The sequence below is a fragment of the Thermothelomyces thermophilus genome, chromosome 7, assembly GCF_000226095.1.
Source record: "Thermothelomyces thermophilus ATCC 42464 chromosome 7, complete sequence".
In the NCBI taxonomy this organism is placed as follows: Eukaryota; Fungi; Ascomycota; class Sordariomycetes; order Sordariales; family Chaetomiaceae; genus Thermothelomyces; species Thermothelomyces thermophilus.
In genome coordinates, this window is record NC_016478.1 from 3,289,696 (window position 1) to 3,420,923 (window position 131,228).

The 131,228-nt window shown below is 50.2% G+C and overlaps 34 protein-coding genes and 1 non-coding gene across 35 annotated transcripts; 14 read left to right on the top strand and 21 right to left on the bottom strand.

Moving 5' to 3' along the window:
* Positions 1–20,850: 20,850 nt before the first annotated feature.
* Positions 20,851–21,468, bottom strand: MYCTH_2312927 (uncharacterized protein). Its single transcript, XM_003667224.1, has one exon. It carries the CDS (start codon positions 21,308–21,310, stop codon positions 21,077–21,079), a length of 234 nt encoding a protein of 77 aa, XP_003667272.1. The 5' UTR covers positions 21,311–21,468; the 3' UTR covers positions 20,851–21,076.
* Positions 21,469–22,016: 548 nt separating this feature from the next.
* On the top strand, positions 22,017–23,384 carry MYCTH_2136257 (uncharacterized protein). The gene is made up of 3 exons (XM_003667225.1): positions 22,017–22,475; positions 22,595–22,705; positions 22,815–23,384. The coding sequence occupies exons 1-3, from the start codon at positions 22,097–22,099 to the stop codon at positions 23,147–23,149; spliced, it is 825 nt and encodes a 274-aa protein (XP_003667273.1). The 5' UTR covers positions 22,017–22,096; the 3' UTR covers positions 23,150–23,384.
* A 1,086-nt stretch (positions 23,385–24,470) lies between these two features.
* MYCTH_2131210 (uncharacterized protein) lies at positions 24,471–25,045 on the bottom strand (the record flags this gene model as incomplete). The annotated part of the gene is made up of 3 exons (XM_003667226.1): positions 24,471–24,597; positions 24,661–24,710; positions 24,761–25,045. The coding sequence occupies 3 exons, from the start codon at positions 25,043–25,045 to the stop codon at positions 24,471–24,473; spliced, it is 462 nt and encodes a 153-aa protein (XP_003667274.1).
* Positions 25,046–25,963: 918 nt separating this feature from the next.
* On the top strand, positions 25,964–27,021 carry MYCTH_2312931 (uncharacterized protein). The gene has a single exon (XM_003667227.1). The coding sequence runs from the start codon at positions 25,997–25,999 to the stop codon at positions 26,978–26,980; it is 984 nt and encodes a 327-aa protein (XP_003667275.1). The 5' UTR covers positions 25,964–25,996; the 3' UTR covers positions 26,981–27,021.
* Positions 27,022–27,858: 837 nt separating this feature from the next.
* MYCTH_2312932 (uncharacterized protein) lies at positions 27,859–29,082 on the bottom strand. Its single transcript, XM_003667228.1, has 2 exons — positions 28,502–29,082; positions 27,859–28,441 (listed from the first exon to the last, which is right to left on the bottom strand). The coding sequence occupies exons 1-2, from the start codon at positions 28,856–28,858 to the stop codon at positions 28,175–28,177; spliced, it is 624 nt and encodes a 207-aa protein (XP_003667276.1). The 5' UTR covers positions 28,859–29,082; the 3' UTR covers positions 27,859–28,174.
* A 162-nt stretch (positions 29,083–29,244) lies between these two features.
* Positions 29,245–30,368, top strand: MYCTH_2312934 (uncharacterized protein). Its single transcript, XM_003667229.1, has 2 exons — positions 29,245–29,499; positions 29,609–30,368. Exons 1-2 carry the CDS (start codon positions 29,431–29,433, stop codon positions 30,122–30,124), a joined length of 585 nt encoding a protein of 194 aa, XP_003667277.1. The 5' UTR covers positions 29,245–29,430; the 3' UTR covers positions 30,125–30,368.
* MYCTH_2312937 (uncharacterized protein) lies at positions 30,369–31,053 on the bottom strand. Its single transcript, XM_003667230.1, has one exon. It carries the CDS (start codon positions 30,950–30,952, stop codon positions 30,422–30,424), a length of 531 nt encoding a protein of 176 aa, XP_003667278.1. The 5' UTR covers positions 30,953–31,053; the 3' UTR covers positions 30,369–30,421.
* A 129-nt stretch (positions 31,054–31,182) lies between these two features.
* On the top strand, positions 31,183–35,525 carry MYCTH_2312940 (uncharacterized protein). The gene is made up of 7 exons (XM_003667231.1): positions 31,183–33,036; positions 33,094–33,327; positions 33,389–33,409; positions 33,462–33,512; positions 33,567–33,790; positions 33,855–34,846; positions 34,963–35,525. The coding sequence occupies exons 1-7, from the start codon at positions 31,382–31,384 to the stop codon at positions 35,140–35,142; spliced, it is 3,357 nt and encodes a 1,118-aa protein (XP_003667279.1). The 5' UTR covers positions 31,183–31,381; the 3' UTR covers positions 35,143–35,525.
* A 1,039-nt stretch (positions 35,526–36,564) lies between these two features.
* MYCTH_2312941 (uncharacterized protein) lies at positions 36,565–37,237 on the bottom strand. Its single transcript, XM_003667232.1, has 2 exons — positions 36,830–37,237; positions 36,565–36,726 (listed from the first exon to the last, which is right to left on the bottom strand). Exons 1-2 carry the CDS (start codon positions 37,025–37,027, stop codon positions 36,667–36,669), a joined length of 258 nt encoding a protein of 85 aa, XP_003667280.1. The 5' UTR covers positions 37,028–37,237; the 3' UTR covers positions 36,565–36,666.
* Position 37,238: 1 nt separating this feature from the next.
* MYCTH_2312943 (uncharacterized protein) lies at positions 37,239–42,580 on the bottom strand. Its single transcript, XM_003667233.1, has 5 exons — positions 42,246–42,580; positions 41,950–42,101; positions 38,986–41,849; positions 38,018–38,894; positions 37,239–37,823 (listed from the first exon to the last, which is right to left on the bottom strand). The coding sequence occupies exons 1-5, from the start codon at positions 42,271–42,273 to the stop codon at positions 37,794–37,796; spliced, it is 3,951 nt and encodes a 1,316-aa protein (XP_003667281.1). The 5' UTR covers positions 42,274–42,580; the 3' UTR covers positions 37,239–37,793.
* A 380-nt stretch (positions 42,581–42,960) lies between these two features.
* On the bottom strand, positions 42,961–45,236 carry MYCTH_2312947 (uncharacterized protein). The gene is made up of 7 exons (XM_003667234.1): positions 45,032–45,236; positions 44,805–44,845; positions 44,666–44,692; positions 44,525–44,600; positions 43,923–44,453; positions 43,437–43,860; positions 42,961–43,383 (listed from the first exon to the last, which is right to left on the bottom strand). The coding sequence occupies exons 1-7, from the start codon at positions 45,054–45,056 to the stop codon at positions 43,158–43,160; spliced, it is 1,350 nt and encodes a 449-aa protein (XP_003667282.1). The 5' UTR covers positions 45,057–45,236; the 3' UTR covers positions 42,961–43,157.
* A 389-nt stretch (positions 45,237–45,625) lies between these two features.
* Positions 45,626–47,642, bottom strand: MYCTH_2312949 (uncharacterized protein). The gene is made up of 3 exons (XM_003667235.1): positions 47,323–47,642; positions 46,992–47,201; positions 45,626–46,919 (listed from the first exon to the last, which is right to left on the bottom strand). Exons 1-3 carry the CDS (start codon positions 47,507–47,509, stop codon positions 45,805–45,807), a joined length of 1,512 nt encoding a protein of 503 aa, XP_003667283.1. The 5' UTR covers positions 47,510–47,642; the 3' UTR covers positions 45,626–45,804.
* Positions 47,643–48,043: 401 nt separating this feature from the next.
* Positions 48,044–48,129, bottom strand: MYCTH_t188. The gene has a single exon. It is a non-coding gene; the product is annotated as a tRNA-Gly (tRNA).
* A 949-nt stretch (positions 48,130–49,078) lies between these two features.
* On the top strand, positions 49,079–50,635 carry MYCTH_2131220 (uncharacterized protein; the record flags this gene model as incomplete). The annotated part of the gene is made up of 2 exons (XM_003667236.1): positions 49,079–49,554; positions 49,609–50,635. 2 exons carry the CDS (start codon positions 49,079–49,081, stop codon positions 50,633–50,635), a joined length of 1,503 nt encoding a protein of 500 aa, XP_003667284.1.
* A 1,064-nt stretch (positions 50,636–51,699) lies between these two features.
* MYCTH_2312952 (uncharacterized protein) lies at positions 51,700–54,166 on the bottom strand. Its single transcript, XM_003667237.1, has 2 exons — positions 53,695–54,166; positions 51,700–53,643 (listed from the first exon to the last, which is right to left on the bottom strand). Exons 1-2 carry the CDS (start codon positions 54,055–54,057, stop codon positions 51,733–51,735), a joined length of 2,274 nt encoding a protein of 757 aa, XP_003667285.1. The 5' UTR covers positions 54,058–54,166; the 3' UTR covers positions 51,700–51,732.
* A 521-nt stretch (positions 54,167–54,687) lies between these two features.
* Positions 54,688–57,511, top strand: MYCTH_112411 (uncharacterized protein). Its single transcript, XM_003667238.1, has 4 exons — positions 54,688–55,144; positions 55,266–56,508; positions 56,642–56,975; positions 57,064–57,511. The coding sequence occupies exons 1-2, from the start codon at positions 54,827–54,829 to the stop codon at positions 55,761–55,763; spliced, it is 816 nt and encodes a 271-aa protein (XP_003667286.1). The 5' UTR covers positions 54,688–54,826; the 3' UTR covers positions 55,764–56,508; positions 56,642–56,975; positions 57,064–57,511.
* A 1,501-nt stretch (positions 57,512–59,012) lies between these two features.
* MYCTH_2070850 (uncharacterized protein) lies at positions 59,013–59,375 on the bottom strand (the record flags this gene model as incomplete). The annotated part of the gene is made up of 2 exons (XM_003667239.1): positions 59,013–59,060; positions 59,151–59,375. The coding sequence occupies 2 exons, from the start codon at positions 59,373–59,375 to the stop codon at positions 59,013–59,015; spliced, it is 273 nt and encodes a 90-aa protein (XP_003667287.1).
* Positions 59,376–59,408: 33 nt separating this feature from the next.
* Positions 59,409–61,956, bottom strand: MYCTH_2316753 (uncharacterized protein). Its single transcript, XM_003667240.1, has 5 exons — positions 61,787–61,956; positions 61,520–61,541; positions 61,320–61,396; positions 60,901–61,146; positions 59,409–60,844 (listed from the first exon to the last, which is right to left on the bottom strand). The coding sequence occupies exons 1-5, from the start codon at positions 61,823–61,825 to the stop codon at positions 60,281–60,283; spliced, it is 948 nt and encodes a 315-aa protein (XP_003667288.1). The 5' UTR covers positions 61,826–61,956; the 3' UTR covers positions 59,409–60,280.
* Positions 61,957–62,956: 1,000 nt separating this feature from the next.
* On the bottom strand, positions 62,957–63,888 carry MYCTH_71631 (uncharacterized protein). The gene is made up of 3 exons (XM_003667241.1): positions 63,768–63,888; positions 63,479–63,688; positions 62,957–63,415 (listed from the first exon to the last, which is right to left on the bottom strand). The coding sequence occupies exons 1-3, from the start codon at positions 63,826–63,828 to the stop codon at positions 63,390–63,392; spliced, it is 297 nt and encodes a 98-aa protein (XP_003667289.1). The 5' UTR covers positions 63,829–63,888; the 3' UTR covers positions 62,957–63,389.
* A 110-nt stretch (positions 63,889–63,998) lies between these two features.
* MYCTH_2312962 (uncharacterized protein) lies at positions 63,999–65,249 on the top strand. The gene is made up of 4 exons (XM_003667242.1): positions 63,999–64,204; positions 64,306–64,351; positions 64,457–64,640; positions 64,700–65,249. Exons 1-4 carry the CDS (start codon positions 64,114–64,116, stop codon positions 65,015–65,017), a joined length of 639 nt encoding a protein of 212 aa, XP_003667290.1. The 5' UTR covers positions 63,999–64,113; the 3' UTR covers positions 65,018–65,249.
* MYCTH_2312964 (uncharacterized protein) lies at positions 65,250–66,366 on the bottom strand. Its single transcript, XM_003667243.1, has one exon. It carries the CDS (start codon positions 66,253–66,255, stop codon positions 65,383–65,385), a length of 873 nt encoding a protein of 290 aa, XP_003667291.1. The 5' UTR covers positions 66,256–66,366; the 3' UTR covers positions 65,250–65,382.
* A 2,166-nt stretch (positions 66,367–68,532) lies between these two features.
* MYCTH_2131229 (uncharacterized protein) lies at positions 68,533–69,796 on the bottom strand (the record flags this gene model as incomplete). The annotated part of the gene is made up of 8 exons (XM_003667244.1): positions 68,533–68,605; positions 68,701–68,794; positions 68,917–68,936; positions 68,994–69,008; positions 69,129–69,197; positions 69,348–69,441; positions 69,550–69,632; positions 69,696–69,796. The coding sequence occupies 8 exons, from the start codon at positions 69,794–69,796 to the stop codon at positions 68,533–68,535; spliced, it is 549 nt and encodes a 182-aa protein (XP_003667292.1).
* A 2,165-nt stretch (positions 69,797–71,961) lies between these two features.
* On the bottom strand, positions 71,962–73,778 carry MYCTH_2312966 (glycosyltransferase family 4 protein). Its single transcript, XM_003667245.1, has 2 exons — positions 73,174–73,778; positions 71,962–73,105 (listed from the first exon to the last, which is right to left on the bottom strand). Exons 1-2 carry the CDS (start codon positions 73,650–73,652, stop codon positions 72,124–72,126), a joined length of 1,461 nt encoding a protein of 486 aa, XP_003667293.1. The 5' UTR covers positions 73,653–73,778; the 3' UTR covers positions 71,962–72,123.
* Positions 73,779–74,001: 223 nt separating this feature from the next.
* MYCTH_2312967 (uncharacterized protein) lies at positions 74,002–76,848 on the top strand. The gene has a single exon (XM_003667246.1). The coding sequence runs from the start codon at positions 74,075–74,077 to the stop codon at positions 76,649–76,651; it is 2,577 nt and encodes an 858-aa protein (XP_003667294.1). The 5' UTR covers positions 74,002–74,074; the 3' UTR covers positions 76,652–76,848.
* Positions 76,849–80,529: 3,681 nt separating this feature from the next.
* On the top strand, positions 80,530–84,334 carry MYCTH_2312968 (uncharacterized protein). Its single transcript, XM_003667247.1, has 2 exons — positions 80,530–82,777; positions 82,910–84,334. The coding sequence occupies exons 1-2, from the start codon at positions 80,897–80,899 to the stop codon at positions 84,056–84,058; spliced, it is 3,030 nt and encodes a 1,009-aa protein (XP_003667295.1). The 5' UTR covers positions 80,530–80,896; the 3' UTR covers positions 84,059–84,334.
* A 1,721-nt stretch (positions 84,335–86,055) lies between these two features.
* Positions 86,056–86,932, bottom strand: MYCTH_2071510 (uncharacterized protein; the record flags this gene model as incomplete). Its single annotated transcript, XM_003667248.1, has 3 exons — positions 86,056–86,578; positions 86,702–86,791; positions 86,871–86,932. The coding sequence occupies 3 exons, from the start codon at positions 86,930–86,932 to the stop codon at positions 86,056–86,058; spliced, it is 675 nt and encodes a 224-aa protein (XP_003667296.1).
* A 1,285-nt stretch (positions 86,933–88,217) lies between these two features.
* On the bottom strand, positions 88,218–89,686 carry MYCTH_2312975 (uncharacterized protein). The gene is made up of 2 exons (XM_003667249.1): positions 89,317–89,686; positions 88,218–89,220 (listed from the first exon to the last, which is right to left on the bottom strand). The coding sequence occupies exons 1-2, from the start codon at positions 89,617–89,619 to the stop codon at positions 88,384–88,386; spliced, it is 1,140 nt and encodes a 379-aa protein (XP_003667297.1). The 5' UTR covers positions 89,620–89,686; the 3' UTR covers positions 88,218–88,383.
* A 1-nt stretch (position 89,687) lies between these two features.
* On the top strand, positions 89,688–91,012 carry MYCTH_2312977 (uncharacterized protein). The gene has a single exon (XM_003667250.1). It carries the CDS (start codon positions 90,008–90,010, stop codon positions 90,920–90,922), a length of 915 nt encoding a protein of 304 aa, XP_003667298.1. The 5' UTR covers positions 89,688–90,007; the 3' UTR covers positions 90,923–91,012.
* Positions 91,013–92,880: 1,868 nt separating this feature from the next.
* Positions 92,881–93,662, top strand: MYCTH_2121801 (glycoside hydrolase family 11 protein; the record flags this gene model as incomplete). Its single annotated transcript, XM_003667251.1, has 2 exons — positions 92,881–93,172; positions 93,298–93,662. 2 exons carry the CDS (start codon positions 92,881–92,883, stop codon positions 93,660–93,662), a joined length of 657 nt encoding a protein of 218 aa, XP_003667299.1.
* A 3,526-nt stretch (positions 93,663–97,188) lies between these two features.
* Positions 97,189–99,123, top strand: MYCTH_2071955 (uncharacterized protein; the record flags this gene model as incomplete). Its single annotated transcript, XM_003667252.1, has 5 exons — positions 97,189–97,535; positions 97,635–98,099; positions 98,237–98,485; positions 98,537–98,794; positions 98,979–99,123. 5 exons carry the CDS (start codon positions 97,189–97,191, stop codon positions 99,121–99,123), a joined length of 1,464 nt encoding a protein of 487 aa, XP_003667300.1.
* Positions 99,124–99,568: 445 nt separating this feature from the next.
* MYCTH_2312981 (uncharacterized protein) lies at positions 99,569–100,776 on the bottom strand. Its single transcript, XM_003667253.1, has one exon. It carries the CDS (start codon positions 100,446–100,448, stop codon positions 99,819–99,821), a length of 630 nt encoding a protein of 209 aa, XP_003667301.1. The 5' UTR covers positions 100,449–100,776; the 3' UTR covers positions 99,569–99,818.
* Positions 100,777–101,608: 832 nt separating this feature from the next.
* On the top strand, positions 101,609–104,852 carry MYCTH_19035 (uncharacterized protein; the record flags this gene model as incomplete). Its single annotated transcript, XM_003667254.1, has 3 exons — positions 101,609–101,653; positions 101,728–104,037; positions 104,089–104,852. Coding segments are annotated over 3 exons (3,119 nt in total), but the record flags the coding sequence as incomplete, so codon positions are not given.
* A 711-nt stretch (positions 104,853–105,563) lies between these two features.
* On the bottom strand, positions 105,564–107,811 carry MYCTH_56717 (uncharacterized protein; the record flags this gene model as incomplete). The annotated part of the gene is made up of 7 exons (XM_003667255.1): positions 105,564–105,640; positions 105,715–105,751; positions 105,912–106,568; positions 106,642–106,724; positions 106,824–107,056; positions 107,115–107,471; positions 107,543–107,811. The coding sequence occupies 7 exons, from the start codon at positions 107,809–107,811 to the stop codon at positions 105,564–105,566; spliced, it is 1,713 nt and encodes a 570-aa protein (XP_003667303.1).
* A 1,322-nt stretch (positions 107,812–109,133) lies between these two features.
* MYCTH_2312984 (uncharacterized protein) lies at positions 109,134–110,714 on the top strand. Its single transcript, XM_003667256.1, has 3 exons — positions 109,134–109,673; positions 109,749–110,006; positions 110,064–110,714. The coding sequence occupies exons 1-3, from the start codon at positions 109,280–109,282 to the stop codon at positions 110,624–110,626; spliced, it is 1,215 nt and encodes a 404-aa protein (XP_003667304.1). The 5' UTR covers positions 109,134–109,279; the 3' UTR covers positions 110,627–110,714.
* Positions 110,715–110,801: 87 nt separating this feature from the next.
* MYCTH_2131244 (uncharacterized protein) lies at positions 110,802–120,506 on the bottom strand (the record flags this gene model as incomplete). The annotated part of the gene is made up of 2 exons (XM_003667257.1): positions 110,802–111,717; positions 120,493–120,506. The coding sequence occupies 2 exons, from the start codon at positions 120,504–120,506 to the stop codon at positions 110,802–110,804; spliced, it is 930 nt and encodes a 309-aa protein (XP_003667305.1).
* Positions 120,507–131,228: the final 10,722 nt, after the last annotated feature.

Genomic DNA, 131,228 nt, shown 5'->3' on the forward strand with positions numbered 1-131,228 from the left:
TAAACTGGTCACTGTAGATCTAGAGACAGGTCTTGCCGAATAGGACATAGCAGGAGAATATATACCGCTAGTTTCGATTCTCCTAGCCTTGAGGCAGTGGGGTTTTATAGTCATGTAGAGGCGGGATAGATCGTAGACAACCAATACCTAAGGAATCGAAAGACCTAGACCTAATGCTCTATTCCTCTAGGAACGAATCAAATAGTACTATAATAAAGTTTTCTGACTTAATACGGAACTATACGAATGGGATAGGCACTTGACTCGACTTGCCTAGTAGAGCGATAAGATAAAGGACGAAATAAGGGAACTCTAATATATCGTAGAAGCTATTAAAGGAGAACTACCTATGATATATAATAGGCCTAATAGCTATACTAAGTATCTTGACAGCTAGTAACTTAGTAATAATATATAGAACCTAGAATACTAGTTTATATAAGCAAACCACGGAAAAGATAAGTATATATAGGAAAGCTACTAGAAGAAACACTCTTACCTTAGCATTAGAGTACCTATGGTCTATATATAGTGGGAAGGATTTAGGAAAGAATTCTAATACCTCCCAGGCAACGCCACGCGACTATACCCTTGACATAAGGCATATGTACAAGTGCCCTAGTTCTAATGTGTAGCATACGAATGCCGATACCATTTCCGCAATAAATTCGAGAACAATCACTAGCCGACCTAACAAGGAAATGAGGACAGAAGCTTATACCTAGTGGAGTAGGTCTACAATACAGGAAACAGAGCGGCCGAATTGCTCTAAAAGATCGAAGCCCGCGATCTAGAAAGCATTACGATAGTTCTAAAACGAGCCTAGCCTAGGCACTACAGAACCGGACAAGATATATAGGACTCGTACTAGAGTAACGATTGCCTCTATCATGCAGATAAAAAGAAATTACGAATTTGGGAGCTTTAGATGAAGCTATAGCACGCACGATGGAAAGCAGAACGGACCTAATGGTAGGAAGCTATAAACACTTAATAGCTTATAGAAATAAGCACGATTAATAAAGCCGCTATTAGCCAAATAACCGAAGAGGTTAGCACTAACCTAGGAAATAGGTCAGGGCCCTTTGAGGGGCCTAGAAACCATTAACGCCTGTATAGCGGCGAGTGGTAGCGTAGTATAGGAGGGACTGGCGCGAGAGACCACTATATCGAGACCTCCTAGCAGAAGTATAGGAAATCGCCGTAATCTTTGGACGATGGCGGCAAGACAAGCAACTATAGATAATAGCACAATAGAAATAGCATAAAATGCTCGTACTAGTAGATAGTAGAGTAGAGATAAACTTGATTTCGCCGACACTTGTAAATTAGCTACAGATACCCTAGAGAATAAAGCAGAAGCATAGTATAGTCAAAGGGCCATTTCTAATATAATAGGTATATAAGGAGACCGAACCGATTAATATTACTATAGTAGGGAAGACTATAGTAGTTATATTTAGTATTATAGACATAGGTAATGATAAAGATATAATATTAGGGTTACTATAGTATAAAGATTACGACCCGGACATTAGCTAGAAGAATAGTAGCCACCTATAACCCCGAACAGAGTCATATTCAACTAGCAAGATAGGGAGCGCGTAAGGATCGTAAGCAGACAATACTTAGAGAAAGGCATATCCTACAGATCCACCGTAAGAGACAGATAGTAGTAGGTAGACTACTACAGACTCTAGAAGAGGCAGTATAATGATATCGATATCGTAATAGGAGGAACGAGCTAAACCACTAATAGCTATTCTCTCCGTTAACAAATGCGGAGCACTGTAATTAGAGCAGTAGGTTGAGACAGGAGAAATCGCTAGCATCGCTATAGACGGGACCAAGTTCGCATACTATCAGAAAGCCGAGAAACGAGACAAGACTAGGGAAGTACCAAAAGAATACAAAGGACACCTAGCATTCGAACCGAAGTATCTAGAAAGATTACCAGAACACGGCCTATAGGATTACGAGATCAAGCTTAAGGAAGGAGTATAACTAAAGTTCTTTAAGATTTACTATACGAGCTAGACATAGAACAAAGAACTTAAGCAATATTTGGAGGAGAACCTTTGAAGAGGACATATCTGCCTGTCGACATCGCTAGCAGGCTACCTAATCCTGTTTATGCCTAAGAAAGATAGAAAGCTACGGTTATACGTCGACTATTGGCAACTTAACAAACAGACTGTGAAAAATCGATACTTATTACCGCTAATCTTACGGCTCCGAGATTAGTTAATAGGAGCCTAATATTTTATATATCTTGACTTATTATCAGCCTACAACTATATATAGATCAAAGAAGGCGATAAGTGGAAAACGGCCTTTAGGATACCCTATAGCCACTATAAGTACCTCGTCATGTCATTCGGACTTACGAACACACTAGTAACGTTCTAAGCCCTAATTAATCAAGCTATCTGACCCTTTCTCGACAAATTTACGGTATATTATCTCGACGATATATTTATCTTCTCTAAGACGATAGACAAACACCAGAAGTACGTAATAGTAGTACTAGACGCGCTACACGTATATAAGCTATTAGTTAACAAGGAAAAGAGCGAATTCCATATTAGGAAGATAGTCTTTTTAGGATACAAAATATCCCTAGGACAAATCCAAATGGAACCTTTAAAGATTAAAGCTATTAAGAATTAGCTATAACTAACGTTAGTCACGGAAGTACAAAGTTTCATCAGACTTGCGAACTTCTACCGGATGTTCATTAGGAACTTTAGAGCAATCGTATAACCTTTATACAAACTTACCAAGAAGAACGCTAAATTCCAATGGGAAGAGCGACACGAGCAAGCATTTACATAGATCCGTAACGCCATTACTGAGGATCTAGTACTAGTACTACCAGACCCTAAGAAGCTATTCGAGGTAGAAACGGACGCTTTAGACTACGCCATTAGAGGATAATTAGGACAACGGGACAAATAAGGGAAGCTATATCCTATAGCCTTCTTTTCAAAGAAGCTCGACGGACTACGTCTTAATTATCCGATTTATAACAAAGAACTACTTGCGATTATCAAAGCCTTCAAGGAATAGCGACTATACCTTAGTAGCACCATTAAACTAGTATAAGTATATATAGATTATAAGAACCTATAATACTTTACGATGACGAAGGAACTTAACAGACGACAAATACGATAGGTAGAGTTCCTCGTGGAATTTAACTTTAAGATCTGCTATAAGAAGGGCAAAGAAAACGTACAAGCAGACATTTTAAGCTAACGAACGGATCACACGGAGGGACGAACGGGAATAATACCACCGTTATTCAAGGAACAAACAGACAGAACGCTATATTACGAAACGTAGATACCTATAGAAGATAATCTACTTGACTTATTCCTAGAATGCTATACAATCTTTCGAGAGGAAAGGATTAACGAGGTATAATATTAAGCAGCACCTAGACTAGTAGTACCTAACGGAGTAGAAGAAAAAGATAGGAAACTCTAGTACCAAGGCAAAGCGTATATCTACGACAAAGATTAACAGCTATAGATGATTCGAGAACTCCACGAGTCGAAACTCGGAGGATACAAAGGAGTCACGAAGACTGTCGCACAAGTCAAGAAACACTACGACTTTCCATAGTTAATGGCACGAGTTAAGGAAGTCGTATAGAGCTACGACATCTACAATCGAAGCAAAACGGCACGATATAAGCCATATAGGCTACTTTAGCTATTGCTAATAGCTGACAAACCATAGAGTTTAGTTATGATAGACTTTATTACAAAGCTGCCGGAATCCAAGGATATAGCCATAGGAGTGACCTATAATAGTATTCTTACTATAGTAGATCGCCTAACTAAGTAGGTATACTTCTTTCCCTACAAGGAGTCCTAGATAGCTAAACAGCTAGTAGACATAATCTATTAGCAAGTTACATTAGTACATGCTTAGCTGCAAGAATAGATCACTAATAGAGACACCAAGTTCGTATCAAAGTTCTAGCAAGCGTTAATACAACGATTAGGCATCAACAGCAAGCTATTAACGGCATATCACCTACAGACCGACAGACAAACGGAGCAACTAAACCAAGTTATTAAGCAATACCTTTGCTCTTACATCAACTACTAGCAAAACGACTAGGTCATACTATTGCCAACAGCATAACTTGCCTATAATACGACACTAATAGAAACGACCAAAGTCACACCATTCTTCACGAACTATAGATATAAAGTAGACCTTAGGCAAGGACTAGAGGTCACAGTACCAAGAGCAGCAGTCAAAGCAGAACAAATGTATATACTATATGAAAAGCTCAAAAAAGAACTCGAGTTTATCAAAACCAGAATAAAGAATTACTATAACAAACACAGGCTCGAGGGACCTTGCCTAGAGAGGGGAGACAAAGTCTACCTAATCGCACAGAACTTACGAACCAAACAACTAAACGCGAAGCTAGACTTTAAAAAGGTCAGACCCTTTGTTATCAAAGAACGAATTTCGACATCTAACTACCGACTATCGTTACTATCATCTATATGACTACGGACAGATGTTTTCTATATTTCGCTTCTCGAACCAGCACCGAAAAACGCCAAGGTTGCCACATACATCGAAGCAGAAGACGAGGAAGAAGAATAGGACGTCGAAGAAATTCTAGATTTACGTATTATCAGCGGAGAACTATAGTACCTGGTCAAATGGCTTGATTTTAGACTAGAAGACAACTCATAGGAACTAGTCAAGAACCTAAATTGCCCTAAGAAGCTAGAGCAGTTCCACCGGCAGAATCCTAACTAGCCATAAGAACTGGCTCCAAAGCCTATTCCCCGACAGAAAAAGAAGGGAACCTGCCAGAATTAAGACTAGGATCTAACCTAATCGACTCCCAATCAAGCACGTCAAAAGTACCTAACGCCTAAGCCTAACCTGTAAAGGTCTACGTCTCTGATATCGGCAGAAGAGTATCTAGTTCTTCCTCTTCTTCTAGACGAGCTACGCTACGACGAAAAACTTCGGTACCACGATCGTATAGGGATTGCTATAAACGACGTAATCGACTTAAACGGCTTAGCATCTGAGTAAGCAGCGCTTCGGTCTCAGCAATCTCTTTCGAAACCTTCTCTTGCTCCGACAAATTCGAAAGGACTAAGATAGTCAGTAACCTAAGACTATAAAGGAAAACAACAAGGAACCTACAGATATCTATAACATTCGAACCACTACACTTCTTGCCTATACGAACACAGTTTTGACACTTGTTCAAACCCTCTATCATCATATAACGCTTTTATAGCTTCGTATTCTAATAACGCTTACAAGGCATGGCGACTTCGTAACCCTCTCGCTTAATCTTAATCGTAATAGCGTGTCGTTTACGTTTAAGATCACGACGATTCCTAGGAATACGATCAGCCATAACAAAAGGAAGTTAGCGGAAGAAGGACATTACCTATTAAGAAAAGGGGATATAGGTGGTATTTGAAACAAGTCATGAGAAGCTTTCGGGTCGAAAGCCCTAAAGAGGGGGCATCGTATCACAAGCCAACCATATACCGCGACCCGGTGGGGCGTAGAGGGCTGAATAAGTCACCAATCAAGAAGGGCACGAAGCGAGGCTGACACGGATCGCTAGGGAGCGCAGGCTACTACAGATAAACAATTACCAAAAGGGGAAAGATAGCAGAGGATAGCTAGCTACTAAAGGCAATCTAGGGACAGGACCGAAGAGGGCTATAAGCGGTCAGAAGGAGTATATATACATATAGATAGTCACTCGTTATGGTGGACTCTGGGAGTTTACTAGTGGTAACAATTACAATCACAGTACTTATACCAAGCATTGCTAATTACTGTAAGAGACAACTCTAGTGTTGTTATAAACCCTTTGGCTTCACCAAATCCCTCAGACGACCTGCCTACTCGTCACGCTTAATCCACCTCCGTCTGGACCCTTTTAGAAGAAGTCTAAGTTGGGTTTGTCATATATGACTTCCTTAACTCGTGCCGTTAACTGTAGAAAGTCATAGTGTTTCTTGACTTATATGACAGTCTTTATAACTCCTTTATATCCTCTGAGTTTCGACTCGTAGAGTTCTCAAATCATCTATAGCTATTAATCTTTATTATGGATATACGCTTTGCCTTAGTACTAAAGTTTCCTATCTCTTTCTTCTACTCTGTTAGGTACTAGTAGTCCGGGTGCTACTTAATACTATGTCTCGTTAATCCTTTCTTCTCGAAAGATTGTATAGCATTCTAGGAACGAGTCAAGTAGATTATCTTCTATAGGTATCTACGTTTCGTGATATAGCGTTCCGTCTATACATTCCTTGAACAATGGTGGTATTATTTCTGTTTATCCTTCTATATGATCTGTTCGTTGGCTTAAAGCGTCCGCTTGTACGTTTTCTTTACCCTTCTTGTAGCAGATCTCAAAGTTAAATTCTACGAGGAATTCTGCCTGTCGTATTTGTCGTCCGTTAAGCTCCTTTGTCGTTGTGAAGTATTACAAATTCTTGTAATCTGTATATACTTATATTAGTTTAATCGTGCCATTAAGGTATAGCTACCATTCCTTGAAAGCTTTAATAATTATAAGTAGTTCCTTGTCATAGATTAGATAATTAAGACGTAGTCTATCAAGTTTCTTTAAAAAGAAGGCTATAGGATATAGCTTCCCTTATCTGTCTCGTTGTCCTAATTATCCTCCGATAGCGTAGTCTAAAGCGTCCGTTTCTACCTCAAATAGCTTCTTAAGGTCTAGCAATACTAGTACTAGATCTTTAGTAATGGCGTCACGAATCTATATAAATGCTTGCTCGTGTTGTTCTTCCTATTAGAATTTAGTATTCTTCTTAGTAAGTTTGTACAAAGGTCGTACGATCGCTCTAAAGTTCCTAATAAACATCTAGTAAAAGTTTGTAAATCTGATGAAACTTTATACTTCCGTAACTAACGTCGGTCGTAGCCAATTCTTAATAGCTTTAACCTTTAAAGGCTTTATCCGGATTTGTTCTAGGGATATTTCGTATCCTAAAAAGACTATTTTCCTAACATGGAATTTGCTCTTTTCCTTGTTAACTAATAGCTTGTACGCGTGTAGCGTGTCTAGTACTGCTTTTACGTACTTCTGGTGTTTGTCTATTGTCTTAGAGAAGATAAGTATATTATCGAGATAATATACCGTAAATTTGTCGAGAAAGGGTCGGATAGCTTGATTAATTAGGGCTTAGAACGTTGCTAGTGCGTTTATAAGTCCGAATAGTATAATAAGGTACTTATAGTGGCTATAAGGTGTCCTAAAGGCTATTTTCTACTTGTTGCCTTCTTTAATCTATATATAGTTATAGGCCGATAGCAAGTCAAGACACGTAAAATATTAGGCTCCTGCTAACTAATCTCGGAGCCGTGAGATTAGTAGTAACAGGTATCGGTTTTTTACGGTCTATTTGTTAAGTTACTAATAGTCGATATATAACCATAGCTTTCCGTCTTTCTTAGGCATAAACAGGATTAGGTAGCCTACTAGCGATGTCGACAGGCAGATATATCCTCTTTAAAGGTTCTCCTCTAAATATCACTTAAGTTCTTCGTTCTATATCTAGCTCATATAGTAAATCTTAAAGAACTTTAGTTATGCTCCTTCCTTAAGCTTGATCTTGTAATCCTATAAGCCGTGTTCTAGTAGTTCTTCTAGATGTTTCGGTTCGAATGCTAGGTGTCCTTTGTATTCCTTCGGTACTTCCCTAGTCTTATCTCGCCTCTCGGTTTTCTAATAGTATATAAACTTAGTTCTGTCTATAGCGATGCTAGCGATTTCTCCTGTCTTAACCTACTACTTTAATTATAGTGCTCTGTATTCGTTAATAGAGAGAACAGCTATCGGCAATTTAGCTCGTTCCTCCTATCGCGATATTAATATCGTTATACTGCCTCTTCCAGAGTCTGTAGTAGTCTGCCTGCTACTATCCGTCTCTTGCGGTAGATCTGTAGGACATGCCTTTCCCTAAGTATCGTCTGCTCGCGATCCTTATATACTCCCTATCTCGTTAGTCAAATACGACTCCATTCGGGGTTATAGGTAGTTACTATTCTTCTAATTAATGTCCGGGTTATAATCTTTATACTATAGTAACCCTAATATTATATCTTTATCGTTACCTATATCTACAATGCTAAATACGACTACTATAGTCTTCCTTGCTATAATAATGTCAATTGGTTTAGTCTCCCTATATACCTATTACATCGGAAATGGCCCTTTGACTATACTATACTTCTACTTTATTCTCTAGGGTATCTGTAGCTGATTTATAAGTGTCGGCGAAATCAGATTTATCTCTACTTTACTATCTACTAGTATAAGCATTTCGTGCTGTTTCTACTATGCTATTATTTACAATCGCTTATCTTACTACCGTCGTCTAAAGATTGTAGCGATTTCCTATATTTCTGCCGGGAGGTCTTAATATAGTAGTCTCTTATGCTAGTCCTTCCTATACTACGCTACTACTTGCTACTACATAGGCGTTAATAGTTTCTAGGCCCCTCAAAGGGCCTTAACCCATTTCCTAGGTTAGTACTAACCTCTTCGGTTGTTTAGCTAATAGTAGCTTTATCGATCGTACTCATTTCCGTAAGCCATTTGGTGCTTATAGCTTTCTACCATTAGGTCCGTTCTACTTTCCATTGTACGTGCTATAGCTTTATCTAAAGCTCCCGAATTCGCAATTTCTTTTCATCTATATAATAGAGGCAATCGTTGCTCTAGTACGAGTCCTATATGTCTCATCCGGTTCCATAGTACCTAGGCTAGGCTCGTCTTAGAACTATCGTAATGCCTTCTAAATTGCGGGCTTCGATCTTCTAGAGCAATTCGGCCGCTCTGTTTCCTACATTGTAGACCCATTCCATAGGGTGTAAACTTCTGTCCTCATTTCCTTGTCAGGTCGGCCAGTGATTGTTTTCAAATTTATCGTGGAAGTGATATCGGCATTCGTGTGCTACACACTAGAACTAGGGCACTTGCGCATATGCCTTGTGTCAAGGGTATAGTCGTATAGCGTTACCTGGGAGGTATTAGAATTCTTTCCTAAATCCTTCCTATTATATATAGACTATAGATACTCTAGTACTAACATAGGAGTGTTTCTTCTAGTAGCTTTCCTACATACGTTTATCTTTTCCACAGTTCGTATATATAAACTAGTATTCTAGGTTCTATACGTTATTGCTAAGTTACTAGCCATTAAGATACTTGATATAGCTATTAGGCCTATTATATATTATAGGCTATTCTCCTTTAATAGTTTCTATAATATATTAGAGTTCCCTTATCTTGTCCCTTATTCTATCGCTCTACTAGGCAAGTTAAATCAAGCGTCTATCCTATTCGTGTAGTTCCGTATTAAGCCGAAAAACTTCATTATAGTACTATTCGATTCGTTCCTAGAGGAATAGAACATTAGGTCTAGGTCTTTTAATTCCTTAGGTATTGATTGTCTACGATCTATCCCGCCTCTATGTAACTATGAAACCCTACTACCTTAAGACTAAGAGAATCGAAACTAGCGGTACATATTCTCCTGCCATGTCCTATTTGGCAAGACCTGTCTCTAGGTCCATAGTGACTAGTTCGGAGTACGGTGCTTGTTCGTCTTTACTATCGCTATCGTGTCCGAGACTGTCTGTATTACTGCCCTTGTCTTTGTAGCTTGTAGCCGCTACTTCGATAATGTCCTTGGTAGTTTTGTCGATAGTTATAATTTCCTTTCTAGGGGTTAGTTTCTATTCTTTCTTTAGGCTCTAGCATTCTTGCTTATAGTGCCCTTTCTTTCTATAGTTATAGTAGGTAACATTGGACTTGTCTTTGGTTGTCTTCTTCTAGTCTTGCTTTTATACTACGTCTATATCTATAGCTCTAGGATGCGTCCTATGTAAGGTACTAACGTATACTCGCTTTTTCTTATCGTTAGTCTTAACTATAGTTCTGTTCATTTGACCTCGTTTCTGCTATTCTTGTATATAGAGTCGATTATCGATTCTAATGGCCTATACGATGTATTTGTCTAGGGTCTTAGGCCGGTTGTACTTATATAGCTCGTCTTTAACCTTTTCCTTTAAGCTATTATAGAATAGTTATATTAACGCCTCGTCGTTAAGCTATAACTTAAGTATGTCCTATCTAAACTATATAGTATAGGAGGCTACTAACTTGGTCTATTAGAGATTAGTAAGTCTTTCTTATATATAAATCTTCTCGTCTTTATCGCCAAAAACCTTCCAAAGCTCTTCTTCAAAACGGTTATAAGATTAGAAGACTGCCTACGTAAGCATGTCTTGATCATCTTCGTCTTCCTCAATGAGATAATCGTTCTATATAGGCTTAAACTATCTAAATGCCTTGCCCTCTAGTCTTATAGCTATATAAAGGACTTTAGCTTTGTCATCTAGAAACTTGTTATTATTAAGCCAGAAGTAGGATCGGAGGTTTGTTAGGAATCCTATAAGATCCTCCTTGGTTCCTCTATATTTGCTAGGTAGTTCGATCTTGATGTGGCTTGCTTTGGCGGTCTTAAGCGTCTCGATTTTGGCATAGGCCTCGTTAACTAACTTCTATAAGTACTTTTCGCGGTTCTCGAGTTCCTTGATTTGAGCTTAAGTAGCCTTGTCTCTCTGGTCTAACTCCTAAATTCGCTGCTAGAGTTAACCAAGCTGAGTAAGCAGCTATTCGGCCGTAACGTTAGTAGCTATATCGATATCAAGGTCGAAGTTACCTCCGTTCTGAACCATGATAGAACAAAAGGAGTGGTAACAACGTGTGACGAACCTAACTTAGACTTCTTCTAAAAGGGTCTAGATAGAGGTAGGTAAAGCGGGACAAGTAGGTAGGTCGTCTAAGGGATTTGGTAAAGCTAAAGGGTTTATAATAATACTTAGAGTTGTCTCTTATAATAATTAGTAATGCTTGGTATAAGTACTGTGATTATAATTATTACTACTAGTAAACTCCTAGAGTCTACTATAACGAGTGACTAGCTAGCTATATATATATAATGGTCTGTCCTTCTTTAATAGTTATTACTAGTACCACTTCTCCTTTTACTTCGTGATTCTACGTTGTTAACGGTGATATGTTATTATCACCAGTGAAGACCTTAGTCTTGGCGGTGATAATCTTCTAATTGGTCCGTCGAGTGATTGGCTGTCGGAATGTCTCGTGTCCTAGCTATAGCCTGCCAGGCCGCCTATATGCTTATCTATGACAAGATGACCTTGCTTATATAAGTACGAGTATAGCTCTTGTACTTAATATATATTGTCCCCTTGATACGGATGTTTCTAGCGTTATTAATAAGTGCTTTTAATGCTTCTAGTCCGAGGTAGCTAGCTCTTAAATGCTAAAGATCCTCGGTGTTCTCTCTTACGGTAGGTAACGCTCATATCTAGGACCTTCTACTATATATAATAAATACGTTCTATAAGGACATACGAACGTTTATAATACTTACTTTACTAATTAAGATATAGTCCAGGAAGCTTAAGTAATAGGAAAATGGCTTATATTCGAGGAAGGTAAGATTATACTTACGTTCTAACTTATAAAGGATAACGTTATTTTCTAGTATTCTAAAACGTAATAAGCAATCTAAGCTATAGTACTAAGCGCTTACTTTAAGTAATAGAGCTTCCGAGATGATATTAATATAGAATCCTTTAATAATAACGATATCTTTAAGCGTTAGGTTCTTAATACGCGATTTATATAGTCTATCTAGAATGTTCTCAATTACCTAAGTACCTCTTTTACTAATAGGAAAGGTTATTATACCTACTTTAACGAACTTAGGATCTTTTACCTTAATAAATGTCCTAAGTAAAAGAAACTTCTTGTCGTTATATGATAAACCTAGCTTAGACTTCTTCTAAAAGGGTTCAGACGAAGGTAAATCAAGCAGGACAAGCGTACAGGTTGTCTAAGGGATTCGGTGAAGCTAAAGGGTTTATAACAACACTAGAGTTGTCTCTTATAGTAGTTAGCGATACTTGGTATAAGTACTATGATTATAGGTTACTATTACTAGTAAACTCCTAGAGTCTACTATAACAAGTGACTAGCTAGCTATATATATATAATTATCTATCCTTCTTTAATAGTTATTACTAGTACCATTTCTCCTTTCGCTCCGTAATTCTGTGTTATCGACGGTAATATGTTATTATTACTAATAAAGACCTTAGTCTTAGTAGTAATAATCTTCTGATTAGTCTATTAAGTGATTAGCTATCGGAATGTCTCGCGTCCTGGCTACAACCTGCTAGGCCGTCTATATGCTTATCCGTAACACGATGCCCCTCCTTTAAGGCTTTCGACCCGAAAGCCCTCTTAGGCCGTTTTAAATAGCGCTAATAACCCTTTGCTTATAAGTACTACATTCTTCTTATTTCCATATTATGGTTACTATATTGACAAAATGCTAATAGAGAAACGGAAGTTATATTCTATACGTTACCGTGCTTCCCTTGCTTAGAACATTGCTAAGAACGGTTTTATCGTTATACCTTGCTCTTGGTACGCGTTATAAGGCCTCGTCTATAAAATAATCACGCGTACGAAGTATTACGAAGCCTACGTTCGTCGAGGTCGTTCTTACGATAGCTCTAGTATACCGCTTTCTTCCTATAAGCACGTCTCCTTTTTTTTTTTAAATGTGATTCCTAATGTTCGTTCTAGTAGATTGTATTCTCTAGGAGTAATGTCGTATTAAGGATGCTAAATGTCGTGCCAAACTTAAGCTAGATAAATCCTAATGCCGTCTAGAAAAAGCCTAGCACGAGTTATCCGAAAAGCTTATATAGCTCCGGCGTCTTCGTTAATGGAAGGAGTTTTTAGTAGAGAAAGGTACTAATATAGTAGTATATAGTCTGTCGACCTTAGACAAGTTAGAGAAGGTTAAGCGGCAAGAGGCGCCTACTATACCCTTATTATAGATTAATGATACCATCAATGCTATCGACTAGGGCGCTATCTTTAGTTCTGTCCTAGGTTTTCCTTTGGTTGATCCGGGTTCTACTGGTAGAACTATTCTAGTTTCTTAGGGTAATTTAAATTCTTAACTAGTTTCTATAAGTTATCCTCTAGTCTAAAATCAAGCTATTTAACCAGATACTATAGTTCCCTATTAATGATACGTAAATCTAGAATTTCTTTGATATCCTATTCTTCCTCTTTGTCCTCTACTTCGATGTTTATAGTAATTTTAACATTCTTCGGCGCTAGTTCGAGAAGTGAAATATGAAAAACATCTGTCCGTAATTGTATAGATGATGGTAACGATAGTCGGTAGTTAGATGTCGAAATTTATTCCTTGATAATGAAGGGTCTAACCTTCTTAAAGTCTAGCTTTGTACTTAGTCGTTTAGTTTGTAAGTTTCGTATGATTAGGTAGACTTTGTCTCCCTTCTCTAGGTAAGGTCCCTTGAGCCTATATTTGTTATAGTAGTTCTTAATTCTAGTTCTAATAAACTTAAGTTTATTTTTAAGCTTCTTATATAGTATATATATTTGTTTTACTTTGATTATTACTCTCGGCACTATAACCTCTAGTCCTTGCCTAAGGTCTACTTTATATCTATAGTTTGTAAAGAACGGTATAACTTTAGTTATTTCCGTTAGCGTTATATTATAAGCAAGTTATACTATTAGTAATAGCATGACCTAGTCGTCTTGCTAATAGTTAACGTAAGAATAGAGGTACTACTTAATAACTTGGTTTAGTCGCTCTATTTGTCTATTAGTCTATAGGTAATATGCCGTTGATAGCTTGCTGTTAACGCCTAATCGTTATATTAACGCTTGCTAGAACTTTAATACGAACTTGGTGTCTCTATCGGTGATCTATTCCTATGGCTAAGCGTACACTAATACGACTTACCGATAGATTACGTCTACTAGCTGTTTAGCTATCTAGGACTCCTTGTAGGGAAAGAAGTATACCTATTTAGTTAGGTAATCTACTATAGTAAGAATACTATTATAGATTACCCCTATGGCCGTGTCCTTAGATTCTAGCAGTTTCGTAATAAAGTCTATTATAACTAAACTCTATAGTTTGTTAGCTGTTAGCAATGGCTAAAGTAGCCTATATAGCTTATATCGTGCCGTTTTACTTCGATTATAGATGTTATAGCTCTATATAACTTCCTTAACTTATATCGTTAGCTATAGAAAGTTATAATATTTCTTGACTTGTGTAACAGTCTTTGTAACTCCTTTATATCCTCCGAGTTTCAATTCGTAGAGTTCTCGAATCATTCGTAGCTATTGATCCCTATCGTAGATATATGCTTTGCCTCGGTACCAGAGTTTCCTATCTTTTTCTTCTACTCCGTTAGGTACCACTAGTCCAGGTGTTACTTGATACCGTGCCTTGTTAATCCTTTCTTCTCGAAAGATTACGTAACATTCTAGGAACGAGTCAAGTAGATCATCTTCTACAGGTGTCTACGTTTTATAATGTAGTATTCTGTCTATTTGTTCCTTAAATAATGGTAGCGTTATTTCTATTTATCCTTCTGTATAATCTATTTATTGGCTTAAGGCGTCTGCTTATATATTCTCTTTGCCCTTCTTATAGCAGATCTTAAAATTAAATTCTATAAGAAATTCTACCTATTATATTTGTCGTCTGTTAAGCTCCTTTGTCGTTATAAAGTACTATAAATTCTTATAATCTATATATACTTATACTAGTTTGATCGTACTACTAAGGTATAGTTACTATTCTTTAAAAGCTTTGACAATTATAAGTAGTTCCTTGTCATAGATCGGATAATTAAGATATAGTCCATTAAGCTTCTTTAAAAAGAAGGCTATAGGATGTAGCTTCCCTTGTTTGTCTTGTTATCCTAATTGTCCTCCGATAGCGTAGTCTAAAGCGTCCGTTTCTACCTTAAATAGCTTCTTAGGGTCTAGTAGTATTAGTACTAGATCTTTAGTAATGGCGTCATAGATCTATATAAATGCTTGCTCGTATTACTCTTCCTATTAGAATTTAGCGTTCTTCTTAGTAAGTTCGTATAAAGGTCGTACGATCGCTCTAAAGTTCCTAATGAATATCTAGTAGAAGTTTATAAACCTGATGAAACTTCGTACTTCTATGACTAACGTCGGTTATAGCTAATCCTTAATAGCTTTAACCTTTAAGGGTTCTATCCGGATTTGTCCTAGGGATATTTTATATCCTAAAAATATTGTTTTTCTAATGTAGAATTCGCTCTTTTTCTTGTTAACTAATAGCTTGTATATATATAACGCGTCTAGTATTGCTTTTACGTACTTCTAGTGTTTGTCTATTGTTTTAGAGAAGATAAGTATATTATCGAGATAATATACTATAAATTTGTCAAGAAAGGGTTAGATAGCTTGATTAATTAGGGCTTAGAACGTTATTAGCGTATTTGTTAGTCTAAATGGCATGATAAGGTACTTGTAGTGGCTATAGGGTATCCTAAAGGCCGTTTTCTACTTGTTGCCTTCTTTGATCCGTATATAGTTATAGGCCAATAGTAAGTTAAGACGTATAAAATATTAGGCTCCTACTAACTAATCTTAGAGTTATAAGATTAGTAGTAATAGGTATCGGTTTTTCACGGTCTATTCGTTAAGTTACCGATAGTCAATATATAACTATAGCTTTCTATCTTTCTTAGGTACAAATAAGATTAGGTAGCTTACTAGCGATATTAACAGGCAAATATATCCTCTTCGAAGGTTCTCCTCTAAATATCGCTTAAGTTCTTTGTTCTATGTCTAGCTTATATAATAAATCTTAAAGAACTTTAGTCATGCTCCTTCCTTAAGTTTGATCTCGTAATCCTATAGGCCATGCTCTAGTAGTCCTTCTAGATACTTCGGTTCGAATGCTAGGTATTCTTTATATTCCTTCGATACTTCCCTAGTCTTATCTCGTCTCTTGACTTTCCAATAATATACGAACTTGGTTCTATCTATAGCGATATTAGCGATTTCTCCTATCTTAACCTACTACTCTAGTTATAGTGCTCCGTATTCGTTAACGGAGAGAATAGCTATCGGCAGTTTAGCTCGTTCCTCCTATCGTAATGTCAGTGTCGTTATGCTACTTCTTCTAGAGTCTATAATAGTCTACCTACTACTGTCTGTCTCTTACGGTAGATCCGTAGGATATGCCTTCCCTTAAGCATCGTCCGCTTACGATCCTTATATACTCCCTATCTTACTAGTCGAATACGACTCCGTTTGGGGTTATAGGTAGCTACTATTCTTCTAGCTAATATCTAGGTTATAATCTTTATACTATGGTAACCCTAATATTATATCTTTATTATTACCTATATCTACGATGCTAAATATAACTATTATAGTCTTCCTTGCTATAGTGATGTCAATTGGTTTAGTCTCCCTATATACCTATTATATCGGAAATAGCCCTTTAACTATGCTATACTTCCGCTTCATTCTCTAGGGTATCTATAGCTAATTTATAAGCGTCGGCGAAATTAGGTTTATCTCTACTCTACTATCTATTAGTATAAGCATTTCGTGCTATCTCTATTATGCTATTATCAATAGTCGCTTGTCTTGCTACTATTGTTTAAAGATTATAGCGATTTCCTATGTTTTTGCTAGGAGGTCTCGATATAGTAGTTTCTTATGCTAATTCCTCCTATACTATACTACTACTTACCACTATATAGGTGTTAATAGTTTTTAAGCCCCTCGAAGGGCCCTGACCTATTTCTTAGGTTAGTGCTAACCTCTTCGGTTGTTCAGCTAATAGTAGCTTCGTTAATCGTGCTTATTTTCATAAGCCATTAAGTGCTTATATCTTCCTACTATTAGGTCCGTTCTACTTTTCATTATACGTGCTATAGCTTTATCTAAAGCTCCTAGATCTGCGATTTCTTTTCGTCCGTGTGGTAGAGGCAGTCGTTACTCCGGCACGAGTCTTATATATCTCGTCCTATTCTACAGTGCCTAGGCTAGGCTCGTTTTGGTACTACTATAATGCCTTCTAGATCGCGGGCTTCGATCTTCTAGAGCAATTCGGCCGCTCTATTTCCTATATCATAGACCTATTTCACAAGGCGGAGGCTTCTATTCTTATTTCCTTATCAGGTTGGCTAGTAATTGTTTTCGAATTTGTCGCGAAAGTGGTATCGGCATTTATATAATATATATTAGAACTAGGGCACTTATATATATACCTCGTGTCGCGGGTATAGTTATATAGCGTTGCCTAGAAGGTATTAGAATTCTTTTCTAAATCCTTCTTACTATATATAGACTATAGGTACTCCAATACTAAGGTAAGAGTGTTTCTTCTAGTAGTTTTCCCACATACGTTTATTTTTTCCGCGGTTTATATATATAAACTAGTATTTAGGGTTCTATATATTATAGCTAAGTTACTAATCATTAAAATGCTCGGTATAGCTATCAGGCCTATCGTATATCATAGGCTATTCCCCTTTAATAGTTTCTACGATACGTTAGAGTTCCCTTATCTCGTCTCTTATCTTATCGCTCTACTAGGTAAGTCAAATTAAGCGTCTATCCTATTCGCGTAGTTCCGTATTAAGCCAGAAAACTTCATTATAATACTATTCGATTTGTTCCTATTAGGTCTAGGTCTTTCGATTCCTTAGGTATCAGTCGTCTACAATCTATCCTACCTCTATATAACTATAAAACCTCACTACCTTAGGGCTAGGAGAATCGAAATTAGTGGTATATACTCTCCTACCGTATCCTATTTAGCAAGACCTATCTCTAGGTCTACCGTAACTAGTTCGGAGTACGGTGCTTGTTTGTCTTTACTATCGCTATTATATCCGAGACTATCTGTATTACTATCCCTATCTTTGTAGCTTATAGCCGCTACTTCGATAACATCCTTAGTATTTTTATCGATAGCCGTAATTTCCTTTCTAGGGACCGTTTTCTACTCTTTCTTTAGGCTTTAATATTCTCGCTTATAATGCCCTTTCTTTCTATAATTATAGTAGATAATATTAGACTTGTCTTTAGTCGTCTTCTTTTAGTCCTACTTCTATGTTATATCTATATCTATAGCTTTAGGATATATTCTATATAAGGTGCTAATATATATTTGTTTTTTCTTGTCGTTAGCCTTAACTATAGTTCTATTTATTCGACCTCGTTTCTATTACTCTTATATATAGAGTTAATTATCGATTCTAATAGCCTATATAATATATTTATCTAAGGTCTTAGGCTGGTTATACTTATATAGCTTATTTTTAACCTTTTCCTTTAAGCTATTATAGAATAGTTATATTAATACCTTATTATTAAGCTAAGACTTAAGTATATTTTATCTAAACTATATAGCATAAGAGGCTACTAACTTAGTCTATTAAAGACTAGTAAGTCTTTCTTATATATAAATCTTCTTATCTTTATTACTAAAAACCTTCTAAAGCTCTTCTTCAAAACGGTCGTAAGATCAAAAGACTACCTATATAAACATGTCTTAGTCGTCTTTGTCTTCCTTAGTAAGATAGTCGTTCTATATAGGCTCAAACTATCTAAATGCCTTGCCCTCTAGTCTTGTAGCTATATAGAGGACTTTAGCTTTATCGTCCGGAAACTTATTGTCATTAAGCCAGAAGTAGGATTAGAGGTTTGTTAGGAATCTTATAAGATCCTCTTTAGTTCTTCTATATTTACTAGGTAGTTTAATCTTAATATAGCTTACTTTGGCGCCTTTAAGTGCCTTAATTTTGGTATAAGCCTTATTAACTAGCTTCTATAAGTACTTTTCGCTATTCTCGAGTTCCTTAATCTAAGCTTAAGCAACCTTATCTCTCTAGTCTAACTCTTAAATCTACTACTAGAGTTAACTAAGCTAGGCAAGCAGCTATTCGGCCGTAACGTTAGTAGCTATATCGATGTCAAGGTCGAAATTACCTTTGTCCTAAACTATAATAGAACAAAGGGAGTGATAGTAACGTATAACGAACCTAGCTTAGACTTCTTCTAAAAGGGTTTAGACGAAGGTAAATTAAGCAAGACAAATGTATAGGTTGTCTAAGGGATTCGGTAAAGCTAAAGGGTTTATAATAACACTAGAGTTATCTCTTATAGTAGTTAGCAATGCTTAGTATAAGTACTATGATTATAGGTTACTATTATTAGTAAACTCCTAGAGTCTATTATAATAAGTAACTAGCTAGCTATATATATATAATTATCTGTCCTTCTTTAATAGTTATCACTAGTACCATTTCTCCTTTTGCTCCGTGATTCCGTGTTGTTGACGGTAATATGTTATTATTACTAGTGAAGACCTTAGTCTTGGTAGTGATAATCTTCTGATTGGTCCGTTAAGTGATTGGCTGTCGGAATGTCCCGCGTCCTAGCTGTAGCCTGCCGGGCCGTCTATGTGCTTATCTGTGACATGTTAACTAAGTAGGTTATACTATATAAGTCTAGTAGAGTGCTTTCTAAAAGAGGATAGTATCGTAAAGCGATTATATTAAATGCCTTATAATAAGTCAAGAGCTTGCTAAGTAGCTAAGGGCTAATAATTAATATATTAAGGGAACTAGGGTATCTTACCCCTAACTACCTAAAATAGGATAGCTCCCCCCTACTTAGTAATAAGTTAATTTTTTAGTCTAGCCTACTTTAGCTTATCGAGCTCCTAGCAAATCCTCTTATACTCCTTATTAGAAAGGTATAAGCGTTACTTATTACTATAGATAGCTTACTTAAGCATATAATAGTCTACTAGATCCTATAGATATCTTAGACGCTTATAGGGATATCTCGTATTACGCTATTAACCGCTATAAGAGTCTTTATACGAGTCTCTACCTCTCTCCTTACCGCTCTTCTAAGCTATAGGAAGTGTTAGTATATAAGTTATCAAGAAGATTCTATACTTCCGAGAGACTCTAGGTTATATATCGTTATTAATTAAGATCTTGGCTATTATAATAAGGGTATTAAGCTCTAGAAGTAGCTATCCTATACTATTAGCAAGCTTGATTTCTATCCTCTTATTTACTACCTAGGTTAGCAAGATACGTATAGCGATAGCATTAAGAAAGGTATAAAGTCTTTATATACCCTATACTTCTAGGATATCGTATTAGATAGCTTACTAGAAGGCGATATTAAAGTTATAAATCTAGTGCTATAGATTAACTCCTAAACGCTTAGCTATGTCAAGACTAGCTATATATTATATTATAACTATTATATAAAGTATTACGATAGATAGTATAAGTATAGAGTAAAGCGCCTAGATAATCCCCCTAATAAGGTTAATATCCTTCTTCTTATATACTTTTATAGCTTTATAAAGTTTAGGATCTATAATATATACTAGCTAATATTATAGCTATCTTATCCGCTTACTAATGTCTATAGTATATATGATATCTTTATAAAAGAAGTCTTATAATTATATAAATTTAGCTATAACGGCTATATTAGAAGGTATCAAATCTATAGATATTAAAGGTAATAATCCTTCTATAAGTTATTCCTAAGAAGCTAGGATAAGGTTATCTCTAGCTTACTTATAGGTTAGGCGCTATAGAACTTCTAGATCTAGCTCGTAGTCGCTATTAGGGTTAACAAATCCCTATATACCAATAAATTTAGCCTATAACTATAGTTCGATATACTACAAGTTCTAGGAACTAGGCCCTATAAGGTATATAGAAGTCTTAACTAGGATCTCAGATATAATAGACAGAAGCATCGTTAAAAGTATATTAAAGCAGGGTAAGAGAGTTCGTAATAGAGGAAGCTACTACTAATATTAAAGATACGTCGGCAGAGGAGTAGTTAAGGCACCGGGCTTATAACTACTAAATGTAGTGATAAGCTTCCTAGAGCATTGAAAGTAGTGTCTATAGTAGGTAGCTGTACGAAGGAAAGAGTGCCTTGTTCAAGCTATCTACAAAGGAGACAAAACGAGTGGTATTTATAGACAAAGGGACTAGCTAATGCGTTGAACAGCCTTATATAGCTGTGGCAAACGTGTGGCTAATACGCTTGGAAGCTCTATAGCTTCCGATAATGTGGGAACTTGGACGTCGACGACGACGATAGAGGCTGGTGCCAGAAGAGAAACAGCACGGCCAGCCCGGCGGCTAGCAGGTAAGGATAATACGGTACCGAAGCCGGCAGGGCGCCGAGCGTGGCGGCAGGGCCCGAGATTGGGAAGCCGAAGCCCCCTAACGGGCCCGATGGCCCGGACGGGGCCGCGGAAGAGGGAGGAGGGCTGTGGTCGGCCATGGAGGATAGCGTAGCGAGTAACTAATAACCTTTAGGCTTGGTCCCCGTGGTGCTAGCCCGCTGCAGGAGAGGGAATGGAATTCAAAAACAGGCAGAAGGGCGAAGAAGAGAAGGGATGAAGTTGGTGACGAGCTCCCTTGGGAGAGCAGGAAGAAAACTAGAACTTGGGGCGGCTTTTGCTTTTTATATATATATACCTACGTAGATTCCTCGCTCTCTAAGATCTCCGGAGCACCCCTGCAATACTCCGCGCACCAGACTTGGAAGTCCAGTCTCTGGCAAATGCTTCTCCTCCCCTTTGGTCGCTACCCATCGCGCCCAGTTCCCGGCCGCTTTTGGGCAACGGCAACCCCATCCATACGCAGCAGTGTACGGCACCTTTGACAATTCACCCGTCCTCTCTTGACCTCACATGGGTCCGACGATGCAACTGTGGTGTTGTTGGTGATTGGATCATTGTAGCTCCGGAGGGCAACCTGCGGGGCCGAATGCTTCGCTGAGGCTGCGGAATCCCAAGTGCCGGTTTGGAGGGGTATTCGCTGCATAACACTGCACAAATGGCACAAAGGTGCGAGAATCTGCACAAATCTGTGCATAACTCGGCCCTTATGCATTTTATTCACCATTTATGCAGGTGCACCAATAGCGTGCGTTTCTTCGATTAATTACCTGACCTCAACCACCTCGCCTACTAATTAGTGAATCCATCGAGAGCCAAAAAATCAAAGCATCTGTCATCGATCAGTTACTACCAAGTCGAATCATTGATGCGGGAAGCGCAGCAAGATGCAGTTTGAGTTTGTCGACAACAGCTCCATTGACAGAGCGACAAGACGGCGGATCCGGAGACGAGCAGCCGAGGGCCGCAACGCGGGGAGAAAGCTCTCGAGGCCGTCCCGGAAAGCCGCATTTGCAAATAATATGGCGACGGTGAGGCCATTCCCGGTCCATGCCCGACTGCCACGGAGCGCAGGCCCCCATGATTGCCAGCCGCCCGCGGATAGCAATGGTAGCAGCAGTGTTGGCGGTATTAGCTGTGTTAACACTCCTGTCTCGCCCTCGCCCGTCGTCGACCTTGGGTCTCCCCATTCGGCCATCAGTCCGCTCCCAGCCCACTTGCGTCGCCATGCCCCCGGATACGAGGGATCCGCCCTGATCCAATCAGGTAAGTTCATGAGCTTTATGTTTTCTTTGATTAATTAATTACGTGACTGGAACGGCCGTGTATTGTTAGATGTTAGATCACCGGTAGCTGATTTGTGTTCTCTTCTTTTTGTCTTGGAGTCGTCTCTTTTTTGATTGGGATCCGACACGCTCCCGAACTGGATCGAGTCCTCGACTACAGCTCGGAGTCCCGGTCTAAATGGGTCGAGCCCATTTTCTTTGACGAAGCTTGTAAGTAAAAGAAGCTGTTGTCTAAACCGAGAACAACGACATGGGGTCTGTGTTCTGCTCGATGCTCAACATAAGTGATAATTAACTTCCCTTACCCCCGGGTCTCCAGACTTCCACGGAGCGGTCGCCGTATACCTATCTTACAGGACCCGTACTTTCCCGCCTCCGTACCACTGCCGGGCCCCCCAAGACCTGTCAAGCTCCCAGACGCGCCACCTCTGCCGCGCCCTCCGTCTGATCAACAGTCGGCTCTCGAGGGAACACGCGGCCTCGAATGAGAACTTGATTGCCGTCATGATCCTGGGCTTGTATGAGCGTCAGCAGGGTGCCTATCACCGCGGACTCGTGCATCTTACTGGGCTGGAGCGCATGATCCAGCTGCGCGGTGGTCTCGCCGCCTTGACCAGGAGCAAGTCCGGCCTGGCCCGCAAGGTATTCAGGTAATTAGGTTTCTCGTTTCCCTCCGCGGTCTCCGTATTGCCCCATAATTATCTAATGATTTGCCTACCTATCTATTATTCATTTATCAAACCATATTTTTTTTTTTCCAAACCACAGATCCGACATTGAATGCTCCCTCCACCTCGGCACGCCCACGCGCTTCGCTCTGGACCAAGTCGAACCGCTCCTGTCCGTTAACGCCCTCACGCCGTCCCGGATTTCGGTCTTCCTCGATGACACCGCAGGCGGCTCCTATTACCCCGCATCCTCCTCTTCCAACTCTCTCTTCCTCCTCAACCTCCTCCTCCGCGACGCCACCCAGATCGCCCGCCTCCTCACCGCTGCCGTCGCCGCCGCCGCCGCCGCCGCCGCCGCCATCACCGCCTCGGCAACAGCCTCCCATGATCCTCCTGGCACAGCAGCAGCAGCAGCAACCACGACAACGACGACAACGACGATGACGACGGCGACGACGGCAACAGCGACAACCTGCAGACTGAGCAGTGCCTCCGTGCACGACACCTTCATCCTGCTGGGATACCGCGTCCAGGCCGTCGCCTCCTCCCTCCACCTCCTCCAGGCCCCCTTGCTCCCGCGCGCGGGGGCGGAGGAGGCGGAGGAGGAGCATCAACGAAAACGCTTTATTAACCCCGCCACCAGCACCAACCCGACGAATGACGAAGGTGCACATGTCAACAACAACAACATTGACAACAGCAGCAGCAGTAGCAGGACGGCCACCGACCCGATCCAGCGGGCCCTCTGCGCCGGGCTGGCCGCCTTCGTGGGCAGCTTCTTCTGGGCGACCGGCGGCGGCGAGAACCAGTTCCCGGTCCCGTGGCTGGCCGCGTTGGCGAGGGAGGTGTCGTGGGAGGCGGCAGCGACGACGAGGACGGCGCCGGCCGAGATCGCGCTGTGAGCCCTGCTCGTCTGCGTGTCCGCGGGCGTGTTCGCTGCCGAGGAGGAGGAAGAGGAGGAGGAGGAGGAGGAGTGGCTGGTGGCCGAGACGAGGGAGCTCGCGGGTGCCCTGGGGCTTGGACCGAGCGGTAGTAGTGGTGGTGGTGGTGGTAGTGACACGGGCTGGGAACGTGTGCGAGGTCGGATCCTCGCGGCCGGGCTGCCTTGGATCGAGCCGCTGCATGAAAGGAGGACGAGGGCGCATTGGGGGAGGTGTGTGGGAGGAGTTTGACTAAGATGAGAAGGATGTTATAATTACTGCCTGCGATGTACTCGTTCGCAAGCACCCTTCCTGGGTAAGAGAAAATATAAAATAGAAGCACAAAATGAAGTGAAAAATAAACAATAAATAAAAAAAAGGAGGGAGTCAATCAAGTCCCGAGCAGAACTTGCCCACGCAGCCAGGCTCAATGGCTTCCAGCTCCATGGCAATGACCTCCCAGGTATGCTTCTGCATCCCCGTCTCGTTCTTGACCCGATCGGGGACGTCAGGCCTGGGACGTGTCAATACCGTTAATTAGATGCTTTGGGGGCAAACAAAAAAAAAAAAGGCGCACCTCGCAAACGCGCGCACGCTGGCGGGCTGGGCCAGGTCGAGCGTCCACACCTGCACCAATGGGTCCTTTTCTCCCTCCTCCTCGTCCTCATCGTCGAAACATTGCTCTTATTATTTGTGCTCGCCGTGCCCGCGGCCCTCTCGATGGCCAGCTTGGCCGCGCGCCCCTTAACGAGTGCGCGCACGCCCAGGATGACGCGCCGCACCCCGATACGGGCCAGGTGCTTGGCTGCCTCGAAGCCAAGTCCGACGTTGGCGCCCGAGACGATGTACATACGTTCTTTCCTGCGCAGAGCTCCGGAGTGGCCAACAAGGGCAGGTCGCGGGCCTGGCTTGCCAGGGCGCCGCTGGCTAATTATGAGCAGCAGGTCGGTGCCGCCGTACATTGTATCTAAGGTATAAATAGTTATGTAGTAGTTGACTTTGGTTGCGTAATCAATACTTGTAGATTATACCAGATCCTTATCATGCATAGTGGGCTGCCTGGACAGGCAACTGAAAAAGGGGGAGGGATCAGTCCTGTTCTCATACTTGATTTTATTTTGTTCTTTCTTTTTCTCGTTATTTCTTTCCTCCCTTGCATCACGGACTCCCTGGGCTTTCGATGCCATCGAGGTCCACAGTGACACTCGTCACCCCTCGTGAGGAGGCATCCTTTCCCTTGATCCTGCTCTTCTCTTCTCGAGCCAGTGGGAGAGTAGTTTCCTAAAAAGGTAATTAACAAGTATTGGATCGTCAAAGTGCTCAAGGCGAATCCGGCTAAGTCGGTACGGAGCTAACGGACGAACTTGGGTTGGGGGCATTGCCATAATTAGAATACCACGGTAATTATGGAGTGATAAGCCTAGCAGCTCTTGAGTACCGCCGTGTCATTTACGACTATCTTCTCGATGCTGTTACGTGGTGATATTTACCCAACGCCAGAACTGACCAACCAGAGAGCATTTTCCTAAACCGGTTATCCCCACTCTTTCGGAGCCCCGGGCTGGTCGTGCTTCATTCAAACACGGACCGGATTTCGGGATTTCCGGGGTTAATACGCCGCCTTCGCTCCGGGACTTGGGATATGGTAACGGCGAACGGAGCCTTTCCGCTCTCTAGCTCTGACACCTAGGTAACCTGTGCTCGTAGCGTAACCCCGAGCCGCCGCTCTTAACTACACGTCAGCAGCCGCTGGTCAAGCCGGGGAGGAGGAAGACATACAAGTATAATAAGGGGTTGGATCCCAGATGTGTAAATCGAGACTTTAAATTATGTGTTTAATACCTAGGTAACTAATTAGCAGTTATTAATTCAGTAATAATCAATCATTCTCTTTGACCAGAGCGCTTGCCACCATGGACTTGGGCTTCCTACGCAGTCAGCTTATCGAAACCTGGAGGCTGCCCTACCCCAGCGACAGCTACGCCGGCCGGACCATCGTCATCACCGGCAGCAACACCGGCCTGGGCAGGGAAGCCGCCCGCCACTACGCACGCCTGGGCGCGAGCCGGCTGATCCTGGCCGTCCGCCACGTCGACAAGGGCGAGGAGGCCAAGCGGGACATCCAGACCACCGCCGCCGAGGGGGTCTCGATCGAGGTGTGGGAGGTCGACATGGCGAGCTACGCCAGCGTCAAGGCCTTCGCCGCCCGCGTCGACGCGGAGCTGGACCGCGTCGACATCTTCCACGCCAACGCCGGCGTCGCCCGCATGGTGTTCGCCCTGGCCGAGGGCAGCGAGAGCAGCGTCACGGTCAACTACCTCTCCACCTTCCTGCTCGTCGACCTCGTCCTGCCCAAGCTCAAGGCCACCGCCGCCCGGTTCCGCGTTCGCCCGACCCTCGTCGTCACGAGCTCCGGGGTCCACCGGCACACCGCGTTCCCCCAGAGGAACGAGCCCGACGTGCTCGCCGCCCTCAACGACCAGGGCTACGCGGGCGGGCGGCACTGGTCCGAGCAGTACCCCATCTCCAAGCTGCTGGGCATCTTCGCCGTCCGCAGCATCGCCAAGGAGCACCCGGCGGACGCGTACCCCGTCACCATCAACCTCGTCAGCCCCGGCTTCTGCCACTCGGGCCTGTCGCGCGAGGCCAAGGGCATGCAGAGGGTCGCCTTCGCCGTCCAGAAGGCCCTGCTGGCCAGGTCGACCGAGCGCGGCAGCTGGACGCTGCTCCACGCCGGCCTGCAGGGGCCCGAGTCGCACGGCCAGTACCTCGAGGACGCCAGGATCGTCCAGCCGTCCGACGTCGTCACCCGGAATCCGGACCTGCAGGACCGCCTGTGGGCCGACCTCAAGGCGAAACTCGAGGCCATTCATCCCGGTGTGACGGCCAACTTTTAATCAAATACCACCAACCTCGTGTCACACACCCGCGATTGATTGTAATAATCAACACATAACCGACTTAGAAACTTGTTAGCGCACGCGGCCATTTCTTCATATGGAAATATTTGGACACGGCATCCTAGGTAGTCTGCTAATTAAAGTTCATTGGCTCTACTTACTTTCGTTGCGCCAGTCGAGCCGCTGACGCAGCCATCCCCTGCCGAAGAGGGAGAGACGGTGCAGCAAGGGGGGGGGGGGGGACCTCGTGGAAGTGGCGAAAGGAAACAGTACGGTCCATGCCGTCCTCCGGCCACTCCGAGGCATGCTATTCTGCCGTAATGCTTCATCTCTCCGCGTCGGTTCTCAGCCCTGGAGTGTCATGAATTCTGTTTATCAATCTTGATAAGACCATCCTCCCAAAAGCAAAGAGTAAAGTTGGTGGAGAAGCGAGGGTCGTCAAATGGTTGGCATTCGGCGGAGGATCGACGCTGGGAGGAGGAGCGAAGTTCGGCGGAGGGTGAGACTTAGGCGGAGAGGAGGGAAGACAGGCGCTTCAGACTTCTCGGAAGTGGTGCTGATACCCACTTCATCCATTTCACCGAGCGGGTCAATGATCTCGATCTAACAGTAGCTAGAGGGAAGTAGAGCAGGATTTGGTAAGATGAGCCTGGCGCGGCGAGAAGCAATTGCGGGTGATAAGACGCGTTGTCGGTGTGTTGCCGCGTCTTGTGACAATCGAGGGTCCAGTCGGGCAGCTGTTGTGCCTAACACCTGTCACGCTGATACGGATACGGAATCCCCCCAGTACACTCGGTTCTAGCGCCAACCAAGTGCATTCAGCTTCCCGCCTTCCCATTGAGATCTGAAAATTCAGGCAAACCTGGCGAGAAAAGGGCAAACACAAACCGCCTTAGGCGCCAAAGCACCAGTCAACTTGAACGTAACTCAGCTCTGCGAACGAAGGAGGGAGCACTGGATCACAGAACACGCGAGTCATAGCACGATATTATACACTTAGTACCCCCACCGTGTCTTGAACCTAGCTCCTCAGTCAAGTAACTCCGGCCTCAGGTTAAAAACTGGCTGTTGCATTCATTCCTTTGACCAACCCGCTGAACATACCTTCATAAACATTAAGACACGGCTCGAAAGGAAAGGGAGGAAGAAAAATATTCCCACAAAGCCGATCAAAATCGCCGCCTAGCGCCGCTAGCTGCCAAGCTCGGCGTCCGACAGGCTAAAGTCAATACCGATCTCGTTCTTAAGGAGCTCATTCAGGGTGGACCCGTCCCGAAGATACACCCAGTCGCCCGTCGCCGTGTCCTGCTTCTCGTGCTGCCCTTCCCCTAACACGACGTAGTCGTAGCGCTTCGGGCCCGTCTTGGGCGACGACAACCAGATCTGCTTGTTGGGCGGCTGTTTGTTGATGACGTAGGTGCCGACATCGGGCCCGAGAGAGAGGGTCAGGACGCCGGACTGATCGGTGTGTTGTTAGCGTGGGCGCAGACGCATGAAGGGAGTGTTCGCCTGTCTTACCGAGAACTCGACATCGACGTCCTCCCGCTCGTCTTGTAGCTCTTCCAGGCGGGTAAGTAGTCTCTCGAGGTACTCGTCCGCGATATTGTGGTACTCGCTAAAGCTGATGTTGGCCGGCGTTCTCGGAACAGGCGGGGTGTCGACGGGCTTGGCCGGTTTGTCGTCTGGCGTGATGCCATTGAGGCCGGAACTGCTCGAGATAGGTCGACGAGCTGTGAGAGGACCGGCCGGCTTAGGCGCATAGTGCAAAAGCGATGGCGCCGCCGAGATGCTCGGAAGCGCTGTGTGTGCTGTGCGCGTGCTCTGCAGGCCTCGGCAGGCGACTCGGGCAAGCTTCGAAGCAGTCGAGCGCGCCATGTTCAAGGAACTGCTTGACTTGAAACGAAGCGCAAATCGGCGGTTGGGTTCGCTGAAATCGGGAATCGTTTATGGCGCACTTGATGGTTGCTTTAAAACAACCCCCGGCAAAAGAAAGCTTTGCCGATTCCTAACTGATGACTGTTTGCTCGGATGGTGACGGGTACCGGGGCAGACCAGGTGCCGGTTGAACAAAGTGAAGCTCCGTGCCGTTGCCGTTCGGATCAGAGCTCGGCGGCCCCACACAATTGTCAATCGCCGGCAGGCAGAGGTGACCTCAGACATGCTTGACCAATCACGCGTGGCCGATCGGTACCGCACGAGCCACATAGTTACAAGCTTTGGTTTAGCGTGCCTGCCTGCAGCACGTCATTTCATGGCCCTCTGCAATTGCAAGTCATTCCACAGTCGCGACTGCCAGTGGATCAAGAACGTTTTCGAGATCTGGGATTGCACTCGGCTTGTTACTCTCCGCCTCAGGGAGCCACGACGACGACGACGACGACGACGACGACGCGGGTCGAACACCACAACCCATCACAACAACCCACCCCCAGAACCGCTCTCGAAACATGATCAACGCATTCCTAGTATTCAACGGCCAAGGCCAGCCGCGCCTAACCAAGTTCTACACCCAACTTGTCCGTCCCCGTCCCCCCGAGTCATCCTTTTTAATCTTTTTTTTTCGATAACCCTCTACAAGTTGAATGTCATAGGGTCAAACTAACTTTCGTTCTTGGTCAACAACAGGACACGTCGATCCAGCAGCGCCTCATCTCCGAGATCTTCACGCTCGTCTCGAACCGGGCCCCGGGCTCCTGCAACTTCCTCCCGCTGCCGCCGCTGCTCGCGGCCTCGTCCACCAGCAGCACGTCCTCGTCGGCACAGGAGCAGAACGACGTGCCCTCGTTCGTCACCTACCGCAACTACGCGACGCTCTACTTCATCATCATCTCGACGTCGACCGAGTCGCCCCTCGCCCTGATCGACCTGATCCAGGTCTACGTCGAGGCCCTGGACCGACTGTTCGAGAACGTGTGCGAGCTCGACCTCATCTTCAACTACGAGACGCTCCACGCCACCCTGGGGGAGATGATCGTCGGCGGCGTCGTCATCGAGACCAACCTGGAGCGCATCGTGGCGGGCGTCCGCGCCCAGGGCACGGTGGCGAAGCGGCCGGTGAACGAGTCGCGGGCAGGAGGCGGGTTGGGCGGCAGCCTGGGCGCAGGACTGGGGATGGGGGGAATGGTCTGGCATGGAAGGTGAAGGAAGGAAGGAGAAAGAGAGCCCGGCGGAGGGGATTTGATGGTCCGGAGTTCCGGCGTGTGGAATTAATTGACAGCGAACAACGAGACGGGATCTCGTCGGCAAGTCACGGCAGAGGCGGGATGGGGCCGCGGGGGGGTTGTCAGGCCGAGACTGGCACTCTGCATTTCATGCGGCCAAGCGCCGCGCCATTGGTTGCCGGGTATCCAACGCCAAACTCCAGATGGTGGAACAGTCTATGATACAAGGTGGAGGGGAGACGCGGCAGCCGACGCCGCACCATGATGAGATTACTGCTTACTCGTCGGCCCAGGGGACGACGGTGGAGCGGAAGGCTGGTTCTTCATGGTGAGCTTTCTCGCGTCTTCGGTAAAGACGCCGAAGAAACTGAAGAACCTCTCGCGAATCTTGACAGAAGGTTAGACAAATATCGGAAGCGGGCCTGGGAAAATAAGAAAGAGATCTCACCGAGTCAAAGGGGGTGGGGATGTCTTTCCAGTCCATGAAGAGCACGGCGTATGCTAGGACGACTAGGCAAACAGAGTCAATTATTATCCAAGAACTCTTGATGGAAGTGACGGCCACCTTACATGTTGTTGTAAACAGCTGGGCCAATCGTACAAACTTGTCCCACCGTGGTCGGGCCGTGGCGAGCTTTAACCTTCGCTTGTACTTTTTCTCGAAGCGCAGCTGCTGTTGCGGCGTCATGCTCTGGATGTCGGGCGGCCACACCTTTTTGAGTTTGTACTTGTACTCGGGATGTGCGGCCGCCGCGTTCAGCTGCGGCTTGGCAGCCTGTGCCAATCGCCGCACAAGTGTGGGAAACATGGCGGCGTGAGGGCAGCGGGGGAACACGGCGTTACGGGGTTTTTGCGTTGTGAGTTGTTGCTGGCTGTTGAGAATCGCTGACCCAGTTAACTGAGTGACCGGGGCACGAGAAAATGAATGGGTCTTGTCTTATCACTACGGACTACACAGTACGGATTACAGTACTTGGTAATTGGGTAGTACAAAATTTTACCCCACGGATATGCAGGCCGGGACCACCCCGCGTTGCCCCTCCGAGTCCTTGTCAGAGAGAACCGGCGGAGTCACTCAAAATTTCCCGGCCTGGCCTTCACTTGAACTGGAACCACGCGACACCGGCCCGATTGCAGCCTCCCTCGCCGGTGTGAGGAGTGAGACAGATCAGCCAATCTCGAGGGTTCGAAAGCCCGGTACAGCAGAAGCACAGCAACGCCCGAGTTCCGCGCAATAATGGCCGACACGACGCTGCCCAAGGCCATGGCCGAGCTCGCCGTCTCCAAGACCAAGGAGCTCAAGGGCACCGAGAAGCGCGACAGTCTCATCGCGATCGAGAAGAAGTACCAGGCAAAGTGGCAAGAGGATGGCGTCTTCGAGGTCGACGCCCCCTCGATTGACGAGTACCCGCTCGGCTCCATCAGCGCCGACGAGCTGCGCGAGAAGTTTCCCAAGTTCTTCGGCACCATCGCCTACCCTTACATGAACGGTCGTCTGCACGCCGGCCATGCCTTCAGTGTCAGCAAGATCGAGTTCCACACCGGATTCCTCCGGATGCAGGGCAAGCGTGCCCTCTTCCCCCTCGGCTACCACTGCACCGGCCTGCCCATCAAGGCCTCCGCCGACAAGCTGGTCAAGGAGGTCGAGATGTTCGGCAAGAACTTCGAGCGCTACAAGGAGGAGGACGAAGAGGTGGAGGAGGCGCCGACTTCGCAGAAGGGAGCCAAGGAGGATCTGACCAAGTTCAATGCCAAGAAGGGCAAGGCCGCCGCGAAGACGGTCAAGGCCAAGTACCAGTGGCAGATTCTCAACTCGGTCGGCGTTCCACTGGAGGAGGTCCATAAGTTTGCCGACCCGCAGTATTGGCTCAAGTACTTCCCCCCGGAGTGCAAGAAGGACCTCATCAACTTTGGTGCGCGCATTGACTGGCGTCGTCAGTTCGTGACGACAGATGCGAACCCCTACTACGACGCGTTCGTGCGGTGGCAGATGAACCGCCTCAAGGAGCTCGACAAGATCAAGTTCGGCAAGAGGTACACCATTTACTCCATCAAAGACGGTCAGCCATGCATGGACCACGACCGGAGTGAAGGCGAAGGCGTGTTGCCCCAGGAGTACACCGCCCTGAAGCTCAAGGTGGTAGAGTGGGCGCCCAAAGCCGCCGATGCGCTCAAGGGCAAGATCCCCGAGGATGCGTCCGTCTACCTCTGCCCTGCGACCCTCAGGCCGGAGACCATGTACGGCCAAGTGTGCTGCTTCGTCGGCCCCAGCCTGAGCTACGGCGTCTTCAGGGCCTCCGAGAAGGAGTACTTCGTCATCACCGAGAGGGCCGCCAGGAACATGGCCTACCAGGGCATCTTCGAGAAGGAGGGCGTGCCGGAGAAGGCTGCCGAAGTCAAGGGTTCCGACCTCATTGGCACCCTGGTGACCGCGCCGCTCAGCTTCCACCCGCAGGTCCGCGTGCTTCCGATGGACACGGTCTTGGCGACCAAGGGCACCGGCGTTGTGACGTCCGTCCCATCTGATTCGCCGGACGACTACGCCATGGTCACCGAGCTCGCCAAGAAGGCCGATTTCTACGGCATCAAGAAGGAGTGGGCCGAGCTCGAGATCATCCCCATCATCCAGACCCCGACGTCTGACCTGCTCGCTCCCCACTTGGTCAAGAAGCTCAAGATCAACTCCCCCAAGGATGCCAAGCAGCTCCAGGAGGCCAAGGAGCTCGCCTACAAGGAGGGCTTCTATCAGGGTGTCATGAAGGTCGGCGACTTCAAGGGCGAGAAGGTCGAGGTTGCCAAGCCAAAGGTCAGGGAGCAGCTCATCAAGAACGGCGATGCATTTGCGTACTCGGAGCCCGAGAACAAGGTGGTGTCGAGGTCTGGCGACGAATGGTGGGTCTGAAGCAGAAACCTTCTATCGGACAAAGGCTGTTGCTAACCTAGCCATAGCACGGTCGCCCTCCTCGACCAGTGGTATCTCGACTACGGCGAGGAGAGTTGGCGCAAGCAGGCCTATGAGTACGTCGAGAACAAGGACGGAAAGGGCCTCGAGACCTACTCGCCCGACACCCAGCACGCTTTCAAGGGCGTGCTCAACTGGCTGAGGCAATGGGCCTGCGCCCGCACATATGGCCTGGGTTCTAAGCTCCCGTGGGATCACAACTTCCTCGTGGAGAGTCTGAGGTGAGAGCAAGCTACGGAGAAGCCTAAAGCCCTAAAATGATTGCTGACAATTGATTATTAGTGACTCGACCATTTACATGGCGTAAGTGATTCGGAGGTCAAATCTAAGCTGCAGCGACCACTAACACGATCAGCTACTACACGATTGTTCCATGGTTGCACACGGATCTGTTTGGTCGGGTTAAGTAAGTCACCGTCGCGGCCTTGCCTTTCCAGGGACTGCGCTAACTCGCTCGTAGGGGCAAGGGTAACATCAAGCCCGAGCAAATGATTGACGAGGTCTGGGACTACATCTTTTGCCGGACACAGCTGTCAGACGATCTCATCGCCAAGTCGGGCATCCCGAAGGAGACCCTGGAGGGCATGAGGAGAGACTTTGAGTACTTCTACCCGCTCGATGTTCGTGTCAGCGGCAAGGACCTTATTCCGAACCACCTCACCTTCTGGCTGTACAACCACATTGGTGAGTTTCTTTCCCCATTGTTAAACCCACCGGCTCTTTTGGTTATGGGCGCTAACCCGTCTAGCCCTCTTCCCGCGCGAGTATTGGCCCCGCTCCGTCCGTGCCAATGGCCATCTCCAGTTGAACGGCGAGAAGATGAGCAAATCGACCGGCAACTTCATGACGCTGGATGACGTCGTGAGGAAATACGGTGCGGATGCTGCCCGCGTCGCCCTTGCCGATGCCGGCGATGGAATCTCGGACTCCAACTTCGTCGAAGACGTCGCCGACAACACCATTTTGCGCCTCTACACCAACAAGGAGTGGATCGAGGAGGTCATCAAGGACGAAAAGCTCCGGACCGGCCCGCTCAACGATTTCCAGGATATCCTGTTCGATAACGAGATGAACGCGCTGGTGCACGAGGCCAAGAAGCACTACGAGGAGACGTCTTACAAGCTCGCTCTCAAGGCCGCTCACTACGACTTCCTCAACGCCCGTGACATGTACCGCGAGGCCTGCAACGCCGCTGGCATCCCGCTCCACAGGGACCTCGTCCTCAAGTACATCCGGCTTCAAGCCCTCGTCCTCACGCCCATTGCGCCACATTGGCCCGAGTACATCTGGCTCGAGATCTTGGGCGAGAAGAAGTCGATCCAGTACGCCTTGTGGCCCGAGGTGCCCCCCGCCAACCCGGCCCTCACCGCGGCGCGCGAGTATGTGCGCCAGACTTCCTCCAACGTCAACTCGGCCGAGGCAGCGCAACTCAAGAAGATGGCAAAGGGCCGCCAGAGCGATTTCGATCCCAAGAAGCCCAAGAAGCTGACCATCTTCATGGCCACCGCCTTCCCCTCATGGCAGGCCAAGTACATTGAGCTGCTCAAGGAGGTGTGGGACCCGGTCGCCAACGCGCAGAAGATCGAGGACAAGGAGCTCAACGGCCGCATCGCCAAGATGGGCGAGATGAAGAAGGCCATGCCGTTTGTGCAGGCCCTCAAGAAGCGGCTGAGGGACGGCGAGCCGGCCGAGACCGTGCTCGAGCGCAAGCTCGCCTTTGATGAGGCCAAGACGCTGCTGGTATGTTTCTTGCCCCATTCCATTTGGCGAGTTTGTGTTGTTGTTGTTGTTGTTGTTGTTGTTGTTTGTGTTGTTGTTGCTGCCATGTTTCCATGTACTGACTGCGTTTTCTATAGGCGATGGTTCCCGGCTTGAAGCGGACTGCCGGGTTGGAGAGCGTCCAGATCCTGGCGGTCGAAGAGGGCAGCAAGAAAGGCAAGGACCTGACCAACAACGGCGCCGAGGTCGAGATCAAGGCGCCCGTCGCCGAGTCTGCTCTGCCTGGGCAGCCAAGCTTCCACTTCGAGAACGTCTAGGCAGGTAGGCAGGTAGGCTAAGCCGGGCGGTACTACCGATCAGGGGTACGTATTACATGTACACAGCGCGGCAAGCTAGAGCTTTGCATGTCTTGGTCATGTGCGGCGAGCAATCTAGACAGCGGATGTACGGACGAGTCAAAACGGAGCGTAAGACGAGTCGAGACGGAACAATAGACTTCATTGCGAGTTCATTGATTGTTCAGCGGGTTGTAATCGACTCGAACCCGGAGCATGGCACCGTCAAGAGTGTGTGGCCCCGTCGCTGGGGAGTCTGTGTGGTAATCTGTCCGGATAACACGTCGGCTTGAAGTCATGGTGCCCTGACCCGGTCCTCTCGGACTCGAGCCATTCGCTACCCCCCCTCGTCTTCGGAGACGGGCACCGTAAGGGAAAGTCGCTAGTCTCTGACTCTTGACTCACTCGATTATGCTACCATGAGCTCAACTATCTTTTGATGGAGAGCACCTCCGAACACTTCATCGTTTTGAGTTGGACCATACAAACTCTAAGCCCTTATCTCCAACGAGAAGTAGCTCAGAACATTTCCTTCTATACCCTCGCTTCTCTTCTTTTCCAAAGTACAATTTCTTCCAAGGCACACTTCTACCCTGCAAACTCAGAACACGTCGGCCTTTTCGACTTCTTAGCTGTCCATTTCTAACTTGACGAAACGCCGCCGCCATCATGCATCTCTCGCACGTCCTCCCACAGGGCTCACAGCCGCCCAGATAACAAACACGGTGACCACCACGGTAACCGCGGGAGCCACCATTCCCACGCCGCTCTCGACCGTCACGAGCACTGGCACGACGACCATCACCGTGACGCAGTCGGAGTTTACCACTTCGCCTACGCCGAGTGAGTTTATCTTTTTTTTTGCCCTCAGCGCCACCGCGGTTGCCCTTTCAAAGCTGCTTCCTGCCGCGTTCTCCGCAACACTCCTGGATCATAGCAGCAGAGGCTAATCAGTGGACTACCACAGCTTCCACGACGACTACCGCAGCTTCCACGAGTACTACCACAGCTACCGTCGTCCCGGTGGCGGGCGGCAACGCGCTTGGTGTGCAGGATTCGGCGGCCGGATTGGCTATTATCGCGTGCGCGCTGGGCATGGCGCTGTTTTGAGATAGGAGCCGAAAGCCCGGGGGGGGGGGGGGCGGAGAGCTGGGTCGAGTCCGAATCAAGGAGGTGTTGCTTTGCGGCAGTTGCGATGGACAGCCTTAGTTTGCCTGGTGCTTGTCCGGGTTTCTCCTGGGCCAATCGTCGATACAGGGCAAATGTTGAATTGGTTATCCGTGAGGCGGTAGTCGTCGACATTTAAACGAGGCGGTGTCTCGGCTGGTGCAGGTCTCGAAACATGATCTCGCATCGTTCGTCCGGGATGTGGCCGAGGGGCCTGTTGTTCCTCGCATCGCAAAAATGACCCTAAGCTGCGTGCGGCTATCGAACCGTCCGAGTTCTCTATCCCACGGCTGCTGGTGTACCAACATCCTCGTCGATGGAGCCACGGCGGGACGCCGCCTAAGCGGCAATAGCAACCTGCCCGCTCTGCTCCTGTCCAGGGGGCTTCGGCAGGTTATCCTAGAAACAGTACGTCAGTAATCAGTACATACAGCGTCCTTTTACTCCCCCCTCTTTTTTCGGTCGGAGACGCCTCTGATGGCCGCGGCATGGTCAGACTTACCGCATCGAAAATGACCCTGATCATCAGACTGCAGCTCGGACACACGCCGATATCCTGGCCATCCATAAGGTCGCACAGGGCAATCTCAAAGCGGTCGCCGCACGGGCAGGGGTAGTGGTAGATTTGCAGGGTCTCGTCGTAGGTCATGTCCTCGATCTCGACCTCGTCGTAGATGGAAAGCTGCTCGTCGTCGGCCATTTTGTGACTTCGTTGTCCTCTTCGACGTGCGAATCACGAAATATGCGGAGGGCTCCTGCGACGTGAAGCGGCTTCGCGAAATGTATTTTCTATGTTGTTGGGACGATTTGGCGGTTGCTCAGAAGGGAATGACGGCTGAAGTGGGGAGAAGAGAAAAAAAGTGTAGAGGGGCTAATCCGCCCGCTCGGCGCGGGGTTGATAGCGGACCGCAGCAGCCCCACATCCCCATACAGTAGCAGCTCGGCGGCCAAGCTGACCACGAATCGACATCGACACATGGTTGAAAGTCAAAAGCCGGTTCCGGTCGTCATACATACAACGAATGATGCTCGATATCCCACGCCCTTGTACAGGATGATACACGGACAGAGTACAGATTGAATGCACCAGTGCAGCACATATCTTTCCAGCCGAATCATACAACCAACCAATAAACAATTGCAGACAACGAGTATTAGGATTAACGAATGAAGGAGCGGGTAGTTACACCAGTCATCAAAGGGGCAACGCAATCACAGAGACAAAGGAAAGAGGCAGCAAGGAAAATGGTCGGAAAATAGAGAGAATTGGGAAAGAAAAAGGGGGGGGGGTAAGGATATGGAAAGGTATCACTCATCAACACAACCCACAAGCCACACACACCGTTCCGTTCGCTTGGTCCGCGATTCACCCACCCGCTCGGGCCCGATCCTCCACCAGCAGTGCCCCATGCTTTCGGCACCAACCACCCGAAATGCCGTCCTGAGAAGGAGCTATCTAAGGAAGCCTAAGATTGGCTGGCCAGATAGTTCGCCGCCTACAGTTCATCACCAAGAAGAAAAGAGCCGTCAGCCGTCCATTCCATCAACATAGCACGAAAGAAGGAACCTAATCCGACATTCCCTTTTTCCTGACTCCCGCAACGGCACGCGACGAAAAGGAAGAGAAAGTAGTGGAAGGAAAAGAGCCTCTAGGGAAAAAAGCATTGGTGGCGCCAGCAGGAACACTCACCCTCTCCAGGTTGTAATCATACTTCTCCAGCGCCGCCACCGCGTCCGCCCTCGAATACCCCATGCTCGTCAGGTTCTTCAAGATGGGATCATCATGCTCGCCCTCCTCGGTGAGCGCCCTACCCGGCGCCGGTGGCCTCTTGGCGGGGTCTTCGTCGTTGCTGCTGCCGCCGACGCCGCCGTTGTTGTTGTGGTGGTCGTTGTCGCCGTCGTGCTGCTTACTGTTGCCCGCCTCCTCATTTGCGGCGGCACCGCTCTGAATCCCGGCCCCAGCTGCGGTTCCTGCGGCCGCATCCTGTCCCGTGGTGCTCGTAGCAAGGGTATGCGACGACGCGGTTGGTGTAGCAGCCGAGTCGAGACCCGCAAAAAGCGCGTCCCAGTCGTGGGATTCAGCCGTCGTCTGGATCTGAGGCTGAGAACCAGGGACCTTCGCCTGCGCACCAGAAGAAGACGAGTGAGCCGCCTGCCCGATGGTACTTCCTGCGGCGGAAGTGCCGGAAAACGAGGCAAAGTCGAAGCTGCTCTCCGTCCCGAAGGTGGTAGCACCGCCAGGTGCTCCGGCATGCGCAGAGTCGCTCTTGGGCTGGCTCGGGGGCGGGCTGCTGTCAAAGACGGGGTTGAAATCGTCAAGACCCGAGCGCGAGATGGTGGCGAAGTCGTCGTCGGCAGACCCTTCTTTGGCATCCTCTAAGCCTTCAAAATCGTCGTCGAGGTCATCAAAGGGAGCTTTGGAGGTGGTCGCTGCTGTGGTAGGGCGGCTAGCGTTGCTAGCGGTGGCTGTGGGCCGGGCCGCGGAGGAACCAAAAATGTCGTCTACATTGGACGAGCTGAGGTTATTGAGATTGGAGGACGAGGAAGTAGTGGGAACGGCGTTGTCGCTGTAAAAGGTGTTAACTTCGAGAGGTTGGGGATCATTCTAGGGGTACATTGGATAAAGACTTGGTAGCTAAAACTACGCCTCATGCATACCTTGCAGCCGGCTCGGGAGACGCAGACGATGGCACACCAGCTCCGGCAGCATCAGGCGACGCCTTGGACACCACAGGCGACGCCGCCCTCGACTCACCACCCTTTTCCACAGGTTTGGCCGGCGGTGAGGCCGGCGCGAAGTCGTCGTCAAACCCACCCCGCTCACTCTCCGAGTCCGAGTCATCGTCACGCTCCAGCTCCGAGATAGGAGGGAACTCGGTGTTAAAGTTGGAAAATGCCTTTGCCGTGTCAGAGCTCGAAGCGGCCGCTGCCCGGGCCTGCTTAAAGCTAGCAAACGCCGATTCGAAGTCCTCCTTGGCCTTGTCCTGGTCGACAGCGAACGGATCGGCCTCCTTGCCAGCTGCGGGAGCCTTGTTCGACTCCTCCGAAATGGATCCAAACGTAGGCTTGGCCTCGGCGGCAGATGCGGGGGATGCGGGCCTGGAGCCGGAGCCCGAGGCAGGATTGTGCCCGGTCTGCGATGGCTCCGGGGACGCCGTCGTTGCCTCCTGATTCGTCTCGGTACGGCTCAGCGGCGGCGAAACCTGGCGCGACGTGCTCAGGGACTCGGCAGCATCAACAAACTGAGGGAAGCTAGAGTTGCTCCGCCCCGTCTCGGCCAGCGTTGCCGGCTCGGCGGCGGCGGCGGCCTGCTGACGGCCCGCATTGGGGCTGGTTGAAGCCGGAGTGGCAAACGAGCCGACACTGCCGGCTGAGGTGCCCGTGTTCTGCTTGAACATGGCGGCAGCCGCAGGAGGGGGCGGCGTGCCAGCCTGGCTGCCCAGACTGGGGCCAAAGACATCGTCAAAGGCCTTGTCGGTGAATGATCGAATCGGCGGGGAGAAGGTGGTGGTTATGTCAGTGCTGCCGGTCCGCCTAAAGAAAGGGTTGTTAGCGCTCGCAGTGGACAGGGCCGGACTGGAGACCTGAGCAGACGGCGACGAGCTGTTGGCGCTAATCTGGCGGGCTAGCTCCTCGTTGCTCTTAGTAAGCTCCTCGGCTTCGTTCTTCAGCTTGTCCCGCTCGCCCTCGGTGGTAGCCAGCTGCTTCTTGTTGATCGCAACGAGGCCCTTCTGCTGGCGAGCCTCAGACTTGAGCTTCTCGATCTGAGGCTTCAGCTGGGCAATCTCGGCATTCACCATCCGGATCTTCTCCTTAAGAGTCGCGTTCTCCTGCTGGTCCGCCTGCAGCGCGCTAAGGAGCTGGCGGTGCTGGTTCTGCAATTCTTGATAGGTAGCATCGACCATGGCGTACTCAGCCTGCAGCTTCTTAGTCTCGTTCTTGGATGTCGTGAGCTGCGTTTCCAGAGCGCGGACGTCCTGCGCCTCCTTCTCGTACATGGCGCGGAGCTGGCTGAGCCGTTGCTCAAAGTTCTTCTTCTGCGCGCTGGACTGGCTCAGCTCATTCTGGGTGGCCGTGCGTTGAGCCTGCACATCCTGCACCTGCTTGGTCAGGGAGCCGATCTGGTTCGACAAGTTCGCGAGCTCGGTAGACTCGTTGTTAATGTTCTTGCTGACGTCAGGCTCGGTGTCGCCCAAGAGATCATCCTCAACATTAGCAGGCTTCGCCGTGGCTGAGCTGTTGGACCCGCCGGTCATCTGCGTAGCGAGGCCGCGCCCAAACGAGGACGAGGGAACGAATGGCTTGAAGGTCGACGTGGAAGGTGAGGGTCTCGAAGGCGAGGATGGAGCTTGAGGGCTGGCACTCGCCGCAAAGGGATCGCCGGCAGAACCGCCCGTGCCGGCCGGGACCTGGGCCGGCGCAGGAGGGTGAATGTCGTCCAAACCGAACAGGTCGTCCAATGCAGATGGTTTCGGTTGCGGGGGCTGCGGCCGCGGCGGGGGCTCGAACGCCGAAGCAGCTGCCGGCGGGCGAGCTTGCTGGGCCCGCATGCTGGGCGGAACAAGGTTCGGGGGCAGGGTAGCGGGAAGCGGTGCTGACTTGGTCCTTTGCTGCCTGATAAGGTACATGGCGACGGCAAACTCGTCCCTTGAGAGGCGCCCCTCAGAGTTGATATCTGCGAGGTCCCAGATCTGGGCGAGGATATCCTCGGAGAGGTTCGACTGGCTGAAGAAGGGCACGGCCTCCTCGCCCGTGATATAACCCCTCTTTCCCTTGTCCAATTCATCGTAGAGCTGGTCAAACCTGGCCTTGTCCGCCGGCGAGATTAGCCACTCTCCTGTCGTCTGCGGTCCTAACGGCGGACGCCCGAGGGGGCTTCCCGTCCGCATTTGTGTCAGCGGCCCTTGCCCGCTGAGCTGCCGCGGAACGGCCGACATGGGCGGTGTAGTGGTCGACGGAGACTGCTGCCTGGGAATGCCAGCACCGACGGGGGCGCGGCGAGTAGCAGCCTCGTAAAGGGCGGCCGGGAGAATGTTGGGTAGGCCACGTAGCGCGCCAGTCTTGATGGATGTGAGGAGGTGCATAGCGATGACGAACTCGGTCTGCACCAGGGCGCCGCGCTGTTCGGTATCCGCGAGCATCCAGATGCGTCCCAGGACGTCGTTCGGAAGACCCGACTTCTCAAAGATCTGTTTTGCCGCCTCGCCCGGGAGCATGTTGCCATTTTGGAGATTCTGGCGCTCGAACAAACTAGCGTATTGCGCCACTTTCTCGGGAGTCAGGGGCGGGATCCGGATCGGTCCGGGAGCGCCGGTCCCTTGGGCCTGCAGCGCAGGCGGCGGAGGCGGCGGCGGGGCGGGAGTTGTCGTGATGCCCTCGAATTTTGGCAGGGGACCGACTTGGAAAGCCAACTCGGGAGTCGGCTCGCGGCCTGCCTGCGCATGCCCAATAAGTCGCAGGACCATGCCGAAACCGGCGGGTGTGAGAAAGCCCCGGTTCTCCTTGTCTGCGATTTGCCATATCTGGAACAAGACGAAGAAAACAATAAATGTCAGCTCGCCTAGCTCGGACTCCAGCATCTCGGTGGGGTGTGTGTGTGCATGTATGTTGGACAAGACTAACCTCTCCCAGCACCCTCGAGTCCAACCTGGTCTTCTCGAAAAACTTAACAGCTACCTCGCCGGTTATGACACCCACGTTATCGGCATCGGCCTGTCGAAATAGTTGCCCGTACACGCGCTTCTCCTCCGGGGTGAGGTTGAGGTTGGGCGCCCCTGGATCGTCGGTCAGTTAGCTATTTCTGCTTATCCCGGAACCTCTGCCACGCCGTGAATCCGTCGTGGGGTCATGAACAGCTTTCCGATGAAAGGGGAAAAAAAGAGAAAGGAGAGAGAAAGAAAGATGAATATTCGGCATACCCGCATCGACCGACCCTTCTGAAGCCATGGTGAGCGCGAGCTACACCTTCCCGATCGTCAAGTTGTGCCTCTGCGCTCTGTGCGATGCGAAGGCTGGGATCGATGGCTCGGAACAAAATGCGACTAGTCCGTCCGTCAAATTAAACCCGTCGTGGAGCTGAGATTGACCCAAAGTCCGGTAGCTGACGAGCCGTTACATGTGCCGATGAGAGACCTCGCAGCGGAACAGTCTTAAAGGAAACGAACGCATACGCATCTGAGTCGAGGCAGGTGGGGGGGGGGAGAGTTCACAACTTAGCGAACCAAGTCGAGGCTGGGGATCGCAACTCCTTAGCTCCCTTGGGCTCCAGGGAAAGAACCAAACAGCGAGCGGCAGGGACCGCGTGTGGGTTCAGGGAGGGCGCTTGGCGCCACCTGAGTCGCTGATTGGACCCTGGAAACCCAACCAGGACCCCCACACATGATGAGCTGCACAGACCTGCAGCCAAGGGCGACTGCAGCCACAGCTGCAAACACAACGACAGCGTCGTTGGTCGTCGTGATACCTTTCACTACGCAGCAGTGGTCGTTGTTGAACAATGTCGGGAGCCTAGCATAGGCGTACGTAAAGGAATGCGATTTGAAATTTGTCACGGCAAGCCAGGAGGGCAGCAGACGGCTCGTTGGGCCCCCGGGATCTTCGGGAGGAGACATCCCAAGCATTGATGGAAATGGAGGCAGCAGTGTACCGGATACTTTTGGTCCTTGATTAAAATTGACTACACTTTCCGTCTAACAGAAGAGATCACGGGCCCGCGATTGCCAAGAATGCCCATATTATAAGGGACCACTTCCAACGGTTCCCAAGTCAAAGGGTTTATTAATAAACCGCCTGTTGTTAAGAAAACCATCACCAAGCTAGCGTAGGCTGGCTTAGTACTCGGCCTCAACCTCCTCGCCCTCCATCGAGTCGGCAGCAACCTCCTCGTAGTCGCGCTCCAGAGCCGCAAGATCCTCGCGAGCCTCCGAGAACTCGCCCTCTTCCATACCTTCGCCGACATACCAGTGGACGAAGGCGCGCTTCGAATACATGAGATCGAACTTGGAAGAGAGGGCGGACCAAGCCTCGGCGATGGCGGTGGTGTTGGAGAGCATGCAGCTGAGATCAGGTTAGCGATGGGCTTCGGACGGAACAGGTAGGGATAAACATACACAGCGCGGTTGACCTTGGCAAGGTCGCCGTTGGGCACCTGGTGGGGAGGCTGGTAGCAGATACCGAGCTTGAAGCCAGTCGGGCACCAGTCGACAAACTGGATGGTCCGCTTGGTCTTGAGCGTCGCCACGGCGGCGTGGGCGTCGTTGGGGACGACGTCGCCACGGTACAGCAGGCAAGTAGCCATGTACTTGCCGTGGCGGGGGTCGCACTTGACCATCTGGTTGTTGGGCTCGAAGCAGGACATGGTCATCTCCTGGACCGAGTTGGCCTCGTGGGCCGCCTTGGCAGCCGAGATGACGGGAGCGTAGGCAACGAGCGGGAAGTGGATGCGCGGGTAAGGGACCAGGTTGGTCTGGAACTCGTTCAAGTCGACGTTGAGGGAGCCGTCGAAACGGAGCGAAGCGGTAATGGAGGAGACAACTAAGCCAGGTCAGCTTCTGCTTGGGAAGAGAGTCGCGGCCGAGCCCAAGACGACAACATACCCTGAGCAATCAGACGGTTGAGATTCTCAAAGTTGGGGCGCTCGAGGCCGAGGTTGCGGCGGCAGATGTCGTAGATGGCCTCGTTGTCCACCATGAAGGAGCAGTCGGCATGCTCGAGGGTGGTATGGGTGGTAAGGATCGAGTTGTAAGGCTCGACCACGGAAGTGGCGGTTTGGGGAGCAGGGTAGACGCAGAACTCGAGCTTGCTCTTCTTGCCGTAGTCCACCGAGAGACGCTCCATGAGCAGAGCACCAAAGCCCGAACCGGTGCCACCGCCGAACGAGTGGAAGACCAGGAAGCCCTGGAGCCCGCTGCAGTTGTCGGCAACCCGGCGGACCTTGTCGAGCACCTGGTCGATCAGCTCCTTGCCGACCGTGTAGTGGCCACGGGCATAGTTGTTGGAGGCATCCTCCTTTCCGGTGATCATGTGCTCGGGATGGAAGAGGCCGCGGTAGGGGCCGGTGCGGACCTCGTCGACGACGTTGGGCTCGAGATCGCAGTAGATCGTCCGCGGCACATACTTGCCGTTGCCTGTTGGTTATCCTCGTCAGCCGTTACGTCTTATATACGTCGAGGACACGGGAGAGAGAAAAACCACTTACCGGTCTCAGAGAAGAAAGTGCTGAAGCCATGGTCCGGGTCGGCGGCCTTGCGCTCCTCAGTGAGGTAGCCGTCGGGCTGAAAGTAGCGGTCAGGATGGGGAACCAAGATGGGGAGCGAGAGACGGGGCAATAGTAACGCACCTGGATGCCGTGCTCAAGGCAGTAAAGCTATATAGCGAATCAGTATCGTCGAAACACCGAACTTGACCGCAGCACCTTGTGTTGTCGAACTCTACACGAGGGGGTGATGAACCCCCGCCCGTCAGGAGAATAAACATACCTCCCAGCACGAGTTGGCGATTTGGCACCCGGCCTGGCCGACTGTAGCACGGGTAAAGTCAGCACTAATTAACCGTCACACCAAGTCGAGGTGGTTGAGCAAGCGATGATGCATCCTTGTGATGCGGGATCCAAGACATCACCAGGTGCGGTGAGGGCCGGAGGAACGCGCGTGCCAACTGGAGACAGAAACAAAACCAGGCGCCTCGGCGCCATCCCGCGACGTACCGTTCAAGCTGATAATTTCACGCATCTTGATGTCGATTTCAAAAGACGCAAGCGAGTTCGGTCAAAGGGTGAAGTAAGCAGATTGAAGAGGCGACAGTTGGCCCAAAAGACGAGTTGTAGACTGGCGGAGAGTGGAAAATTGAGGTCCAGCAGAAGCCTGAAGGTCGGCTTCGGGTGCACAGCTGGTGGGGAAATTTGATTGTTGTGTTGACAGTAGCGTTCCCAATCCGGGCAAGCGCGTCTCTCCACCATGCTTTATCAGCCAGTCGCGCTGCCCTGCACCTGGGGCCCCTGCAGGGCTCGCGTCAGGGGGCGAGCCGTGCATCCTCCAAGCACGCTCACACTGATGCAATTCCGCCGTGAAGTGAGAATCCAAAGCCCTACTAAGGTACATTAGATGTACCATAGTAAGTAGTGTACGGATTACAAACAGAGGCAAGAAAAAGAGCCTCTGGATATACAAAGAAGAAGGTCCAATTCGCATCTTTTTTGGAAGGGGGGCATGTCTGGATTGGCCAAGTGATTTGTCAGCCAGGAATGGGTCGATCATGTTATAACCGAACTTGCTGTAAAATAAATAAAATATTAACCCATCTCATCAATCGCAAAAGCAACAGGAGCCAGACGACGATCAGGCAAGCCACTTGTCTCTCCACCCTCTATTTTACGCAAACACTTACTTAGTATTATGCGTGGTAATACGTAATGTACATACTACATATGAGTACATTGAGAATTGTTTTTGTCAATCATCCCCTATTGACCAGACGTTGCTAGCCGCCCAGGAATGGTCTCTGAGTGTTCCGTGCCCTCTCCGAGCTATAGGCATCCAGCTTCACAGCCACGAAGCAACACTCGACAGCGGCCTTGCCATTTCTGGAACCCTGAATCTTCAATCGCCACTGTCCCGTCTTGACGATCCACTCCTCTGCATTTCCGCCTTGCTCATCTACTCTCCTCCTCTTCCTCGACATCAGCGCGGTGTCCGCGTTACCCGTCATCCACGATAGGTCTTCTCCCTCCTCGGCGACCGGTGTCCAGGGCTTCCCGTCCAACACCACGCTCGTGTCTGAGTCGAGAATGGCCTTGACAAGATCCTCGCTAAGCGGGGTATTTCCTGGGGAAAGCGAGGCGGTGCTCCGGCCGGGCGCCGTCAGAAGCCCCGGCTGGGCCGCAGACGGCAGGTTCAGCTTGGTCGCGATGACCTCCAGCAGCTTGGTCACGCGGGCACGCATCTCGCCGAAGAACTCGGCCCTCGCCTCCACCACCGTGCCGCCGCTGCCGGCGCCGCATCCCGCCGCCTGACCGGGCACCAGCCGGAGCCTCGTGCTCTCGCCCCCGATCTCCAGCACCAGCTCGTTGGGCCGTTCGTCCACGTAGGGCCGCGCGTAGTTGACCCAGCCGGCGAGCGGATCGGCCGGGGTCGGCTCGCCGGCGACCGAGATGCCGCTCTTGAGGATGTCGCCCAGCCGCAGCACAATCTCGCTCCTCCCGCGGGCCAGGTTGAACGACACGGCGTGCGGGATCAGCTTCTGCTCCAGGCCCTTGAGGTTGAAGTAGCGGCAGTCCCGCAGCAGCTGGGCGCGATGCTGCTCGCTCCGGATCTCGATTGGGTAGCCGCGCAGCAGGTGCAGCAGCTCGGCAAAGATCTCCGGGCTGCGGCCCTCGACCGAGGGAGGTGCGATGGAGGGCGGGCGCAGGAGCCCCTCGCGGTCGAGCCCTGGGAAGACTTCGCCGCCCGGGGGGGAGAAGAAGGCGGCGAAGCCGAGAGTGAAGAAGTTGGGCGAGTTGCCCGGGTCGGAAAAGAGGTCGCGCGGGATGCGGAACTGCACGCCGCCAATGGTGGTGAAGATTGATTCTTCGTAAAGCTGGGAGACTAGCTTGGGGACTGACAGCCGGGGATTAGAATCAGGCCGCTGCGTGTATCAGACGAGGAGGGGGGATCATGAATCTTACTTACGGTGGTAAAACTGGGCGTCAGCAAACAGGCGCACAAAGTGTGTCGCATCGCGCGGCTGGACATGGTATCCCTGGAGGTGGAGCGCAATGTCCCTGAACGTGACAGGGTCGCGGTCGATGTAGAGCGTGCGGATGGCAGAGCTGATATCCTGACCGGCTTCTTCAGCCTGCTTGATCTGGCACCTAAAGTATTGTGAGAAGTAAGAGGGCGCTAAAGATGGAGCAGAAGGGCGGGTCAGCGATAACTCATGTGTAAGGGGATCGCTCGGGGGTCATCGTCAGAGCCGTCAGAGCCGCCCCGGCAATACCCCTCGCCGATGCGAAGCACACACCATCAGATGATATTGAGGCACCGGAAAGCTTAAACAGCTCAGATCCGAGTTGGATTGGAAAGACGCGCTCATGCGGAAGGATGTTGGGGATGTGGTGAGTAGCATTTTTTGATTCCGGCGCGATGGTCTGCTCCTCGGCGCTCAGTGTGGACGAGCGCGTGTCGTGCGCGTCGGCCGAGTTGGCCATGGCTTCAGCAGTGTGAAAGCACCGGGGTAAGAAGACCTCATGCGAAATGCTCTGTCACGGTCCCTGAGGTAAGGGATTTCCGGACTTCCCACCTCTTCTCCCCTGGGGAAGAAGTATCGCGATTATAATCAAGTTATTAAGTCGGTACCTTAACCTAACAGCCTGCGCCGGCGGTCCTCAAGACAGGCGCATTCATCGCCGGCCAGCTGACTGGCACGTGGCTGGATTAGGCAAGCACCTTGTCGAATGTCACAAGTCCCTGCCAGAGCCGTGCCTGCACAGGGCAAGCCGAACGAAGTTGGTGGCGCTGGGGCCATGCGGATTACACTATCATCTGGTCAGCCCCGCAAACCCCCCACAAGGAGAAGGCAGTGAAACGGCTGGTCGGGGCGCCTTGAAGGCGCGGCCATGGGATATTCCCATTCCCAGAGGCCGTAATTGTCTACTTCTCGGCCTGCTCTTGCTTGTACCCCCGAAATTCCATGTTCAAGAGAGATGGCGCAAACAGACAAAAAAAAGGATCTGAAAAGGTAATGCGCGATCCGAGATTCGAACTCGGGTCACTCGCTAATCCAAGAGGAGATGGGAAGCGAGAATTCTAACCACTGAACTAATCGCGCCTGTTTTCTCGTTGGCATCCTACTGATGTTGTTTCAACCTATCTGTAACCAACTGTTGATCCTCAGAAGACCAAAACACACCCAATACGGGTACTCTCGCCAACCGATCTAGATTTTCAAACTGGTACCCTCTGTCGTTCCTGGCAGGCAAAAGCAAAACTTTGGCAGAAAAAGTAAACGTAGTTGCCTTTGGAAAACTTCCATACTTCAAGGTTGTTGTTGGTTTTAGTACGATATTTCAATGCGGAGCTGTCTCGGTACCTTTCTAAAGGTACTATCGCGACCTCATTCTCGAGGAAGTGGTTCAACCAGTTTCTGTTTGCCAGTCAGGCAACGGAAGGCTGCCTGCTCCTCGGGCCGGACCCGGCTCCGGATGCCGTTGATTGTCCCGGCAATGCGGAAAGGGCTGCCCACCCGGATACGTTGCGATGCCTCATTGGCAGCAGAAGATGGGGGTTGATACGGCTGTCGCATTCGGTCATGGAGGATGCCTCTTGAGTCTCACTGGCCCGACCTTGCTTTCGGTGAGTGGTCTCGTCGCGGGGTGCGAGACCTCTGCGCGGCTTGCCTTGAACCGAGAGGCTCAACGCCAATCATGTCATATCGTCTGTCTGCCGATCGCTGCACTGAGGCCAGATGCAGGTTGCGCCTGTCCGTGACCGGCCGACGCAACGGGCCGGGCGGGTGTTGCCTCGGCCGCGGGAAATCACGAAATCATTGTTGGAAGGCAATGTTAGACATTGCAAGAGATATTATTATCGGCTTGCGTGAGGGGGAGGTTGAAATGGAGGGAGGGAAGGAGTGCATAAAGGGCTAATTAACATCCTGCCACTTCTCACCAGCAAAGCGGCGGCAACCCAAGTCTCTTTACTGAACCGAGTCTCTCTGGCATTCTGCACACGATCATAACCACAGACAATCTATCTGCACTGGCACCCCGTCGGCGGTGATGACTTCAATACGTGAGAATAAGGCCTGGATGGAACAAGGCCTCCTTGCCCTGAAGGATGCGAAAAGTCGACTCAGTGTAGCTTCAGTCGAAGGTCTGATCGCCATCATCGACGAAATTGCTAGGCTCAGAACAGAAAACGAAGAGCTCCGAACGCAAGCTACTGCGAAAGCCACTGAGGCCATCGGGTTGATTCAACACTCGAAGAATGAGGCTGATTCCGCAAAAGCCGAGAGCCTCGAGACCAAAAAGCAACTTGACACTGTTAAAGCGGAGAAAAAGGACACGGAAAAGAAACTGGCCAAGGTCGAAGCCGAGCTCAGGCAGAGTATCGAGAAAGCATCAGGACTTGAGGCCAAATACAGGCAGGAACAGCAGGAATTAGAGGCTGAATTGAGAGACAGGGATGAGGAGCTGGAGGAGCTGCGTGAGCATTCCGTTGAGCTCAAAGAGGTTGCCGAAAACAAAGAGGAATTGTAGGTCCCGATGCGGTGCTGTCCTCAGCGCGAGGCTAACAAGTCGGAAAACAGATACGCGGCACTCGAGACCATCAGAACCGAGGCCATAAAGCTGGCCCTGACTTACTTTGGGATGGAACTGCAGCTTGGGACAGACGACGATCTCTGGAAGAAAGCCAAGGCTCAGTCGACCGGCATGCCCAAGCCTCGGTCAAGCCCCGACCTCGCGAGGCGGATGCGAGTGGCGCTCATGCTCTCCGTAGTTGCCCGGGAGTTGTGCCAGCATGTTTTTCAGCCAGCGTACCTTTCCGAGCAGGTACGAGGCATCGACAGTTTTCTGAGAGACCTTGCAAAACGAGACCCCGAGCAAGAATCACATCTGCGATCGGTTCTCCTGAAGACCGAAAACCCAGCGAAAACCCGCATCGGTTCAATGAACCGTTGGGTCGACCAGTTAGTGCACGACTCCTTCGATGGCATTTCCAAAGTCGCCTCCACTGCGATTCCGAACGACAAAGTCGGAGAGTTCGAGGCGGACCTGCTGAGGCTCTGCGAGACGGCCTACGAAAAATGGAGGTTCATCCAAACCCTCAAGAACCACATACGCCCGGACTTTGCCATCGGATTCTCCCTCGAGCAGGAGGAGGACAAATGGAGCCCGCTCCCGTCCACCGTCCCGTCTCCATTGCAATCCCCCAAAGCGAAGCAGCAACGGGCGAATGGCACCGCATCTGCCCAGGCGACACCCAAAAAATCTCAGCCTTCCGCGGGCAATCCCGCCGAGCTCAGCAGCATCGTGGTTTGGCCTGCGTTCGTGAACGCCTCCCGCCCCGAAGAGGGCGCTCTGTCAAAAGGGCTGGTCTTGCCCAGGTCCTTGATCGATGCCGTGAAAGAGGACTGGGCGGCCGCCTCTGCGTCGCCGACGTCCTCAAAGAATCCGCACAGGGAGATGAGGGCAGAGGCGAGAAACCGCGACTCGGCCACCCAGAAGAAGCGCAGGTCATCTACCGCCACCGTGAACGGGAACGGGGCTGACAGCAAGCAAAAGGGTCCTACCTCAGCATCCAACGGACACGGAAGTGGGCCGAATGGTGCTTGACGGAGCGGCGGCGGCGGACACCGCACGATGGATCCAAGCCGGGGAGGAAGGTGTGGATCGGATTGAATCGTGATCAGCCATGACCAGCAATGTGTTTTTCTGTAGTTAGTTGCTCGTACCTTAGCTAGTCGACTTGTGCTCCAATGGAAAGTGACAACGTAAGAAAAAACCAGAGAAACAGAATGAGTTCTGTGTCTAGGACATTATGGAAGGAAATGCAAGAGAAGATTGACGTTTCGAACAACTAATTGCAAGTTACGGTTAGCCGTGCAGTCCCTTGAGTCACAGGCTCGTCGCAACCCTTTGTCAATATGACAAGAGCCTTTGATATACTCGGGTCAGAACCTGTTAAAGCCCATATCCTCCTTGCCATGGAGTCACATTCCTAGCTTCTTTACGAATTGTGAAAGCAGTTGCCTTCTACTCCCATCACAACCCAATATTATCCCGGTATTGAGACCACACAGTTTCCCCCCCTTCCACAAGAACCGTATTTTATAATTTTATATTTGCAGCAAATGCTCTCTCCAGTCGCCGCGTGTAATTAGCCACTCAATTCACAACCGTCCCACAGGTCTTGTCAAAGTGCACAAAAAGTCAATTCAAGATGATGACGCCCTCGCTCTCTGATGCAGGAAGGATATCAAACAAACACACACACACACACACACACACACAAAAAAAAAAAAAAAAAAGAAAAAAAAAAGACAAGAGCCTCGCCAGTTCCAGTCCCCTCCCGACCCAGAGAATCCGTTATGCCTGACCAACCAACGCCAGTGTGTATGCCCCGGCCCAAACAGCGATTGCGCCAGTCCAAACAACCTGACAAAGGAAGCGAGCCCCGTTGGCTTGAGGTGTGATCAGAGGAGAAGAAAAAAAAAAGAAAGAAACAACCAAACAACCAGCCTCTGCGGCCTCCAGTGGGAAGAACGCGACATGCCTCTTCTCCGAACCCCCCCCCCCCCCACAACAACAAAAAAAAAGCAGATCGCATCCAGTCTCGCGATCAACCCCCCTTTTTAATCCGACATCATCACGACACAACAAAAGCCACAGGGCAGAGAAGGGGCTGCCCCACGCCCAAACAACTTCCTCCCTCACGACCTCAGACGCCGCAACCCCGCCCCGGCGCCTCGAACAGCGCCACCACCACCACCGCCGCCGCCGCCGCCGCCAGTCGCAGCGCTAGACCCGCTGCCTTCCCTCCTCATAGGCTCCCGCTCCCGCTCCCGCTCCCGCTCCCGCTCCCGCTCCCGGCCCCTCTCGAAGCTGCTCCCCGGCCGCCTGGCCGCCGCGCCGGCCAGGTCGTGTCCGCTCACCTTCCTCCTGACCTCGCCGGCGGGGGTAGCACCGCCCGACACCTTCCTCCTCGCGTCCGCCCGACCCGCGCCCGTGCCGGTGGTGGCCCCAGAAGAAGAAGAAGAAGCCGTCGTCGAAGAAGCCGTCGAAGAAGCCGTCGCTCCACCGCTGCCCCCCGTGGCATTGCCGCCTCCGCTGCCCACGCGCCCGACGCTCCTCGCCCGGCCCCGCCGCTCCCTTATCTGCGCCAGCGCCTGCTCCCGCGTCATGGTGGGCGTCAACGCCGGGTTGGTGACGTCGAAGCTCGGCCGGTCCGGGTCGAATCCGTCCTCGCCCGCGGCCCGGCCGGTCTGGCGGGCCGGGGTGCGCAGCCCCTTGAGCAGGCGCTGTGCCAGCGTCGGCCCGTCCTCTGCAGTGGGCTCCGGGCGGAGGGGCACCTTGGTGGTCGTCACCGTCGTCGTCGTCGTCGTCGTCGTTGTGGTGGTGGGGTAGTAGGATGTTGTCGTGTGCGGCCGGACGTGCGGGGCCGCCGTTGACTCGTCTCCGACGTCGCGGCTAGGCAGCGGTTCGGAGAGGGGAGCATCGAGGGAGTCGGCGGATTCTCGTGGGGGAAGGGTTATTTCGGTCGGCTTGCTACTCGCTGCTGCTCCGGTTTCCTCCTCCGCGGGCTCCTCGTGCCGCGCCTCCGGCACTGGGCCGGGCGTCGTGGGGATGTTGAAGGCTGGGGGGGATTCTTGTCTGTGTGGGGCCTCGAGCAGGGATAAGAGGGAGATGCGCTCCTTGTTGAGAACGGCAAAGTCTGGCGGGTCGACCGACGGTGTGCGGCGGTAGTTAGGGTCGCTGTCGGTCGGTGTGATGGGCAAGCTCGTTGCCGGGTCGGTGGGCGACAAACCGGTCGAACCTGCCGACTTGGCCGCTATGGCATCGGCCTCGGCCTGCGACACGGTCCGGAAGATGCCCTCCGCTGGGAGAAAGATGGTGCTACGTCGCGGTTCCTTGCTGCCCTTCAGCAAGTCCGTCTTTGACCGTCTGGGCAACGACTTTGAGGCTTCGACAGAGGCCCGGCGACTCTCGCTAAGTATCATCGGGTCTCCGGCGTCTGAAAACATGCTGGCTCGCTTGCGAGGGCTCGACCGTTGGCGCGACCTGCTCCGCAGCTCCTGTCCTGCAGCACATAGCTTGAGCTGGCACTCCGCCTCGAGGAATTCGACCTGCTCCAGCGCCCGGTCCGCACGCTGCTTCTCCCACTCCCACAGCATCGTAATTCTCTCAATATCCGGGTCCCCGTTATAAAGGGCCGAAACCGAAGACCGCCTGGCGCGTTTTCGCGGGCCTTCTGAGTTACTCCCATCGTCATCGTCAGGGGCGAGTCGCTTAGCCTCGGCTTCGTTCTTGGCCAGGGTCTTGACGGCGTCCAGCTCCTGCTCCAGCATCTTGATTTTCCCCAGAGCTTGATCCAGCTGTTCCTGTAGCCCCGCCAGCCTGTTTTGCGCGTCGAAAGCCTCCTTCTCCCGCGCCTTGCTCCGTTCTCGCTCAGCTTGGAGTTCCTCCTCGGCGGCTCTCCGGGCGGTCCGGCAGGACTTGAGTTCTTCTTGGGCCTTGACGAGCGAGCTCTGCACCTTGAAGGTCTCTTTCCGGGCGCGGCGAATCTCTTTCTCCCACACCTGCTGGGTATGCGCCTGTGTTTCCTTGTTCCGTGCATGATTTTCCTGGTTGTGGTCAGCCGAGGCGCCGGGCAACCGAGCGCGGGGTTAACCCACCATCACAGCCTCCAATCTCTCGCTAACTCTCCTCTCCCTGTCCTTGCTCTCCTCCAGCTGCTTTTTCAACGTCTTCACCTCCTCGCGACAGCGACGCACTTCCGCCTCTGCCTCCTCCCGCCCGATCATGGCGCGTTTGAGGGCGGCGTCGGCGGTCTTGCGCTCAAGGGCTTTGGATTGCATGGCGAGGGAGTTGAATTGATTGATTTTCTCGTGGACGGAGCTGTCGCGGGTCGACACGGTCTCGCCAAGGCGGTCGCGGTGGTGCTGGACCGAGGTGAACAATGCTGACTCGCGCTGCGCGTTGTGCGAAACTGGTTGTAGCGGCTGTGCGCCGCTGGCGGGGCTCGACGGTACCGACATCGTCGAGTGGAGTGCTGCGTGCTATTGTGGTCTCATGCAAGATGTTTCCCTCTTGCTTTTTTGGGACGGTAGGGTGCTGTCTTTTTCTGGCGGCGTGGCCTGCTGGGTTGATGACCGAGGCGCGCAATTCGTAATTTGTGGTGCGATCGTTCGAATGCTAAGCGCGGGTCGACACGGAGCGATTCTTGAGAGGTGTTACGCAAAGATGCGGGCGCCAATATGGCAGCTGATAAAACTCAATGCTGTAGGAAGGTTTTTAGAGATCCAAAGTTCGACTTTCCCCTGTCCGTTTCCCGGTTGTGGTGCTCTGCGATGTGCGACAACGTGTGTGATTTGGCGGGCGAGCGTTTAATTTGGTCGAGTGGGTTGCAGTATTTACTGGACTCGTCTTGGTTATTGCCGTCGGACCAATCACTGAGCGCTTACCCAACCAGGATTGAGTTGCCATGGGCGACGACAGTGGCATGTGGGGCTCGCAGCTTGAGTAATCCGTAACTAACACGCGATCTCCATCGACCATCTCAATCGGTAACGGAGGCGGCCCGCCGGCTTGCCAGTCCGCCGGAGCAGGAGACCAGCCTTCGTCCCGCCTCAGCCTCGCTTATCCGAAACATCCGCTGGCGATCTGGCAACAAAGGCTACGTCAAACGTGGACGTTCTGTCTTTTCCAGTTCTTTTTCCCTCTTACTCCATTCTTCGTCCTCTTTTTACTTTCCATTTATTTTTATCCTACAGTTGCCCAGTTTGTGACACTCCCCGCAGTTCCCAAATGGCCGACGAGACGTCAGCCCGGCGGCGCAAGCCAGCGCCAAACACCACGACGCCCCCCGATTCGGACACGGCAGAGTCACACGATGAGAAACCAAAGCAGCAGCAGGCTGTGTCGAAAAAGCAGAAATCCGCACAGGAGAAGCTCGATGAGGACGAGGCCAACAGCTCGACCGTCCTCGACATCTTTCGCCTGCTCACGTTCCTGATCCTCGCCTACTGCGGCCTGAGCTATCTCATCTCATACGGCGAGACATATTCCCTGGGGCTGCCCAATGCGCCCAAATACTTGAAGGTGGACTGGTGGAAGAAGCAGTTGGTATGCCCCTCCCCTTCCTTTTTCCCCCCTTTCTTCTTTTATTCTCCTGCTTGTCAACTCCCATTCGCCGTTTCTCAGATAGTGCAGCCGGCTAATTCTTCCCCTTCCGCTTCCCGTGTAGCGCGGCCCCATCTACCTCACGCTGGACGAGCTCGCGGCCTACGACGGCAGCGATCCTTCCAAGCCCATCTACCTCGCCATCAACGGCACCATCTACGACGTGTCGTCCAACCCGGGGACGTACGGGCCCGGTGGGTCGTACCGGTTCTTCTCTGGGTGCGACGCGTCGCGGGCCTTCGTGACCGGGTGCTTCGCCGAGGACCGGACAGCCGACATGCGCGGCGTCGAGGAAATGTACCTGCCTCTCGACGACCCGGACGTCGACCGGCACTGGAGCGCGGCCGAGCTGGCCGAGCTCAAGAAGCAGGAGCGCGCCGCGGCCGAGAAGAAGGTGCACGACAACCTGGCGCACTGGGTCAACTTCTTCCGGAACCACCCCAAGTACGACTTTGTCGGTTACGTCAAGCGGCCCGAGGGGTGGCCCGAGACGGAGCCGAGGCGGAAGCTGTGCGACCAGGCCGCCAAGGGGCGGAAGAAGAGGGTTGTGTCGGGGAAGTAGAAGGGAGAAGAAAGCAGCAGTTCATCCGTGCTTGGGCACTTGGCATGTTGCAAGGAGAGGAACGCTCGTAATAGAGCAAGTGGGGCACTTCAAAAGTAGGCTCATTTCCCCCCCTTCTTGGCAGGGGAAGGTTTGCTGTTCTCTTTCCAGATAACTAGACACATCACGCATTTTATATTCCGATGCAGTATATGTATGTATCACAACAACACAACGCCCTGAGGCGGAAAGTCAGGTACCATGTACAGCAATCATGAATCCATAGACAAGTTCACCACAGCCGTCTCCTCCGAACGGCCCTTGTCCTCAAACACCGCACATTATATCCCGCTGAAGAAAAAAAGCGCAAACCCCGAACCAAACGAAAAACTGATGCCTACTCCCCACTGACCTGCCGCTCTACAAGAGCAGGGCAACAGCGCCAGCGGCGGCGAGAGCGAACATGCTGGGCGCGGACAGAATGCCGGCACCGGCGACGATACCGGTCGATGAAGGAACGGCGCTCGTACCCGAGGCCGAGCCAGTGCCAGAGCCAGAGTCAGAGCCAGTGCCGGTGCCAGAGCCAGTGCCAGAGTCGGAGCCGGAGTCGGAGCCGGTGCCAGAACCAGAGTCTGAACCGGAACCGGAGCCGGAGCCGCCGGTGGAGCCGGTGCCATCGCCGCCCGCGGAGCTGCCGGGAACGACGGTGGTGGCGCCGGCAGCGAGGGCCTTGTAGTTCTCGAGGGTGCGGGTTGCGTTGGCGGGTCTGTGAAGAAGGTGGGTGCGTTAGCGAAATGTCGTGTTGGTTGTTATCGTTCTTCTTCTTCTTGTTGTTGCGGTTGTCGTAATCACAACGGGGTCTCGATCAGGCCGAGGGGAGCAAAAACAGGAAAACTCACGATTCATTGATGACCATGACCATGCCGTTTTGGCAGTGCTTGCCCTGGGCACAGTACAACCACAGCGGCTTGGTGTCGTTGATCTGGATGCTGTACGTCGGGTACATGCCCTCGGCAGCGCTCGCGGCCACGGGGACGAAGCCCGAGTGGATGCCGGTGATGTTGCTGTGCATGCTGACGGGCTGGCACGGCTGGTCAAACGTCGACTGCGTCACGGTGTGGTTGCCGGCCTGGAACTGGAATTGCACCCAGTCGCCGGGCGGTACCACGAGCCTCTCGGGTGAAAAAGTCAGATTGCCGTTGGCCGCCACCGTGACGGGCCAGACCTTCTGGGCTGGGGCTTGTCAGTATTCTTCTTTCATTCTCTTGACTCTTTCACTCTCTCTTCTTCTCCGCCGACGCGTTTTCAGGGAACCACTAACCGGATGCCACGCTCGTCAGAGCGGCGAGAGCGAGTGCTGTGAACTGCATCTTGATAACTTGCGGATGTGTGTATCGCTGAAGAGAGCGCCTGGCCCGTTCAAAGAGTGACTTGAAACAGATAAGAAGCGACTTGCGCTTGGAAAGAAGGACAGGACTAGCCTGTGTAGTGAGAATTACGAGAAATGGTGACGGGCACCGAGAGAAGAGGAAGGGGAGAAAAAAACGAGAGGGAACCTCGAACTGATTACTACGGGCCTGAGGAGAAGGGAAGGGATCGCTTGGCCTGGAGATCAGGCCGGCATGACTTATAACTTGTTTCCGAGCAGCCCTTCCAGAGAGTGAGGGAATGACCGATGGTGCAGGGCAGCCTTGGTAAGGAAGGTGGAGGCGCAAGGGGTTTGCCGCCCCCAGGGGTCCAGGGTCAAGTTTGAAGCTGGTGAAACATCGCGAAGGTTTTTTTTTTTTTTTTTTTTTTTTTTTTTTTTTTTTTTTTTTGCCCACGGTGCATCTTCCATTGCGCTCTACACTACAGGCGCGACGCAGCAATTAGAAAAAAAAAGGAAGATGACAAGGCCAAGAAAACCGCCTTACCGAAAGCGTTCCTCCACGGCACACCGCATGCTCCTGAATCGGACAAAGATACACATTCGGGGTAGCTGCCCTGACATTTCTCTCCGTACGAAAAGTTACTAAGCTAACTTTGATCAATAACAGGGAGATCATCGCCCCTGCGCCTGGACAGAAAGAATGGTGAATCGCTAGCTCGAAATTCTGGCGCGTTGATGTCAATTCATCAACCAAGCAAAAGCCAGAATGCGAAGCACCGTGGACTTTGGCTATTGCAAAGGGCTTGCAGTTTTACCACGTTCAAGGCTCGACTCCCGAACTCGGTGGGCGAAAAGTCCCACGGAAGCCGCGTTGACAGATTGGTGGGCTTCGCCGGATGATGCGGGAGCCGAAAATAAGGTTGCGGTTGCAGGCTGCGCTCTCGCGGGGAATGGACCGCTGGGTGGTCTGGGCTGTGCGGGATGACAGGGGTCTTCAGCCCCCGGCCGCAGCCTGTGACACTTGTCAAACGTCTTGGGGTTTCAGGGCCCGCCACCGAGCGCTAGGGAGTCGGAACTTTCTTCAGCGAGCCCCATCGACTTTGCCTCGAAAAGCTAGCTCATTACTTAGCACAGGCGCCGATTCTTGGGTTCGTGCCTTGAGAACAGAAAACTCCTCATTGGTTGTCCCTCATACACTAAACGACATCCAATACGTGCAAGTTTAGGTGTGTGATCTGTACAGGCGTTTGTTTTTCGTGTTGTGTTGATGGTAAACAAGATTGCTTCCGTTCGTCTCCAGCCTGCCATGGGACACTGAGACTGGATACTAAGGAGACGGGGATGACCCAGAAGAGTAATCCCTACACAAACAGGTCCTGGATGATATGTGAACCTGCAAAACGATGAAAATCGTCGTCTTGGTGTGAGGATCGGCCCTCGATCGGGGCCGGTATGGTCATTTTGGTCGCTGTCTGATATATGTATGGCCTTTGCCGAATCGTAGCCTTCACTTGGCTTGATCCCCTTTGCATCTTAGCCCGTGTTCTTTCAGATCTTCCCTTTTTAAATACCCGGCCATCCTGAAGGAGTCTTGGCTGAGTCCACGCTGCTGTGGTGCCCTGCATCGATGTGACAGTCCATCGTCTTCCCCGTCACTACTCAGCACTCATCCGGGAGATATTGGCGAGATGGCGGACGATGACACGATGATAGAGTTGCGCAGGGTACGTGAATATGTACCCATACCGACCAGTCGATAACTAGCCGAACCCGCCAGACCGCTCTTGCTGGGTGCTCACAACATCTTCCGTGCTGATGGCGATTAAACTGGGCCCTGGACCCCTTGCGCCAGACCCTTTGGCTCCGTGTCTTGACGCTGCTCGTTTCTATGACTTCCCCATTCATAGATCCATCAAAAGTTGCGGTGCAATCTTCTCCAGGTCCTCGACCTGCCCGCGATCGTTAGCCAAAACCAACGTGAAATAGATGCAAACCCGAGGGACAGAGAGATGGGATAATATCATGTGGGCAAAACACACCTCCAGAAACCCTCCCTCCCTCTCCACGGCCGCCCGCGCAATGGCCTCCCTCACGAACACGTCCACGTACCGCGCCACCGCGGCGTTCGCATCCCTCGTGATCCTCGTCTCCTCCCGCCCAAAGAAACCGTGCAAGATGCGCGTCAACAGCTCGGGCGGAATCCTCTCTCTCTCGTCGTCGTCGTCCTCGCCCCCTTCTTCTCCCTCTTCGTCCGCCTCTCCCATGTCGTGATCCCCATCGCCGCCGCCGCGGCCGCCGCCACCTCTGACGTCGTCACCTTCTTCGAGCGCAAAAGCCTCATCCTCTTCCTGCTGTTCCTGCTCACGCTGCGGTAGCTGGCGTTTCCTTCCGCGCGGCGTGCCGCTCTCGTTCCCCCTTCCCCGCGACCCAACAGCAACCCGTCTGACTGGCCCCGAAGCGGCTGCTGCAATGGCTCCCCGACTTGCGCCCGTTGTGCCTCTCCCGCGGCCACCAGTGGCGGATCGGGTCGCTGATGCCCGAGGTGGCATTTCAGGTTGAGTGATGTGTCCAGGTAAAGGGTGAGGTATATTCGCTGTGCAACAGTTGCCTCTAACAATTGAAACGGAGCTAACCCGCTCTAAGATACCTTTGTGGTAAGTCGGGTGCGCACATCCTTCGCAGACGCGACGCGGGTTGATTGAATTACGTAACACATACGTCGCGGTCCCGCGTAATTGCGATAATCACTGGTATCAGTTTACCATCAAGATCAATTGACACCATGTGGTATAGTATTGGGAAATCACCGTCCAATTGGCCAGAACTATGGGATCTATGAGTCGCATGCAACAAAAGGAAACACCCACGCGAAGCAAACAGCAACCCCACGCACGACGGTAGTCAAGAATACACCGGGAACGGCTCAAAGAGTATAAATTACAGCGGGTGACCGGCCCATCCGCGTCCCAGTAACGCCAGATATGCCCAGTTTTTGCGCCCCGCATACCCATCGTCGAGAAGCATGTGCTGCCTGCCACGAAGGATCCCGGGCCCCCAGCTCAACGCAGCCCACGTCCCCACGTCCCCTCCAGCCGAGCCAGCTGCTCCGATCTGGATGAGCCCCAAACTGTCTCCATCGACTAGAATGTTGTACAGTGGTTAGGGCAATTTAGCCAGAGCCGCCCTTGAAGGCCTTGCCGAAGAGGAGGATCTGGAGCTGGTCATAGATAGAGAGCACACCAGCACCAGCGACACCACGGAGGATGTTGGCACCAGCGCCCTTGAAGAGAGACTTGACACCCTCCTTGGCGATGATCTGACGGAAAGCATCGATCGAGCTCTTGTACTTGACGGCCTCACCAGAGGTCATCATCATGCGACGACGGACGGTATCAAGAGGGTACGAGGCGATACCGGCACCAGTGGTGACGCACCAGCCGAGCAGGAAGGAGGCGAGGAAGTTGTTGGCGAGAGGGCCGACAAGGACGACGGGCTTGATGGAGTCGTACATGCCGAAGTACAGACCACGGTAGACGACGATACCGGCGACGGAGGGACCGAAGCCACGGTACAGACCGGCAATACCGTCGCTGGCCAGGGTCTTGCGGTAGACGTCGATAAGACCGTTGAACTGGCGGGCACCACCACCCTTGGCGGACTTGGCGTCGTTCGCAAGACGGGTACGGGCATAGTCGAGCGAGTAGACGAAGAGGAGGGAGGTGGCACCGGCAGCCTGGGTATGATTAAGCACGGTGCTCAACACGAGAATATGACGGGAAGAAAACTTACACCACCGGAGGCCAGGTTACCAGCCATCCACTTGGCGTAGCCATCCTTGTCCTTCTTGTAGCCGAACATGGCCTTGAACTTGTCACGGAAGGCGAAGTTCAGAGCCTGGGTAGGGAAGTAACGGATGACGTTGGCAGTGTTGCCACGCCACAGAGCCATGAGACCCTCATCGGCGGTGGTGCGGCGGAAGCAGTCGATGATGCCATTGTAGCGGCGGTCGAGGCGGCCAGCCTTGATCATCTCATCCTACGCGAACATTAGCAACGTCCGATCAGAGACGTAGTTGCGATGCCTTGGCCCAGTGACGCGAATGCCACGTGACACCGGAATGTCGGATCGGCGCTAGAGCCGCAAATCGCGCTTCACCACATCCGAGATCCAGGGGGCAAGGCATATCAGATAGCGATGATAACACATACCTGGTTCTGGACGAGGAGCTTGATACGCTCAATAGGGGCAGCGGCGGTCTTCGAGACGGCGGCGGAGACACCACCCACTGTTTGCGATGTCAGCATCATATTTCGTGGTCGAACCAACTGCGGCGCAGAAAGCCTGCGCCAGCCTCGGCCAGATATGTCCAGCAGATGAACCGTGTTCAAAAAAGTTCGAATTCACATACTCAGGAAGTCGACCACGAAGGGCTGTTGAAACAACGTGTTAGCGATTATTCACGCCGAGGCTTTATCTGTTGGCGATGGGGAAATCCCGCTCCATGAGACTGAGGGCAAATGGGTGCACCAGCGCACTCGACAGTTGTCGCAAAATCCACTGAACCCAGCCTTCGCGTTCAATTGGCTATTGCGATCCAAATGACGAGCAGCGATGACAGAGGGACACGATGATTGCAATAGCGAGGATAATGTGCGGGCGGAAAGCGACGACTTACCGGCATGCCCAGGATCTTGGTCTCCTGCTTGTTCGACATCTTGTCCGTTTGATCAAAGATGACTCCAAAGCGAAAAGAATGGAGTGGAGAGGGAATCCAAGCTCTACGATGAGAGTCGAGGAAAATGAAGGTTGCAGGATGTCGCGCGAATATAAATTCTGCGAACCTGGGGAGTTTGGGGAAGAGGGAAAAAAATTCGCAAACAGGCTCGGAAGCGACCAGCTTTTGAGCTGCGAATCTTTCCGTCCCCCTGGTCCCGCTAGGCGCACGGACCACTCAAAACACCCACTGCACTGCACGGCAACGGGAGGGCAGCGTGCTCGCTTTTGCAGCCTTGCCGGTGGCGCTAAGAAATTCGCAATGCCGGCAAAGCCCGAGGTCCCCATCTTTTCTTTGCCCACGCCAAGTTGAGGGCGGCCAAATGGGAGTTCTTCTTTCACGAGTCAAGGCGGGTTCTGGAATTCCCGCTGTGTCAAAGACCAGACCCAACTACTCTGTACTGCATGCCTGATACAAGGTTCATCACAAAGTCGTTTTGGGCAAAGTCTTTGTTTTTTTTTTTTTTTTTTTTTGACTAGAATTAGATTAAGTCGAGCCCGGTTGCTTATCGCAATCCAAGCGTGAAGCCAGCGTAAAACTTTCAATTATCTTTTTGACACGACCCTGAATGTTCCTCGGCGCAAAGGTTCCACGAGGCTAACGAGACTTCCGAGAGGGTTTAGCAGCCAATGACAATGTGCCAATTGGGACAGGATGGAAAACATTTTTTTCACGTTTTCAGAACCTGAAGTCGTCAAACAACAAGGCCCACCAGCCACCGTCTGCTTGATAGGGGAGGCCGATGTACACGTATTGGAGATTTGACGTAGAGCGACGCTTGCCCCTGTTCCGATTTGCCCAATTTCGGCACAGCGGGTCGTTCTACTTTTTGCGCGTGGCAAGTGACAGAAACACACTACCATGAGAGGCGGCGAGTCTCGCAAATTCTTGGATCCTGAATGGTTCCAGTGAGGAGCTCATGATACGTGCACGCATTTAATCGTTGGCAACTTGGAGAACTCGCTTGGTTGCAAAGCTGGATATGGTAGTCGAGGTTAACGACTGGTGCCTCATATGCTCAAGTGTTCCTCGCCTTCGTGCGAGAGCAACACTGTCGCCATGTGTCAATAGATTTCTTCATAGGGGACCAGGTAGGTCGTGATGATTCAGTCTACTACTATGGGAGCAATAAACCAACACTGTGACGACCGGGCAAGCAAGTCTTAGACGGGTATCATCAATTCGCTACACTGATGTGCCCGTCTATTTCCCTTCGAGGGACACACGCCAATGTCCAATGGCTCTCACAGCGTCATTTGGCATGGTCGTTTGCTTGATCATACCCCGACCCTGACAGGGCGGAGCGGCGGCGTTGTTCGTATCTTGATGCAATTCCAGTCTAAGGATCTGGAGCACTTCCGATCCCTATGCTACACCGACCGAGCTGCAAATGAAACCCAGTCCCAGAGACGTAGCCGTGTCCGAAAAACCGTAACCTCAAGCGAACCGCCGCTAACGAAGTTGCATTCCGCCTGTCAGGTCCGTCGATATGATATGTGGGAGTTTACTCGGCAGCGCCAACGGCACGAGCTGCAAGTATCTTGTCAGCTTCTGCGGAAATGTACGTTTTTTTTAAAGTCGTCCGTCACGTACTGTAGATCTTCATCTTGCTGTGTCCCACCACTTGCTTGATCTGGCCCTTCTCCTCGAGGTCCTTGAGGCACTTCCGGGCGAGCGAACCGTTGATCTTGAGCCTGTCGACGAGCGTAGCAACCGTCACCAGACGGTACGACTGCACATCCTTGTAGAGCTTATCGGAAGTGGCCTTGTCGAGGATGACGGCGTGTTGGGCCTTGTCCTTGACTGTTCGGAGGCAGATCGCGTTAGCAACGGACACTCAGGCCAACATATCGGCAATGCGCCGGCGGAGAAAAGCGCTTACCCTTCCCCTTGGACCACTTCTTCTTCTGCTTCTTCGCACCAGCTGCCGCCGCGGGAGCCATTTTGATGGATGTTCTGGTGGTTGATGAAGGTTGGAGTCGGGGTCGAGGCGCAAAAGGCGGGGAGTTTTTTCTGAGAGGCCGCGCTGCCAGATGCCAAAGCTTAGGTTAACCGAGCCCTAATAAAATGGGGCGCTCTGAGTGGCTGCGCTCCCGCCCAGACCACTCCCAGCGGGGCCACCAAAAAATTCACGACCACACGCTCAAGCCTTCTGTGTCGTCGTCCTGCACGCCAAACTTCCAATCCATCACCACCTTCAGCTTTTCAGCCAGCCGACCACCGCAAACATGTCTGAAGGCGAAGTCGAAGTGGCCACCTCCAGCTACGACGTCCTCCCCAAGGAGGTCCTGGCCGAGGTTGGCAGCGTCAAGCTGTTCAGTACGTCCAGCCAGCGCATTGCCCACGTTCGATCGCAAATCGATGCATCGGCGGCAAAACCCATGGCCGGGACTCAAACGCTGACTTGGTACCAATTGCAGACCGCTGGAGCTACGAGGATGTTGAGATCCGGGACATCTCCCTGACGTAAGACAACACCTGGACTTTGCGACGACATGGGCTGCTTAGGATCGGAGTGGACGTACGGGATGTTTTTGTGTTGGGATCGGAGGCTAACGGGCACCTCTGCAGCGACTACATCCAGATCCGCTCTCCGGTCTACATCCCTCACTCCGCTGGTCGCTATGCCACCAAGCGGTTCCGCAAGGCCAACTGCCCCATCATTGAGCGTCTCACCAACTCTCTGATGATGCACGGCCGAAACAACGGCAAGAAGCTGATGGCCGTTCGCATCGTCGCGCACGCCTTCGAGATCGTAAGGACTTGGGGAAGCTTCTCCCAAAAACTTCAGGCAGGTAACTGACTGGATCTTAGATCCACCTCATGACCGACCAGAACCCCATCCAAGTCGCCGTTGATGCCATTGTCAACTGCGGCCCCCGCGAAGACAGCACCCGTATCGGCTCTGCTGGTACTGTCCGGAGACAGGCCGTCGATGTCTCTCCTCTGCGTCGCGTCAACCAGGCCATTGCCCTCCTCACAACCGGTGCCCGCGAGGCCTCCTTCCGCAACGTCAAGTCGATTGCCGAGTGCCTTGCTGAGGAGCTGATCAACGCTGCCAAGGGCAGCAGCAACTCGTACGCCATCAAGAAGAAGGACGAGTTGGAGCGTGTGGCCAAGAGCAACCGGTAAACGGTTGCTTGGTTGGAAGGCATATTGGACCGGGACGGGACGGATTTTACGGCTTTTTATGCAGGGCTGCTTTTGCGCGTTACGGTCTGGTGGATGCATGGCATTCTTGTCACACAGGCACAAATAGGGCTCTCGCAGAAAAGGGAGCAAATGGTGATCCTCTGACAAGATTGGCGTCTTGCGGTGCGGTACTGTGCTATGCTCGTTGCGTGGCGTTTCTGGTCTCTCTTATCTGGCATGCTCAAAACAGTGACAGAGGAACCCTGGTATCAATAACTCCAGCCTTCCATGACAAACCATCAAAAGTCTATGTAAGAACGAGGAGAAGATGCACGAAACACGTGGAATTCCCGGCCGCGTTTCCTTCAAATCCCCTTCACCTCTGGCTCAACCTCCACCCTTAGAAACATTCCTACATGCGGGATCCCCTCCTCAAACCACCTCCCCATCCCCTCGTCCATCCGAAACCCGCATTTCTCCCACACCTTGACGGCGCCCTCCTGCGCGTGGCAACAGATCAGTCCGTTCCAGCGCGGCAGCGCCCCGCCGCGCTCCATACCCAGGTGTTCGAACCCGTGCTCGGCCGGGCTAGGGTCGAAGTAGGACGGATGCGTGCGTATCCAGTCGATGGCCGTGTGCACCAGCTGCTGGGCGATGCCGCGGCCACGGAATTCTTTGATCACCGCGAGCCGGCCGAGCTTGACGTAGGGCTCGACGCCGTCGTGGAAGGTTGTAGAGCGGTCGGGGCTAAATGTCGGTTTGGTGACAGGAGCAGTTGTGGAGCCGGCCTCGACGGGCGTGGCTGCTGGCGAGCCGTCTTTCCCTTCTTCCGGGGGGGCGCTGTTGATGCCGACCAGCTCGCCGTCGACGTAGACGCCCCCGTTGAGCGGATGGTGCGGGTGCGGGAAGGGCACCAGGCGCACGGTGCCGATCGGCACGGACTGGGTCTCGCTCTGGCGCGGGCGGACGACCTCGCCCGTCGACGGGTCGGTGACGGCCGGGGTGATGGTCTTGTTCACCGACGCATAAATGACCCAGTGGGCACACCGCGGGTCATCGGAGTCAAACTCGTTGGACTGCGGGATGTTTTGCTCCTGGACGAAGACTTGTGATCGGACCGTCATGGCGTCGAGAAAGGTGCGCGGGATCGAGGCCGCATTTGGCTGCTCTTCCGGCGGGAGGGCGCGCTCCCACGCGAGAGGCGTCGGCTCGAGGAGCGAGATAAATGGCGTGCCCATTATCGTTGTCCTTTTTTCAGCTCTTAGATTTGAATTATTGGGTGGACGCAAGTTCGGACTTGCGAACTAAGCGGCCTGGGCGATTTCAATTCGGACCTGCGTTCGTTGCTTGTGGAAATTTCTCTTGCTCTGGGAACTCGGCGATGCTTCCGTGGTTTCGTAGCAGCAGCCGTCTCCACAAATAAAACCAAAAGTTCGGTCGGCTAAATCAAGCGTTCCACAATGCAGGAGAATGAGGGAATACACCCGACAAAGCTACCACAGCCACGTCGCCGCCGGCTTCCACCTCCGTGCTCTCCGACCGGCTCGGGCACGGTGTTATGCCGATCGCGGGGCACCGTGGCGGGAGTAAATTGCGGGGCATCTATCGGCAAGGTTGGGGGGGGTGACCGATTCCCGGTCTTTCCCTCCGAGCTTCTCAAGGTTTGGGACGGACAAGACTCCGTTGCCACTTTCAGCCTTACCAAACCTTCTGAACGGCGAGAATCTATTGATACAGACTACTGTCGATACGCTTGCAAGCCAATGACGTGTTTGTCGGTCACAAGACCCCAAGAAGATTCATCTTGGTAAATCAGCGCCATAGAAAACACTAGGAAGTTTCTGGCATTGTTCGATAATGCCGATAATTAACAGACTTTCTCCCTCGACACCTTGAGTGCTCTCAAAAGCTGCGTCGTTTCACGCTTCACAAGATATACATAGTACTAGAGGTCGGTGTCGTCGCTTTTGGTTCATAGAATGCAACGCATGCTTCCTGTTAGCTATGTTCACATGGATGATCGTACATACAAATCTGATATGAACCATTCACTCGGCCATAGGGCGCTTTTGCCATACATTTCTGGGCACTACAATTGTAGCGGATCGCTAAACACCCGTCCCTTGGGGTCAACGGCCAGTAAACTGGAATGATCTACGGATTATACTGTTGTAATTTTACCGCACAGACTCGTAGTTGCCTAAATTAAGTAAATGCCTTCGAGGTTTAGCTGCAAGACTGGAAGGCATGGACTCCAATGGGCCAGAATCCCTGGTCCGGACCGTTCATATTTCAGCAGTTCCCGATTGAACCATCGTTGCATGTTTGATACTCTGTTAAGAACAATCGGGTATTAGACGAGAAGTATTCTTGCTCAAGAAGACGTCAGCCCTAGTCATGCGGTTACGGCTCTGATGGGCCGTAACCGGTCGGTCGAGGGTCGGTCGAGCACGGCTCCCGTTCCTGCCACTTGGATTTCTGTCCATGATCACGATCAATGGGGGGATGAAGCATTTAAAAATATAGGCCGCATGACTGTCAAGCAGAAGCACAAGGCAAGAGCCGTCTTTCATACAGTCATGGCGCAATAACTACCTAAGGTAAGCGCAGGTTGGATCAAAGTCACACGTGCCCAGTCCAGCAGCTGACGTAGGAAGCTGCGGGTTGTTTCAGGCAGAGGAATGCTGCACTGTTCTAAGCATACTTATCCCTTTCTCTCCTGTTGTCCAACTCTTTCTTCATTACATTCCATTCACTCAATCAAAGACTGATCAGCTGCAAATATCGTCGACATCGGCCACAACACTCCTCTTCATCGACCCGTTTTTAGATCGATTTCACAGAGAATATACCCAGTTATTATCATTCTCCGGAGTTGTCTGTTCTTCCAGAGGAATGGTTCGGCATTCATTCAGTACTACAGAGACTTGAATCTAACGCCCCGTTTTCCTTCCATCCGATCAACCTCGTCTGAGCAGCACCGGTTTGTGCCATTTCTCCCGCAACTTGTGTTCTCGCATCTTCAATCTATCATCTCCGCGCAAGTGCGTGGTGTCGCTAAACAATGATTCCGATGAAGGTCGGCGGGCGACACCCAAATCCCGTCTCATTGCCACGCGGCAGCGAAGGTGAAAGGACGCGGATCTAACCGTGATGGCGACAAAATGCCCTATGGTGGTGGTATTTGGGTCGTTCCCATCCGAACTTGAAGCCGTTCGAAAACTGGCGTCTGCGTCAAGTGCGTGGTCAGTACAATCGGACGATCTCCATCACAAACTCTCACGACGGTATTACCGTTGGTGCCGAAGCACAGGGCTCTAAACGATGTACACGTTACTAAAGTGTTGTTGTCTCTTGCACCCCATTCTCTTGTTGTCTAACTTCTTTGATCGTCTGGTCGATGGTTTTTAGCGGATTCCGTGGGTGTTTACACAACGCCCGACTCAAGAATAGCGCCGAGGACCTAGAAAGTTCGTTCCAATGCCGCATGCATAGGCGGAAAGCCCCTTAACGTATCACAGCTGATGATGAAGGGCCAGGTAGATCTTTATGGAGATATGGCTCTTGCTGAGGCCGCGTACGTGAGAACTGGGGGTTTTGAGAGGCGTTAGCTACAGCTAGTCTGCGTGTTGTCACCATAACCGCAGTTTAGGTTTGGGTGTGAGATCACATCATTTCCTCACCTATCAAGAGGATCAAAGGCCGATGATGAAAGACTAGTCAAGACTTCGAAGATTGGACTGTCGCTGAGGCTGTGTACCCGGGAATCTGGGGGTCCTGAGAGGCGTTAGCCAAAGCTAACGCCACTCTTTTGAGTGTTGTGAGGATCAGATTGTCTGTAATTGTCATCATAGCTGGTGCTCAGCAATATGTGGAGTGACATCACATCATATCCTCACCTATCAAGAGGATCAAACGCCTATGATGAAGGACTAGTCAAGTCCTTGAAGGATTGGCTGTCGCTGAGGCTGCATACGCGGGACTGGGGGTTCTGAGAGGCGTTAGCTACAGCTAACGCCACTCTTTTGAGTATTGTGAGGATCAGATTGTCTGCTTCGTTTCACCATGACCGCAGTTCAGGTTCAAGTGCGAGATCACATCATTTCCTCACCTATCAAGGGGATCAAAGGCCGATGATGAAAGACTAGTCAAGTCTTTGAAGAATTGGCTGTCGCTGAGGCTGTATACGCGGGACTGGGGTTTCTGAGAGGCGTTAGCCAAAGCTAACGCCACTCTTTTGAGTACTGTGAGGATCAAATTGTCTGTCTTTATCATCATAGCTAGCGCTTAGCTATAGATGACTTGGAGTGGGATCACATCATATCCTCACCTAATCAGAGGGTCAAAAGCCAATGATGAACGGCGAGTCAGGTTTTCGAAGGCTTGACTATCGCTGAGGCTGTGTACGCGGGAATCTGGGGTTTCTGAGAAGCGTTAGCCAAAGCGTATTGTGAGGATCAGATTGTCTACGGTTGTCATCATAGTAAGGGGTCAGCTAGATGACGTGGAGTAAGTTCATATCATGCCCTCACCTAACGGGAGGGGCAAAAGCTGATGATGAAAAACCTTGACGTTCATAAACGTTGGCAGTCTCTGAGGCCATACGTAGGAAGCCCTACAAAGGGCGAGAGGTGTCAGCCGAAACAAGTCCCATTGGGGTTACCATGTCTGGGGTTACTCACCCTCATCAGATCCAACCACATCTTCTTGACCAAAGCCCCAAAAGCTGTACTTTGCTGAGAAGCTTCCATCACCTGCGCTCTTCACCTGATGTGTCATGTCAACGATAAGGGGCCGGACAGATCTTCCCACAGAGGCCAGGATTGAGGCACGAATGAGAGTGTCGGCAAACTTCGGACATTGTAATCAAGAGTTGAAAGGGATCTCAAGATTGTTTTAGAGATATGGTCAAGGGCATGTTAATTATGTGTTGAGAGTCAGCATCGACGAGGCAAAGACGTGCTCGGTACTCTGCGACATGCTGCTGCCTTTAGTCTCCCAGAAGGGGCGATGACGCTCTTACGAACGATTCGAACGATTTTGAGGCTTACACGTGGTTCTTGGTCCCCGAAGGAGTGCACATGATAGAGTCTCGTCGACGTCAAAGGCAGCCGAAGGCCGGGGCGTTTTGCGAAGCAGGCTTTGGGAGAATGGGCCCTTACACAGGACTTCTGACGATGAGCTGGGCGAGGCAGGAAAGGAGGGCAAGGAAATAGCAGCATGGTAAGAGAAGGGTACCATGATTCAGGGCCCATGGTGGATTGGAGAACAGATTTCCAGTTTACAGAGAGAGGAGAATGGGAGCTGGGAGCTGGAAGATGTGGTATAAATAGACTGTCCCAGTTCCCTAATAGTGGTTGCCGTCAGAGACGGAAAGCAATGACATTTGGGAGGCATGAGCGAGATAGATGAATGCAAACCAGGACAATCGGGAAGGGTCAGACTCGCTACCGTCTCGGTGCTGGAAAGAAGAGACAACTACGCCAGTGAGTACCGGTCGTGCAATAATTATCGACATAGGCAAGAGCATGGGGTTATTCAGGGGTAGTAGATAAAGCGACTACCTGGTGTCTGGCCAAGCACGATAGACGGCGACCTTGAGACAAGCAATGAGAAGGTGTCGTCCCTGCAGCACTGTAATAATACTTCAGTCAAGCGAAGATGCAAGCGTTAGAGCGGATGTATCTACCAGTACCCGTATCGGCAAGACAGGCAGGAGGAATGCACTTTAGAGGCAGCCTTATCGGGCAAGCAGTGCTGGCATGCTGATTACCATGTGCAGCTGCTGCCAGAAATATCCTGACAGATACTGCAAGAAATGACAGCCCTTGGGCACCCGAATTTGACGTTGGGGATTCAGGCTGTATTATATCCAAATCTCTTACTGATTCTTCAATTTCTTCCCGACGTGGTATTGACGACTCTAGGGATGTGAGAGCTTTGTAGGTAATTCCTTTGATAATACTTCAAAGGCTGCGAAGAAGGCACGAGTAAGGAATGGTTATAGTTATAATTCTCAAGACCATGGGCAAAAAGTCTTCGTAGTCTAATTACTGAGTGGATTGATTAACCACATTTTGAAATTGTCATAGGTAATCTAAGTTGGTGAGCACGACAGGAAGTCGAGCTGAAGTTGGTTAATTCAACAGAGCATCGTCCAGTTCATTAGGCGCAAGATTGACTGTCCCAAGCGACATTGTTCTTATCCGGACTTCAGAAATCGCTCAAATCGATGGCCATCATGTCTCCATATCCCTCCTCGTTCGCCATCGCATGTGTCAGGCGAGGATCTCAAGAACATCAGGACCATCCGCTTACACATCCATGAGTGCAATAGCGGGGACAACACGCTGGGAGCTGGCTGAAATGCAACCGGACAAGAACGGTGGTGAGGAGGACGATGCCCGTTTCCAGGGCCAGGTTGTTCCAGATATATACATATTCGAGCTGTAAGTGGAGCAAACAACACAGTGGAACGGGGCCTCATGAGCGTGTGGAGACTCGAATGTGACAGAAGGACTGAAGCGGGCAAGACACTGAGAGGACCATCACCGATGTCGAGCGCATCAGGGGCACAGGCAGTCCATCCCCGTCGTACAAAGTCTCTTGGTTCCCCCATGGTGCCGGCGATCAGCTTAGCTTGCAGCCAGGGATGTGTTTGACGAGAGCCTGCTGATATAACGTGCCCTTATACCTTCGTTGGGGAGGCGGCCTCGCTGCTATGATACATAAGCCTCCGTGAGGCTAATCAAAGCATTCAGAGCGCCGGTTGAGGTCAGAAAACCTCAAACGCTTCGCAGCATGCCTCGCATATTTACCTAATCTTCACCAGGCAGCCGGCACAGACAGTATTTAGCACGCGGCCACTACAGTTGGCGAAAATGTATGTCAGAATACCTACGGCCTAACTTAGGTGCAATTGCTGGAAGCAGCAATTGCGGCGTCGCTTTTGCAGTTTCGCAATGTACATACGAGTGACAGTTCTTAAGCGTCGTAACTCATCGCGTGCTTCAATTATCTTGCCATACAACGTTTCTGAAAAGTTATTATATACAGAACAGGGTGACATGCTTTCTTTATATTCGCGCCCAGTCACCAGTCGCCAGTCACCCGGCGTCCTTCCCATCCGCCTTCCGTTCTTTCCTCGGCCAGTCCGGGCATATGTCGATCTTGTCCCTCGGAAACAAGAGCTCGAGGGCCAGGAAGATGAGGTAATCCACAATCACGCACAGGCAAAACAGCTTGCCGGCCCAGATGCCGCAGCCGTAGTACCTCTTGAGCCGGTCGATGAGCGCGAAGCTCTGGACCCCGGAGCGGCCCCTGGTGGCGCTCCAGCTCCCCGCGCCGTTGGCGGCGTCGTACCCGTAGAACTCGGCCTCGCTGATGGCGCCCGTGATGCCGTTGTAGACGCGCTCGGTGCGCATGGCCACGTTGGTCCACGAGTACATGCTCTTGACCTGCTCGTGGAACAGCTCGGTGCGGACCTTGTTGGCGCGCAGGGCGGCGATGGCCTTGCCGGTGGCCGCGACGAGGTCGTCCTCCTCGGGCTTGGCGAAGACGGTCATGTGCGAGGGCAGCACCTCGGGGATGCCGCCGACCTGGGTGCAGACCACGTACAGGCCGCAGCTGGCGGCCTCGACGATGACGGTGCCGAAGGCCTCGGTGAGGGACGGGTGCAGGTAGATGTGGCCCCGCACCATGACGTCGCGGACCTCCTCGTGCCGGATCGGGCCGAGCATCTCGACGCGGTCCTGTAGCACGTTCTGCTCGATCATCTGCTCGAGGTCGATGGCCTTGGGCCCGTCGCCGGCGATGATGAAGCGGGTGTGCGGGTGGTTCTGGAGGATGCGCGGGATCGCGGCGGTCAGCAGGTCGGTGCCCTTATTGTAGAAAAGGCGCGAGATGACGACGATGGTAATCATGTCGTGCGGTCCGGGCGGGCGGGCCGGGGGTGGGTGGCGGGAAGTGAAGGAGCGCGAGGAGGCCTCGGCGTAGTCGAGCGGCTTGAAGTTCTCCGCCACGACGGCGTTGGGGATGACGGAGACCATAAGCGGGTCGAGAGAGGCGCGAAGGACGGTGTTCTCCTTGCTGGTCAGGGGTTAGCAGCCTGCATCCACCCCGTCACACCATGTCGGCCGAGGCATGATGAGACTCACCATGTGTGGCTCACACAGATGACATGGTCCACATCGCTGAGGCTGAACTTGAGAATCTTATTTGCAAAGATGCTCGCGGCATCGGCAAAGCCAAAGAGCGAATGGTCGGTATACACTGTCCGCAGGCCCATCGTCCTGGCGTGGAGGATGGCCTCGTGACATAGGCTGCTGAGAGAGGCATGGCCGTGGACGATGTTGATGCGCTCACGAATGACGATGTTTCGGAAGATGGGGAAGAAGGAGAAGACGGTGGGAAAACTGGCCGAGCGGTAGAGAACAAAGAAGGGAACATGGTAGACCTTGAGGCCGTTGGTGAGATAGCGCACGCCGGTCCGACCCTTGTATGCGTGCGTGATGATGATGACCTTGTGGCCCCGGTCCCGCAGCTTGGACGACAACTGGTAGATGTGGCTCTCGACGCCGCCTGGCTGTGGGAAGAAGAAATCGCTAACCATGGCGATGTTGTACGTCGGCGCCATGGCTGCTGGCTGCTTCCGCGGTCATTTTCCCGGGAATGCAGCCGGTGGTTGAACGAATGGATGAGTGTTTGGAGACTCGTTGACCGTCAAAAAAAAAGAAGGCCAAATCTGTTTGACGAGTTCAGGTTGGTTGAGTTCCGGCAGGCATCGATTGGAGGAGGCATGTGCTGTTCCTGGGCGCAGGGCCGGTCGAGACCGACCAGGGGCCAGGGGCCAGGGGGCCAGGAGCGCTGGACCACACCGCCTGCCTGCCATGGCTTAGGCTCGCGCCACCCCACGCTTTCGAAGCCCACTTCCACCCTGCGCCAAGCCTCTTGCGAAGCTTGATTTCCATAACTTTTTTGCCAGAGCAACTTGAAAGGACTGATCGTAAACTTTCACCACGGGTAGGTATTCACGAGGATACTGGACCGTGGAAAACGATGTACAACCGGTACATTCCTCCTGCAAAGGAGAAACAAGCACCCACTCATTCGCAAACAACTCCGGCGTCATCCTCGAAGCCCCTCTCTACCGCGCAACCATACGCTCGTTACATCCCGGGACAGGCACCCGCGCCGCCCGCTCCAGCGCAGCCGCAAAAGATTGTCTTCGACGATGCCAACCTCCCACCAGTTGACCACAGCAAGAGCACACGGGAAATAGATGAGGAGCTCACGGGCAGCGCAACGCAAAAGAAGGCGAAAAAGTCAAAATCGAAGCAGAGCGAGGATGTCGCCGACGATGGGGTCGACCAGGAGGCGAAGGAATCCAGGTCGCGCAAGCGTAAGCGGGAGGATGTAGACCAGACAGCGATTCTCGAGGATAAGGTGGTGGAAAATGAAGACGCGACGCCAGCATCGGGGCCGGATGGTGACAATGCCGCCGCTGCTCATGCCAATCCCGAGAACGACGTCAAGCAGGAGCGGAAACCAAAACGAGAGAAAAGAAAGAAAAAGAAACAAGAGGACTACCCTGATGCCGAAATGGCCGATGCCGATGATGACGACATGCACAGGAAGCACAGATCGGTATTCGAGAAGGTTCAGAGGTCGTTGAAGATCAAGGAGAGGATTGTTGAGGATAGCACCAAGAAGGAGGAAGGGGAAGAAGAGGCGGAGCCAGCAGTGGAGCACGGCCTCGAGCCGCTTCCTCAACCAGAGCCGGTCACGTTCGACGAGTCAAAGCTGGCATACGAGACCCTGCCGCCATGGCTTGCTTCGCCGGTTCGCGTGGCCCCGGACGTGACGCGGCCGTTTGTGGAATTAGGCATCTCTCCGGAATCGTCCAAAATTCTCGAATCCAAGGGATTCAAGGATGCGTTTGCGGTCCAAACCGCCGTTCTTCCCCTCTTGCTGCCTTCTCCCGATCGACAAGGCGACGTAGTTGTCGCTGCGCCGACCGGTTCTGGGAAGACGCTGTCATACGTGCTTCCCATGGTCCACGACATCAGCAAAGACCGCGCCACCAGGTTACGAGCACTCATAGTGCTGCCGACGAGAGATCTGGTTCAACAAGTACAGCTCGCCTGCGAAGCCTGCACGACTGCTTTTGCTATCAGTGGAGGCAAGAAGGTCAAGGTCGGGACGGCCATGGGAAACAGGGTGTTCAAGGAGGAACAATCCATAATTGTGGGCGAAGAGCAGAGATACGATCCACAGGGTTACCAGCAGTATTTGCAAAAGCAAAACCGACTTGTCAGCTTGGAGGACTCGGACGACGAAGACGATGGGTTGGATCTAGAGCGCACCGAGCCGCTACCATACCATGTCGTAGCCCACGAGTCCAAGGTCGACATCCTCATCTGCACCCCCGGCCGACTGGTAGAACACATCACCAAGACGCCGGGATTCTCGCTCGATTACGTCCGCTGGTTGATCGTCGATGAGGCCGACAAACTGCTGGCCCAAGACTTCCAGCAATGGCTGGATACGGTTACAGAAAAGCTGAGCGTCGAGAAGCCGGGCGCCCGGGACTTCCCAAGTTCGAACAAGAGTGGCGTCCGGAAAGTCATTCTCAGCGCAACAATGACGCGGGACCTCAGCTTGCTCAACGGTCTCAAGCTGTCAAGACCGCGGCTGGTTGTCGTGGAGGGGACGAAGGCGGGCGAGCAGAACTTGCCACCCCTTCTGAGGGAGTCGGCGATCAAGATCCGGGAGCCTAGTCTCAAACCGCTGTACCTTGTCGATTTGCTCCGCAGCAAGCACATGGTTTCTGTCAACCAAGAAGACGCCGTTGACGAGGTTTCTGTGGGATCCGAGACGAGCGACTCCGAAGCATCTTCAGCCTCGTCTTCCTCGGCTTCTGACTCGGAATCAGACTCAGATTCAGACTCAGACTCAGACGCCTCCTCCTCCGCCTCATCATCATCATCATCATCATCGACTTCATCATCTGACGACGATGAAGCCGAAGAAGACGATGACGACAAATCCCGATCCAGAAACAGGCCGTTCCCCACAGCCAAGAAAACGACCTTCCCCACGACGGTCCTGATCTTTACCAAATCCAACGAGGCCGCCCTCCGCCTCTCGCGCCTCCTAGTCCTCCTCGCACCCGACCTGGCGCCGCTGATCGGCACGCTGACCTCGTCGACCAAGACGTCGCGCCGCACGCGCACGCTGCGGGCGTTTGCGCAGAACAAGCTCCGCATCCTGGTGGCGTCGGACCTCGTGTCGCGCGGCATCGACCTGGTCAACCTCGAGCACGTCATCAACTACGACCTGCCCATCAGCGAGACGTCGTACGTGCACCGCGTCGGGCGCACGGCGCGGGCGGGCCGCCGCGGCTGCGCCTGGACGCTGGTGGAGCACGCCGAGGCCCGCCGGTTCTGGAGGGACTTTGCGGGCGAGGGCAAGGGCGCCGTGACGACCATCGGCCGGTCCGCGCCCATCGAGAGGATCCGGATCGGGGACGGCGAGACCGAGTTCTCGGAGGAGAGGGTGCAGGAGTACGAGAGGGCGCTGGAGAGGCTGAGGGCAGAGGCCGTCGGCGGCGGCGGCGGCGAGGGGAGGAAGTGAGCCGAGACAGCCCCGGGCATAAGGGACATCAAGTGGAATGGAATATTAATTGATAATGATCTTACCGAGTCAGGGGCACTATCTATCGTTGGTGATGCATAATCGCCGACAACAGCCAATTAACGCTGGACTTCACCCCGTGTCTCATGCCTACTTGTTCATGCTCCCCCCTCACAAGTGCTTCCCGTACGAGAGCGTAATTAATTCCTAACCTGTTCGTTCCCTGCGTGGCAGTTCCTTCGATATGCTTGAGGTTCTGTACCCGGACCACCTCTCCTCAAACGGAGGGGCGAAGATGAGTCTAGCTAAGGAGTTTTTGATCTCTCCCTTAATTAAACTCAGCACATACAACGTGTTAACTGCTCTGTGTCTGATCTAGACCGCGCAGGCTACGGAGCAATGTACACTACGTTACTCTTACAGACCGGTTCATGCACACGTGCTGCATCTTTTATCCACTTTGGGCTTATTAATTAGTTACTGGGCCAGCTTTCGACTTCTCAAAAGTCCTATGAATGAATTATCATAACCAGTCTCATTCCTAGGACGTGACTTAGCTAGCCTTTGTGAAACATATAATTATATAACCACCCTGGATGCAAGGCCCGCTGCCCGATAGTAGCTTCAAAGGTGTTTGTTCCCGCTGAGAATTACAGCCTTTTTATCAGGTTCCCGGCCCCTTTGAACTCACTGCTACTTTGAATCTCAATTCTTGCTCTTCTTCAGTTAAGTACCTACCTTGGTGATCAGGAGCCCGTCAGCGCTTTGGTCAAGCGCCACCCTACGCTTGATTTCACCATTGTGGCGGTCGGGGGTACCGCCGCCTTCTTCGGCCTGCGCGGCATCGAGGGCGATACTCATCCCATGGGGCGTGCCGAGGAGACGCTGCCTGAGTACCTGCGCCACAGCAGGGAGTGTCTGGTGGAGTTGAGAATTCAGGATCTTCACCGACACGTACAGCAGTCCACGTGGTGCCAGCGGGCCTGGGCATTCCAAGAGCAGGTGTTTTCGCGGCGCCTCCTAGTGCTCGAGCCGGAGTCGGTCGCCTGGGAGTGTCACTGCGCCGTCTGGCTCGAGGGCATGGAACCCGGCAACGGACCGGGATCGGAACCGGGACCGTGCCGGAACAACAAGACCGTCGCGGTCCAGGGACTCTCCTTCGATGTCCGGCCAGCCTGGGCGATTACGCGCGCCACGTGGCCCAGTTCAACCGCCGCGCGGTCACCTACCCGGAGGACGCGCTGGACACGTTCAGCGGCATTATGGCGACCCTCGACCGCACGGCGTTTGCCACTCCCGGTGGCGGCTTCATCTGCGGGCTGCCCGTCCTCTTCTTCGACGCGGCATTGCTGTGGTACAACAAAGCTCCCCTCGAGCGGCGGCGGGCCGCGCGACGTGAGCGGCAGCAAACCCCGACCTTACCCCCGTCGTGGACCTGAGCGTCGTGGGCTGGCGCAGTCGACTTCCCCGACCACGAGCGCGACAAAGACGGCCATCATGGGCATATGGACATCCGACCCGTCGTCTGGTGGCGGTGCAGGGAGAGCAGCAAAGACCCCTGGCGGATGGTCTCGTCGGTTTGGGCCGAACAGCGGCGAGGAGGAAGCGGCATCGACCCAGAGGAACGAGTAGCGTCCGCTGGGGATGAGGAGAATGGTGATGCCGGAGCAAGGGACGCGGATCCCGGCGCCGTGGCCCCCCCCCACCCCACCAAGCCGGCATCTCCTCCTGTCATATCCTCTGCGGGCCCGGTTCCGAGTTATGGAGTTCTTCGATCAGGTCCAGCTTCTTGTGGCGGACGAATCAGGAGACTACGTCGGGGCGCCTACATCCTGTGAGGCGTCTTCCGACCTCGAGGCCGATCCGTCCCGCCTCATCTGCGAAGTCGTGGCCCTCTCAGAGTCGCGTGTGGGAGGCCAGGACGCGTACAATGCCCTCTGGATCGACTGGAAAGGCGGTATCCCTTACCGGAGAGGGGTTGGAAGGATATTCAAGTCAGCGTGGAAAGCTCGCGAGACGGAACGGATCCGACTTGTCCTGGGTTAATTTGGCGATTCTCGTCGGTGGCTGGAGGGAAACCTTGATGATAGCCATGTTCGGTACCTAATTTTTGCTTGTGTAGGGGGCAAAACCTCATTTGAGATTCTAGGTTGCTGTTTCACCACCTTTATCAGCCACCACCGGAACCTTGAGAGACGAGGATAGATCCGTTGGTGAAGGTGCGTGGTTAATATTGCATCGGAATGCGGCAAAGGCAAGGAGGCTGAGACCAGATATCTAAACAAAAGAAATAATAAATTGAAACTAAATAAACAAAATGAGAGGAGGAGAAAAAGGCTGAGAAAATCATTTTCTAACGCGCCAGCAGGACGAGACTTGATTGCTGGACATACCGACAGGCCTTACACCACGTTGTGCAATCCGGACAATGAATATTTGTTGATTTCGGAGTTAGGCACCCCCATGGCTGCAACTGGCTTCGGAAATCTGTTTGAGACCAAGAACTGTTGCCGATGAAGGCGCCTATCATGGTGGGCCTGTTAAAGTCGTACCTGCCGTGTACTATTGATAGAAGATGGTTCCAATAGATGGAAGATGGTTCCAATTGATGGAAGAAAGTTGGTAAGTTGTAAATAGTTCAAAAGTGCGATGTCTCCTTCCCACGTTTGCTGGCCCTGTGGCTCTGTATAAGTAGAGGATAGGAATAAAGAACCCTCCGTTTGCCAGCCCGTTTGCCAGATCCACAGGGCTTATCTTACAAACGCGTCCACAGACAAACGAACTGTATCAACTATCCTGCCAGTGTCAGTTAGGTTCCTCAAACGTGCAACGAAGATTTTTGCTGGGAAGAACAGAGATGCCTGATCGACTAGACATGCGACAAGTTTTGTCCTTGCTTGGCCAGAACGGCAGGAACAAATCATTCAGTGAACCACTTGCACTGCAGGATCCTCTTGAGGGACCCTCCACCAAAGATGCCTCTTGGAATGCTCCTGAACATCAGATAGTAGGATTGAACATGAGGTATGTCAGAATACTAATTGCCGTACACTGTGAGTTTACCCACCTCGTCTGTTCTTTTGTTGAATGGCAGGAGCATTACTTCTCTTCGGCCTTTCCGGATGAGCAGACTATTTCCAGTTGACCTCGCCGCAAACCACAGAAGTCGGTCTTGCCGGGATCTGGGTGTCTAGGCTATTCACTCTCGGAGAAGACATAGTAATTAGGAGCGAAATACAGGCTGATACAGCAACTCATATTGCGCAGAAACGAAGCTTTTAGTACAGTACATGTCGTGAGCCTCCCTCCCTTCAGGCCCCCGATTGAAGTTGATTTAGACCCGCATGAAGAAAGCTGTAAGTGGTGCGTTATCGTTGGCTTCACTCTTTTCAGCTCATGCATTCCGCGGTTAAACATGTCCAAAACAAAGGGCCATCTAGGTACACTAGCTTCTGTACGCTCAGGAAATCAAGGCGGAGATGAAAACGCCAAAATTCTGCCCAATTCAGGGATTGAAAATGGTATCAACCTTACTGTTGTCATAACTGTCATCCCTAGAACCTTCGATCAGGTCAGGCAGGGGTCTACACTACTCCGTATGTACATACTACGGAGCAACAGTGGAGGTCGCCGCCCAGGGTTTTGGAAGTTTCGTTTTGTAAAGTACGTCCGTAAATGCTCGCCGCCCCGTCTAGGCAGCCTAACTATCGCCCTGCGGCAACCGCTGGGGAGGTGCGGCCAAGCACGTGCCAAGTCAGGATTCCGAGGAGATCATCTTCTCTGATTGGCTGGATTTCTGATCGAGCTTGGCGTTACGATAGCATAACAGGGATCAGAGCATCATACCAGTTGTCCTTTTGGAGAGAACAGCTTGCAGCTTACGAAGTACAGTCGAAGAAAAAGAACAAAAGAGACGACGTTGTGTCCGTGGCGCAACACACCAGCCTTCAACAACGACACGGTCATGCATTGAGGCCACTGCACCAACTTGCTTGATGGCTGGTCAACCGATCCTTTCTCTCGCCCGAATTTCAACGTTACCGAGACCCTTCCTGCGGCTTTTGGGGTAATTGGAGCTTCCCTCCATTTCACAAACGCAGCAGTCGGAAGGTCGCGTTGATTGCCGCTCGCAGCACGCAAGAACTTGCATCATTACGCTGCACGACAAATTATTGTTTAGATTTCGACCCTCCGACACGCTCGCAACCGCACGCCCACCACCAGTATCATAACCTGTCGCCCACGATGGCGCGCCTAAGAGGAACGGGTGCAACTCGCTCCCCCCTGGCCACCCTCCTCGCTTTCCTCCTCTTGCTCGTCCCGCAAGTCCTCGCGGTTTCCGCCGTTGTCGGCATCGACCTCGGCACCGAGTATATCAAGGCCGCTCTCGTGAAGCCGGGCATCCCGCTCGAGATCGTCTTGACAAAGGACTCGCGCCGCAAAGAGATTTCGGCCGTCACCTTCAAGCCCTCCACTGGCGGCGCTGCCCCGAAGCAGGGCTCCTTTCCCGAGCGCGCCTACGGCTCCGACGCTTTGGCTCTCGCCCCCCGCTTTCCCGGAAATGTGTACCCCAATCTCAAAACCCTCCTCGGCTTGCCCGTCGACAGCGCCGAAGTCAAGGAGTACGCCGCTCGCCACCCGGCCCTGAAGGTGGTCCGGCACAAGATCAAGGGCACCACCGCGTTCGAGAGCCCCGGCGCGTTTGTCCCCGAGGAGGAGGCCTGGTTGGTTGAGGAGCTGCTGGCCATGGAGCTGCAGAGTATCCGCGAGAACGCAGAGGCGCTGGCCGGGTCCGGGAGCTCTGTGCGCTCGGCCGTCCTGACCGTGCCCGTGTATTACACGGCCGAAGAGCGGAGGGCGGTAGAGCTGGCCGCCGAACTGGCCGGACTGAAGGTGCTGTCGTTGATCGGTGACGGTATGGCGGTTGGGCTGCACTACGCGACCAGCAGGCAGTTTCCGAACGTCAACGAGGGCGGAAAGCCCGAGCATCACATGGTCTTCGACATGGGCGCTGGATCGACCAAGGCGACGGTGTTGCGGTTCCAGAGCAGAACCGTCAAGGATGTGGGCAAGTTCAACAAGACCGTGCAGGAGGTGCAGGCTTTGGGCAGTGGTTGGGACAGGACGCTCGGGGGTGACGCGCTGAACTACTTGATCGTGGACGACATGATCGCGCAGTTTGCCGCTTCGCCCAAGGCTAAAGCGGCCGGTGTCGAGGCGGACGCCGTCAAGTCCCACGGCCGCGCCGTCGCAAAGCTGACCAAGGAGGCGGAGCGCATCAGGCACGTTCTCAGCGCCAACCAGAACACCCAGGCCAGCTTCGAAGGCCTCTACGACGACGTCGACTTCAAGTACAAGGTCACTCGTGCCGAGTTCGAGGAGATGGCGGCCGCCCACGCCGGGCGTGTTGGCGTAGTTGTCCAGAACGCACTCACGGCGGCTGGGATCGAGCTCCAGGATCTCGACTCGGTTATCCTTCACGGCGGCGCCACGCGCACCCCGTTCGTGCAGAAGGAGCTCGAGAAGTTGCTCGGCGCTGAGAAACTGCGCACCAACGTTAACTCGGACGAAGCTGCCGTGTTCGGCGCCGGCTTCCGGGCCGCCGAGCTCAGCCCCAGCTTTCGCGTCAAGGAGATCCGCATTGCCGAGGCTGCCTCTTACCCCGCCGGGATCAAGTGGAAGACAGACGAGGGCAAAGAGAAACAGCAGCGCCTCTGGACTGCTGCGTCGCATCTCGGTGCCGCTGCCAAGGAGGTTACTTTGCCGAATCGCGAAGATTTCTCGGCAACCTTCTACCAGACGGTTCCCGCGCCCGCGTTGGATGCTGGCTCTGTCGACGTCGAGACCAAGGTCTTGACAACAAAGAACTTGACCGCCTCGGTTGCGCAGCTCGTTGAGAAGCACAAGTGTGAGAAATCCGATGTCAAGTTGAAACTGAGCGCCCGTCTGGCCAGCGAGAACGGCGAAGTGGACGTTCGCAAGGTCACAGTCGAGTGCGAGGCTGAGGTCAAGGAGGGGTTCGTCGACGGCGTCAAGAACCTGTTTGGCTTCGGCAAGAAGGAGCAGCAGCCACTGAAGGACGGGGAGTCGGCTGGAGAGGCCGAGGCTGAGACCTCGTCGAGCACCGTGAGCTCCTCTTCTTCTTCTTCTTCTACTGCTACTTCTACTGCTACTACATCTACCTCTGCATCCACGAGCACCACTCCAGAGTCTTCTCCTGCCTCTGAGTCAGCTGACGCCAAGCCTGCTGAGACAAAGAAGCAACTCGTCGTTATTCCCGTCGACTTCACCCTAGAGAAGTCGGGCGTTCAGCTATCCAAAGCCGACGTGACCGCTCTCAAGGACCGCCTTAAGGCCTTTGAGGCCTCGGACCGCACCCGGAGACAACGCGAAGAGGCGTTGAATAAGTTAGAGGCCTACACCTACAAGGTCCGCGACCTTCTCGAGAAGGAAGACTTCATCAGCCACTCGACTCCCGAAGAACAAGCTACGCTGGAGAAGAAGAACAGTGACGCGAGCGAGTGGCTCTACGAGGGCGGTGCCGAGGCGACCAAGGAAGAGCTCAGGTCCAGGCTCAAGGATCTCCAGGCCATCGTTGACCCTGTGCAGAAGCGCATCGACGAAGCCGCCAAGCGGCCTGAGCTCGTCAAGGGCCTGCAGGATGCGCTTAAGAGCACCAAGGAGTTCGTCGCCGATATTAAGAACAAGATTGCCGAGTACGAGGCTTGGCATTCTTCAAAGTCTGCCTCTGCCTCCTCCACGTCAGCCACTGACACCTCTTCTACCTCCACCACGACCGCTCCTCCCTCATCCTCCTCGGACGACTTTGACGGGCTCGAGGACGACGATGCTGCCAGCACCACCACGGCCACGGCCACGGCAATGGAAGACGTTCTCAAAGAGCGTGGGCCTGTCCCCCCGCTGTATACCCTCGACGACCTGAAGGCGAGCGAGGATCTGTACAAATCCATCACCGCCTGGCTCGAGGAGAAGCTCGCCGAGCAAGAAAAGCTCGGTCCCACTGATGACCCCGTCCTGTTGGTCAAGGACCTGACAGAAAAGCGGGAGAAGCTGGACAAGGTGGGCCTGGAGCTTGCGATGAAGGGGGTGCGCAACTTTGAGAAGCGTAAAGCGAGCGAGGACAAGGGCAAGGAGACCAAGAAGAGCAAAAAAGGCAAGGAGAGCAGCAGCACTAGCACCAAGTCGGCCAAGCCGGCGCAACAGACCATCCAGATCAAGCCGGGAGAGGACGGCAAGATGCCGTCGCCCGAGGAGCTGGATGAGATGCTGAAGGAGTTCATCAAGGAGGACAAGGCGCCCAATAATGGGGAGGAGGCGAACCAGGAACAGAAGCAGAAACAGGAGGAAAAAAAGGAAGAGAAGAATGTGGGACATGATGAGCTATAAGGGCGCCTAGGACTAGAAACATGGTAGACCTGGGGGCGTATGCATCGAAACGGAGTTCTGGGGATCGGGTTGTAGACATTGATGTTAATATAAACAATGACAAGAGATGGTTCTTCCTGCGAAGATGATCCGATATGACACGGCTGTGGTGACCGGTTGGAATGGAAATCTCTAGGTCCGCGGACTTGAGACACGTCTCGCATCCCTACGGACATGTATGCACATATAATCACATGCATGCGTCTGTAATCAAGCAACAGCGCGACGCCGTGTTTGGGCACTATGTATACACATGTAATCCACATTGTGTCACGCCCATGCGACGGCGGCAACATGGGCCTAGCTCGGTGGTTGGGGTGTGCTGGCTGTGTGTGTCAGACTTTCAACCATCCAAAATTTCAACTCTCCAGATACTCCTGATATCTGGCTTCTTACGTCATCACCTCCTTGCCTCCGTTGTTTCTGCTGCTTCTGCTGCTTCTGGCGCACGAGGCAGAAGAAAGGACTGAGCGGTATCCATCAGAGGAGAAAGGAGAGAGGAAAAGAGAGGAGAGAGGAGAGAGGAGAGAGGAGAGAGGAGAGAGGAGAGAGGAGAGAGGAGAGAGGAGAGAGGAGAGCAAGGCACTATTGCCGATAACGGGGCCAAGGCTGTTGTTATTGCTTGGGGTGGCGTGGCTGGGGGCATACTACGGCGACTGACTGCGCCTTTGTCGCCCTGCGAGGAAGTAGACTGTCGACGGGATGTGATGTCCCTATCTTCTTAGCGACTATCATTGGGGAGGAGAGTAGATGGATGACAAGAACGCGGAGCTTTGCAAGACCAGAAGGCTCAGTTTAGGAGTGAGTTAGTGGCGACCGCCTCCGGGCGGTACACTACATGACCTAGAGTACGGCCATGTCGGATAAAGGGACCATATGTACGGGCGAGGTGCATGTGTCGGGATGCATTACGATCTGCTCATTGTTGAGTACGTCGCTTAGAAGTCCGTGTACGCCGTCTTTGATGTCGGCGAGGGTGTGAGTTGGGTTTGCAAAGGGAGTTAGAGGAGAACTGGTTTGAAAAAATATGAGGACTGGGAGAAGGCTGCTCTGGCCGATGGGAGGCTGACTGGGAAGCTCGGACGATAAGAGGCGGCATTGGTTTGAGTGGCTGTCAACACTCGGGTAAAACGGAACTCCGGGGCTAAACCAATTTCTCCTTTGCCCCTTTTTTTACCCTCCCAGCTTGTCACATAGCCAAACATCTTCTCGTCACCATGAACGCAAGCACCTGAACATCCGAGAAGGGGATGCGATGATAGGTATCCAAAAGAATGCAATTGCCAGCTCCTGGGTCCGTTGTACACGGCATGACAGAGGATGATGTACAGACGCCATCTGACATGCACCACAGCGGTCATCTGCCGGGCACAGCTCTCTTTTGGGGGATGTATTCCCCCCCCCCCCCCCATCCCGCCTTACCATCACCACCGCTACCTCCCTTCCTCTCTCTAATGTAGTGAGAAGCCAGATCAACGCCCTGCAACCCATCTCCGGGAAGAAGAGAAAAAACAGTTACCGTTGAACCTAAAGGCCGGGGAGATATATATCGGGGAGTGTTGGGGGAGGGCGGCCTCGAGTCTGCAGAGGAGCGACAGCAATTGCCGGCAGCCATGATAGCGCAATGTGGGACGCATGGTGACGAGATGCTCGGGCACGGGATACCCCCCTTCGCGATACCCACCTCTCGCGCGCAGGGCTTTTGGAATGCTGTTCGAAAGGTGCGGAGAGCCGAGAGCCGTGAGAGCGTGGACCTGGGAGCCGGCAAGCTCGAGGTTGGCAGAAAACTAAGAAGGTCTAAAAAGTTAAGGTGGGTATAGAGAAGTCGTCGTGTCGTACTCGTTTCGCCGCAGTATCCGTTCTAACCAGATGCCCAGAGGAATAAATCCCGGCTTCGCGGTGCCGTTTGTCTACCTGCTGTGTAGGTAGGAGAGTCGTGATCCAGGGCCGCTTGCCGCCTAATCATCCCGTTCGCGGTCGCCGTCTGGTCCGGGAACAACCACATAGTCAGCAAAACTCGCGCTCTCGGACAGGGACCTGACAGAGTCCGCATCGCCCCCCGGAACAGGTAGTCGATTCGTTTGCGAGTCGCTCGCCGGACTGGTGGACGAGGTGTCCAGGGGTGACTGGGCTCGAGTTCCTGGCGGCCGGGGAGCGATTGCAGACGGGGAGAGAGCGGACGGCTCGAATTCACCTTCGCTTCCCGCGGGCGTGGGGGGGAGACCACCCGGAACTGCGGGCTGGCCCTTGTGGGCGGTGCCGGGGCGGCTGCCAGGGTACGTTTGCTGCTGCTGCTGCTTCTGTTGCTGGTGCTGCTGGTCCCGGGCCCGGTCCTGGTCCGCTGTGGGGTCGTTCTTCTCAGGGGGCGCCGGCGGCGCGTTCGTGGTGCGCGCGGCCACCCCCTTCAGCCTTGCCTCCATTTCGCGGATGCGGGCCTCGAGGGCTTCGAGCTCGCTGGTTTGACTGCTAATCTGCTGCTTCCTGCAACGCGCGCCAAAACCCAGAAAATCAGCAATTGCTCGCGAGCTGCGACGAGGAGGGGAGCGCTGTGGCTCGCGGCAGTGGAAGCGGGGCCGTGCGATGCACACTCTGCGGGCAACTAACCGTTTGTTCACCTGCTCATCAAGGTCTGTCACGCTGTTTTCGATGCGGAAGATGTCCTGGAGCTCCTGAGAGAACATCTGAGCGACGGTGCTGCATTGGTCGCGACAGACGTCAGCTCCCGTGTTGTGCGCATCAGGGCGTTTGCATGGAATAAGGGGCAAGAACACACGATTGCGGGCGGCGGCCATTGGGCTGCCAGTCGCGGTCGAGCTCCTCGTCGGTCATGGTCATGAGGGGCGGTCGCGACAGCAACAACAACAACAAGAACAACAAGGCAAGAAAAAAAAAGATATGTTATGCAGTGCAGTGCTCTCTGCGGGTAGGCACGAGCTGTGCGTAGCTGTGCGTCGGTGCGCTGCGAGACAAAGTCCGAGTTGTGAACTGGGGGAGCAAGGAAGGTTCGAAGTGGGTTCTGGGAGATGGCCTTTGATCAAATGCTAATCAAAAGAAGTCGCTTGTTTAACTAGCGTCACAGTCCACGGGCGTGCATACTGCACGATGCGGGGCCGCCTGACAAGCTGGGGTGTGCCTTGGCCTGTGTGCTTGCCTTGTCAGGGGCTTGCAGCGCGTGGATCTTCGGTTGGGTCCAATGCCCGACCGTCTGCCTTGGGACTTCCAACTGGTCGGCACGGGTCGCCGCAATGTGACCAGCCAAAAGCGGCTGGGGGCAATAATTTTAGTGGCATCTGGTATGTAAGGTATGTAGGGATTACGGTACTGTACTAGTACTGTACGCCGTATATCCGTTGAAGTCTACCCGGTACAGTACATACATTCATCGCGGAATTCCACTGATTGGAAGTCTTCACGCGTTTTGTTCTCGTGGGGTTTTTCTCATTGTTTTAAGAATAATGGAGGTTGCCGGGTGTCGCCCTCCCCATTGCATCGAAGATGCTAAAGTTAATTATGCACCCCTGGTATGCACTCGGTCCGTCAGCGCTCTGTAAGGCATCCTTTTCGCCATTTCCGGCCAGAAAAGTTAAGGGCCAAGATCCGCCACTAAATGCGGTTGCTTTGCAGTGGGATCCCCGAGATGATCCAAATCTCCGGGCAGCGATGGCCCGATGATGGTTCGCATTTCGCATTGATAAACCGCATAATGATCTCATTTCTCTAGCGTACGAAGGGAGGACAGCCGTGGCATTTGTTTGATGTTACCGTAATTATTACCTACCCCCTGTTACGAGGTGGCCAAGTAGTCCTATTCCATACATCATCCATTCTCCTTTCCTGGAGCAAACTCTCCCCTGTGTGCACGACGGCAATTGCTGTCTCAGCAGCAGCAGACTCGACTCACCGTTTGCCTGATTTTTTTGCCGGACGAGGTCACATCTCGTTTCTGCCTCCGTGACGACTATACTGTAAACGGCGCACGCGACGGAGGCCGGAACGCGCCGCCCGTTCTACGGAGTACTTTGCTCACACGTATCGAGCCCTGTTCTGGGAGATCACGTGACCGCATGGTAACTTATCCTCCATCTTCCAGACAGCCCACTTTGTGCTTTCCTCTCCCTCCACAGACCACCACCACCTACATACAGAGGTACAATACCATCACCTTTCCGCCTTGCCTGATTGCTTCACACAACACAATCTTCCTGGAGACATCTATCATAGTACCCCTGTCCGCCCACGTCCATACTCCCCCCAAGGCGTCGACCTCGAGCGCCTAACTGCTGGCCTCATGCAAGCCAGCGATCAAGGAGTGAGTCGATGGCCAACTCGACTGGCCATGTTCCTATTGCGTCGGTTGGGAGGTACTCAAACCAATCGGACAACTTCTCCCGCGTATTGATCGTGGACAATGCCTTGACGAACTCCCAGTACTCCGGATACCAACCGCTCATCTCCCAGTCAATGAGCCCGGTTATTCGGATCCTCTTCTCCTCACCTCTGTCCAGATTGGCGCCATCCTCGTCACCCGACTCCCACCGGACCATGATATTCCTAGGATGGAGGTCACCATGCGTCATGACCAGGCGATGGTCATTTCGCATCCCGGACCGAAGCATGGTAATCCAGGGCGTGGGAGTTCTCCCGGGCTTGCGGCACAAGAAGTCGTTGAACTGCGTCTCGGTTTGAATCGTAGGCTCACTCAGCCGCTGGTGCCTCCTCGTGTCTTTGCAGATGGCGGATACGAAACCACCAAACTTTGGCCTGCCGCCATCATGCTCCTTGCGCAATGTACGAAATATGCTGTTTAGTTGCGCCTTGATCGAAGTTTTGTGTTCGACGGAGAGATCCGCCCACACGGATTCCAGCGTAACACCAGCCGCCCGTGACATGAAGTGATACGTTTTCCGCCCGGCTTTCAAACAGCCCAAGAACGACGGTGCTGGGACGTCCGGGACGTGTGCGTTGATATACCGCAGGTTTTCGACCTCGTCCGGATCGAGCGATGCTCCAATCTTGACAACCACGGACGCGCTGAGTCCTAGGACCACGGTTCCGTGCAGCCTCCATAGCACCTCCGCATTTTCAATTGCCTCATTCACATGCGTGGCCAGCTCGAGTGCATTCTGAGGATCTGTCAGGCCGAGCAGCGCAGTGATTCTCCGGTCAAGAGCATGGCTGATCTCGACGGACCCTTCGATGAGGAAGGGGTGCAGCTGTACATTTGAGGGACGAACTTTCCCGGTGCGGTGTTCCGGCCCGCTGTCGCTGTCGCTGTCGCTGCCGCTGCCTTGTGCCGTTGCTTTCTCCTGCGCGGCTTGCTCAAGGCGGCGGCGAAGTTGTGGGTACGCGACCGCCTGTTGCTTCAAGGCCTGGGCCAGATCGGCGGCCGGATCGGCTTTGAGTTTCGACACCAGCCTGTTGAGGGTGCTCGTGTTGGCCAACCTGCGCGCCTCGTCAATTTCCTTTCCCACCGGGCTTTTCACGAGGCGGTTCTGGTCGCCCCGCTGCGGCGGGGCGTCCATGTTCAAGAGGGCGGTTATGCAGCGCGTGTGTCCGGTTGGTGGCAGAGTCGAAAGCCATGTTGGCAGGGTTGGTTTTTTTGCCTGAAAAGAACTTCACTGTGCAAGCGCCCGGCGGCACAAAGGCCTATGTATGTAGGTGTGCAGTGGGGCAGAACCTCGCTTGTTGGCCCAGAGAACTCAACTCTCCTGACCACTTAGTACACCTTTCATTCACAATGCCCACTTCCCGTCACCTACCCATCCAAACCAAATGTCCTCGGACTCGTTTGTTTAAACAAACATCCAGTCCGCGGAAACACGAGGCCAGACCCAGACCATCTCACCCTCTCCCTCTTTCTTCCCTCTCAACCATCTAATACTACCTATTAAGGTACCCAGCTCGCCTAGCATGCCACCGTTTGGCCCCGTTCACATCCTCGAGCCCCGGGCTGAACACACTCACACCATCATCTTGCTTCATGGCCGCGGCAGCAATGGCGAGGAGTTTGCCCAAGAATTACTTGAGTCCAAACTCTCCAACGGGAACACACTGCAGGAACAACTCCCGACTTGGCGATGGGTCTTCCCTTCGTCCGCAGAGCTCTGTAGCACCGCTTTCCAGGAGACAATGCCGGCCTGGTTCGAGGCACACTCTCTGACCGACGTCGCCTCAAGGCAAGATCTGCAGATGGCCGGGATACGCGACTCGGTACAGTACGTGACCCGTTTGCTGGACGAGGAGACGGAGAGGATGGGTGGGGCAGCTCACAGGGTTGTGCTGGGCGGCATCAGTCAGGGAGGCGCGGTCGCCATGTGGACCTTGCTGTGTGCAGGCGATAGAGACGTCGCCCGACGCTTGGGAGGGTTTGTGGGCGCAAGCACCTGGCTCCCCTTCGCCGAGAACCTCGAGCGGTATCTGGGCGGACAGAACAGGACGAACCACGACGCCCCGGGGAACAACGAGGCCATGGGGGATGACGTCACGGGAGGCGGCGGCGACGACGACGACGACGTCGTCCAAGTCAGTGAGGCTGATGCGTTCGTGAAGGCCATGACCGCTTCCGCGAGACGGACTCGGCACCAGCGTGACGCTTCTGAGGCCGACCAGCATCCTGTTCCGGTGTTTCTGGCCCACGGGACGGACGATGCTTTTGTGGATGTCGAGCTCGGACGGCACGCGGCACGCGTGTTGAGGAAGGTTGGGTTGAAGGTCTCATGGACGGAGTACTCTGGGGCGGATCAGGAAGGTCATTGGTTGAAAGAACCGGAGGAGTTCGATGATATTGTATGTTTTCTAGAGTCCGTCTCGTCTTCGATATATTAATTAATGCACGCGAATGTAGTTGGCCGACCCGCACCGGAGGACCTCAGCCGATGTGCCCTGCAAACACCGCAGGGAGCAGGGCCGCAAACGCGTCTTGGTTGGTTAGGAGTAAACTTAACAACAGGTTAGCAGAACTAGTGGTTACAAGGCAATGTTAGCATCACACTGCGGTAATTAGAGTTGGGAAACATGGTTCAGGTAGGAAACGGTAGAGTAGGAAACCGCACAGGTACGAGGTCTAATTAATTACTGTTTAAATCCTCAGAAACCGTTTAGAAATGTAACCCACTCTACCGAGTCAGCAATGTGGTCTAATAAGTTAACTACGGAGTACAAGGTTCAGATTCACGTTTTCATCCTCCCTACAATGACGACAGCTTCTGGTTTTTATTGTTGTTCAGAGGGTGCGGTTCTTGGCTTCATAGCCGCCAGTTCTAGATCCTTTTGAGCAGACAGGGAACGGGAAATTCCATGGGCAAACTCGTTGCAATGAAGTATTATCTGGAACATGCCAGAATCATCAAAATCCCTCCCCTGGCGAATCCCAGCTGGGGCGGTTGTGGTGACAACTCAGGTACATACCTAATTCATTCTTTCTGTCGTTCACATCTGTAGTTGCCATTTGAAGGACTCCCCACGTGAGGTATTATCATTCGAGGATTCGAAAACCAAGAGGTCGAGTACAAAAATGTATAAGGTGCACTGTACTAATATCCCCGTTATATACACGTCCTCGTCAATTTGCAGACTAGTCGCGCACACACACGCACGAGTCCCTCATCGTCAGTAGCCTGGAGGCGGCGTAACAACAAGCGTCATTGTTTGCTCGCCCGGAGCGATCCGCGCTCATTCAAGCCGTCGTCCAACACCACCTCGACGGCCTTGATGGCCAGCGCGGCCCCGTCTTTGAACGCTTGAGAAGCGCACGGTGAAGAACCATCAACTCCGATTCCGCTCCTCATCCTCCCACGAAGCCGATTGAAATAGCCACAGCGGCTATGTACGGATTACTCTGCTCCGTTTGCACATCCATACACAGCGCTATTTTTAAAAGTTCAGGACGGCCAAGCCCGGTTCTTGGAACGGACGACCCGGATTCCGAAAGCTCCAGCGCTCAATGCGGTCAGTCGTGGCGCTGATCCTGCTGATCTGCTGATCTCATAAACCCGCAACTTCAACTTTTCACTTTGAAGCGTATACACGCAGCGCCTCTTTCACCGGCGCATTCATACTCGCAAATTAACCGCTAATATCCTCGCACTTGGATAATGTGTAGCCGACACGGAGGAGGGGGGTTGGGGGGGGGTTGGGGGGAGACATGATGGTCTGCCCAACGGATATTATTATTTTGTTGTTTTGTATAATTACTGCGGCAACATTCTCAAAGGGGCCGTGCCTCGCGGCGGGAAAGCCCATGACAGAGAATTGGACAGCTCCAAGCTCGCGATATACTCTAACAACGGCGTGACTCGGCAATGAAGGCCTGCCGCTCGAGTGATAGGGCGAAGTAAAACGGACGTTACATGCGGCACTTAGCCGGCTGATGCCGGAGAATACGGGATTCAACGATACAATCACACGATGCGACACACCTCGGCGACTTGGCGCTCTATGGAAGAAGGCTGGGTTAAAGCTGGCGTAGATTTTGCGCGTCTTGGTTTCTTAACCGGGTTATTTCTATTTCTCATATGCCGCGAGCGAATGCGGGGTGCAGAGCGCCCGGGAGTCGATGGTCCTATCAGACAAGAGCCTGGCCCCGGAACCTGGGATAATAGAAGCCAAATTAAGCCATGGGAGTATCGTCCGGGGGTAGGAACCGCACGGGCAACTAGAGGAGGAAGAATTTGGTATAAAGGGAGGACGGCGGAACAGGCTTGATGGACATGAATCAGAAGACGACACTGGGCAACTAAACAGCTTGCAGCAGAGTTTTGTGCCTTGCATAGGCCCTCGATATCATGGTCTCGTTCACTCTCCTCCTCACGGCCATCGCCGCTGCGGTGACGACGGCCAGCCCTCTCGAGGTGGTCAAGCGCGGCATCCAGCCGGGCACGGGCACCCACGAGGGGTACTTCTACTCGTTCTGGACCGACGGCCGTGGCTCGGTCGACTTCAACCCCGGGCCCCGCGGCTCGTACAGCGTCACCTGGAACAACGTCAACAACTGGGTTGGCGGCAAGGGCTGGAACCCGGGCCCGCCGCGCAAGATTGCGTACAACGGCACCTGGAACAACTACAACGTGAACAGCTGTGCGTTGTCCTCCTCTTTCTCCCTTTCGCTTGTTTTCCTTGATGATTGGGATCCATTTTAAAAGAGAAGGAAAAAAAAAAAAAACAAAGGAAAATAGAAGATAACTAACGCCAAGCTCTGGCAGACCTCGCCCTGTACGGCTGGACTCGCAACCCGCTGGTCGAGTATTACATCGTGGAGGCATACGGCACGTACAACCCCTCGTCGGGCACGGCGCGGCTGGGCACCATCGAGGACGACGGCGGCGTGTACGACATCTACAAGACGACGCGGTACAACCAGCCGTCCATCGAGGGGACCTCCACCTTCGACCAGTACTGGTCCGTCCGCCGCCAGAAGCGCGTCGGCGGCACTATCGACACGGGCAAGCACTTTGACGAGTGGAAGCGCCAGGGCAACCTCCAGCTCGGCACCTGGAACTACATGATCATGGCCACCGAGGGCTACCAGAGCTCTGGTTCGGCCACTATCGAGGTCCGGGAGGCCTAAAGAAGCCAGGCGCCTTTCTTTTGTTTTGCAGGAGGGGGAAGAGGGGGGGGGGGAGGGAAAACGAAAAGTAGCAGGGTGGTTTTATGCCGGCAGCCGTGGGCCATTCGAGTGCAACCTGTATCTCTCTCTCTCCCAAGTCTCCGGGCTCCTTCTCAGAGAACTTCAATATGTCTGGGGACAAACCACCTTGTGAAATACAACGGTAATTATCTAAGTTTGAGTGCCCTATCGTATGCTTCTGAAAATTTCCTGCTCCTTGATACAAGTCGGTTTGAGCCGAGCCAATGAGACTGTGTCGATTGATAGAGGCCCTGAAGGATCAAGCGCGATGCAACAATTAAGCATGACTACGTGCCTAGCTGCAGATAAATGGAAGCCACTCACCAAGGTCAACCCCGCATACTGGCACGTAAGAACCTTCCGTGTACAAGGCCCAACCGACTCACATATCTATCTGCTTGGGTTTTGGGATGCGGTTTTTTACCCACAAAACAAATTTGATACAATGCTCTGCTGTGCCCGGGTTGCTGAGACCAAGCCGTAATCAGCGGGCAGGGAATCGAGTAGGTCACGCCTGTTGCTTGGTCTAGAACAAACTAATATTAAAAAGCCTTGTGCTCGGCACACATACAGAACTCGACCTGAGGCATGTTCTTGGAAGGCGGCTAGCCAGTCAAGTCTGGCACCAGGCCTTGGTCTCGTCGAGGATACCGAGGGCGAGGAGGATGAGGAAGACCTCTTTCTCGCCTCAGATCTCTTAGGGGACGAAGAAGACAACGCCGGAGCCACACAATAATTAGGTCTCATATCAGACGTTTCGGCCTGGCCGAGCTAATATGTCTAATTATGCCCATCAGCCGTATGTCGAGGCAGGTTGCACCGATACGCTCGCCGCGCCGCCTCATTCATCTCCGACTGGGCACAATGTCGCCATCTCGGCCGTCAAGGTGGTGCAAGATACCTATTATGCAAGCAGAGGATCAGATGGCGGGCCGATACGAGCGGCTGCTCCGGCTTGCGAGAAAGCCGCTTCGCAGCAAGGTATCGTGGCAGGCCGCCATTTTCGGTTGGGTATTCTTTGTCTTGTTTGCTTCGTAATTATGTCCTGGCTGGCATTGTGGGAAGGGGCGAACCTCTTGATTTCCGATGGGGGTCGACATTGGTGTTTCCTCCGGAATCAATTTACTCCTTGCATAATTAAGGCCGCAGCCCGGGACTTCGACACGGCAAAGCAAGCAATGCAAACAAGCAAATGCTAGCACAACAAAGCGGTGCGATGTGGTGCGGTGGATCGCAGCCCAGACATGGAATTTGGAACACATTCATTCACCGGGGGATGATGGTTCTAGCCGTTTTTTTGTCTTATGCATACGTCTTGCTCACCTCTGCTTCTGCCTAAGGCGCGTTCAACTGCCCGGCCCGCGACGGCCGTCCCGAGCGCGGCCCAGACACCCAGAAAACGTAGCGTGGCGCTTTTCTGAGCCAGGGCGGAGCAAAAATGGAAATGCGAACTCAAAACTCATTGACAACATCCCGCCACTCGCTGACATCGTAAAACAGAACACACTGCTCCCAAGCGTAGCGCCCCATTTCATCTTAGCTCCGGACGCCATTTGTCTGGGGCAGTGTTGCTAGACGAGGGTCTGATGTCGACGCCGGCCATGATGTCGCCGGGCCTCCCCTGCTTCGGCTCTCGAGAGCTCTCCGTTCCGGAGTAGTAGCCCGGAGACCCGTGGCCAACCAACGGCCTGGCTCGGGCTCCCACATGTCCTGCACGGCGCGATGCCGCGCGACGGACGACGGCGCTAAGGGGGGGCGCTCTTGCCCCGAGTTCTGACCGCCCATCAAACGCGCAGTTCCCACACGTTTCGCGCAGTTGCCTCACTCCCCTCTCCCAGTCTCTGCCGCAAAGTGGTGCGCAGATGCCTCGAACCGGTTCGCCAGCAATGGGCGAGTCGCCTCTAAAGCCCGGATAGGTAGGTAAGGCCGGGGTTAATAGCGGACCGGAGCGGATCACTGAGTGAAGCGAAAGGAATGCGCTAAAGTCTGACATGGCACCTCCCCTTCCGCGTCCAGTTCATTGAGAGATTGCTCGGAAAGGTTAGAAGTCCAGAGAATCTTGATGTTGTGGTCGGTAACGAGCCTGTGCAACAATCAGATCCGTCCAGTTTCTGGGCTAACCGCGAACAGCCGAACCACGACCGCTGCACCCGCCCGCCACACTCGGGCATGGGTTCGTGATGCTGACGGTTCTAGAATTTCTCGGTCGAAACAGGCAGATGAAAAGAGGCAACGGAATGCGGGGGGTTCGGCGAGGTTTCGTCAACGGAAGAAGGAGAGGGAGAGGGAGAGAACAACAACAAGGAATCCAGAAGCTGGAGGCAGCAAACCGGGAACTTGAGAAGAGGGTTGAGGAACTGGGAAAAGGGGTACTTGGAATTGGAGGCCGAACGCGATTATTACCGAAGCGAGCGAAATCGCCTACGAGAGCTTGTCGCTCGAACTCCTGGAATCAGCGAATGGGCCGACCGAGGACCGCCGAGTCCAACACGCTCGAGGCCCGGTCGTTCTTATGCTGCTGAGGGCAGCCCTTCGCTCGCCCCAGGGCCTCCTCCACCGCTCCCACCGTTCTCGCATCCCTACCCGCACGCCCACACGCACGCGCCCGGGCATCAACGTTCGCATGCGCTCGGCCACACCTATCCTTCTTCGCCTTCCTCATATGGCGATCTCGGCTCCGTAGCAAGTGAACACCGTTTTGGAATCACTCACCTCTCTTTTTATCCGTTTGACAGCGCAGCATTCCTGTCCTCCTCGTTCGACCAGACCGTGAAGCTATGGTCTACCGACACGGCCCGGGTCTCAGGGTCGTTCATTCAGCCTCGGAGCCAAAGTCTAATAATACTCATGCCACGTTGCCCATTTCTTCTCGACTACTCGTGCCTTGTAGGACGCAGCACCCCGCCGTTCGTCTTGTTAATATCCCGCTCCGCGGCAGCTGTGCAGTCGCTAGTTTCCCCCGGCCGGATCGGCAGCATTAGTTCCGCTAGCGTTGATTTCACCGGTGTGAGCTTCGTAGATGTAGGCGCCACCAATTTGAGCTTCGCCGGCGTAAGCTGCTATTGGCAGACCGGGATAGGTTGGTAACCGCGGCAATCGTCCAATCCTCCTGCCAAGCTATGCCGGCAGTTAACTCGTGGTGACCTCAAATCTTCCGGTGTGCGCGGATCAATCTCCGCAAACCTTCCCTTCATCTGGCTATTTTGAGCCACAGGGCCGCCGCAGGTACTTGATGGCTAAATCTAATATACCGCGTGCGGGCATCCAGGGGTAAAGCCTTCTTCTCACGGCTACTCCTCACCGGAAACCGTACGAGGTCTGATTCCGCACGGGAGGTGGGTTTCTAGAAGCGTTCCGTAAATTTGCTACTTAATGGCCTCCGTCACTTGACTCTCTCTCTCTCATGGTATTACCAGCCACATGTGCGGCCGGGATCTAGCCTAATTATCGCGTCTCCATGAACACGATGGCTCTGCGCTTCGGCCTCGTCGCCGCTTTTGCGGCCGTGCTTGTTTCTGCTCAAGCGCCCCCTGGCAACAGTTCTGCGTGCACCGCAAAATCATTTTCGATTCCTAGTTGGCTCATCGAAGATGTCAAGTACGCCGACGGCGTCGTCTCGTTTGACGTCTCGAACCGGGCCATCGACTTCTCGGAAAGCCTGAGCTGTGAGACGAAGGAGAAGGGCTCGAGCGCGTGCTCTGTCCAGGGGAAACGCTGGTCAAACAGCTCGCTGGAGGCATCAGTCGAAACCAGCGACGACTCTACAACGTTCTACCTAAAGCAGTCATGGGCCTGCAACGACCGGGGAAAGACGTAAGTGGCCGAATTGACGGGGGAACAGATGCCCTATTATCTATGACTGGGAGTAACCAAAAAAAAAAAATTAACATGATGTTGGAACGAAACCCGCAGTTTGACTTTCAATGCTGCAGGGAACGTCTCAGCCGCCGTCGACTACACGTCACCGCTGCTCGTCAGAGGCTCCCTTACGTCCCCCCTTGCCATTACCCCGGCCTACCCGGACGGGCCCAAGGGTCACGACTCGCCCGGCTGCACCTCCAAGTCCGAGAATCCCTCCTGGACGCTGTCTGCGGTCCACTTCACCGACCAGCCCGGAGACGGAGAGGACACCCCCCCGTACCAGAACTTTAACCTACTGGTCACGAACGAGGCCAACGGGTACCAAGCCAGCTGCATGCCCGGCGGCTCCTTCGGCGGCCAGCCTGACCTCTCCCGTCTCGTATGCGCGGGCTACGAGTTCCAGCAAGGCACCGTCGGCCAGTACCCAATCGTGACGGAGGCCAGCTTCGACCCGGATACGGCCACCTTCACTCTCAACCAGACGTGGTACTGTGACGACACCGACGCAGCAAAGCCGTAAGTCCGCCCTTTCCGTTTTTTTTTTTTTTCTCGTTCCCTTCTCTTTTCTCTGTTTGCTCTCCTCCTTTTAGTAAGTCACCCAAATTCTCCGCTAACACATACATAAAACAATTTAAAAAAAATCTAAAATTCAGTCTCCAAATCCCTGCCACTGGTACCATCGAGCTGCTGCTCAAGTGCACAACCTCCGAGGGCCCCGACAACCAGACGAACCGCTACTGCACCACCGAGGAGGCCTCGGTCACGCTCGGGGGCTCCCTCGGCACCGTCACCACGCTGCGCCCCTATGCCCTCGAGGACCCGGTCGTGCCGACCCGCGACGGCTGCACGCTGACCTCCATCTTCAACCCGCGCTGGCAGTTCAGCCACTTCGCGACAACCGCGTACGCGGACGACGACGACGACGAAGACGACGACGAGAAGGAGGGGGGCAGGGCCGCCGCCGCCGCCGTCTCGTTCGAGATCATCCTCGCCGCCGAGGACAGGGGGTTCCAGTACCCCATCCCCGTGTACCAGGGCGGAAAGAAGGAGGGGGAGGAGGAGGAAGGGTGGTACGAGTGCGACATTGGCGCCGACGGCGGCAACGGCCTGCCGCTGTGGCCGTACCGCTGCAGCTTCCGGTACGACGCCGACGGCCAGGAGCTGGAGCTCAAGGCCGACTGGGCCTGTCAAGATCTGGACCGGGAGCATCCGTAAGTTTTTCTCTTTACATTCTATTATCTAATTACTTCCTTCTCGAAACTTTTCGTCATTTCTCACCTTTCTCGTCCGTTGCCTTGTTATTCTTCCGATATTCCAATTCACAGACCTGGAGTGTAAAAGGGTGGACAAAAAAAAAAAAGAGCGGCAGTGCTGATGCAAAATAATTCCGGACAGGGTCAATTTTAGCGGCGTGACGAAGACGACCGTCAATGCCACGCTGACGTGCAACACCGCCGCCAACGGCCGCTTGCGCTGTACCACGGAGGACCCAGGGTACACCTGGGTTGCTCCCATCACGGATGTGACGTGGGAAAAGTAGAGCTTGTTAGCCAGGCAAGTCTGTCATGGACGGCCAGAGCTATTAAAGGGAATTTTGTCGGGCTCGAATGGACTCGACGACAGTAGTTACTGTTGGTAATGTCGGAAGAAGTCAAACGAAATGAACAACTTCCTGCCTTTCCTTTGGAATTCCCTCGTTAGAGCATGACATGATCGTGCCTGTCATGTTCGTCGTCTTGAAGACATGATGTCAGCTTTAAACAGTTGCTTGCGCCATCCGAATTCACAGGGCTCAGTCAACCAGTTGCTAGCTATTGTGCCTCGCTTTACCGGTTACCAGCACGTGTTGCAAACAATTGTTCGATAACGTTGCAAAGCTCCCCTCTCTTAGGCTCGTGCTTGGCTTTCGGGTCCGGGTTCCTTTGAATGACCGACCTGCCTGCCCTTAGCTGTAGAGTAGAGTGAGATCTGAAGACTGGAAAAAAAAGGGAGAGAGGCTCCAGGGGATCCACCTGTGCTATGCTTAAGTAGCAGAGGGGTTAATTAATTTTGTGTTCAGTACTAGATAGACTTGAAACCTCTGTGCTGGCGAACGCAGCGCCGCTTTGTCAGATTGGCTTCGGTCTTGAGTATTATACCGGCAATGATATTACCCTTTGATTAGAAATTGTCCGCCCCGAACTGCTACCGTCGTCTGGCTTAAAGACCGTGGTGAGGGAGCCGGCCCCAGCCAGATCATTTCGACCTGCTCGAGCTCCTCCGCTCTGTCTTCAGCTCCTCCCTGACCTCCCTGGCAACCTGCATGGCCTGGCTCGCGCCGACAGCAGTCAGGATGTGCCACCAGCCATGAAATTCGAACAGCCAGGCCCATGGTAGCCCGACGCGCTCCCTGAGGGCCCTGAGGTCGGCGCAGCGCTCGAGATCGACCGTCCAGAGTAAGTAGCCAAACACGCAGATCCCCAGCGCCTTCCACGTCCTCCGGTTCCAGTCTCGCCACTTGGCCTCGGGAAGCGCGGGGCGGGCGAGGTGGAAGACGTACTGGCTGCGCAGCAGCACGCCGAGAAGGGCGCCGGTGAAGGCGAAGACCTGGTAGATGATCTCGGCCGACCACAGGTAGAAGGCCGAGAAGGAGAGGTAGGCGGCGGCCAGGGCGGCCGTGATGCGGCGGGCGCGGGCGGCCGGCTGGCCCGCCGTCAGACCGGCCTGCAGCAGCGACCAGGTCAGGCCGAGCATCGAGAACTCGTCGGCGAACTCGAGCGTCTGCCGCATCGTCGCGTGGAAGAGGAACGAGCCGATCCCGAGCGTGAGCAGCGACAGCAACATGAAATCGGCCTTGGGCCGGACGAACCCGCGCGCGCTGCGCATTCCTGAAGGGTACAAGGCGCAGAGGGCATAGTAGACTGCGCGTATGCGCGCGCGTGTGGTTTTGTGTGAGTGAGTGAGCGAGTTTTGTTTTGTTTTGCCCCGAGTAATTAATTAATTAATTAATTGCCCTTTTGTTTTCCGCCACGGGCGACAAAAGTGAAGGCAGCCAACAACGTACCGTATGCAACATTGGTCAATGAGTTGATGAATTCGGCTATGTAAAAGGAGATGACATAGTCCTCTTCGCAAAAACTATCGTCGCTCAGCATCAATACCATCAACTTTCCCTTTCCCACCTGAAGATAGCCTGATTAATAGTTCCAGGCTTACTTTGCTCTGCTCGTCGGCGGACTCCAGGCGCCATTGTATGAAGACAGGTCGCCCGAATATTGAATATTATGATGTCCCATTAAGTCGGTTTTTTTGTTTTGTGGTGATGCTACACCAACTTTCTCTTTTTGATTGCCCCGTCCCCGAACGCGCAGCAGTGTGATTGATTGTTACTTGGCGGTGAAAGAGATAATTAGTATCGGTTATAGTCATCACCACTTTCTCAAAAGGTGGTCCGTTGCCAGGTATAACTAGTAGGTTCTTGCTCCGTAACCTTAGTTTCTTTGGCATCTGTAATCCGTAACGCTTACACTCGGGAGCGGCCGAGCCTGAATGTAACAACCCTAACCCTTCGAATCTCAAGGATCTAACTGTTTCCAAGCTTAGGTAAATGAGATCAACAAGCTACTAACGTTCATCGTGGTTGACCAAGCCACGGAAAGACGTACAAACCAATTCCCACGTCACGTTTGTGTAGGTGTGTATGTTCTGCAAAGCATGCATGGTCGTCGACCGTATTGGAAGACGTGGAAACGGGGCAGGAAATACAGGTAATTTCGTAGTAGCCCAATCCATTTTCGGTAATGCACGTGCTTTGGCAGCCCAGGTCGGGTGCCATTTCGCATTGCGACCGCCTAATCTTTCACCCAGCAACACAATCTTCGGAACTTCAAACGCCGTCATCACCAACACGAATCAACGACGACAACCGTTCCAGTCACGTGACGTATAACCGCCGTGACCGCAAAAAATTCGTCGCCAGATCTACAATCAGTCGCCCACGGACGAGGAGCCCCCCCGCGGCCGATTGCCACGCATCGAAGCGATAGTATTCCATCCCCTCAATTGATCGGAGCGCGGGGCTCGGCCTGCCGGTATGCATCTCGGGTGCTGGACTGACGCGCATCGCGGCCCGTGAGACAGTCGCTGACCGAGTTGAACCCCGTAGATCGTGGCGCCGATTCATCTTGTCCAAAGCCGCGGCGGACCCCTCGGTTTTCCGCGGGGTGTGGTCTGGGGCATGAACACTTCGACGACGCCGCACACGCCGCTCGAGACCGTCTTGCTGTTCCGCGGAGTCGCCAAATACGGGTTAACAGACGACGACTTCATCCGCGTCTCGGAAGCCCTCCAAAACAATGGGCTCATCAAAAATGGCCCTACGTACGACGCCCGACGACTGACCCCCGAGATCCTGCGAGAGCTGTTCCTGCGTCTACTGCGAGAGGAGCTGCGAAACGAGAGTGAGAACACGCCCGGTCCCGACGGCGCACTGTCGCCCGCCTCCAAAAAGCGAAGACTGCAGTCGCCGCCGCTCTTGACCCTTGCGGACGCCCGCGAGCATATCGAAAAGATCGAGGCCGCTTACAGCAAGCTGTACAATGCCTACCTGCGGCATGCGATACACGAGATACGGCAGTTCGAGCAGCAGTACGAGCGGCTTCAGGGGGAGATCCGTGAATTAGAAAAGCTCGGCGCTCCCGAGCCCGAAAGCGAGGCGAAGCCGCAGAGTCCGAGCGCTGCTCAGGCGCCCGCGAAGCAAGACCCGGGACCAGCAAACGGGGTAGGGCCGTCTCCAGGAAGTTCGCCGAAACCACCCCAAGCAGCAGCCCCGCTCTCGATATCTCAACAACCGCCGGACCGGAACCTACAGCCATTAGCCTTCCAGACGGGGTCGCAGCAGGATGCGAAGACTGCGCCTTCGCCCTCGCCTTTGCCCCAAACAACCTCGGAGAAGGCACCTACCGTTCCTCGGTCGCCCGTCCCCGCTCACCCAGAATCTGTGGCCTCCCCTCAGTTCGGCCGGCAAGAGGCTCCCAAGGCACCGGCTACCAAGCCGGCGGTCGCCCCGAAGCCTCCAAACGGAACGCCTCATCAGGTCCTCCAGGCACCACAAAGCGTCGCACAATTCCAACCCGCTGCACCGTCGCCGGTACCTGCGGGTACGGCTGAAGGGCTACAACGACCAGACCACGGCGCGGCATCTAAACAAGCCCCAGCGCACCCGCCGACCACCAACGCGCAGCCCCCTGCTCAGGGACAGCTGAAGTGGGAACCTCCCTATCAGCCAAATGCTCCTCCGCGACATGTCTCCAACACCCACCCTCAACACGCCGCCCAAGTGTTCTCTCCGCAGTCGCATCTTGCACCGTCACAGCGGTCCCAGCAGCAACCGCCTCCTCCACACCCCAGCCCGGGATCGATACAGGGACAAGCCAGCAGCAGGCCGTTGCCTCCGCGGCAGGCCTTGGCGCCTCCCCATTCTGCGGGCCAGCTCGCGCCGCCGCCCCAATCGCTTGTTGTCAAGTCACCAGCGGACGCAGCATCTGGACCAAACAGGCAGCAGCCGGTGCCTTCGAACCAGCCTCCGGGCAGCGGCCCTCAGGCGCAGGCTCAGGCTCAGCCTCCTACGCACCCCCAGTACCAAGCTTACCCCGTATCAACTCAGGGCCCGGCAGCCTCGGGACATCCGGCTCCGCAAGCGCAACCCAGCCATGTGGCCCCTAGTCCGCGGCAGGCCCCGTCGGTCGTCCCGCCGGCACCTGTGCCTCCCGTCACTGCTCCGCCAAGGCCTAGTCCTAGTCTCGCTGCCCCTCAACCCCCGCAGCAGCCTCCCGCTATCCAGCCCCCGACGCACACCCAGCAACATGCACAGCGCGGTGCTCCGTCGCCGGCCCCCGGCCCGTCAGAGGCGGCCCAGCGCTACAACCCTCCCTATCAGCCGCCCCGGCCTGCGGCCGTTGAGCGCATTCATCCCCGGCATCCCGCGGCGGCTTCAACGCCCACGCCGGCTGCGAGGTTCGGCCCTGCCCCTTCCGCTCCTCAAACACCTTCTTCCATGGCTGTTCCCCAAAGGTTGGCAGGAGGCAGTGGTACAAAGTGGGTATCGAACTCGACGCCGTCGACACCCAAACCAGGGATCGAGTTTCGCCTGGGATATGACGACGTTCCTAGCCCGGCTTACGAGCCGACAAGCCCTGTCCTGCATCCCTCGGCCCCCCCGGCGGTCAAGGACCCTCAAAAGCGAGAAGGCCCAGCGGAGACGCCGAAGTCGAAACCGGGCCGGCTGCCGGCCTCCCAGAGAGCTCAGGCTGCTTCTGCCCCCCAGCCTGGTCCTCGGCCGCCATCATCAGCCCAGCGAGCCGAGTCCCCGGCCAAGCAGGCGGCTGCGGTGGAGCGTGAGCCACCTCAAGTTAAGCACGAGGCCAATACTCCGCGTTTGTCAACCGAAGCCGGCGATACTACCGCCGACGAGAGCGTCAGCGGCCGTCATCCTCCACCCACGCGCTCGACCAAGCGCAAGCGCGAGGACCTTACTCCCACTCCTGCCCAAACTCCGCGCGCCAACCAGCAGCAGGACGCACCCCCGGACAGCCCCGCCACCTCCACCACCACCACCGAGGGCCCCAAGTTCGTCCTTTGGACCCGCTCGTTCAACAAAGTCTGTGGCTCCGCCATGGAACAGATCATCCACCACCGCTTCGCCAACATGTTTGTGGCGCCCATCCGCGAGAAGGACGCACCCGGCTACCACAAGGTGGTCAAGCAGGCGCAGGACCTCAAGACCATCCGCGCCGCCATCAACCACGGCAATCGCGCCGCCGCCCAGGCCGCCGCCTCCCTCCCGGACGGCGACCCGGGCACCAGCAGCGTCTGGCTGCCCCGCACCGAGGACCTGGTGCCTCCCAAGTCCATCATCAACTCGTCCCAGCTCGACCGCGAGCTGGCCCACATGTTCTCCAACGCCGTCATGTACAACCCGGATCCGCATCACGGGCCCGGCCCCGCCTTCCTCCGCGGCGAAGTCGACGACGACGAGGACGGCGGCGGCGGGGCGGACGGTGCCGGAGGAGGAGGAGGTGGTGGTGGTGGTGGCGGCGGCGGCGGCGGCGGCTCCGGCCACACCCACGCGCAGGACAGCGGCGTGCTGGGGTACAAGGTGGACGAGTTTGGCGTCGTCAACGACGCCCGCGCCATGTTCGTCGAGGTCGAGAAGCTGCTCAGCGAGCTGCGCTCCGCCGAGGTCCGGCGCAACGTCCCGCCGGGCGGCCCCCACGGCGCCGGTGCTGGTAGCAGCGGCGGTGGTGCTGGCGGTGGTGCTGGCACGGGCACGCATACCAGGCAGGCCAGTGTGCTTGCCGGGCAAGGAGGTGGAGGAGCGCAAGCGGAGGGCGGGAAGGACGATGCCGCGGCCGCCGATGGTGCCGAGGAAGGAGGAGGGGATGGCGAGGGCGCGGAGGCGGGAGAAGGAGCTGGCGGGGCGGTGAAGAGGAGACGGATCGCACGGGGTTAAGGCTGGTTGGTGTTGGTTGGTTGGGAGATATCCCGCCTCTAGATAAGAGTCTTGACCCAGCTGGCCAGGATTTTCTGTTTTATTTATTTTTTTTTTATTACCGGTGGGTGGGTGTTTTATTGGAGCATTGTTTGGGTTCTGTTTGGGTTATGTTATGTGGTTGTAATACGGATTCGGTTAGGAAGACTACCCCATTCTCCTCTCGGAGCAGCGGCGTCCGGTACACTTGAAGATCAAGAAGTGGATCTACATGGCGTGCAGGCGAAGGAGCGTTTTGAACTTGACGTAGGGTCTCAACTAGCATCACAGCGAGGAGGGACGGGAACTGCCCTCGGAGCAAGTTCATTCTTCTTCTTCTTCTTTTTTTTTACCATCTCTGCACGGAGTCGGCGGACTCGATAATCCCAACTCCTCCCAACGCCTTTCCCTGTGAACTCTGAAACGCCGAGTCGTATGAGTAAAGCAAAACGACGCGACACACAGAGCCGCGGTCAGACATACTCGGCCGTGACCGAGTTGTATCTCACGCCATTGTATAACAGCGTATACTGCGTTGAGGCGGAGAGGTCTAGACGCACAAGAACACGTTAGCATCCGAGAGAGAGACCTGGGTCTCGACCCTCCACGCAAGACAAGACTTACAGACTGCTTCGATCTTGCAGTTCAACTCGTAATACCACTGTTCCGCCATTAGCGCATTAAACCCGGCAGAATAAAGGGGAGAAAGAAGAAGGAAAGGGAACGAAGAGAGAGAGAGAGAGAGAGAGAGAGAGAGAGAGAGAGAGAGAGAGAGAGAGAGAGAGAGAGAGAGAGAGAGAGAGAGAGAGAGGAGAGCTTACCTGACCGTCGCTTCCCTTCCTCTTCTTCAGCTGTTCCTCGGGGATGTGGCTCACGTCCGCCTCGACGTGGCACAGCATGGAGACGTTCTCGTCCCTGACGAAGGGGGCCTCCCTGGCGGTGAGGTCGGCGTAGATGTCCATGCGGATCTTCTTGACGTGGCCCTGGGCGACGGGGCCGGTCCAGACGAAGCGGGTGTAGAAGGGCTCGTTCTCGGACACGACGTCGCCGCGGCGGATGAACCACTCCATGGCGTAGACCTTCCAGCAGCCGTCGAGGCCGCACCAGTGCTTCTTGTGGCGCAGGTGGGCGTGGAGCTTCTCGTCGTAGCGGACGCGCCACTCGGTGCCGTAGTGCTTGCGCGCCCGCCGGTTCTGCACGCGCACCGCCGTCAGCCGCTCGGGCGCGCTCTGCGCCAGGCCCTTCATCACGGCGCCCTGGACCACGGCCAGCCAGGCGTTGGGCGGCTGCAGGATCTGCACCGACGGGTCGACCGCCCCGCGCAGGCGCTCCTTGAGGTAGTTGGAGGCGCCGAAACCGCCGACGAGGAGGACGGCCTTGATGGGCACTTTGGAGGCCGAGATCTGGTCCTTGACGAGCTTCACGACTTCTTGGACGACCGGCTCGAAGATGACGCGAAGGTCTGAGGCCTGAGATAACTGGTTAGGAACAAAAGGGAGAGAGGTGTTCGGGGTGAGAAGTTGGGGGGGGGGGGCAGCTGGAGAAGCGCACCTTGAGAGCGTACCGACCGCGGTTGATGCCGAGTTCTTTGTTGTTGGCCAGCCCACCGACGGGGATGGTGTATGTGTCGCCGTCTCTGGCGTTCAGGGTAAATTGACGCTTGACCTGCAGCGCGTTAGGTGAAATGTACGGACGTACAGTGCATCCATGTCTCGTCGTCGAGAGCAGGAGACATACCGTCTTCTCGAATCTCTCCATTGCATCAGCCAGCACCTCGTCGTCGAACCCGTCTAGTTTCCCCAGTTTTGCTTTGAGGAACTTGGCAAACCTCATGTTGAGGAAGGTAGAACCACAGAGTGCACCGGTGCCAGGAGTCGCCTCCTGGACTTCGAGGATCGGCCTGAGGCTGGTGATGGTGTAAGATATGAGATCGACCGTGCCGCCCCCGGCGTCACAAATGACGAAGCTGCATGCAGGTTTAGTGTATGCTGAACGACCCAACCATACCAAGGCCCGGAGCTCACCTGTCGCCAACTTCGAGGCCGTGGGGATCCAGGCCGTGGAGAGCGTATATGGCGGCCGCCTCGGGCTCGGATATAAGGTGGATCGGGGCCTTAGTCGCCGATAGGCCTGCCGCTTTCTGACATGCTTGTCTCGTCTTCTCCTTGGCCAGGTCGCTCCATATGGCAGGAACCGTGATGACGAACTCAAGAGGCGTGCTTTTGACGACGCCCTCGCCCAGCTTCTCGCGCAAGGTATACATCAGATGGTTACCAAGAGCCGACACGTAGTCGGTTACAAGCCTGTCAACATCGCGGCCGCCTCGCCTGGCAGCGCTGGTGACGGCAGTCCCCATGGACTGAAGAGAGGGGTCGAGGTCGCTGGACAAGTCAGCACGACGGTCATGACGCGAAAAGGGGCAGAAGATTAAGGCCAGGAGAACAAAACTCACAGCTTGAACCACTCGACCACCTCTTCTGGGGGCGTGTTCACGGGGATGGAGAAACCCCATTCTGGCTCTCCATCGTTATAGCGCAACCTTGTGGGGACCTTATCCGAAGACTCGCCCTCCGGGGTTGTTTTCGAGATGGGCCAAACAGTGATGGCAACCCGGCGGTCGGGACGCTGCGTTTCCGCCCAGGCTACGCCGGAGTATGTGGTGCCAAAGTCGATCCCGACAATGATCTTGCGCTCATCGATGCTGAGCCTGTCGAAGTCCATCGCGGCTAGCTCCTGAGGGGTTCACTCAGGAGCTGGGAATGCTTCGGGTGAGTTGTCAAGGTATGTATAATACAACGATATGATGGGGCAGAAGAAATAGCGACGCATCAAAAACTGAGAGGATAGTGAGAGATGCACGCACGCCGCCAGGACTGACCGCCGCTCAAACGGGAATGATAAATTACTTTCAGGAAAAGTGAGTCCTGGCCCGGTTTAAGATGCGAAGTTGCTGTGTGCTACCTACATGACAGAACGGCAAAGCGGCAGCAGCAGTGGCAGCGGATAGTTTCCAAAGCATGCCCGCACAGTCGAAACAGGCTCATAGTGTATCTCTCTGCTCGAACAGCTGGAGGAGATACGAACCCCAAGAAGAACAACTGGCCGTACGATGCATGGAGCCGGACTTGCAGCGTGTCACGAATGCCTAACCGCATCCACCAAAGTCAATGGCATTGTCCACTGGGCTCCGTCCACTGGGCTCCGGGCCCAGTTCAGCGCCATTACCCGCAAGTTATCTGCTTGTCGGAGCTGCCCTCTTTTTTTCTGTCTGTGATCGCCGGTGTGTATGTACACGGCAACTCCATCGCTGGTATCGGGTCCGCCAACTTAGGTTCCATCGTTGGGTTGCCGTGGACAGGAGCAATGGACAGCAAACAGAGAGAGTGGGACAGAGAACGGAAACGGCGTCAGGTTGCCAGACAGGCGGGCAGGGTGGGGCACCGTGATTAACACCAGGCAACTCGAAGGGATGGACTGGCAAGTGGGGCGAACCGTGGGGCACTCGCCATCGTGGCAGCCCTGCCTGCCGCCAAGCAGAGGAAAGTGCCCGACCATCGGCCATGCGCTGTGATGTCCTTCCGGAGGCTATAAACTGCGGAAATCCGCCTGCCACCTAATAGTTTATTTCTCCTTTAAGGTTCGGGTATGGTAGAGACCGGAACCAGCGTCCAGTATATCCATTGTTGTCTCGGGATATTCTCCACACGAGCCAGGCTCGTGAATGGATGTGGGAAGCTTAATTCACAATTAACAAACGGTAAGAGCTGACCTGTGCAACTCACCCGCCTGCTCCTGTCAAGAAATTGATATGTACCGAGTTATACATATAGGTCTCTGCATAGTATTGAACCTGAGGCCCTGTATGTACAGTACATAGGTGTTCTGCATTCGGCCCGGAGCCTCGCTGGTGCCAGAGCCTGGCTCTGGGGCTGTGTTGTATTAATGGTGTGGAAGGTGCTACCTTAACGCGTATTATGTGATTATGTAGTCCGTATGTACTGTACCTACCTATCCTGGCCAGGAAAGGAACTTCAACCTGTTAGCTAGTCTGCGCTCGTGCGCACCGTTTTGGTGGCGCAGCTCTTCACCCTGGCCAATTTGAATGAGAAGGCGGAAAGGCTTTGAATAGGAAACAATTTCTCATTCTCATCACCAACATCGCTTGGTTCACGCTCCAAGACTGTTCGCCATGGCGTTTCACACCAACTTGCCGCTCCCACCCTCCACTACATTGACCCGCAGCGTGTCTGACACCCTGAATCGCAAGCTCAATTTTCTCGAGAACGACTCCGATGCCGATCTCTTTTCTGGAAGGCCTGGACAAAGCCTTGGACGAGCGGTTTTGGCTCGGATATCGAGTGATCCTTCTTCCAGTACTCGCAAGGTTCTGACCCGACCGATCGAATATCCAGGCAATTCTCCCAGCCTAGCAGACGACACCAACCCCACAGGGGATGGCATACGGCAAAGCTTTCCGTACTACTCGAGAAACACGAACAACAGGCGGCGGGACCAGCGAAGCCTTTCCGAGAGCGGTTCTGGGATTAGAGGCGCTTATTCGCGATCCCTCACTACCGATACGGGTAATATGGCTTCCGACCCTGAGCTTGTCTTGTTCTGGCTTCACGGAGACTAAACAAGCTTGGTTCAACTTTCAGCAACGGCGCAGGCAGTCAAGACAGCACGGTACCCGGTGCTCTATGAGAAACTCAAGGCACCGGCGGCCGCGAAAAAAGCGTTGAAGATCTGGAAAGAGAGGAAGCAAGGCGCGGTGGGGGAGATCCCCGCCGGTGCTCTTGCGCTGGAGACACATGACCGGCCTCTCCTCCGAGATGGCCGGACAGCGTCCGATAACAATGGCTCAGGCCGGACCGCTCAAGTGCAGGATCCCGGTGAGGTTTACCGCTGTGACCGGAGTAAAGCCCCTCGCGACAGCAGCCGGTGCACGACCCGCTCAGGTAACAGAACTCTAGCACCTCTCCCCTCCGCCGCTTCTCCAGTTACCGCGCCTTCGACCTCCGGGGCGCTCGTCGCTAGTCGCAAGGCAAGGGCTGCCAACGACTTCCCGCCGCAGCACATGACATTCTTCGGACCCTTGCTCGAACAGACGAAGCGCGGGAGGCGTCTTCGCATCACCTGCACACTGGAGAAGTCGTACCCGAACTTCCACATTGAGTGCGACTACACCTATGTCGACAAGTCGGAGAGAGTTAACTCCAGTCAAACGGACACGCGCATATCGTCTGCGGTCATTAGAACAAGAGAAAACATCTGGATTGTCGTTTTTGAGCAGATGGGATACAATGAGGAGTTCATAAAGGGGCTCGTGGGCGAGACGGAATATGCCAGGCTGGATGGCGACGTGGGCGAGCCGATCAAGGGCCATGGAAAGACATCTGACCTCGCGACTGTGAAGGTCCATAAGAAAATCAAGATCCCCGAGGGGTTTGACCTGGGCGGGATATGGTGCAAGGCAGCCGACTTTTACGAGATGAGGATCTATGTTCCGGCGAAGGAATACAAACACAAAGAATGACTTGTGAGGCTGCTTAATATTAATCAGGTAGGCACTTGTTCGAGTTCTGCTATAGTGCTTGATAAGCGGTTCAATGATTTAATAACTATTAATCGTCTGGTAAAAGCAGATCATGCCATGACTTAATTTCTTATGCTGGGGTTTCAATAACTTTCTCCGTCCTATCTACGTGTAATTAATAGCTAACTGACCCCATTTCGATTCGTTGCCTCGCCCTTGGAGCTATCGATATGAGTTGGTTATTATCATTATTACTCCCCCTGCCGTCCACCTTTCCCAGTAAGAGGGAGCCGAGCTCGATAAGGGGGCCTATAAGCATCGTCATGGCCAAGACTTGTCCAAAGGTCCACTCGTCGAGCCCAGGACCCAGCGGATTTCTTCTGATCATCAACTCAAGCATGACGGCGAGGTATATCGTGCCGGCCACGTAGCCGACCAGCTGGTACACGCTCGGCCTCTTCTTTGCTCCATCCTCATCCCATCCTCCTCCTCCTCCGAAGAAGAAGTCGCGAAAGTCACGGCCGAATATCATGTCGACGCCCACGCACGTGACGAAGAGCAAGGAGCAGCCGAGACCAACCAGCAGGAAGGCAAGGGCGCCGACGAACAGCCAACGGAGAATGGGGTTGGTGGCCGAGATGTCGACGCCGAAGAGGACGTAGACGACGCGGCTATTGCATTCGGGGCGGTCGCCAAAGGTCGGCGCCGTGGCGAAGACGTAGATGAGGTAGACGAGCGACCCGGTCGCCGCGAGCACGTAGAAGGCCAAGAAGGCGACGCGGCGGACGACGCCGGCGCGGTACCGCCCCACGGGGCGGGCCGAGAGGCCCACCATGGCGAGCAGGTTGAAGACGCACAGGGCGTGGAACAGGTCGAACGACCGGCGGGCCGTGATGATGACGGTCGTCAGGAAGAAGGCGAGCCCCGTCACGCCCAGGGACGACTCGATGGCCGTGGAGAGCTCGGCCGAATTGAAGGTGAAGGCGCAGAGGTGGTTGGACAGGGTGAGGACGTAGAGTGAGACGCGGATCCGGGAGTGTGTTAATAAGAGGAAACGAATTAGGTATGTACAGTACCTAATCCGGACCAGACTGAAGGAAGTAGTTTATCAGAGAGAAAGAGGAATTGAAAAGAAATCGGGAAAATAAAAGGGAAAGAAAAGGGAAAGGAAAAAAAAGAATAAGAGAAAAAAAGAAAGGTTAAAGAAAGAAGAATCTTACCCCGACTCCAACTACATCGGGATTGGGCTCTATAAGACAGGCCTCGGTCGAGTGCGCTTCCATATTATCGGTCGCCGGCGCCGGCGGGCTGACAGGAGTAATTAAGAGGTGCGGAGTGAGTCGCGGTGCTGCGCGCCAAACGTGCGGCGTTCTTCTGTTTGAGGCGAAAATCAATGGCTGACAAAGGCAATATATTAAGCATCGAGGTGTCCTGTTGCCGAACGCAGTGATGAGCTTCCTGGAGCGTTGAAAGCAGTGTCTGTAGTAGGTGGCTGTACAAAGGAAAGAGTGCCTTGTTAAACTATCTACAAAGGAGACAAAACGACTGATATTTATAGACAAAGGAGCTAGCCAGGGCGTTAAACAGCCTTATATAGCTATGGCAAACGCGTGGCTAATACGTTTAGAAGCTCTATAGCTTCCGACATACCCCCTAGTTAAACGTGGTAGTTATTTAACTACGCTTTGTAGTAATACTGCTCTTGGTGTTATATCCTTTGTCGCTCTTACCTTGATGGCTCCTTTAGGGGGCCTGCCTTCTGTATTTAGAAGTCTAAAAGAGTTAAGTATAGTAGAGCGATTCCTTTAAAGCTATAGATTAAATATAGCTATTATAACTATAGTAGTAATAGTATTACTAGTTTTAATTATAATAATAATAATAGGATAATACCTTCTATGCTTAAATTAATAGATGACTTGTTAGGTATGCCTATTGTAAATATTATAACTACTAGGAGGTTAACTTAAAAGTGTAAACGTATTAAAGCTTCTAGATTATAAGTTTTCCTATTGTCTCTACTAGTTTTGCTATTTTCTAGTGCTTTACTAGTCGTGTTAAGATCATTTAAGCTAACTAAATATAGTAATATTATAGCTAGTAAGCTTTATAAGGTGCCTTATAGAATGTATATATAGTTAGTTCTAGTAGGACGTTCTTTTGGCGAATGTTACGATTATTCTAATGCTAGCTCTTACTACTATTATTATATCTATAGTTTTTATAAGTGTAAGAATATATATATTAATCGCCTATATATCTAATAACTCTTATAATATTTATACTAACTATAATAATAGTCTTACTTCTTATATTAGGTTAGCGAAGGATTTAACGAAGGCTTTACTAGATAGAGCTAAGGCTTTTATAAGTCCCTAGATCCTAAACCTCTAGTTCTTAGATCCTAAACCTCTACCTCTAATATATAGGCAAATCGCTAATAGTTATATATAAGATCTTAAGAAGTTATATATAGTTCTTTAGAATGACCTTAAATATATTAATATAGATAATATAAAGGAGTATAAGCTTAATAAGGCTAAACTCGTACGTTTTACAAAGATCGCCTACTCTATATATAATATCTTTTATTAATTAGGTAAAATTAAGGAAGCTTATAATATTTACATTAGCGTATCTAATAACACGTTAGGTATTATATCGTTGCCTGGCTAGGATAAAGGCAAGGGCAAGGCTATTAATCCCGGTGACGGCTAATAGTAGTAGATAGGGAGTATTAGGTAGTATTTTATTTGACGAATTTGACTTATCTTCTACCCCCTAGTTATATAAGCCTATAACTAATATCTTAAAGATTAAAAAGAGCCCTTTAACGTTCGAAGGCTTATTAGCTAAGTCATTTAATAAGCCTATCTACTAATATCTAACTAGTTAGTAGATATATAGCTTTAAACGTTCCTTTTACCGCTTCCTAGCGTAACTATATATTATAGATATCTATATACTATAGGCAAATATTAATACGTTTATTCTTAGCTATCACTGGTCAAATAGTTTGTTAATTATCGTAGTAGATATTCTAGGGTTCCCTAAGCTTAAGATCGATATCTATAAATAGCCTCTTAAGTGCTATAGCCTCTCTTGCTATAAGGGAGAGCATTAGAAGTTCTACTTTAGTACTTAACGTTATAATAGTATCCTAGCGCGATGCCTTCTATATTATAGGACCTCTAAATGGGAAAAAGATATATCCCTACGATAAATACCGTATATCTAGATTATCTATATATAAAGCGTCCTTAGTAATTACAAGCGTCGGACTTTCTAAAGCTCGCTTGCCTCTATACTAGATTAATAGGTAAGAGCTCCTAAATAAATATCTCACTACTTGCTATACCTCTAACAAGTAATCTAGTCTTAGGTTAGTTAGATGTTAAGAGAGTACTAAATAGGTATATACGACGTTTAGACGTAATATAACTATATAATATAGGATTAATCTAACGAGCTCCTAATACTCTTTAATCTACGTACTAATAACACTCCCTTCGAACTTCTTAAGTTCTTTATAACTTAAAGGAGTTAGCTCGTACACGCTAGGTACGTCTAGCCTATATTTTCTTACTACCTTTCTAATATATTAATTATAGACTAATTATATCTTATATATAGGTCGGTCTCGAATTACCTTAATGCCAAGGAACTAACTAACATTACCTTACTTATAGACGTTATAGCGAGCTTTAATTCCTTCTATTATATACTTAGCTACTATAGCATTACTTTTATAGAAGAAGACTAAGAAGTCGTCGATATAGAAGATTAGGATAACTTATTTATTATAGCTTAAGAAGAGGTACTTCTCTTTGCCCGATAGTTCTATACCTAGATCTAATAGCATTTTATAGAACTCCTTATACTATAAGAGTAGCGAGTCTCTTAAGCTATATAGAGCTCTTTGTAACTCTATATATTTCCCTAGCTACTTAAATCCTTCTAGTAATTTGCAGATAACAGGATCGTCTTCTAGTCGTTTAGCGTTAAGGAACGCTTACACTATATCGAACTACTTGACTTCTAAGTCAAAGTATATAGCGATCGCTATTATTATTCGGAACGACTATATTACTAGAGTAGCTACATACGTACTTTCTACTAAGTTAATATCTTATAGATCTCCTTATATATAGATCCTTACCTTATATTTCTCTAAGAAACTATCCTTATTAAACTTGTATGTAAAGACCTATTTTAACGGGATAGGTTGTACTTTTACCTACTTATATGGTACAATCTTCTACGTTTCCTTGCTCCCTAAGTTATATATCTCCTTACAAGCCGTGTCTTTGAACTATTGTCCTAACAGGTAGTTATATAGGTCTTGCTAATTAGTAGGAACGTAAGTAAGATCGTTAATATACCAATACGGCTTATTTAGGGCTGCTCTAAGGTATATAGTATCCTTTTATTATATAGTAATAGCAAATACCATATATATTGTTCTTATGCTCTAGTCCTCTAGGTAAGCTTCCTATTAATTAGGTAGGTAAGTCGTATAGAACTATTACTAGAGTTCCTTAGTTATATAGATAAAGGAGTAGTAGTAATTAACCCTCTCCTTATTTTTTAGTCCTTTATTTAACTAGATAGGGTCCCTAGGCTTATAAGCCTTCTTCCTACCTCCACCTTTCCTTGTAAGAGGTTGCTAAATAGCTTTTCCTTTGCTCTTATATTCTAAAGAATATATTAGCTAATCCGGACTTCGCTTAACACTCTATTCCTCCTATTCTATGGTAAGGTATAATATATTAGTAATACTATCCCTAGCTCCTAGCTCTTCTATCTACTTGTGATATATACTAGATTCTTCTATAGAAGGTATTCCTCCGTTAGATTCGATAGCTCCCCTGTTCTCCCTAGCGTCTAATTAGCTAGCTAGTAACTAAAAAGGCCCTAATTCAAACCCTCCTACTTCCTAGTAGACATCCCCTTTACTAGCTAGTATAAGGCAAGTTACTAAGGGCTTAGGTATATATTTAAGAGTCAAGAGTCCTCTAAAGCTCTCTATCTATTTAGTAAGTTCGTCTATTACTTACGTCTCTACTATAAGAGTCTCTAGAATTAATTACTTGCTTATAGGCTACGTATTAGAAAGCTCCCTTACCCCCGAGTCTTGACCCTATTAGAGAGGTTAGTCTACCGCTAGACTCTCTTACGATAGAGGTGGCTAAGCCATTATAATAGAGTCTTCTACTAGTTACTAGGTCTATTATAACGCTTCCTAGACAAAATCGCTATCCTAGGAATCTTTGCTAAGATCAAACTAATTAACTTCCTAGCTCGCTATTACTAGCGACGACTCTATTAGCTACTCTTTGCCCAGATAGTAGAAAGTCTTCTTATCAAAATAAACGTTATAAGTTATAATAACCTTATTAAGCTTAGGTATCTAAATATAATAGATATTAGATATATAATATCCTATAAGATACCCTATTAGCCTATATAATAGTACCTTAAAGTCCTTCATATGCTACTTAGCTTCCCTATCCTTATAGAGGATATTAGACTAGGGCTAGAAGTCCTTAATATAACCAGAAGGACATAGGGTATAGTTTTGTTTTTCTAGTTCCGTAGAGCTTTATTATATATAATAGGTATAAATAGGGGGTACCTATCTAGGGGCTCCAGACAGAAAGACAAGGACAACAGATAGCTTTTAACACTCGTTTACTCTAATAGATTAAAGCGACAGGATGTAGTTCTTCTTTCTTTTATAAGTTAAAGTATCTTTTTCTATATAAGTAGACTCTTCTATATCTATCTATCTAAAAGGATATCGTTATCGCTACCTTCGCCCCTATCGTCATTACTATCTAGATAGTCAGACTTACCTACTATGACTACAAATATTTAGATGCCCTAGACATTTTGAGCTAACGCTCTTCCCTATCTAACTAGACAGAGGTTTAGTTCTAAAGGTACTAAGTAGTACCTTAAAGGGTTAGCACTAGCTTATATTTTTTTAGGGGCTTAATTAGGGAAGAGCTTAGCTTTAAGTCTAAACTAGACTACTAGACTTTAAGTATAGTAAGATAGTAACGTTTATAATAGAGGAGCAAAGATATATATATAGAGGCATGTATAGTAAAACTGTTAGGAAAGCGAGAAGAGTAAATATAGGTGCCAAGAGATCGGTATATCTAGTAGTAGGCTAGGGAACTACTCTTGCCTTAATATAATAACACTACTAGTAAAGACGGCAGGAATCATAGGACGATAAGTTTAAAGGAGTTTAACGTCTATCTAGAGGGATAGAAACTCTAAAAAGCGGATTAGCAACGCTAGAACTATTCGGGATTCGAAAACGAGATTTTGGAATTATATAGGCATTGAAGGAGAGCTTTACGACTATCCTAGCCCTAGTTACCTTGGTATTAGCGCTTACTAGTAAGGGTATATCTATCTATATACTACTACTCTTTAGTAGTCTAGTATAGATTTATATTATTATTCCAAGAGTTCTGACTTTAGGGGTTAGAGCGTTATTATTATAGGGTATCCCTTATTAGAAGGTTTAGGAATAGCTTTACTAGATATACTCTAAAGGAGTAAAAGTAATAGACTAAGTTTACGTTTAATCTTACTAGTTATAGGAAGACTTAAAGAAAAGGAAGAAGGCTTTTTAGATTAATTACTTAGATAGAAGAGTTATCTTTAAGGAAGTTACCTAAATAGGAAGGTATAATTAAGGATAGTAACCTTAAGTATTACTTTTCTTATTAGTTTAGTAAATATCTTAATTAGAATTATTACTCTTAATACCTCTTATATCTAGGTATATTAAAACCTTATTAGGAAGGATACTATTAGAATTACCTTAATTACTAGAGTTTAGAAACCCTATTTTAGACTTAAAAGTTAAATATCGTATTTAAGTAGATATTATAATAGATAGACCTACTAAAGTTATTTAGGTTATTTCCTTTTACCAATAGATAAGGGATTACCTAGTCTCTTCTCTAGTTATAATGTTACTAAGTACCTTAAACGTTTTAAAAAGGCTTATAAGATCTTTAGTAGGGATAACGTTAATAAGATTTCCTACTTCGAGTAGTAGTATATAGATAACCTTTAGGAAATCCTTAACTAGTGGCTGAAGTTAAAGAAGAAAGACTAGGCTACTTTCGAAGCTACTATTAAGAAACGCTAGAAGTAGAACGACTCTCGCTAGGAAATCTCTACTTAGGAGTTAGAATATCTTCTAGATTCCTAGTACGTAGATTCGGCTAAGTCTATCTATAACTACCTAGAGTATATTAACGTCTTATTTACCTAAGTGCCAAAGAAGAAGAAAGCGGTCTATTAGTCGTTAGCTATCTGGAAGGTATAGGATAGATTTCCCCCTACTCTCTAGACTAGTCTTTAGGTCTATAAGAAGGGTGACTTACAGGTTAATAATATAGAGTAAGAGGACTTCTGTAACTTTAAATAGGAGTATCTATATAAGGGAGTTAACGCTAGGTTAGTATATTATAAGTTAGATCCGAAAGGAAGAGAAGTTAAACTATAGGTAAGCTAGGCTGTTAAGAAAAGTCCTTTGGCTTCCTAGGTATAGGAGAGTCCCTTGGGGTTATCTACCTAAAGAGATACTACCTTTAATAAGATCGTTAATAGGCTTGTGGACGCCTTATATAAACTTTAGATTAATAAGGGCAAAGTTAGCTATAAGTCCTTGGATAGGGGTAAGCATTCCTATAACCAGATAAATAACCTAAGTAATGACGAGATTAAGGAAATCCGGACCTACCTATTAGCTACTTAAGAGTCTTAGTAGAAGAAGAAGAGTAACGGATTCTAGCTAAGTTTGACCTTGACTATACCTTATAGCTATTATTACTGTAGTAACTAGATATACTTTATCTATAGATATCTAGTTCTAGTAAAGGATATCTATAATAGTCTTATCTATTAGCTTAATTTTAAGTAGATCTTAGGTAAGAGAGATCTTAGTCTTTTAGAAAGCTAGTAAGTCGAAATCCTTAATAAGGATATAACTACTATAGCTAATTAGAAGACCTAGTAATATATTATTTATACTTATACCTCTCTTTAGTTAGATCTTCCTAGCTAGGAGCTATATTAACGGTTTATAGAGAGCTATTAAAAGGAATATAATTAGGAATACTATTTAGACCTAAATCTTATCATTAATAAGGCCTTCCTTTAATATATTAAAGGTTTATATCTATTAAAAGTAGTTATAACCTCCTTTAATTGTCTTACTAATATTAAAAGAGTTTTCCTAAAGTTAATTTACAATTATACTAAGGCTAAGGAGATCAATTTCTAGATAGATCGTAAGTAAGGTAGATATACTCTTATCTAGTAGGTAAAACGGATAGCGTCTTAGATAGATAACCCTATTTTTACCACTGACTATAAGGGCTTATTAATGGATATATTACGGTCTAACCAGATAGCGACGTAAGCTTTTAATACTATTAAGTCAGAGGTTAATGGTAAAGATATTTCTAATAAGAATAGTAATATAGTAACTATAGTATAGAGTATTACCTTTATAAAATGTTATTTTATAAAAATAGAGGATAAGCTAATATAGGATCCTATCTAGTAAAAGGGGACTAATAAAGTAAAGATTATTTAATTATTAAAAAGGAATATAGAAGTAAGAGGAACTAACCTTCTAGCTATAAGCTAAAGGGTTATAGCTATTACTAAGAGGGCTATTAACTATATTAGTAAGGGAGCTCTTCCCCTAGCTAGATAGAAATAAACCGTTTACTTTAGGGAATTAGAGAAATCGACTAAGGAGAATATAGCCTATAACGTATTCTCTCTAGTTAGTAAGGCTCTTTAAGTAAAGACACTTACTATTAATAAGGTCTTAGGGATCTCCCTAGCGTTTAAGAACTTACTAATTATATTCCTTAAGCAGGATTATAAAAGTTCTTAGGAGGTAATTAAGTATAAGGGCTTAGCTATTCCTTTCCTCATAAGCTAGCTTTATAAGTAAGAGGGAGAGCGCTATAAGAGGTTAAGATATACCTTAGCTATCTAGGTAGATAGAGTAACGTTAAGGGAGAAGAGTCTACGATTACGGTTCTAGCATTTCTAGGGGTTACTAGTAATAGCTAGTAAGCCATTATAATAGATAGGTTCTAGAGCGACTACCTTATTAGATAGTAAGATTAGCTAGATTTAGAAGAAATCGAAATATCCTTCTAGGCTCCAATCTATACACTCTCCATTAGTTAAAAGATCTAGATAGGTATACTTATATAGATATATATATCATTAACGCTCTATTATAACTTTAAGGATCCAAGAGGTAAGAAGGTACTTACTCTAATTAATATTAGATCTAAGTATAATATAATTACCTTTAGCCTAGTATAGAGATACCGTCTCCCTATATAGATGATAATAGTAATTTCCTAAGGTCTTTATAATAGTGGGCTGTTTACTAGGGAAACAGTTAATATAATTATCCTAGGGGCTATCTCGATCCATAAGCATTTCTTTATTCTAGATGGAGATACTAATAGCTACTAAATCTTACTAGGTATATTATTTATCTATAATATAAGCCTAATGTTTAGCTATAAAGCTAGCTATCTAGTTATAGTAAATATTATTACTAGGAATAAATTAATTAAAGCGTTAGTTATCTTAGACATTATAGCTAAAATAACGTTTAAAAGAAAATATTAACTTATAGGGGACAAACTCTAGTGTCTGGTTATAATGACTACCGCTACCCCTATATTCGCTAACATCTAGGATGGTAAAATTCCACTTAGATTTCTTAATAATTAGACTAGTAAAGCCATTTTTAATGTAATACTAAGGATTCCTTACTTACCTCTTATCGATATACTTACTAAAGTTTCGACATTTTGTCTTACTAGATAAGATACTTTAAAATAGAGATACTAGGAAACGGTAGGCAAAATAGAGGAGTCCGGCTATCTAGATAGATAGAAAACGCTTAGAAAACTTATATTAGAGGTTAGAAAAGGGTTATAGGAGGTATAGATGTTTACTATACGAAAGTCTATAGCTAGAAAAGTTCACCCTATAAATACGGCTATTAGTGACAGTTTAGTACCTAATAGTAACCCTAACTAGTAGGAATAATGCCTAGGGGAAGCTATTAAAAAGATAAAGTTTAGGTTAGAGTAAGATAGCCTTATTATATTACGGTTTTCGGACCTAGAGCCTAGGATACGGCTTATAGCTAAACGGCTTAATATATTACTTATATCTATAGGAAGCTTTCTATCTAACTAGGAGAAGGAACTCTTTATATAGGTCCTAAGGAACTAGAAGGCTACCCTAACGTAGGATTTCATTGAATATAGATAGATTTACCCTAATATTATTCTCCCTTAGATTATCTAGACTATCCCTTATATAGTATAGTAATTAAAGAGTATCCCTATCCTAAAGCTATTAATACTAAAGGTTATTAACCTCTTAAAGTAGCGGATCTAGTATAGGATTATATAACGAACCTAACTCAGACTTCTTCTAAAAGGGTTCAGACGAAGGTAGATTAAGCGGGACAAGTAGGCAGGTTGTCTAAGGGATTCGGTAAAGCCAAAGGGTTCACAACAACACTTAAGTTGTCTCTTACAGTAATTAGTAATGCTTGGTATAAGTACTGTAATTGTGATTGTTACCACTAGTGAACTCTTAGAGTCTACCTAACGAGTGACTAGCTAGCTATATATATATAATTGTCTGTCCCTCTTCAATAGTTATTACTAGTACCATTTCTCCTTTTACTCCGTGATTCCGCGTTGTCGACGGTGATATATTATTATTACTAGTGAAGACCTTAGTCTTGGCGGTGATAATCTTCTGATTAGTCTGTCAAATGATTAGCTATTAGAATGTCCTATGTCCTAGCTATAGCCTGCTAGGCCGTCTATATACTTATCTATAACATAATGCCCTTCCTTTAAGGCTTTTATCCCAAAAGCCCTCTTAGGCCGTTTTAAATAGTGCTAATACCCTTCGCTTATAAATACTATATTCTTCCTATTTCTACATTATAGTCCCTATATTAATAAAATACTAATAGAGAAACGGAAGTCGCTTTCTATACATTACTATACTTCCCTTGCTTAGAATATTATTAAGAACGGTTTTATCATTATACCTTGCTCTTAGTATACATTATAAGGCCTTATCTACAAAATGATCACGTATATAAAGCATTATAAGGCCTATATTTATTAAGGTCGTTCTTATAATAGCTCTAGCATCCTACTTTCTTCCTATAAGCTTATCTCCCTTTTTTTTTTTTTAAGTATAATTCCTAATGTTCGTTTTAGTAAATTGTATTCTCTAGGAGTAGCGTTATATCAAGGATACTAAACGTCATACCAAACTTAAGCTAAATAAATCCTAACGCCGTCTAGAAAAAGCCTAGCACAAGTTATCTAAAAAGCTTATACGGCTCCGGCGTCTTTATCAGTAGAAGGAGTTTTTGGTAGAGAAAGGTACCGATATAGTAGCATGTGGTCTGTCGACCTTAGACAAGTTAGAGGCGATTAAGCGGCAAGAGTGGCAAGAGGTGCCTATTATACCCTTGTCAGAGATTAATGATGCCATTAATGCTATTGACTAGGGCGTTATCTTTGGTTCTGTCCTAGGTTTTCCTTTAGTCGATCCGGGTTCTACTGGTAGAACTGTTCCAATTTCTTAGGGCAGTTTAGGTTCTTAACAGGTTCCTATAAGTTATCTTCTAGTCTAAAATCAAGCTATTTAATTAGATACTATAGTTCCCTATTAATAGTATATAAATCTAGAATTTCTTCGACGTCCTATTCTTTCTCTTTATCCTTTGCTTTGATATATGTAGCAACCTTAACGTTCTTTAGTACTAGTTCGAGAAGTAAAATATAAAAAATATCTATCTATAGTTATATAGATAATAGTAACGATAGTTAGTAGTTAAATGTTAAAATTCGTTCTTTGATAACGAAAGGTCTGACCTTCTTAAAGTTTAGCTTTATATTTGGTCGTTTAGTTTATAAGTTTCGTATAATTAGGTAGACTTTGTCTCCCCTTTCTAGGCAAGGTCCCTCGAGCCTATATTTGTTATAGTAGTTCTTTATTCTAGTCTTGATAAACTTAAGTTCCTTTTTAAGCTTTTTATATAGTATATACATTTGTTTTACTTTAACTATTACTCTCGGCACTATAACCTCTAGTCCTTGCCTAAGGTCTACTTTATATCTATAGTTCGCGAAGAATAGTATAACTTTAGTCGTTTCTATTAGCATTATATTATAAGCAAGTTATACTATTAGTAATAGTATAACCTAGTTATCTTACTAGTAATTAACGTAAAAGCGGAGGTATTACTTAATAACTTAGTTTAATCACTCTGTTTGTCTATTAGTCTACGGGTAGTATACTATTAATAGCTTACTATTGATACCTAATCGTTATATTAACACTTGCTAGAACTTCGATACAAACTTAGTATCTCTATCGGTAATCCATTCTTATAGCTAAACATATACTAATGTAACTTACTAATAGATTACGTCTACTAGCTATTTAGCTATCTAGGACTCCTTATAAGGAAAGAAGTATACCTATTTAGTTAGGCAATCTACTACAATAAAAATACTATTATGAATTACTCCTATAGCCGTATCCTTAGATTCTAGCAGCTTTATAATAAAGTCTATCGTAATTAAACTCTATAGTTTGTCAGCTATTAGCAGTAGCTAAAGTAGCCTATACGGCTTATATTATACCATTTTGCTTCGATTACAAATGTCATAGTTTTGTATAACTTCCTTAACTCGTGCTATTAACTATAGAAAGTTATAGTGTTTCCTAACTTATACGATAGTCTTCGTGACTCCTTTATATCCTCCGAGTTTCGACTTATAGAGTTCTCAAATCATTCGCAGCTATTAATCCCTATCATAGATATATACTTTGCCTCGGTACTAGAGTTTCCTATCTCTTTCTTCTACTCTATTAGGTACTACTAGTCCGGGTGCTACTTGATACTATGTCTTGTTAATCCTTTCTTTTTAAAAGATTATATAATATTCTAGGAACAAGTTAAGTAGATTATCTTCTATAGGTATCTATGTTTCGTAATATAGCGTTCTATCTATTCGTTCCTTAAATAACGGTGGTATTGTTTCTGTTTGTCCTTCTATATAATCCGTTTGTCGGCTTAAGATATCTGCTTATACGTTCTCTTTACCCTTCTTATAACGGATCTCAAAGTTAAATTCTATAAGGAATTCTACCTATTGTATTTATCGTCTATTAAGCTCCTTTGTCATTATAAAGTATCGTAAATTCTTATAGTCTATATATACTTATACTAGTTTAATTATACCACTAAGGTATAGTCACCATTCCTTAAAAGCTTTAATAATCGTAAGTAGTGACTTATTATAGATTAGATAATTAAGACGTAGTCTATCGAGCTTCTTTAAAAAGAAGGCTATAGGATATAGCTTTCCTTGTTTGTCTTATTATCCTAATTATCCTCTAATAGTATAGTCTAAAGCGTCCGTTTCTACCTCGAATAGCTTCTTAGGATTTAGTAATACTAGTACTAGATCTTTAGTAATAGCGTCACAGATCTATATAAATGCTTACTTATACTATTCTTTCTATTAGAATTTAGTATTCTTCTTTATAAGTTTATATAAAGGTCGTATAATCGCTCTAAAGTTCCTAATAAACATTCGGTAGAAGTTTATAAATCCGATAAAGCTTCGTACTTCTATAACTAACGTTAGTTGTAGCTAATTCTTAATAGCTTTAACCTTTAAAGGTTCTATCCGAATTTGTCCTAAGGATATTTCGTATCCTAAAAACACCGTTTTCCCAATATGGAATTCGCTCTTTTCTTTATTAGCTAATAGTTTGTATATATATAACGCGTCTAGCACTGCTTTTATATACTTCTAGTGTTCGTCTATCGTCTTAGAGAAGATAAATATATCGTCAAGATAATATACTATAAATTTGTCGAGAAAGGGTCAGATAGCTTGATTAATTAGGGCTTAGAACGTTACTAGCACGTTTATAAGTCCGAATAGCATAATAAGGTACTCGTAGTAGCTATAGGGTATCCTAAAGGCCGTTTTCCACTTGTCGCCTTCTTTGATCTATATATAGTTATAGGCCGATAGTAAGTCAAGACACGTGAAATATTAGGCTCCTACTAACTAATCTTAGAGCTATAAGATTAGTAGTAACAGGTATTAGTTTTTTATAGTCTGTTCGTTAAGTTGCCGATAGTCGATATATAACTATAGCTTTCTGTCTTTCTTAGGTATAAATAGGACTAGGTAGCCTACTAGCGATGTCGATAAGCAGATATATCCTCTTCGAAGGTTCTCCTCTAAATATCGCTTAAGTTCTTCGTTCTAAGTCTAGCTTATATAATAGATCTTAAAGAACTTTAGTTATATTCCTTTCTTAAGCTTGATCTTATAATCCTATAGGCTATATTCTAGTAGTCCTTCTAGATATTCCGGTTCGAATGCTAGGTATCCTTTGTATTCCTTTAGTACTTCCCTAGTCTTGTCTCGTCTCTCAGTTTTCTAATAGTATATAAACTTAGTTCTGTCTATAGCAATACTAGCGATTTCTCCTATCTTAACCTATTACTCTAATTATAGTACTCCGTATTTGTTAATAGAGAGAATAGCTATTAGCGGTTTAGCTCGTTCTTCCTATTATAATGTTGGTATCATTATACTATTTCTTCTAGAGTCTGTAGTAGTCTGCCTACTACTATCTATCTCTTACGGTAGATCTATAGGACATGCCTTCCCCTAAGCATCGTCTACTCGCGATCCTTATACGCTCCATATCTTGCTAGTCGAATACGACTCCGTTTAGGGTTATAGGTAGCTACTATTTTTCTAGCTAATGTCTAGGTCGTAGTCTTCATACTATAGTAACCCTAATATTATATCTTTATCGTTACCTATATCTATAATACTAAATACGACTATTATAGTCTTTCTTATTATAGTGATATCGATTAGTTCGGTCTCCCTATATACCTATTACGTCGGAAATAGCCCTTTAACTATACTATGCTTCCGCTTTATTCTCTAGGGTATCTATAGCTAATTTATAAGCATTGGCAAAATCAGGTTTATCTCTGCTCTACTGTCTACTAGTACGAGCATTTCGTGCTGTTTCCATTATGCTATTATCTATAGTCGCTTGTCTTACCGCCATTGTCTAAAGATTGCAGCGATTTCCTATATTTCTACTAGGAGGTCTCGATATAGTAGTCTCTTATGCCAGTTCCTCCTATACTATGCTACCACTTGCCGTTACACAGGCGTTAATAGTTTCTAGGCCCCTTAAAGGGCCCTAACCTATTTCCTAGGTTAGTGCTAACCTCTTTAGTTATTTAGCTAATAGCAGCTTCGTTGATCATACTTATTTCCGTAAGCTATTAAGTACTTACGGCTTTCTACTATTAAGTCTGTTCTACTTCTCGTCATATATGCTATAGCTTCATCTAAAGCTCCCAAATTCGCGATTTCTTTTTATCTACGTAATAGAGGTAATCGTTACTCTAGTACGAGTCCTATATGTCTCGTCCTATTCCGTAGTACCTAGGCTAGGCTCGTCTTGGAACTATTATAATACCTTCTAGATCGTAGGCTTCGATCTTCTAGAGCAATTCGGCTACTCTATTTCCTATATTATAGACCTATTCTATAGGGCGTAAGCTTCTATCCTCATTTCCTTGTTAGGTCGGCTAATAATTATTTTCGAATTTGTTATAGAAGTAGTATTAGCATCTATATACTATATACTAGAACTAGGGCACTTATATATATACCTTATATCAAGGATATAGTTATATAGCGTTACCTAGGAGGTATTAGAATTCTTTCCTAAATCCTTCTCACTATATATAGACTATAGGTACTCTAATACTAAAGTAGAAGTATTTCTTCTAGTAGCTTCCCTATATACACTCGTCTTTTTAACAGTTCGTATATATAAACTAGTATTCTAGGTTCTATATATCATTACTAAGTTACTAGTCGTTAAGGTACTTAGTATAGCTATCAGGCCTATTATATATCATAGGCTATTCTCCTTTAATAGTTTCTACAATACATTAAAGTTCCCTTACCTTGTCCCTTATCTTATCGCTCTACTAGACAAGTCAAATTAAGCGTCTATCCCGTTTACGTAGTTCCGTATTAAGCTAGAAAACTTCATTACGGTACTATTCGATTCGTTCCTAGAAGAATAAAACATTAGGTCCGGGTCTTTCGATTCCTTAGGTATTAGTTATCTACGATCTATCCTACTTCTATATAACTATAAGACCCTATTACCTTAAGGCTAGGAGAATCGAAATTGGCGGTATATACTCCCTTACCGTGTCCTATTTAGCAAGACCTATCTCTAGGTCTATAGTGACTAGTTCGGAGTACGGTGCTTGTTTGTCTTTACCATTACCGTCGTGTCCGAGACTATCCGTATTACTACCCCTATCTTCGTAGCTTGTAGCCGCTACTTTGATAATATCTTTGGTAGTTTTGTCGATAGCTGTAATTTCCTTTCTAAGGACCGTCTTTTACTCTTTCTTCGGGCTTTGACATTCTTACTTATAGTGCCCTTTCTTTCTATAGTTATAGTAGGTAATATTAGACTTATCTTTGGTTATCTTCTTCTAGTCCTACTTCTATACTATATCTATATCTATAGTTCTAGGATATATCCTATACAAGGTATTGATATTTGCTTGCTTTTTCTTATCATTAGCCTTAACTATAGTTCTATTTATTCGACCTTGTTTCTACTACTCCTATATATAGAGTCGATTATCGATTCTAATAGCCTATATAATATATTTATCTAGAGTCTTAGGCCGATTATACTTATATAGCTTGTCTTTAACCTTTTCCTTTAAGCCATTATAGAATAGTTATATTAACGCTTCGTCGTTAAGCTAAGACTTAAGTATGTCCTATCTAAACTATATAATATAGGAGGCTACTAACTTAATCTATTAGAGATTAGCAAGTCTTTCTTATATATAAATCTTCTTATCTTTATCATTAAAAACCTTCTAAAGCTCTTCTTCGAAACGATTATAAGATTAAAAGACTACCTATATAAACGCATCTTAGTCGTCTTTATCTTCCTTAGTAAGATAGTTATTCTATATAGGCTCGAACTATCTAAGTACCTTACTCTCTAGTCTCATAGCTATATAGAGGACTTTGGCTTTGTCGTCCGGAAACTTATTATCGTTAAGCCGGAAGTAGGATCAGAGGTTTATTAGGAATCCTACAAGGTCCTCCTTAGTTCCTCTATATTTACTAGGTAGTTCAATCTTAATACGGCTCGCTTTAGCGCTCTCGAGTGCCTTGATTTTAGTATAGGCCTCGTTAACCAATTTCTACAAGTGCTTTTCGCCATTCTTGAGTTCCTTAATTCGAGCTTAAGTAGCCTTGTCTTTCTAATCTAACTCCTAGATTCGCTAATAGAGTTAACCAAGCTAGGTAAATAACTGTTTAGCTATAACGTTAGTAGCTATGTCGATATCAAGGTCGAAGTCACCTCCATTCTAAACTATAATAGAATAAAGGGAGTGGTAATAACGTATAACGAACCTAACTTAGACTTCTTCTAAAAGGGTTTAGATGAAGGTAGATTAAGTAGGATAAGTAGGCAGGTCGTCTAAGGGATTTAGTAAAGCTAAAGGGTTTATAATAACACTTGAGTTATCTCTTATAGTAATTAGTAATACTTAGTATAAGTACTATAATTATAATTATTACTATTGGTAAACTCTTAGAGTCTACCTAACAAGTGACTAGCTAGCTATATATATATAATTGTCTGTCCCTCTTTAATAGTTATTACTAGTACTATTTCTCCTTTTACTCTGTGATTCCGTGTTGTCGATGGTGACATGTTATTATCACTAGTAAAGACCTTAGTCTTGGCGGTGATAATCTTCTGATTGGTCCGTCAAGTGATTGGCTGTCGGAATGTCCCGCGTCCTGGCTATAGCCTGCCAGGCCGTCTATATGCTTATCCGTGACAGATTATTAAGCCTAGCTATAGGAGCTATTATAATAACTAGTTCCTAGTCCTTAAAAAGGACGACGGTCTCTACCTAATTAATGATACCTAGAAAGCTAACGCTATAACTATATAGAACGCATTTGTGCTGCTAGTTATAGAGGAATTTAATAAGGACTTTAAGGGTTATAAGGTTATCTCCCTCTTAGACCTATTTTCTAGGTATGACTAAGTTAATCTTAACGAATAGAGCTAGGATCTTACTACCTTTTAAATGTCTATTAGCCTCTTCTAGATATATACCTTCCTTATAGGTAGAACGAACTCTATTACCTAGTTTTAATAAGTAATGACCTGGATCTTCTAGAACCTAATTTTAGATGTTTACTACGTTTACCTAGATAATATCTATATAAAGGGGCTATAGTCTGACTATAATAGGGAAGAAGTTGCCCCTAGGTTATAGAAGTTCGTAGTTAAATACCTCTAAAATGTTAATATAGTTTTCCTAAACGTTAAGCTTACTAGAGCTACTATTATAGCTGGGAAATCCTAGTAATGTCGGCTATAAGTAGTGTTACTTAGCTACCTCTATATACCTAAAAGGTAACCATCCAATAATGCTAAAGTTATAAAAATCCTTAAGTAGACTTCCTATTTAGATTTAAAAGATATTTATACCTTCCTAGGGATCGTTAGCTATTACTAGATTTAGATAGAGCACTTTACTACTATTACTTGGCCGTTATCTAATCTGATAAAGAAGAACGCTTATTAGGAATAAGGCCTTACTTAATAGCAGGCTATAAAGGAACTCTAAACCTAAATAACTACTACCTTAGTTCTTATACTGCTTATTTTCGATAACCCTAGGTATAGTTAGATATACCTAATGACCAATATAAGTCTTTTCGGTTAGGGAGGAGTTATTAAATAAGTTAGCCTTAATAAGAAGAGGCACCTATACCAATTTAAGAGTAGGATATAGTCTAAGGCAGAGAAGTAGTATAACCTTACTAAATAGGAGCTCTATAGATTACTTTTCCTATTGAAACGTTTCCGATAGTACCTCTTTGGTATTTACTTTATTATAGAAATAGACGCTCTTATCCTAGTTTACTAGTTAAATAGTATAGCTAGTAATATACCTAGGGCTTTAATAATATAATAGATCGTTTAGATTCGGCTATTTGACTTTAAGGTCAAGTATATTCTAGGTTCTAAAAATGCTATTACTAATAGGCTTTTACGGAAGCTTCCTAGTCTATCTAATTAGATAGAGAAAGCAAACGAAGAGGATATTAATGATTAGGTTAACGTGTAAATCTATACTAACTATATTAGCGATCCTCCTAAACCTATAGACCTAAGCCTTAAGGAAGGATACTCTAAATACTCTAGGGCTATTATACGGTACTTGACTACTTTAGAAGAACCTATAGCTATCCGACCATACTAGCAGTGACATCTGTTTAAGAAGGAAGTGCTTAAATATTTCGTAGATAAGGGCTATCTATTCCTTTGGCTAGCAAACAATACCTAGAATCCTTACTATATAATAAATACCCTAGAAGAAAGGTAATAAATTTTCTAAGCTTGCTACAATAAGATAGGCTATAAGGGTAGAAAAGCTACTTACCAAAGGGTTACTAACTACTTTTTTTAGAAGGGAATATATACTAATATAGCAAAGTAGATTTATACCTACCTAGAGTATTAGGCATAGGATACTAAAAGATTTAAGGAGGTATATTTATATTTAGAACCTTCTCTAATCCTATTTACGAAATGGTACTTAGATATCTAGTTTATACCCTCTAACTAGAGAGGGAAGCCTTATTTCCTCCTCGAAGTACGTAATGATCTCTTAGGATTTATAGAAGCCGAAGTCCTACCTAACAAGTTAGCTAGAGTAGTAAAGAACTTTATTAACTATAACATTCTCCTTCATTAGAGGCTCCTAATAGTTATAATCGTTAATAGGGGATCTAAATTTAAAGGGGAAGTGAAAGCTATCCTAGAGGAACTAGGGGTGAAATGTATTATTATTTCTCCTAGTAACTTTAAGGCTAATGGTATTAATAAGGCTAGGTATATACCTATTATAGCTACCCTAGTAAAGATAATTATAGGGACTAGAAAGAACTAGTAATAGCTTCTTCCCTATATCTTATATATTAACTATACTACTATTCGAAATAGCTATAGCCGCTTACCCTTTAACCTTATCTATAACTATAATCCTATTAGCCTAATTAAAAACGATATCCCTACCTAGCGAATTCTTTACTAGGACTTTATAGCTATCTAACTAAATAAGGAGAATTAAGTAGAAGCCTATCTACGATTATTAGAACTCTATACTAAGGTACTATTTAATACGGAATTCGACCTAGAAGTTACTATTAAAAAGGTTACCAAAGCTAGATACAAGATAGTTAAACGCCGAAATAAAGCCTATTATTATAAGTTTAGAGCTAAGAATGCCTAAGTCAAAGTAAGCGATCTTGTTCTAGTTTACGATAACATTCGGTAGATCGATATAAGT

Bases quoted from the DNA above. Each gene is read 5' to 3' on its own strand.
- MYCTH_2312927 (XM_003667224.1), bottom strand. From the start codon at position 21,310: ATGGCCGACCACAGCCCTCCTCCCTCTTCCGCGGCCCCGTCCGGGCCA.
- MYCTH_2136257 (XM_003667225.1), top strand. From the start codon at position 22,097: ATGCAGTTTGAGTTTGTCGACAACAGCTCCATTGACAGAGCGACAAGA. The intron at 22,476-22,594 runs GTAAGTTCATGA...TTTGTCTTGGAG, and splicing joins ATCCGCCCTGATCCAATCAG to TCGTCTCTTTTTTGATTGGG. The intron at 22,706-22,814 runs GTAAGTAAAAGA...CCGGGTCTCCAG, and splicing joins CATTTTCTTTGACGAAGCTT to ACTTCCACGGAGCGGTCGCC.
- MYCTH_2312931 (XM_003667227.1), top strand. From the start codon at position 25,997: ATGGACTTGGGCTTCCTACGCAGTCAGCTTATCGAAACCTGGAGGCTG.
- MYCTH_2312932 (XM_003667228.1), bottom strand. From the start codon at position 28,858: ATGGCGCGCTCGACTGCTTCGAAGCTTGCCCGAGTCGCCTGCCGAGGC. The intron at 28,442-28,501 runs GTAAGACAGGCG...CACACCGATCAG, and splicing joins ACGTCGATGTCGAGTTCTCG to TCCGGCGTCCTGACCCTCTC.
- MYCTH_2312934 (XM_003667229.1), top strand. From the start codon at position 29,431: ATGATCAACGCATTCCTAGTATTCAACGGCCAAGGCCAGCCGCGCCTA. The intron at 29,500-29,608 runs GTCCGTCCCCGT...GGTCAACAACAG, and splicing joins CCAAGTTCTACACCCAACTT to GACACGTCGATCCAGCAGCG.
- MYCTH_2312937 (XM_003667230.1), bottom strand. From the start codon at position 30,952: ATGTTTCCCACACTTGTGCGGCGATTGGCACAGGCTGCCAAGCCGCAG.
- MYCTH_2312940 (XM_003667231.1), top strand. From the start codon at position 31,382: ATGGCCGACACGACGCTGCCCAAGGCCATGGCCGAGCTCGCCGTCTCC. The intron at 33,037-33,093 runs GTGGGTCTGAAG...ACCTAGCCATAG, and splicing joins TCGAGGTCTGGCGACGAATG to CACGGTCGCCCTCCTCGACC. The intron at 33,410-33,461 runs GTAAGTGATTCG...TAACACGATCAG, and splicing joins GACTCGACCATTTACATGGC to CTACTACACGATTGTTCCAT.
- MYCTH_2312941 (XM_003667232.1), bottom strand. From the start codon at position 37,027: ATGGCCGACGACGAGCAGCTTTCCATCTACGACGAGGTCGAGATCGAG. The intron at 36,727-36,829 runs GTAAGTCTGACC...TACTGTTTCTAG, and splicing joins TCAGGGTCATTTTCGATGCG to GATAACCTGCCGAAGCCCCC.
- MYCTH_2312943 (XM_003667233.1), bottom strand. From the start codon at position 42,273: ATGGCTTCAGAAGGGTCGGTCGATGCGG. The intron at 42,102-42,245 runs GTATGCCGAATA...CCGACGATCCAG, and splicing joins AGAAGGGTCGGTCGATGCGG to GGGCGCCCAACCTCAACCTC. The intron at 38,895-38,985 runs GTATGCATGAGG...CACCTTTTACAG, and splicing joins TCTCCCGAGCCGGCTGCAAG to CGACAACGCCGTTCCCACTA.
- MYCTH_2312947 (XM_003667234.1), bottom strand. From the start codon at position 45,056: ATGCGTGAAATTATCAGCTTGAACG. The intron at 44,693-44,804 runs GTATGTTTATTC...TTCGCTATATAG, and splicing joins TCGCCAACTCGTGCTGGGAG to CTTTACTGCCTTGAGCACGG. The intron at 44,601-44,665 runs GTGCGTTACTAT...CGCTACTTTCAG, and splicing joins GCCTTGAGCACGGCATCCAG to CCCGACGGCTACCTCACTGA.
- MYCTH_2312949 (XM_003667235.1), bottom strand. From the start codon at position 47,509: ATGGCCAACTCGGCCGACGCGCACGACACGCGCTCGTCCACACTGAGC. The intron at 47,202-47,322 runs GTGTGTGCTTCG...CTCCATCTTTAG, and splicing joins TGCCTCAATATCATCTGATG to CGCCCTCTTACTTCTCACAA. The intron at 46,920-46,991 runs GTAAGTAAGATT...CCCGGCTGTCAG, and splicing joins TGACGCCCAGTTTTACCACC to TCCCCAAGCTAGTCTCCCAG.
- MYCTH_2312952 (XM_003667237.1), bottom strand. From the start codon at position 54,057: ATGTCGGTACCGTCGAGCCCCGCCAGCGGCGCACAGCCGCTACAACCA. The intron at 53,644-53,694 runs GTGGGTTAACCC...GACCACAACCAG, and splicing joins AGAGATTGGAGGCTGTGATG to GAAAATCATGCACGGAACAA.
- MYCTH_112411 (XM_003667238.1), top strand. From the start codon at position 54,827: ATGGCCGACGAGACGTCAGCCCGGCGGCGCAAGCCAGCGCCAAACACC. The intron at 55,145-55,265 runs GTATGCCCCTCC...CTTCCCGTGTAG, and splicing joins ACTGGTGGAAGAAGCAGTTG to CGCGGCCCCATCTACCTCAC.
- MYCTH_2316753 (XM_003667240.1), bottom strand. From the start codon at position 61,825: ATGTCGAACAAGCAGGAGACCAAGATCCTGGGCATGCCG. The intron at 61,397-61,519 runs GTATGTGAATTC...CATCGCAAACAG, and splicing joins CTTCGTGGTCGACTTCCTGA to TGGGTGGTGTCTCCGCCGCC. The intron at 60,845-60,900 runs GTAAGTTTTCTT...AATCATACCCAG, and splicing joins GTAACCTGGCCTCCGGTGGT to GCTGCCGGTGCCACCTCCCT.
- MYCTH_71631 (XM_003667241.1), bottom strand. From the start codon at position 63,828: ATGGCTCCCGCGGCGGCAGCTGGTGCGAAGAAGCAGAAGAAGAAGTGG. The intron at 63,689-63,767 runs GTAAGCGCTTTT...GCCTCCGAACAG, and splicing joins GAAGTGGTCCAAGGGGAAGG to TCAAGGACAAGGCCCAACAC. The intron at 63,416-63,478 runs GTACGTGACGGA...AGATACTTGCAG, and splicing joins CAGCAAGATGAAGATCTACA to CTCGTGCCGTTGGCGCTGCC.
- MYCTH_2312962 (XM_003667242.1), top strand. From the start codon at position 64,114: ATGTCTGAAGGCGAAGTCGAAGTGGCCACCTCCAGCTACGACGTCCTC. The intron at 64,205-64,305 runs GTACGTCCAGCC...TACCAATTGCAG, and splicing joins TGGCAGCGTCAAGCTGTTCA to ACCGCTGGAGCTACGAGGAT. The intron at 64,352-64,456 runs GTAAGACAACAC...GCACCTCTGCAG, and splicing joins ATCCGGGACATCTCCCTGAC to CGACTACATCCAGATCCGCT.
- MYCTH_2312964 (XM_003667243.1), bottom strand. From the start codon at position 66,255: ATGGGCACGCCATTTATCTCGCTCCTCGAGCCGACGCCTCTCGCGTGG.
- MYCTH_2312966 (XM_003667245.1), bottom strand. From the start codon at position 73,652: ATGGCGCCGACGTACAACATCGCCATGGTTAGCGATTTCTTCTTCCCA. The intron at 73,106-73,173 runs GTGAGTCTCATC...ACCCCTGACCAG, and splicing joins ATCTGTGTGAGCCACACATG to CAAGGAGAACACCGTCCTTC.
- MYCTH_2312967 (XM_003667246.1), top strand. From the start codon at position 74,075: ATGTACAACCGGTACATTCCTCCTGCAAAGGAGAAACAAGCACCCACT.
- MYCTH_2312968 (XM_003667247.1), top strand. From the start codon at position 80,897: ATGGCGCGCCTAAGAGGAACGGGTGCAACTCGCTCCCCCCTGGCCACC. The intron at 82,778-82,909 runs GTGAGCTCCTCT...GCTGAGACAAAG, and splicing joins CTGAGACCTCGTCGAGCACC to AAGCAACTCGTCGTTATTCC.
- MYCTH_2312975 (XM_003667249.1), bottom strand. From the start codon at position 89,619: ATGGACGCCCCGCCGCAGCGGGGCGACCAGAACCGCCTCGTGAAAAGC. The intron at 89,221-89,316 runs GTACAGCTGCAC...ACAGATCCTCAG, and splicing joins GGAAAGTTCGTCCCTCAAAT to AATGCACTCGAGCTGGCCAC.
- MYCTH_2312977 (XM_003667250.1), top strand. From the start codon at position 90,008: ATGCCACCGTTTGGCCCCGTTCACATCCTCGAGCCCCGGGCTGAACAC.
- MYCTH_2312981 (XM_003667253.1), bottom strand. From the start codon at position 100,448: ATGCGCAGCGCGCGCGGGTTCGTCCGGCCCAAGGCCGATTTCATGTTG.
- MYCTH_2312984 (XM_003667256.1), top strand. From the start codon at position 109,280: ATGGCGTTTCACACCAACTTGCCGCTCCCACCCTCCACTACATTGACC. The intron at 109,674-109,748 runs GTAATATGGCTT...TTCAACTTTCAG, and splicing joins ATCCCTCACTACCGATACGG to CAACGGCGCAGGCAGTCAAG. The intron at 110,007-110,063 runs GTAAAGCCCCTC...ACAGAACTCTAG, and splicing joins GGTTTACCGCTGTGACCGGA to CACCTCTCCCCTCCGCCGCT.